We start from the raw sequence: 144,179 nt of genomic DNA on the forward strand, positions 1-144,179 counted from the left end.
AAATTGCGCGTTCAGTATTGGAGGCAGTATCAGATGAGACCGGACAAGTACCTCTAATTCAGATTGACCTTGCCAGGGCATTTGATAAAGTTCGTCACTATATTCTTGTTTGTGGTCTTAGAGCATACAAATATTGGAGATGCTTTCCTTAGGGGCACACGAATGTGCTATAAGTAGTCCTATACAAGTCTGTTAACCAAGAGCTAACGAAACCTACTAAATTGAAATTATCTGCTCGCCAAGGCTGTCCATTATCGCCTTTGCTGTTTGCCGTATATCTTGAACCCCTTTGCCTTAGTATTATTAACAGCGCGACTGTCCGTGGTTTCTCCCTGGCGCAATATGAGATTAAGATTTTAGCCTATGCAGATGATGGCGCCCTCTTTTAATCTGACAAAAAGAGTGTGGGTGAGGCATTAAATTTGACTGAACAGTTCTCTGAGGTATTAGGTGCGGCTCTTATTTCAGATAAGTCCAAGGTGTTTTGGTTGGGGCATTGGGGTATAATGCTAAGTAATTTTGGTGGCATAAGATGGGACTGCGGGACCCTTCAGTAACTAGGGGTTCCTCTTCTCCAAATTCGCAACAGTGGAGCCTACTGGAATTCATAGATAATCTCCATGAGGTGACAAACCCAGGCTTGGATGGGTAGGTGCCCGTCAGTGTTTGCTCGGGCTTAATTCTGCAACATTTTTTATTCGCAAAATTTGCCTATCTGCTGCAGGTTCTCCCCTGTGGAAGCAAGAAAGTGCAACTCATGCACATAATGTTTGCTACCTTCGTATGGCGTTCCTAATGAGAATCCATGCGTGGCGATAACCTATTTCTTTCTCTAGAGTCCTGTGGAATAGGCCTTGTTCACTTATTCGTGCATCAACTTGTTTAGCGTTTTTTTCTTTGACAAATCGGCAAAACAGTCTTTTTAGTAGCCATGCTTATCAGGCGTCTCAGAGCCAATTCGCCTTTCCTATTTCGCACCGACGGGACGCACTCATGAGGGGCCTTTATAGGGATTCCTTAAGGAGTTTGCTGACACCAATTTCCTCACTGTGCGCTTTTCTTTAGACTACCTGTATAGCCTCTCCAGAAGGCAGATGATTCAGGCCCTTAATAATAATAATTGTTTTTGGGTGGAAAGGAAATCGCGCAGTATCTGTCTCATATATCGTTGGACACCTGAACCGCGCCGTAAGGGAAGGGTAAAGAAGGGAGTGAAAGAAGAAAGGAAAAGAGAGGTGCCGTAGTGGAGGGCTCCGGAATAATTTCGACCACCTGGAGATCTTTAACGTGCACTGACATCGCACAGCCCACGGGCGCCTTAGCGTTTTTCCTCCATAAAAACGCAGCCGCCGCGGTCGGGTTCGAACCCGGGAACTCCGGATCAGTAGTCGAGCGCCCTAACCACTGAGCCACCGCGGCAAGGCTACTACGAAGTGTTTTCTGCGCCGTTGTATCGGCAGCCTTTTCTAGCGTTCCTTGTCACCAGTGTTCTAAAACGCGTTAGCCGAATGTGCATTTCTTCTGGTGCAAAAACATTCTTTAAATTGCACACATCCACGCTCCCTGTGAAGGCATGACTTCATGCTAAGGAGATGTTTGCGCCATGAGCGGCTGTGCAATACACTAGGGACAATTTATCATTGTTTTATTCTGTGCATTGATGCTATGTTCTTCCGGGACATATTACAACGAACAATTAAGAAGTACATTGACGTCACACCCTACAATATCCGTTTTTTTGCCTGTGGAGAAGAACTATACTGTGCCATATAATCTATTTGTGTTGCTGGGACTATTTAGTCTCTGAAAAAAGCCGCATGGTGCTTCGCCACGCCGAATCACCACGATCGTCGAAATCTTTGTTTCGTGAACAATGCGTTTTGGTGCGGGGAGTATATGATGGCCTGCTAGAGCCGCCTATCAGGCTCCTCTATTAGGACGCATGTGTGTGCCTCCCAGAGTTTTCATGTTTTGGAAGGTGTGGTCTAGTGTTTTGTGGCTAAGCATGCTTACATTTTTCTTTTCGACACTATTTCTATGCAATAGAGAAAAAACACTACGGCGATAGCCTAGCGCTCTCGCGCAGTGGCCAGCCAAGCTGATCTTTTCGCCCCGCCGCGCGTTCCAATCCCAGATGCGGCAATATTTATCTGAGTTATTTTTATATTGATTTCACTTCGCGAAAATCCGCAAAGACAGTAAGCATACAAACATAGCAAAATCTTGCTCGGGGTTTAACCATCACAATAGCGTTTTCGCACTAAAATTAACTTGTTAGTCAGCCTTGTGTACGTGTGTTCTTCCTTGTATGGCGTGTATTTCTTGGCTGTTTTTCTCAAGAATCATGCACCAACTAGCTCAAGAACAAAATATGAGTAGTAGCATGCACTATGCACTGTGAGAGCGGAGTTTTCAGGCTTTGAAGAGTTGCGCATTTCGGCAGAAGAAATATTAGGTCCTTGAATGTTGGCTCTCGACGCTAACAACCAAATACACTTTTGCAGAAATCCGCACACGCATGACTATTCCGGTTGTTTGTATTGACAACTCATTATAAGGGCTTGAAAAGGGGCTCTCAATAAAGTTGCGGTATGAGTGGGATGCTTAAGTACGCTGCGGTACGAATATCCTCCAGCAAGAGTTTCGTTCATAATTTTTGTGGATGCTGAGTTATCTGTAGTTAAAATTTGAATTTCCTCGTCTTCGCGCCTTTACCTCTCCTCTCGTCACTTTTTACACGCTGAAATGTTGGCGCTCCTCCTCCGGCCCCTAAACCTGGGCCCTAGCGCCGGCTGCCTATGCACGCGGGAATTACCCGCGGGGCTTAACTGCCTGGCCGGCCGGAGTGACCCTGCACAGTAGCCGCGGCCATGCTAACTGCGTGACGATTGAAAGAGCTGGCACGGCGAATCAATGATAGCCTTCAGCTGCGGTCGTAACGAGCGCGACACGATGCGTTACTGCACTGATTCGGACGAACCTCTGCACTGTCTGTCGCCGCGAGGCGCGCAAGCGGGAATTAAAAAAAATTTAATCTAAATGATCGGCTCGCTTTTGAGGTCTTGTAGGTGGCATGTACGCTCGATAGCCTGTAATCTGCACAATGCAATGGTTTTATAGCCAACTCCTAACAACCTTTTTAGGGACCCTTTAAGTTTCTCATAAAAACCGTCACTGTGCACAGCTTTGTCCATAGTCAACAGTGCGAAAAGGACGAAGTCAGAACGAACGCCACAACACGAGTGCTGATTTTTAACCCAAAGTCAGCGCTCGTGTTGTCTGTGCTCGTTCTGTCTTGTTTAGGTTTATGGGGGTTTTACGTCCCAAAGCGACTCATGCTATGAAGGACGCAGTAGTGAAGGTCTTCGAAAATTTCGGCCGCCTCGGGTACTGGGGTTCGCCTCCATCAAAATTCGATCGGCACGGCCGTTTTCTGTTTGTCGAACTGTTTACATTGAGTACCCAACTCTCCCAGTTGCCATTTGTTCTCTGTACTGTTTTGATAATCGAGAGACTAAGGCTCGAAATTATTCTTGACACTCTTTTAGAGAGAAGAACTGCATTGTCTTTAAAAATTCCTAGCTTAGTGGACTCAACAAGTTAGCTGTTAAAAGAACAGCCCATTACCAATGAAATGATAAAAAAGCTGTCAGGAATATCTGCAGCTGCATTATTTGAGGTCGCGAGCACCTGACGGAGTGAAAGGTTAAATGGTCTTATTCATGCCAACCATTTCATGGTCCCTCGGTAACTCTGTCACGGATCTCCCCGGAGAACACTCGGACCGAAAGAATAGACAAGGCGACAGGTGTACCCACACTAACGCACATTTATTACACCCTACGTGGCACACACACTAGAACACAAAACTAACAAAAGTAACACAAAACACAAAGACTATAAATACACACGACCTGGGAACACTGCTACCCGCGTCTACTACTAGCGTTCTACTGTTAGTGGTCGGCGTTTGTGCTCACGGTTAGTTCGATGCGGCTGCGGCGTAGTATGGATCCAGTAGCCGGCGTCGAAGCGGCGTTCGACGTCCTTGGGTTGGTGTCGCTGGCGGCGTCGCTGGCTGCGTCGTACAAGCTCCCGGTCCAAGCGCCCGGGGAGGTGATGCCGGTGTTATTGGCGTCGGGGGCACCACGCGGATGGGTGGCAACAGCGCTGGAGACACCCCTGGCCGTAGCAGGTTGTAGCGTCCTCCATTGACTCCCCGGAACGGGCTCAGGCACGGCAGGAAGTCCACGTGCGATGTCGTAGAACGCGAGCTCACCGGAGCAGTAGCCGGCTTCGCTCTCTTCCAGCTGATGTGTCCCTGACCCGCAGGAGCCTCCGCTTCTCTGTTCCTTCCCCCGTGCCTCGCTATCACTCGCCCTTTTATAGCCTTGGCGTTAGTCTACGTAAGCCTTGTCATCGTCGTCTTCTTCTCTTTCCACCAATCATCTCTCTCCACTTCACCGAATGCTTCTTCTTCATCTTCTTTATTCTTCGGTTAATTCACGTCAACTTCTTCACACCTCTTTCCTTCATAATTTTATTTTGGACTCCCTATTATATGAGACAAACTCACAGTATTCTAAACAGCATTGAACGGCGCTATCGCTTTTGGATCCTTCGCACCTGCTTGTCAGGCTACCCGGCGAAAAAGAGCTCGCTGACAGACGCCGTAGTCAACCATTGCGTCAAGCTTATTGAGGGGCTCAAAAAGCAGGAGTCGGTTATGACAAGAGAGTGTCTTGCCCATACTGGAAGGACGCACCATACTACACCTCTTGATAATCTGGCCCACAAGCACAAAGCGTTGTGTGCTCTTGGAAGGGTCCGGCGCCAAGTTCAGGCAATAAAAACTAATCTCAACTTATTTCACGTGCTTTTATTTCGAACCAGCCAGCAATTTTGCTATTTCTTGGGTGCTGCTGCTCGCCGTGCTCTCCTGATCATTGCCATTGTTTCAGAGTGTCTCAGTGTTACAGGGTGTTTCAACTAAGAGTATTAGTTACTAAGAAAAAAAGGATTTTAGAGATAAAAGAGCGCTTTCTTCGATATGGTGTTGTTATGGTTATATAGGTCGCAATAGAGGTAGCACGCGCTACTTAGCAGACAGGTAGATTAGTAAATAATGGTCAACATTTTACCAGCTACAGTTATTCGCAGAATTACTTAGGGGTCTGTAGGGCATCGCAAGTTACAGATTTTTCTAAATGTGACTCTCATCGCCGCTTCAGCACAAGGAATTCCGCGCTGAAGTGAGGCCACGCATACGAGTGCGCGTCACACAGCGCAGTGTTTGTCACGTGATGTTCCCCTGCTCACCTTTCCCACCAGGGAGCGGACATATTCATTCAAATTGATTCAACAAAGACAATTATCGGAGCCTTGGTTGGTCCCGCTATTCGGGCAGCCCACTGGCCTGCGCCTAAGCGTGGGCCCTGCGCACTAGTCTTCGCTGCTGGTCGGGTTCGTCGCTGTGCAGAATGGCCTCCTCCTAGTTCAAATTAAAATTATGAAGTCTGTAAATAGCGGGATTGAACTGGCATGCCCACATCATGTGAAAAACGGTAGCCATTTCTCCATAGTGTGGGCACTCAGCCTTGCAGAGTGAGGGGCACCTTTAGTTTTGTGACGTGTGGGGTATATATTCCTGGCCTGTCTGTAGGCGTGTAGGTGTTCGGCGAAGCTTATTATGGGCTGCAGAACGTATTTCTCGGCCTCGTGGGCTAAGGGTGAGTCCCGGTGTAAGAGAGCTCGGGCGTGCCGGTGGGCGGCATCATTGCCTACCGTGTGCTTCGTGTGTCCCGAAAACCATATGACTGAGGCTTGACTGGCGGGATGTTTCGCTAACAGTGTGAGACCTGACTGATGGATTTGTCCTTTGTTTATATTTCTGCACGAAGTTTTGGGAATCTGTCAGTACATTAGTGTTTGGGTTGGTAGCTAGCACTATCGCAATGGCTACCTCCTCTCCGTGAGTGTGGTTGGACGCGCGCACTGCCGCGCAGTTGATCAGCTTGCCCTCGGGATTCGTTATGGCGATGATCATCCGCCCTCGTATTGGACCGGCTGCATTTCCGCACAGCGTGTCCAGGCAGCCATTCTATTTATTACGCAGACCTTCGTCTATGGCTCTTCTTCGCTCCGCGTTAAATGTCGGATGATTTTTTCTGGAAATTTTATGGACACCCATCGTTTAGCGGACCGGTAGGGGAAGTTCCGTCCTTTGGTCGGCCGTGTAGAGTACTGTGTGGCTGCAAGCATGCGTTGCACAGTGCCGTGGGTGTCACGTGCTTCATTTACAGATCCTGCAGCTTGTAGTGGATGCTGAGAGGCATGAGGCATCCACAATACGCTCCGGGAGCTGTGAAGGAAGCACGTGACACCCGCGTTGCTGAGCAAGGCGTAGGCGTGGCTCTGTGCCTTCCCCGCCATGCGGTTCCGGTTTCACCCATGCGTGGGCCCAAATTTTGTGCCGATTAAAAATTACAAATACATGTCTACTTTGGAAGTAGGCTTCCAATGGTAAATCGTTCTGAACGTATACATCAACTTGGGTAAAAACATTTCGTTCTTGAAAGCGAGCTTGAGATACACAAAACCTGGCTTGTCGTTGCTACCAAAATCTCGAACGTGTTTGGAGATAGGTAACTGTTCCTCCACTATAAATTGCTCTGTGACGAAAATGTATCGCGATAACAGCAGTGTGAAGATAAAAAGTAGAGCCTAGGTGATTCTCCAGCTATATCGTATTTACTCGAACGGAGCGCGAGTTTTGTTACCGAAGACAGAAGTGAAAATTATCCCCTCGCGTTGAAATCTGATATTCGCGTTCATATAGACTACTACGCGGTGACAAAAGCACACTATGTCTTATTTACTCACACATTGGTTTATGCGTCATGCAGATCTACCGCAAACTTCGTGAAACCAACGAGAAGATATTAAAAAGCCGCATTGGTCGACTAACGGATGGTCTTAGCCGCGTGCCGATCAGCACATATCGTAGCAGCGATCAAGCAGTCAGTATTCCCTCGCCGGAGATGGCTCACTTACGTGCGGAGCCTCGATTCGACGCTTCGTCCAGAGGAAGCGATAGAATACGCGTGACCTGAAGGCATCGTAAAGGGTTTTGTTTCGTGCTCTGAAAGTTCGGCAGGCTCTCTCAACGTTCGCCGCACCGCAGCGCCCCTGTGCCGCACGCCAATGGCAGTAATCCGCTTCGGGTGTACTGAAAGCTTAGTTTTGTTATTGCACGCCAAAAGGCACTCTTCCTACATTAATCGGTATCGCTATAAGACGCACTTATCGGCGACATCGAACTCGAGCAATATTTCTCGGGCTAAGGAAGCTCACAGTAAAAGTTAAAAAGGTATCTATTCAATACTAGTTAACCAGCCTGCTACCTAGTACGTCTCAGCTGTACTACACACTCACAATTCTATGCGAAATAAAGAGCTCTTCTAACTTAAAAGCCTACTTAAAAAAAAACTGTGGAATGTTATAAGTGAAACACCCTCTATTTCTACTCCAGACCCCGACTTCCTCCATTAGTGGCTGATGAAGGATGAGCGCCAATTTTTCGCACCCTCTGAGTCAACCTAAACTGGTTTTAGTTTCATCTCGTGGAAACGAGGAAAAGCTGTTGTTTTACCGCGAACGCTCGCACCTGCTTTTCTGTGCTAACCCGGCTTCTCGCATAACCAAAAAAAGTTAGCTCAACAGAGGAATATTGCATGAGCACATGTGGGAAATGGCGAGGTAAACTACCTGTTTGAACCAGACGCGGCGTTTCATGGCCCATTTCTGGCCCAAACTTACAAAACAGCCACAGCCCACTCTGTCTGCATAGTGCACAGAGGTTAGGCGCCAGTTGATCCTAAAGCCTAGGTGGTATGTTCCGAGCCCAAAATCGGCATGGTTTTGAAATATTGTAATCATTGCCATTAGCTGTCCTAAGCGTCTTTTCTTTTACTATTGTGGACATGTTACTCAGAGAGGTAGAACCCTCTGTAGACATAGATATTGTGGCAGCGATGCCAGTTCTTTGATTCGATACTAGTAAGCAACAACTTTTACAAGAGCGCCATTACCTCCCAACCTTTCTTCCTCATTGTTGCGGACTTTTGTCGTTCTTGCAAGCAATTAGGTTCCAAATCCGGCCGCTGTAGCGATTGTCATTTCTATTTGAGTACTCCGGATCGAATCATGTCAGCCAACTTTTCCTTGCGCTTTCCTCTCAGGCAAACGATCCACCAGCAGCGCTTTGAAATCGGCTTTGAAGATTCACGTGAAGGACTGGAAGCGATGCACGTCCTGGAGTACGTATTGTTTGGAGTTCTGGTTGCAGCGAACTTTTCTCTCGGTCTTTACTTCTCCTTCCGGAATTCCTCTGCGGAAAGCGGAAGTGATGCGACTGCGCGCGAAGTGTTCCTCGGCAGCAGGTCTCTGAGGATGCTTCCCCTAGCTGCCTCAACTGTGGCCTCACTCTTCTCCTCAACTGGACTCATCGCGCTGCCTGCTCACTACTACGCCTACGGATGGCACCTTTTCTGGGGCGGACTGACCCCTCTGCTGCTGTTTCCTTTTGCGACCCGACTTTTTGTACCAGTGGTGTACAAGCTTGGCGTGACGTCCGTATTTGAGGTGAGTGCATCGTCTGTGGTCTTCTTCTGTACCGTAATATTCGTATGTATCATCTGTAGTGTAGTGCCTTTGAAAAGTTTCGGGCTTCGTCGTGAATTTACTGCACTCGTGTTGCTAAACATACATTAAAAAAGTGTTAGCGCTTTTGTACACCTGGCCTCGAGTGTACGTTGAGGCTTTTTCGGAACACGTGTAAATAGCGCCAAAGCTAGCATCATTCGTCCTGAGCAGACAGAACGATTAGAGTAAAAAGAACTCTTGCTGCCCTAATCTCTTCTTGTGCCAAGGACGGGACAGGAACCTAACAGCATGCCTGAAAGCTTGCATGCACTCGTTTCCTGCAAGGCGGAGCGCTGCTCACCTAATTAAAATCGGTTTTCAAGGAAAAGAGCTGTAGCTTTAATCGTCTTCACTCCCTTTCAAACACCCCCACGAAATTGATGCAACTGAATTTTTTTTAAACGAGAATTCACAGTTATCGAAAACAACGTCTCTATAATGATGTACAAATATCACCAAAACAGCGAAGAAATATTTTGTTTCTGCAACCACTCTCATCTCCTGGCATTAATATCGACGACTTTCAAGAAAGGCAGCCAGGTTCCTAATGCTAGTACTCCCGACGACGTCTATTCCAGACAGTCTTCATGAAATTAAAATGTTGCGCTGTTTTTGCTAACAATCGTTTTGTGATTAATACATTCATTAGCCCAGTTGCGTTCACTGCTGAAGAAAGGCCTTTCTGCCAATGATCTCCAATTAATACCGTCCTGCGCCAGCAATGACCACTGTATCCTATGAGACTTTCTAATCTCAGGCCACTTGACTGTGCTGAACCACATGGTATGTGTACTATTTCTTGGAATCCATTCCGTTAACGCCAACAAATCAGCGCTACCTCCTCTTCTCATTAGATCGACCGACTGGCAAGTTCGTTCGCGTTCAAGGCTTCACCTACGGCACAATAAACTGGGGCTGAAAACTCACTCTGCTTCTATCTTGTCGGTTTCTAGAATTCGACGAGCTTAAAGTATTCGAATGTGAGCAACTTGGCGGTAAAGCGTGTGAAGTCATTTTGGGCTAGGATTGGAAATATTAATCGTCGAATAATATCGCAATGACCTTGAAGCTTCTCCGCAGCGCACAACGCCGCGTTGGGGACGCATGATGATGTCATCGACAGTACCGGTACACTTCCAACGCATTAAATCTTGTTTCGAAGGAAATAGACCAAAGCCACCAGAGGCAAAAGCCAACCTAGCGTTGCCTGGCAGCATCCAACGACGCACGGCACGGTGTGGATGACGGCAGCGGATGTTTGAAATCTTTTCATCCGTGACATCACACCGAGCTTCCTCGCACTCCTTAGAGCTGTGAAGAGTAGCCTTTTGCGAGGAGTAATTATTTTGAATGGAAGCGCAAAAAAAACAGCATGCTTTACCTGCTGCGTATTCAGATATGAATCCTTGAATATAGAGAATTCTGAAACAGTGCTGTTGGCCTTTAATGTTGACGCTATGATTTTCCTTACCATACCTAACCACGTTGCTCGCAATTTAATTGCAATTCTTTTCGTTAGCCTCAATGTATTTGCCTCGTAAGCGAGCCTATATATACTGGCCTCATTGGGCGGGGGAGGGGGGTGGGGGGGGAAGGGTAAATGAAATGAATTGGAAAACTGGAAAATTGATATTCATGATTTAAAAAAACAGAACTTGCCAAAAGCATTCTAGTCCATTGCCACCGGGCTTCAAAAGGATAATCTTTCCCCGGCCTATCGCTATTTGTCTAAGCCGTCCTTGGCCATTAAAATAAAAGCTTTCTCATCAACATCGCTATGACTCCATCTGAATCATATTTTCCGAGTTTTCATTCTCAGTGTCAGGATTTTTGGTGGCTACTTGGCTTACATGGATGTATTCCCTTACTGCTTTCAATAACTGACAGCCGATAGTAAGTGGTTGTTTACATTCCAGACTGCTAAACAATACTTAAGTCTTATTTTTATTCGTATTTATACAGTTGCTCTCACTTGAGTGCGTAGCTCTTAGGTCGTGCACTTATGTCTCTCTCTCATGTTATTTTGCTATGTAACGTCATGAGCTATTGGCTGGTTCATCCAGCTGATCTGCGATAACTGTTATCCTTCAATCCTCTTCAATAACTAGGATCAATACCTGTTACCCCCTTAAATCCAACCTTAATTTCTCTCTTAAACGCATGGCGAATAGCATTGCATAGAGCTTGCCACCTTACCACAGACTTTGGATTTTGCTCTTGTTTCAAGCTAGTTGATTAAAAAGTGGCTTTATTTTTTGGCTTTATGTCGTATAACACCGCAAAGCGTCTCAGGCGCGTGTTGTGCCGTGCTTAGTAACAATATTTTCGGTAACGTTAAGAATGTTCTAGCCATACGTTTAAGCGCAAGATATTAACTAAATGCTTATTTTTAATTACGATAAAAGGATACGCAAGAAAGAATCAAAATTGTCGCTAACAAATTAAGAGCGCCGCAAATCACAAAGCGTTGATATGCTCCCACGTGTCGGTAAAAAGAGGGTTGATTACCATAAGCAGCACACGGTGAGTTCACCCATTGTTTTGTGCGTTATTGGCAGTGCTTTCCGAGGTCATTAACCGTGCGGGCGCTCATTCTAATCTAGGCACACGAAGTTGATGGAAACAATGGGATAGCGATCTCGTGCTACCAGCAGGAATACAACATGTGGCGTGCATATGCACGGTGAGAGCTTGGAACTGCAGACAGATGCTGCGCAGATGCGGGAATCCTTAGCAAGTGTTGGTGTGTGCAGCTGAAAGTGCAGCTGAAAGTGCAACTCAAAGCTGCGTAATGAATCTGCATCCTAACAGACGTCGGTGATATGCCACGGAAGGAAATTAAATTTCTGTTGCTTCCATTCATAACTGAATTGCAAAAGAATATAAAAAGTGCTGCGAATAACATAGCAAAACTGTGTGCGTTTATCGGTCTTCTTTATATCAACACCAGGCACCTGAAGTTTTTTGTGTTCGTCGTTTATAGTAGCAACGAATTTACTTTTTTTGTAGCCTTTCATCTAGATGAAGAATGCAAGCTCGGTTAATACCGTTCGACAAAACTTATTTTTCTTGTTTTAGCAGTCTTTGAGAAAACGAGTTAATATGCACTGGAGGAATATTCATCTGGTCCTCTAGGCTGACACCCTTTCTGACTTCAAATTATCTCTTCCTCTGCGCAACATAATGACTGGTACTGTGAAAAATTTTCGACATGTTTTCACTACAAAGTATAAGCATGTTGGGAGCTGTGATGGACGTTGGTAAAAGGAAAGCCTGCCCACCAAACGTCGGCCGGTTTCCTTCAGAACTCTAGCCAAAAGAAATGGGCTCAGATTCACAGCTGCTTATGTCATTCCCTTTGTCCAAAGGTTCGTGTTTTTCGACTTATATATAGTGCAAGGGAACACTGGTATCGGCTGCGTGGTTGAAGGCGACGCGCTGCATAACCATACCAGTGACTGCTCGCGGAAGGCAAGTGCCCAGTCAAGTGTGGGCATACATAAAATTGGTATTATTCAGCTTAAAAACAGCAGTTTCAAACAGAGACTTCTCCGGTTGCGAGATTCATTAGCCGATCAACAAGGTGCCCTTTTATGCTTTGTGCTGCTCCCAATGTACCACATCATAGCGTGAACAGTGCCTAATAACCAGATTTTCATACGCATTTTCTCCACAGTACATTCGACTGCGCTTCAACGCCAGTATTTCGCTAACAGCCTGCGCTGTCTACATTTTTTTCACGGTGAGTGCCATATGTCATACCTAAAGACATCGCAACCGCGGCTGCGTACAGACTCAAAATATACATTCATCATTTAACAGAAACCCGTTTGGCGAAGGAGATTCATTCTGCACGTCGCCAAAGAGGCATTTGCCAAGATAATCGAATAAAAATAATGGTGTTGAATTGTTCACATCGTCATCGCTGGGCCGGTAGGGAAGCTCCCTGCCACGGGCTCTCAGATCTTATGAACGCCATGACTGGATAGGGTGGACTCATAAAGCTCTGTTTTAACCAACTGCCCCAGAGTTCAGTCGTTGGGTGCATACTGGGGCCCTTCTTAAACAAAGGCCAAGAGTAGCAGCAGTTTCGGAGCCGTCACGGGTGCCTAGTTCACAAAGAGAACTGCGTATAAGGCACCCATATAACGGCACCGAGACTTTTATCGCTTTTGCCCTTATTTTTATTCGTGCTCTTGCCAATTTTGCGCTTTCTACTCACCGAACACACCTAAAATCTGCCATTGATGCACTGCACTGTATATTAAACCATTTAACAGAAAGCGCTGCTTCGTGAAAATTATTATTTTTGTATTGTAATTTTTGCGCTTCTTTAGCCGAACATCAGTCAAGAATACATGAGGAGACATAGCTGGAAATTTTATATTAAATGACGGCAAGAGTGCAGGGCGATGTATGTACGATCTTCCATGTAGATTTTTAATCAGTATCGAGCTGTTTACTTCTAACGTGCATTATTGAGGGCATGCTTTTGAGTGAAACTTCTGGTTTGTGGCGCTGGCGAAAACTGGAAACTGGCAAGAGCTGAATATATATTGCAGATTCTCTGCGAGAGCCCTCAATGCAGAGATTAATGGGAAATGTTCCAAGCTGCTGTGGGATGTCTAGAGTACCGTCCCATTTCTGAGGAAGTTTTCTTTGAAAGTTGAGCCAAGGTCACCTAACGGCAGTGCGAAGAAAAGTCTACGCTTAAATTTTTATGTCGCAGAGGCCTCGGCACCCGCCTCTGAAATTTACGCGTGGGATGCGCGCGTCCATGCGTATACTACGTTCTGAACGCCGCATGCAACAACGCCTTTGACCACCTGTTTCCGAGAGACATACTCCAGAGAGCTTGTTTTTGCGCAGACATATGCGTAGAAAATTGGTACCATATTTCTGGGGCATGTGTTAAGACATGTGAATGAAATGTTTGCTTGCTTGTCCACGCATCGATAGGCATCTGTCGCTAAGGTCAGTGTTGTGACATGCGCGGTGGACGTGGAACTAATGTTTAGACCTCCTTGCAGCTCATTGGTTTGTGGCAACACCGCCTTTCTTCTTCGTTCTCTTCATCTTTCTCTGTTTCCCTTTTTTCTTCTACAATATTCAGTAGCAGGCTAGAGACAAGTTCCTATGACGTGCCTCCCCATGCCTTCGTGTCTCGTTCGACATCACCACACGTGAACATCAGATGTCTATCCCTGCTGTCGCGTCCATTCCTAAAGCTCATCGAAAACATGACTCTAAGCTCATGAATTCGACCGCTGAGACGTTTATTTTAAGCTGCCCATACAAACAAGTTGTGAATATAACTATTTCCACATGTTTTCTTTTTCTTGCAGCAGACTATCGGGGCCATCTCCATCTTTGCAGCTTCACTGACGCTTGTCACTGGTACAGTGCAATTGATTTACCCCTTTATATGACCGTTGTGTAGTCGCATTAAAAAGAAAGACGGAGCTAACCAAATCGCCTACTCTTCCAATGTTTGCTCTGAGCTGTGCCCAATAACTCTCGTTACCTACGCTTCATTCAGAAATTTGATAGTTACATAAGTCAAAATTGCCGATTGGGCGAGTTGGTGGGACATGATTCGAAATGACCAGCGCGGAAACAGGCGGGGACACGAGAAGAAAACACTGACGACCGGACGCGCTGTTCCCGCATTGGTCATTTCGAATTATATAAGTCAAAAGAGGAATAGGAGGAGGAGGTCAACAACAACAACAACCGGAAGAATAACCGGTTTCCTACCTTGCACGAAGTCAAAGGAAGTACAGGACTAGTTATTAGGGCTAAGAGTGCTCCATATAGAGCACATACGTACCGTACTTACTGCACGAAGAAATACTGGAGCTTAATCGAGTGTTTGCTGCCAGGATAACAAAAAGAACAAGTAGAGCAAAAAATGCAAAAAGTATGTCGATGGCATATATATGCAGTTGAATGTAAATGACTCAAGACAAAGAAGCTGCGACTATAAGTTAGGCTTGCGATTTGGGTGGTAGATGCTACCTAGCCGCTATCTTCACGAATCAGACATCGCGTCAATGACAGTGTTGTGGTCATTAGGATACCAATATGTTCCGTCACAAACACAAGTGAAATGTTGTGCCGTTACTGATGGGTGTATTTTGAATGAAGTGGAAGGAGAACGGATGTGTGAGCGCATTTTAAACGCGCTCTGAAGAAGACACCGTGAAAGAAGGCGCAGTGTTGCATCGCGTGATTTGTACCAGTGTCTGGGGCGCACCGTACATGCCACGCGAGCGGCAGCGCTCAGGGTGCCTTTTGCATGCCCCGGGCAACCAGGATGCCTTCTATCCTTAGAGGAGAAATATTCCTGAGTGACAAACAATGGTGAAGGGTTTTTCTGGGACCGTTTAAATTCTGAAACTTTTGTCAGCTGCTATATTATGCCATTGTACTATATCTATGGCAAGTGAACATTTTCGTCAGTCTTCAAGAAAGCTTACTCGGAAATTCGTTGCATATAATCTGCACAAGTTGCATAAACGTATGACTGGCTATTAGGCTACCACTCATTACACTTTCCGTGTGTGACTGAAAGAATATGTCAAGTACTCAGTGCTTTGTTTCAATATTTTGCTTAGTATTCCACGCACCACTCATCTGGTGCAACGTAGCCATTGGCTTGTCTGGTACCCTCTACACTGCTCTGGTAAGAACCACTCTACGCCTTTTAACTATCTCTCCATTTGTTCCCTATAAATATCCGGTTGATTGAGCTAACTTGTTTAAAATAATTGTGCTTTAATTTTTAGACAAAGTTTCCCGTGGAGGGTCCCGCAAAGGTTGCTAAGCAATAATGCGGTATGCAGATCGGAAACTAACTGCATCCAGGAAGTTTAGTTCACAGTTCTCTTCCTCTGTACATTTCTGTTTAAATTTATTTATTTATTTATTTATTTATTTACATTACCCCTCAGGGCCAGTGGCATTACAGAGGGGGAGTGGTAAATATACAAGAACATTGAGGAAATACAGATGGTTACAAGAATATTTAAAAAGCATCTGAATATACAATGTTAGCTATTGCTACGCGGAACTGCTCATAATTTGCAGTGCCAGCAACATCTGCGGGAAGGTGGTTCCAGTCACGTGAGGTGCGCGGCAGGAATGACTGCGAGAAGCATTTCGTGTTGCATGACACAATTCCAACTTTGAGATTATGATCAATACGACGGGATACATAAATTGGCTGGGGGATGAGGTGATCACGTAAAGCAGGATGATGAAACAGCTTGTGGAACAGGGCGAGACGAAACACTTTTCTACGCGATGTTAGTGTAGGGAGGCAGAGATTAGATTTCATAGCAGTTATACTCGCTGTGCGGTTGTAGTTAGCAAGGATGAAACGTACAGAGTTATTTTGAACCATCTCAACATCATTAATTAATTTGCCATGGGCAGTGTCCTATACAGATGTTGCATACTCAAGTTTAGATCGTATTAGTATTTTATAAAGCAATAGTTTCAAATTCGAAGGGACATTAAAAAAGTTACGACGTAAGTAGCCTAGCATGCGATTAGCATTTTTAATTATGTTCTCGGTATGAAGAGACCAATTAAGATTTGAAGAAATCTGAACGCCTAGGTATTTATATGACGAGACTGATTGAATATTGCCGTCGCTATAAGCTTAATGATGTCCTTGTTTTCCAAAAGCACTTAAACATAATTTGGTTAACGAAACATATTTCTGCTCTAGAAATACCCATGCATGCACAAAAAACGAGAAATCCTTGCTAAGATGCGTTACTGCAGTGTGACTACCAAGCATTAATTATGCGCGTCGCTTACCCTCTCTACATTCTCCTTTCCTGACAAGGGTGGACTTCGAGGAGTCGTGTGGACGGACTGCATGCAGTTTTTAGTTATCTTGGCCACTCCGACAACTTTGATAATAACCATATTGATCAACTCTTTATCGGCGAACTCAACGATATCTCCAATTAAGGATCTTAATGTCAAGAAGTACATCGCGGAGTAAGTGCATAAGATGCCAGCGTTTCCTGTCCTTTTTGCAATCCTAGCGCAGCAGGATATGCATGACTACAGTGGCAGTTACGCATGATGGTCACTAAAAAGCCATAGCAGGTTTTGATGGCGTTTAATTTTCGATTAAAAAGTTTGATTACAGAAAAAGTCTTTGATCTGATATCACCCGCACATTCAGGAACCAATAGCTCAGTCTACCATTTCTTTTTCTGGATTAGTTAAACTAGAAGCAGAGATAACTGCGAAACTGCCGTTCTATTTGTGAGCTAAAGAAGTGTAAGGAATGTTCAGCTAAGAATGGAAGATCTATAATGGACATCAGCTCACCTTTCCTCCCCAGGTCGTTTTAGCAGGAGCAGTTTAAAGCTATGGAAATCAGGACCAAGCTGATACAAAAGGCCAACATTGATAAGTACGCGTTTCTTTTTATTCTGTCGACAGTTTCAGCCTGGACTTGACCCGAGACGAGAATGCCTGGACTTGTTTTTTTGGTTTGTTCGCGCCGGTAATTCTTCGGCTGTGCCTCGACCAAGTTGTTGCCCAGAGGCTCCTGGCGTCCCGAACGATGAAAGAAGCGCAAAGGTACCGAAGCTTTCCTGCTTATCCTGAGGGGACGATGATCCAGTGTTGAGTGTACACTAGCATTCAGCATTGATTGAGCAAATGTAAGCAGACTGATTTTCGAGATTTTACCTTCAACGAACTGTAAGCATTTGTCGGCCAGGCACAGTTAGGAGAATCTTAGCACAGCAACGACCGCAGCGCGAATAAGTCGACAGGTTTTTTTGTGGTCCTAAAAACAACTAGGTTTAGCGATAAGCCGTGATTCAGGAAGCCCAAAGTTTTACATAAAACTTCAAAATTTGAGAACCCACCATAGGTACCAATAATTAATGCACTCAATACACCGAAGTCCCGCAGTGCACGCCAATAAAGCGTCAAAGACGGGCTTGTTTGAGTCGCTGTTCCGAACTGGACTGAGTACGTACGAACGCCTAATGCTTACCATAACGGCTACGTACCAAGACGCTCAAATTTCAGCTTTACTCGGAGACCCTATGGCCCGCCGATGTCGAGAAAAGAACTCGCGCTGCATTTCATCACGCTGCAGTTCTTTGATATCCACAGTTATGTTAGTCAGCGGAATGTTTTTCATCGCGGACAGAAAGCGAACCCACGTTCTCGGCTCAGCGGCACACTGCTGTAGCCACTGAGCCACCACGTCACGTAGGACTCGAAAACTACGCCAGGAATTCTCAAAAATTTATTCTGTTCATACTACAATTAATGCTCCATCAAGGACGTGTCTACACATTAGCGCCGAGAGTTTACGTTTCTGATGGTACTGCCGGAGCAAATAGAACATATATTCGGTATCAGAATAGCGACGTCCAACCTTGTGGAATCAATGAAGCTATTATAGCACTTTTTCAGTGCCACTGTTGACAAGGCTATATGATTGCACACTGCGATTACTAGGAGACTTCATCATCCATCGCAGGCTGTCCTGAAAGCTAGCCGATAACCAGTCACGACAGGTGCAGGGGTTCATGTTCTCTGCTTCCAGTTCTTAGGCACAGTCTCTAAGTTAGGAAAGAGCATTTTTTAATGCTTGATTATTTGTCTATTTTGTTAAACGTGGTTAGTTGTGTTCGAGTTCTATCTTCCCGACGCTTCAGTGCACGTAAGTATTCAACTCTGGCTCCAGTGCGAGAAAATAAATAGAAAATAAAAGCCGGAATAGTACGCAGTGATAGCGTTGCTCATCTTCGCATGGAAGCCCTGTTTATACTGCGGAATGAATACTTGCGTTCAATGAAAGCGTTTCACTTCTTGTTTTCCAGAATTGCTATCACCAGTTCTGTTCTCCTGGCGTTCGTTTATTGCTTATTGATCTTGATGGGCGTGTCGCTCACTATATGGTATCGAGGCTGCGACCCAGTGCTGTCCGGAGCTATTTCTAGCACTGATCAGGTGAGTTTTGCGTTCTGTAACTTCTTCGAAGTAAGCCCTTCACAGCGGCGGTTATTAGCCTCCAATTCCTCGTGTGTTTTTTATGGTTTTCATTTCTTGCGTCGCGATAAGTTTATTTGGTACAGATTTCATCCATAGCTTTTTAAAGACCATACCAGCTAAAATTGTTCGTCTATGGGAAAGCCAATAGGCCACCTGCGCTTGAGTTTCGAAAGTATAGTAGCGCCACATCGTGCGGGCAAAACAAAAACAAAAACAGCTTGGCTGCGTTGTAGACAAAATAATTTGTGCATAAGCTGTAGAAGATGTCCCGCTGTCTTTCTGCGTCCACTCTTGTACTTTTCGCTCTCTTCGCGAATTCGAAAACACTTGTAACCTATCACAGATCACACCGTGAACTGGCCGCAGCACAAGTTTTCGAAACAGAACACTGCGCGTGCCTACCCGCGTAAGGCGCCTTCACACTTGTCAAAAAATCCGGCGAGCGAAGCGGATTCGCTCGCCGAAAAAACGAGGACCTGTTCTCATCTGCTGACGCCCGGACGAGGCGGAACCGCCGCGCCGCTGGTGTTTCTCGCTTTTCCACACACTTCCCGGCCACCACGTCACCGCTCCGGCGTGCCAAGATATGGGTAGAAAAAAGCATAAATCGATGCTGTCTGTGTACCATAAACGTATGCACGCTTACGCTCGTTAAACGCACCGAAACGCCCAGCCTAGTGGCGCCATCTGCTTGTCAGGACGGGAACCAGTACGTCAACAAAACCGACGCTGCTCTTAAGCCTAATAGCGGCAGAATCGTCCCTCTAAATAAAAAAAAATAATGCAAATTCACCACTCATACGTTTTCTTATAGGTAAGGTGAGACGAAGCGATGGACAGGTGTCCCATTTACGGCCAGTGAATGCGCTGAAAAAGGCAGCAACAACGACGAATTCATTCCGAGGGTAGGGGTCCCGCTTTGGAAGGGCGCCGCCATGTTTGTCGCCGGAAATGGTACCGGAGCGATCGGCCTCGCCGCGCCGCTTTCCGCCCTGGTCGGCGTCAAAAGCGGCCGAATCCGCTTCGGTCGCCAGTTTTTTGGACAAGTGTGAACGCGCCTGTAAAGTTGAAAGCCGAAAGAATCGCCAATGCTAAGCTGGCAGAGCAGCCCTCTGTCTTGAAGCATCGTCACCATCACTTTTGCTCCATCGTAGGCTGCGGCTAATAATCCCACCATCTCTGCGTGTGGCCCAATACCTTTTTATTTTAAAGGCGTACGATTCGGATTGATGTGAACTGGTTAGGCGTAACATCAACTGTGCCATTGTGGCGGCTGCGCCATCTTCGATACTAAACACTTTGCGGACAGCGAGCTCCGTATATGTGTGCTCATTTGCAAACGGAAGGCAAATCGACCATTATGCAACTATATACACCAAATGTACAACGAAAATCATGGTTTGGTAACCAGCTTCAACGGTACCATATTGGCCGTTAAGAAATTCTGTACTGCGAGTGTGCTTGAATTGTCAGTGCACGCTAAAAAAATACTGAATCAGCCAATTTGATCGACGTCCATACTGCCCCAACAGCGAAGGTTTCCCAAAGACAAGTGCATAATGCTCATCACGAGACAAGTGCGCAGCAAATTGAGGCTCCCTCATTTCTGCTCAAATCTACACTCTAGAAACGAGGGCCCTAGCTCATACGGTGGCGCTATTCTTACATTACTTCAGACTCAAATAAGCTTACATATGCAGGTTTCCATCTACTACAGGAAACGGTGGCCTTTTTATTTCTTGACATTACACGTGTGGCGGATCCTTCAGCGGCGTGCAAAAGCAAAAAGTGGCGCCGACCCATCACAAAAGTGTAGAGGCACGAAGACAACGAACGCCACAGCACACAGGATGGAAAGTGTCGTACACAAGCGCACAACACATGCAAACGTTCCTGTATTTGCTGTACTGATTCTAGCCCCGTGTGAAGCTTTCCTATAGATATCCGCAAAGAATGACACTCGAATGACTTGCGACTGGCAGAGTCTTGAGGCTTCGCTTTAGATTTCTTGCCCATTGTAATCCTCCAATAATGTGTAGCCTTTTGACAGCGTGCCAACTTCGCAGAACACATTCGGCGTCCTAAATCCTAAATTCGTTACTGTCCATGAGGCAACACAACCTGAAGGTATGGGTCCATATCGGTCGCATGTATCCGAAAGAAGATGGCGGAATTTGCCCTATCACTCTAAAAAGAAAGGAGTAAATGATAGTAAGCAGTCCTCTGGCTCACTCCCTTTTATTGAATGGTGTGCGCTATAGGAGAGTGTACTTTCTTTTTATTCTTATATAGTCGTATTCGAGTTTACAGTGTAAGTTCGTACCATCAGAACATAGTGGGTGATTGTTAGCGCTACTTACGCGGTGCACCCTGGGAAGCGCTGAAGGCCTATATGGTGAATTTAAATTTCCAGCCATTAACCAGTATGAACTAGGATCGCGTCAGTGTAATTGCACAGGCAATGGTAATCACTTTCGTGCAAGAGTGACTATTACAATGTAGTCAGATAAATGAGAGATGCTATTTTAAGCAACGCGGCAGTCATAAAAACGTTATAAAGATCATGTTTCAACTATGTTTAGGTTCCCAATGGAAATTCCCCGCTTCCCAACGCAATCTTTTTCAGTATTCACTACTGAACTCAAACTCACGGATAGAGCTTTACACTCTGCAGAGGAGCGACCTAGGTGGTTCACTTTGCAATTTTTAGTAAAGCTTGCTATTTCTCGCAGAGGCAAAGAGATCCATATCATGTTGCTTCAAGTTCCTATATCGAGTCACCTTCTTCTCTTCGCTCCAGCCTTATGCAATAAAATCATGTTATCACTTCTTCACAAATGAATTTTGTGTGCTTTAAAGTCAAAGTGTTTAATTGCAGGCGCCTCTTGGGCCGTTTACACTGATCTTCCTTTCTCGCGTTTCTTCTATCAGTTTCACAGCCCAAAGGTTCTGGGTTGTATCTGGTAAAGTTCTACTTTTGCAACTTGTTTTGTTCTTTGCATATTGAATTTGTGTTATTCTATGCCAAACGTACCAGAGTTCGCGCTCGACCCCTCTGATCTTGTCCATAACGTTTGTGGCTCTTAACTGAACGCTATAAAGTAGTTACCCTTAATAAATTCTCGGTAAAAAATTTCCTTGTCATGTGACAGCCCTTTGCATTTCTCAGAGGAGTACAAAACTTTGCCTTACTAAAGAAATTTACAAAAATAAAATATTTTTCTTTTGCGCTCGAAAAGTTGGAGATAATGCATATACTTAGTAGTTTTTCTTGATCGCACAGCAAAGAAATTTTTAGCAGAAACTTTTTGTTCTCTTTTAATTCATTTTTTTTTCACAAGAAACACCGTGTTCGCTGTTACTTCTATACTTATTCGGGACATTTATGAGTGACATCATATCCTTCGGCTCTTCCCTATCATACGTACCATCTCATTAAATTATTTAAACTGTATTACAACAGAATACATTAGAGAAAAATAATGGAACTTAATAAAAGTGTTTTGTACCGCGTTTTTAAACTTCGTGCAGAGGCGTTCCTAGTAAAAATATCAAATGTAGCCCAATCGATAGCTAGTTTCAATGAAACTTTTCTCAGCGATTTTCATCGAAATCCTACTTTATTTTAACCGAGAAAAAACTTTCCACGTTCAGCTGCGCGCCTCGAGCCTCGGTTGTCCCGTACTGCCACTCCACTGCAGAACACGGCCGCGGCGATACGCCGCTCTATGCCATCACGCTGTGGGCTGGCAGCCATCTAAGCACTGTCACTCATCGCTTCGCTTAGTTTCTGGGCCTACAGAAAATTTAGCCCATTGCGCGCAAGCAGCTCGGGAGACTAGCCAATAGCGGAAAGCTTTGCGGTCGCGTCACTTTTTTTACTTTTTATCGAGTTATTTTACGAACAAAGTATGTTTTTTCTAGCACTGGTTTCAACGAAGGAACTGCCGACAAGGTCCATGGTGTCATCTTTCTCTTTGTCGTCAAATAGACCAGTGGAGTCACTGTGATGAGGCATGCATAGAAGCAGTTAAGTAAATGTCTGGTAGAAGTAGTAGATAACGATAGTTTGCTTTGGTGTATGTGGTTTACCGTGCCGAAGCTACTCAGGATAAGAGAGATTCCTAGTGGAGGGCTCCGGAATTTCGACCACCTGGGGGGGGGGGGGAGGGGGGAGGGGGGGAGGGGGGGGGTCTTAACCCTGCAATGACATCGCACAGCACACGGGACTTAGCATTTCGCCGCCATCGCAATGCGACCGCCGCGGCCGGGATGAAACCCGTGTCTTTTGGGTCAGCAGCTGAGAGCCATAACCACTGAGCCACCACGGCGGCTAGTAGGAAAGAAAGGATTTTGTCTCCTATATGTCCATCAGTTCTTGATAGTATCAGCGCCATAAAGTATTGTTTAGCGCAGCTGCACTTGTGCATTATAAGAGAGCGGTTTTCGCCACCGTTTTTGTCAATCCTTATTATGCTGTTTAATCTTAAAAAATTGGCTACTAGCGGAGTCATACATTGTTCAAAACGCGAGGTAATTTCATGTTGAAGCGCAGCATCTGAAGTTACAGCGAAAACGCGCTGTTCTTTAGCCAAGGCTCTTCGCTTCGTGCGGGCGCGCGTTTTCGTTGTAACATCAGATGCTTTTTTAATTTTAATTGGTTTTTTTGGGGGAAAGGAAATGGCGCAGTATCTGTCTCATATATCGTTGGACACCTGAACCGCGCCGTAAGGGAAGGGATAAAGGAGGGAGTGAAAGAAGAAAGGAAGAAAGAAGTGCCGTAGTGGAGGGCTCCGGAATAATTTCGACCGCCTGGGGATCTTTAGCGTGCACTGACCCCGCACAGCAATGTCAGTGCACGTTAAAGATGATGCCTCTTCAACATTCAGTCACCTCGCGTTTTGAACAATGTATGACTCCGCTCACACCCGCACCAACGTACGTCGCGTCGCCAAGGACAAAGCCTCGTGCTTTCCTCTAACGTCTAAATTACTCTTGTAATACCTGAAATGCGTTGGCTCAACTCCATGACGATTTTCAAAGGCCGCATATTGACTTTTATGCATAGGTGCTTGCGTTGCCTCCGTCACCACTGCTGAAGTAGCGAAGTAGCTGACGTCCTACGTACCGCGCGTAGCTTATTAAAGCCACCTTGCTGCCCCTGTCACAACACCGCTTTTCAGTTGCCTAGCGATCTGCTCATGGGAGACGCCATAACCTTGTTTCCCTTCGCCATGCGTACTCAGACATGCTGTTAACACATCGTGGCGGTAGTCACGGCGCTGGGGGACCACTTTTGTTTTTCATGCTGCCCACACACAGGCTTCGTTGCAGACACAGAGCCCCCTGGAGCACTCTTATCTCTTTAATGTTTGCTGAAGTGCGCTTCCCGGGCAGGCATGACTCTCGGGAAGCGGCGAAAGCATGCCGAGCAGTGCGGCAGAAGTACGGGAAAGCCAGGTCTGGAGGTAGACGCTAAAATTGATTTTTTTTTCTCGATTAAAACAAAAATGGCTCCGATATAAATCGCTAAGGGACGTTTCAATGAAACCAGATATCAATTGAGCTACAGTTAATATTTTTTTACTACGAACGCCTATATACGAAATTTAAGGCTGAAATCGCGGCACAACGCACTTTTTCCAAGTTCTACTTTTTTTCTTATATATATTGTGTGGCAATATAGCTAAAACAGTTTATTGAGATAGCACGTATTATAAACATGTGCCAAAATATGTGATGTTGCCTCAGCAATGTCGCGAAAGAGTATAAAAAAGTAGCAAATTCTGTGTTTCTTATGGAAAAGTAATGATTTAAATCCACATAAACGCTCTGTACTAATAATTTATTTGCTACGCGATAAGAAACCGCGATGCAACATGCGGTACCTCTAAAAACGTTTCGAGCGCAAATGTAAAATATTCGATGTTTTGTAAATTTTTTTGTGAGACCAACCTTTGCCCTCCAATGAGAAATTCAAAGCGCCGTCATATCACCAGGAATTTTTACCCACAAAATTAATAACGGCAATTACTTTAGACTGTTCAATAAAGAGCCACAATTTTTATGCACGAGATCGGATGGGGCAAGCTCTGGTACGTTTGGCATGGAGTGACCCTTTTGCGAAGTCCTTGCTATCACTTCTTTACGATATGATGCAGATATTGCCGTACTACGTAAACACGCAACTGGTGCACGTGCCTGGATTTGTTGGGCTTTTCCTCGCCGGTGTTGTGTGCGCCGCTACCAGGTAACTCTTGAGATATCATGTCAACCGTCCACAGAAATTGTAGTTGAATTTTTCTTGAGAAAAAACTCTGAAAAGCGTATATGCGTGAACAACCTGCCAGAGGTCATACGGCCGAAATGTTTCGTTCTGACATTCCTCCAGCTGTAGTTGTGTCACCTGTGCTGCTACCCCAATACTTCTCATCCCGCTGCCCCAAATTTCTTCCTCCGGTCTATACGCTATTAACACATCAGAATGTTCCGTGGCGCGATCATTTTTTTCAGTTTTCAGCGCTGATCTCTGACATTTTCACTGCATTACGCTCAGACGGCTTTTTGTTGGACACGGATAAATCAAGCTTGCGCACAAATCTTGCAACACTAATCTGATTAAAAAAACCACCGGCTATTCTGAGCAACTTTTGACTTTCGGACTGTAACGTTCAGGGCCTAGAGATTTTCTTTATTACCGTGGACTGCATGGCAGAATGAAACAATATCCTTCTGAAACTAGACTTCCGGCTTTCAACTTTAACATTAGCTATGTCCAACGCCTGCGAATCAATAAACTACCTGTCACGAGCATACCCGACACCTAAATTCCTTTCACCGTAGTTCTCTATGCCAGACAACAAAAAGACAATACTTGTTCAACGCACTGAAAGTACTCCGGTCGCAATCAGTATCACGAGCTGCGGTGCCAAACACAACTATATATACCATTTACATAAAACGCTGCGCTGGCTAGATTTTTTTATTCTGATGTAGAGTGACGTTATTTAAGGCGTTGAAGATTCTCTCGATGCGGTGCTCCACACAGCATATTTAAATTCAGCTCCATGTCGATTCATCGAACGAAGGGCACATTCCTCATATTGTACTGATACGAAATGAAAGAACACACCCTGCGCCATTTTCAGCCATTTTCGTTTACGTGTTGTTCAGAAAGCTTAAAAATTGGCTCTTTGCCTAGTCGATATAGAAGCTATGATGTTGATAGAAATTTGCTAAGAGCAGGCTTTTTGCCTTAATTAATAGTATACTGCCTAGTCAACATAGAAGCTATGGTGTTGATAGAAATTAGCTAAGAGCAGGTTCTTTGCCTTGAAAAATAGTATACTGCCGCAACCAGTCAAAGTTCTCTACCAATAAGTTCTGCAGCTTAGACTCCTGCATGATTAAGTAACACAAACGATGAATGCTCTGGTGTCTTTCTCGTCAGAGCGACGTATTGTCTAGCTGAATGCGCTGGTTTACTTTTATGTGCTGATTACTGCTCATTCAGATCAATAGTTCCATTCTGTTATTGTTTTAATGCGCAAAATTTCAGCTGTAGTTTCCACTAGACACGAGCAAATGCTTAAAAATTCACCAAAGCTAACAAAAAAGCGTGTGAGGGAAAACAACAAAACAAAAGTTACCGAGTCATTATAGAAAAAATTTAACCTTGCTCACTGGGATAAAACGTGACCTCAGGATCCTTCATTGTAAGCAATGCCACAGTTCACATGAACTCAAAAGCACAAACCTCCGAGCACAAAAGAAGTTAGGGAAGGCATCGTTTCAGTATGCGTCTCCTGTTTAATGTGTATGACGGGGAATACTTTAGGGAACAACCTGGCCTTCAGTGGGAATGATGATATGAACTCCTTTTATCGGCTAGCTTTTTCAGGTTTCGGACATAATAACGAAGTGCGCATTTTTCTATGTTTAATGCGCAGCTTCAGTAGACAACATTCACGTTTATCCTGCCGCCTTTCAGTACAACCTCATCGAATATCAACTCCCAAGCAGCTGTTCTATACGTGGATGTCATTGCTCCTCGCTGGAAGCAAGCCCACAAACACGTGCGGTGGATTACACGCGGTTCAGGTAAGGAAGTATTCCGCACGGGCAGGGCACACATGCGAGTACCTTGACCTCCGCTTCCGTTAATTATATATAAGGAATGATGAGTTCCAATCGCAAGGTCAGGGCACTTCCGGAGCAACGTCTCTGCTTCCTATCGAAGCAGCTGTATTCCATTTGCAGATCTGGTCCGCGGATCGCGTCTTCCAATCGTAAACAGGGAGCAGACACCGAGTCACGGTCGCTCCCTTATAAAAACGATCTATATGGACAGTGTACGTACTTGTTATAGACTCTATTGTCTTCCTATAGATATTTATTTTTGTCTATTCATAGTCTACAGACAACAATCTACTAAAAGTGTGTGGGCATAATTCTATAGATTGTCTATAGACTGCTTATAGGATTTGCATTGTCTATAGACTGTTTTCTATAGTGTGTCTATAGACAGTCTATAGACTTTATAGACAGAAGTCTATGGACAGTCTGTAGACTGTCTAAAGTAATTTTTGTAAGGGCATGCTCCACCGAGATCTCTGGATTCGACCGGAAGTTTGAGGGACGTAGGCGAGCTTCCTTCCGTTCCGTAGCAGATGACTTAGTTGATTGATTTAGTTATTAATTGGTTGATTTAGGGACAAGTTGTGATAGATTTAATTGTTAATTCACATTTATTATACTGCGTAGGCTCTTCCCACAAGAGGGGTACACAGACGAACGTTGTTTTGGCAAGCTTAAAAAAATGAAATGTTTAATAGCGCACATATTAATAACAATCAATTCAAAGTATTTAATTCGATCAATTAATTTTAACTTTTCAATTCATTTTGTACAGCATGTCTCTCAACGCACAAATGCACGCAAGGATAGAAATAAAAAGCTGCTCCATGAGGAACTGGACGAGGGTTCTTGGCCTCTTCCTCCGCAACGCATAGCCTTAGATTACATACAGTAAAAGATTGCAAATGTGTCGTGCAGAGAATGTGCACTACGATCTGCCAGCAGTTCAACAAACATAGCGCTGGCATGACGGGGCAAAAGAAATGCATATAGTTTGGGTCATTTCTTTAGAATAGACATATTTAAATTTGCACAGGAGAGAGACTTTAATCAATACAGGAGAGGTAGCATACGGCAAAATTATTGACTTAACAGTAGTAGGTAGAAGAATTTCTGTACGCGCAACTAGTTGTCTATTCAATGAATAAACGAATGCGCACACATCTACAACATCAAAAAAGAAAACTAAAAGGGTATAAATGACAAGACTAACAATATACAAAAACCAGGACAAACTGTGGATCCTACTTCACATGAGTACCCATTTTTAAGTCATGAATGAAGGTTTTCCAATGAATAAGTGCTCTCATGTCTCTAGGTTACAACCCTCAAAGGCACGCTGACAGAAAGAATGTAGGGTCACGCAATGCCAAAATGAACAAACAGGCCTTTGGTCAGCGGTTCCGCCATGAACGACGGCACTTAGGTTTAAAAAAAAACGTGCTGGTGCAGCATAGCCACGGCTGCTGCTAGAAATTATCTGTGCTACCTCATGGAACGCAAGCAGCGAGGTGCGTTGTGATTTGGGCTAATAGGCTATGATATATGGATTACACAGCTAAGGATCTCCTTGCTGTGTAACCGTCACTTGTAAGGTATCTTTCCGTTTACCATGCCAACTAATAGTTCACTTCAGAACACATGACTGGCGCATTCCCGCCCAAATTTACGAGAAACACCTGCCGCTGACGGCTTACTGTGTGTGAGAGTGCAGTTTTTCTTGCCGTAAATGTATGGCCGAGTTTTTATATATATGCACCCGCCACTTTGCTAATCTTCTAACGCGCCATGTACCTTACTCACACCATTTTTCTTTTTTCTTTGCAGCTTTCGGCTTGGGAGTTACAATGACAATATACAGCATGCTGTGCATGTACATGGGCTCTTTAGGAAGGGTACGTAAATCATCACCTTGCTCCTCATATAAGATCCCCACGAATTCTTTTCTGGCTTTGCCCGATGTGAACTCACATACCCAACTCAGTAGTGAGGACCGTTTGAGAAACTTGAATGCCGCAATGCAACGCCGTATCGTTGTACAAGTTGCTCTCATCAGAGAAAGAAAAAGACAATAAAGAAGAAAAACGCCAGGAAAAGGGGGGCTCGGCGTTAGCCAGGATAAGGGTAGCTGTCGGCTGGGTGAAAGTGAAGAGAAGATATGAAGACAAAAAAAAAAGAACAATGGGCCTAAAGCCGAATGGGGTCGAGTGATATGAGCGTACAACGGACGTCGCCCCTAGAAAGATGTGGGAGATTATTAAAAGACGTATGCATATTGCAGGAACAATCGTGAAGAGTACTTTGGTCACTAGTGTAGAGGGAGCAAGAATCCGAAACAGGAGTACCTTTTTTTTTTTCAATATGATGAGCCCAGCTACCAAAGAAAAGTGGCACAGGGCACGCAGGCTGCCGAGTTATGGTTTCCTGTGGGTCTAGCTGTCTGCGCTCTATGCTAGATTATCACGCCTAGAGAGACAGCTAGACTTCTTTAAATCTTGGAGAATTACGTTGATTAAAGGTTAAAAGAAAAGAAATCGTTATTGTTCAGTAATTTAAGTATTTTCTTATTCATGACATACTGCAGATCATGTGTCCCGAACAGGAGCGGAGTACAAAGAAAAATGTAAAAAGACAAACTTCAAAACCAAAGGACAAAAATTTTAATTTCAATGTGGCTGATATCGGGCGAGCAGCGAAAGAATTGATGGGCTATACGTGTAGATTGCATGCCTTCCTTTCTATCCTCTCTTATTGGTTGTTTCTCCTCTTTGCCCGTAATGAACAATTGCAAAGTCAGCCAGCTTTCGATATTTCTACAATGCGGCGTGTAACTGTGGTAGTTCAGAAAGTAACTGCAACATTTTAATTTACCAGCTCACTACCAAACTCCGCTTCCTTCACTCTTGATCGCTGTAGCAGCTTCTAATAGAAAATAATCGTTTAGTTTCGAGGGCTACATGTAATTAGGACATTGTGACGGCAACCAGAACCACAGAAGGCGTGATTGCAGCAGCAATCTGCCTACGTTTTGTAAGTCGCCTTTTGTTTTTCACGAGAACAATACCTGTATTCCTTGCTTGGCAGCACTGGTATACGTCAATGCCTTCGTTCTGAAGGCAGCATTCCTTGCAGTTATATAAGCCTTACAATGCAAAGCGAACGCTGCTGTTAAGGCAGTGACGGCTCATATGGCATGGTCTGCTTTCAGCCTGTCAGCAGGAGAGAAATGTATTTTGAAAAGGATAATTTTACTTCGAAACCAATACCCTTAAAGCAAAAGACAGCCAGAGAAAAAATGTACGCGTTGGTCTTTCGGCTTCCGCCAATAATAATAATAATAATAATAATAATAATAATAATAATAATAATAATAATAATAATAATAATAATAATAATAATAATAATAATAATTGGTTTTGGGGGAAAGGAAATGGCGCAGTATCTGTCTCATATATCGTTGGACACCTGAACCGCGCCGTAAGGGAAGGCATAAAGGAGGGAGTTAAAGAAGAAAGGAAGAAAGAGGTGCCGTAGTGGAGGGCTCCGTTATAATTTCGACCACCTGAGGATTTTTAGCGTGCACTGACATCGCATAGCACACGGACGCCGCCAACTGATAACGCTCCTTAATTACCAACTTAGATTCTTAGTTAAGCCACTGGCATTAAATTACGCGGGATCACGAAGGCCCCCTAATAACAGTTGGTGCGAGCCCCATGCGCGAGTCTTTACTACTTTCGGAACGACCGCCAACTCACCAAAACTAGAAAAGCTAAGAGCACATATATAGTGGACTGCCTGTCTCTCTTAGCGTTTTTTTTTCCTTTGCAGCATCTTGCGTTCATGCAGTGCCCATACGAAAATATTATTTTTATCCCTGCCTGACATGTTTCCTATGTGCCTTTCTTCCTTTTTTTTTCACAGATCTTCCTCATGATATACTCATGCCTTGCGTCACCGCATGTCGGCCTGTGTATCCTGGCTCTGTTATTCCCGTTCGTCCACTCAAAAGTGAGTGCATAATATGCGCTTTCTACATGCTTCGGCTGCGTCGTGAAGTTTCTATTTCTTTACGCAACAAAAATTCTCAGAAAATCTTCAACGATAACAAAATTTTGTAACTCAAGTACCTCACGATAACCGGGTGAGGTACTAGAGTTACAAAATAGGTAATCGCATGCGATCCTCTTCCCGTTAGTGCAGTTGTCCACTTTAGTAAGGAATTGTCAACCACGTGAAAGAAAACAGATTTCAAATTTCTGTAGAGGACGTACTCCAGTAGCAGAAAAAAATTCCACCCTTGGTGGTGATTAAATATGCACTTTCTTTCCGGTCCAGATATCTGCTTATAAAGCACTACACTTTTTTCCTGATGCTAATTGTACTTCCTTTGAGTCGTTTCCGTAAAAAATAGTCATTATGTGAACACTTCAGCTGATTTTACAGCTTTCAAAAATGCTGAAGCGTACAAAGCAAGCGACGAATACGCATACCTTCCGGGGCCACTCTGGAGCGTAGGTGTAACGTCCATCTTGAAGACACTCTTCTGCGTTCATTTCTCGAGCCTCGCCGACAGTTTCTTTGCGGTGCTTATTGCAAAGGGTTCACGTTGTAATCTCCAGCAAATCGCGGCACATTACATCTCGGCAGCCACCGAAGTGGACACAAGACAAATTGAGTGCACATTTGTGTACACAGGGACATAAGGCGTTCTGATTGCTCAACAAGTGGGTCTATACGGTTAGCTAAGCCTACACGACAAGATACAGACAACGAAGCGAGTTTATTAAGGCAAGAGCCCCAAATGGTACATCAATCAAAATACAGCGTTGACCGGACGTCCACGAGAAACGGCTATAAATCCCACGTGACCCCACGACGTCATCGAAGTGCCTACATCATGAGGAAATAAAACAAAATTTCTTCTGAAGCGGGTTTCGAGCCCAAGCCGCAAATATTCAGTGTGACGTTGCCATGGTCCTGGAACTGTAAGTAACAGCAACCGGCCCGGAAGTGAAACAGGGAGTGACATCATCAGACAAGAAGGGGCGGGGGGGCTAGGTTAAAGTGACCCTTTATATGTACGCGTATGCCGCCTGGTCTTTCCTGAAAGCCGTCACCGAACATGCATTTAGGGCGTTAATAGTACTTACTAAATAGTACTACCTAGTAAACAAATATAGTTGACTAGTAGCCCACGATGACACAGAAAAGCTTTCGCAGTGGCGGCAAGTAAGCAGTCTTAAGTGTTCTGTGATTTTTATTAAAATACGTTACTCTGAGAACACTGGCATAAGAAAAGAATGCTCATAGTGAATGCATTACCAGTCACATTCTGAGCTCGGGAAATATTCACGTTGGCGTAGAAGGCGCTTTTCTTTTTGTGAATTCTGTCAAAGCGCGCGCGGAACTCACCTTTGCCGAAGCGAATGGACACTATAGGCTGCGCACGTTTTGCCTCTTTCGGCTTGCAGAACGCTTGTGAATTTGATGTTTAATTCACATAAGTACACGTAAAGAAAACTAATAATTAATACGAAAAGATTTTGCGAGGAATGCGACATTTTTCGATTTGCCTGATTTTAGATAGCTATGTCCGGAAGAGCTTTCGGTTAGGATGGTTTTCACACCTTCCGATTGCTCCTACCATTAGGTGTTAACATGCGTCCTGCGAATCATCCTTGGCGGTCTTTGAACTCACAAGGCGTAATTTTCGCTACCTCGAATTCCACATTTATATGCAGTAAAGTTTGTACAATACTTCTTTCCAGATGATGCGCTGCTCGCGTTTTATAAAAAACCTTTAGATGGTTGAATCAGGAGGCAACCTCTATGCTGTTTTGTTTAGTTAGAGCTTAGCTTCCCTACTAATCCGTGAGCGCCTGTAATTCTTTCTTCGTTATTGCAAGCGCGTGAATGTTCGAGAAGTAGTCCTGAAAAGTTGTCAGCAATTTTCCAGACGCTTTTTTTTCTGTCATCCAAAAACGTCAAGCATGAGACTACATATTGTTTTATTTATTGGTGCAGCCTTGAAAATCGGGATATATTAGAACAACATTCTTTTCTGGGTCAGTCAAATAATTGCCGCCGATTATTTGTTGCTGGAGCTTTCCGCCTCATTTAACGCTCTAATAAAAAAGGCTCATCATTTTTCAGTAACAGCCTTTTTTTCCACAGGGCGCCGGTGTGGCAACAATAATTACAGTAGCGTATCAGCTATGGCATCTAAAGTACACCATCCACAAAGGAGCAAACCCAGTTAGGATGCCTGTGTCCCTGGACTACTGCCCCGAAAACTTCAGCATGAGCATCGCAGCATCAGTACCTACGGTCCCCAGCCCTTCCGGAGGCTTCAAGTAAGCCGGCTGCAGTCGTTTACGCAATCACAGGCTATTGCTACACTGTAAACACAAATAAGCCTAGATGGGAGTAAAGAGCGAGTAAGCTGTCCTTCTCCAGTGCACTTCATTCTATAAAACAGAGTGCGCTTGCTCCTTTTTACTCCGTTTTGTTTAGTATGTAGGAAGGTCGAATAAGAATTTCTGGTGTCGATCTATGAACATCTCCAACATTTTCGGACAACAATTTTGAAACGGGAAAATTGTAAGAAACTTTTATAGAAAATATTGAAAGTAATGGTCCATTCTTCCGATATGTAGCGAAATCTTTACTTCAAAGGGTTTCCATCCAGTCCGCTGAATTAGTTAAGACTGCCGCAGAAAACCAACGGAGAACGCCTTTGCCGATAGCTAAACCGTTAATCGAAAAAAAACAGGACTGCCCTCGGGTGATCTGCGGATATATTGATTGTTATTGTTAAATCTTCAATTAAATGAATAATAATAATAATAATAATAATAATAATAATAATAATAATAATAATAATAATAATAATAATAATAATAATAATAATAATAATAATAATAATAATAATTGGTTTTAGGGGAAAGGAAATGGCGCAGTATCTGTCTCATATATCGGTGGACACCTGAACCGCGCCGTAAGGGAAGGGATAAAGGAGAGAATTAAAGAAGAAATGAAGAAAAAATCACGTTCATCAACAGTTTCCCGCTCAAAAATGCTCTTGTCCAGAATTGCTGGGCATGTAAGAATATTTTAAAAACCAATGGGGCCACAGAGGTTAATCCTGGTGATTCTATTCTTCCCCAAGCTAGCCATACCACTGCATTTTTATTTTCTTTAATAATCGCTAATAAATCTGTGTTTATTGGAAATTTTCACGACGTATAGGAGGCGCCTCAACTCCCTTACATGGAGGTGCTAGGAGGACTCTCTGGAGTGAGTCTAGGTAGACGTGCTCTTGTGTTAAAAATTCATGATAATGTACCGCTGGCTCGGGGACGCTGGAAGCCTGGTGTGAGTCTCTCTTTCTAGACTGTGCCAAGGGTAAACGAAGCTCAAAGGACAAAAATCGTTGTCCATCTTTTGAATGAACGAAGAGGAGGAGGGAGAGGAAAGGCAGGGAGGTTAACCGGAAGAAGAACCGGTTTGCTACCCTGCAGGCGGGAAAAGGGCTGAGGGGACAAAAAGACGAAGGACAAAAGAAAGTAGCAGGAAATTGAAGTCACTATGCAAAGTCACAGCGTTCGGTAAAGTCAAAGCCTATCGTGCAGGCAGCTTTTGAAACCATCCGGTGTGAAAGCGGAGTGCTGGACAGAGAATGCACTTTGGATAGAAATTTAAATCTATCACACTGGCAATGAAGACGCCCTTAAACGTGCAATTGACAAATCTAGCAGCGGACATTTTCGCATTAAGCATTACAGACAAGCAAGACCTAGCGATTTTCATGTTGCTTGCACCGAAAACAAGTTGAAAAAGTTTACCAATAAATGCGTTTATCAATAGTTTATGAATCAAGCTGCGCCCTGTTACGGGTTTTTTGTTCATCATTTTCATTTATCAGGCGACAGGCACCGCGCCTTGAGCACACAGCTTGTTTTCAAACACGGGATGGAAGCCACGTAGTAAATGCAAGGCACTTGTGAAACTATTTCATTCGTCCGATTATATTCGATATTTACCATACGTTCGTGTGACTGAATGATTCCAGTGATAGCTAGCAAGAGTATCAAGCACAGGCGAAGTGAAAAAAAAGTATTGAAATGGAATTAGAATAAAATGATTATGTCGCCTTTCGGTCTACGTAGATAATAAAGCACCATATCACTAAGCACACATGCAGTAACGAGGCCTGCCTTTAGAGACTCATGCTCGTCAACTTCAGCCGGATTACGCCCATGCAGGAGAAAAGCCTCTTCCATGTCTATCGATTAAAACAACCCCTGTGCCAGCTGAGGCCATGTTATCACCTGAAACTTTTTTTTATCATCCGGCCACCTCACCTGGAATTGATTTCGCTATCCTTAGCAATTCACTTATCAAGCCTTCGTATTACATACCCTGTTCATGCTTATCTCTTGTGCTTCATTTCGACTAGGTTGTCATTAATCCACGTTTGTTCCCTTGCCTACTCCGTTTTCTTGTCTCGCTGCGTTGTCCTCAATTTAAGATCAACGCTTTTCGTTAGCTACCACGATTTTGATACATAGGTGACTACAGGTAATATACAATACTGTTACATATGGCAGATACAGAATGAGTCACCCACAAATCTCTGGCCTTTGAAATGTCCTTATAAGCCCTGCGTGTTCAGCAGTGCTTATTAACAGATAGTGTCACGTATTTAAGTAAGCACTTCTAGTCGGAAGACACCGCTTTTTTTATATAATCACGCTGATGTCAACTGAACTAACGTGGTCCTGCTACCCTTCCACAAAAGCGCTGAAACTTGCTATTTCCACTTTCAATGTGTATTACTGGCACCAGCAAATTCACGCTACGACAATTAGTGGCACTTCTTTCTCGTTATATTGGAAACGGAATAGAATAGACCAGCGGAGAACAGAATAGAAAGAATAAACCGGCGAACCGCTTGAACACCAGAGCAGACAACGTGGCTCGAGCGTGCCTATCATACTTTATTTTCATTTACAAATGTTGCTAATCCAGTTTGTTATTGTGGCAGCAGGGCATCGTCGGACTAACGAATAGCAGTCTAAAATGGCAAGAACATTGAACTGGTCAGCATGTGAAGGAAAAGACAACAAATGGCTAAATGCGAATGCAAGAAAGCTGTGATGTAAATAATAAAATATAAAACGAAATAAGGCTACTATCGGCGACGATGTACAAAGTATAAGAAAATTTTGAAAACAAAGCTTTTTAAAAGAATATACAGACCAGACAGACAAAATGCAATAAATATTATCAGTGTAAACTGCTAATGCAGTAACATTTATTCGTAACTAGTTGATCTAAAGCTGCATTGATAGAATAAAGTGTTTAAGCATGAAAAAGTACAAAAAGCAAGGGAATGCACTAACGACACAGAAGCGCTTAAGAAATCGTTACCTAGTAAGACAACATGCTGTCAACTTGAATATTAAATTTGGTAAGTGATGAACGCTTAGTAATTAATGAACCAGGCTGTTCAATTCTTCAGTTGCTAGTGGGAAGAATGAGTTTTTAAAGCAGACAGTATGGAAATGGTACTCATTTTACACTTCCTTTAATCTTGCCTTGGATAGAGAAATATATTTTTGAAACATCCAGTTTCAGGTTCCGAAAACTTAATTGATACATGACTCTCAGCCGCGTGAGTTTAGCACCGGTGTACACGTTTGGTTTCTTCTGTTCTCATCATTTTAGCAGGCGAATCAGTTATTTTGTATTAGTTAAATGTAAACCTCAATGCGTTTCTCTGAACTGCTTGAAGTTTGGTTATATCTTTTTTAGTATCAGGACACTAAACGACTTTAGCACATTCCAGAACGTATCTTACCAAAACATTGCACGCTAACAGGTTAGTTTGATAACGGGCTAATGAGAGGCGTCGTCTAAAAAAGCAGTAGTTTTATAGCTGTTGAGAAGATTTCAACCACGTGAGCATTTCATCTCAGGCCATCGGTTATTAGTAGGCCAAGATACCGAAGTTCACTTACTGCAGTAAGCGGTTTTTCATTAATAGTGTACGGAAAGTCGGACTTCCGCTTCTTCCTACACATCGTCATAATAGCACATTCAGTAGCGTCGTCACCTGGCAGTGAGTGAATTATTTAACTATAGTTTCCAGGGCGTTTTTAAGGGCTCCATGCTCATATATTGTATTATTTTCGGGAAAACTACAGGGTCGTCTGCAATGGGTCGTATATTAACGTTCAGATCAATCGCTAGATAATATATGAAAATTAGAATGAGAACAGGCACCAAGACGAAACACTGGCGTACATCGGAACGACATATACTGTATGGGAGGCTTGATGGTTAATTTCTCCAAACTGTGTCCCGTGTAATAAGTAGTTGATAATCCAGTTAACTATACACCAGTGACCTAGTGTCGATTGTAGTTTATTAATTCGTAGAATGTACTGGGTTGATCAAAAGTTCCGAGGTCACATGGTCTACTTGTCAGCGGTGTAGCCTGCCACCTATGATAGCATTATGATATCAATAACAGCAGCAATAGGAGCAATATCACTACAATAGCAATAAAGCTATCCAGGTTATTAAAGGCGAGAATGATGCTTCCTCTATCCTGTATAAAGATTTTGGGCCTTCGGGGTGTCGTAAGCCTCTGACAAAAGCGCTTGAAAGCGAACCGTGTGGCCTAGAAAATTTTGATCAGCCCTGTACGTTATCCAATTCAATGCCTTCGAAAAATGTGGCAGTATTTGCTTTGCTTCTGCCGGTTTATGCTCTGGTGAAAGTAGTGAATTTTTACTAGGACCTGCTTTACTGTCAGAATAGTTCGCGGCGCTGGCGCAGCATGCCATGGATTTCTTAAAGATCGACGCAAGATCACAACTTGGAGTGCGTCCGACAGGGAGAGCACAATAAACTAAATGTTTTTGTAGGCTAGCAAAAGATTGCTCACTGGCGAAAAACATCTTATATTCTGGTGAAGCATTCAGCTGCCAACTGGGGCAGGTGTTGTTTGAGGGATTTCCTTCTTTCTATCTGGCAAATGGGAAGGCAGGGCGAGGGAGGTCTCCCACTGCACTTGCAAGGAAGTGGACGGAGACGTCGGACTAAGAAAGGCTAAAAAAAAAAGAAAATGACCCAGTCGAGCTTATCAAAATAAATACGTCTGTCAAGAGTCTCTGAAACTGATGAGAAGATGAAATGTTTCGTAGCAGTGCATGTTCAAGGGAATGCTATCTCGTTACCGCCGCATCAATCAAACTGATCGCTCCTAAACAAGGGCAAAATTGCTGGCGCACCTCCGTCGCTCTTAGATTAACCAGGCAAATCGGGGGCCAATTTTTTTTCCGTACCTTGTTATTTAGGGAAAGGGAGAGAAAGACAGAGACAACCTTATTCACAGAGCAGGACGTCACTCCGGCGCCAATGACATTGGTTTCGTACTGGCTCCCGCATACAGTTGGCTGCACAAGTCAATCATTGCGGGTGCCTGGCAATGCTTTAGAACGTGAGAATTCTTAGCAAAGACTTATAAAGCCACGCCTACTTGCTTATGCAAGCGTTTAACACTTACGGAAAAATGGAGATGTGTGCCAATGAACAGATCTGAGGCCTGTATTCGACAGCGATTTGTTGCATTCAGAAGAAATGGAAATGCGAATAATGTCATTTTGATTTTGCGTTACCCGATAGCTCTTTAATTTGTTTGCAGTTTATTTATTTGTTGGTTATTTGGTTCGAACTGTCCCCTGTGTGCATTCGCTCCGTGGAAATATATTATTTGATTTTGATCCCTCTGGGGTTAAATCACTAAGTAGGTAGTAGCGCTTATCCTTATTCATCTGCTACGTCTACAAGTCGGCTTTCATTTGCTAACGGCTTAGCAGGGATTTCGCCCACAAGAAGGGCTCCTGAAGCATTAACCAAGGGTTGCGCACCAACCCTGGTTGAAATCGATAGTTGGACGAAAAGTCTTCTGGTCGGGGCGAACTAAAATAAAACGTTTATATACAAGCGCGAAGAAATAAATAAAAACAAATAAAAGCAAGACTTTTCATGATTTGGGTTGTGCCTATAGTTGTTTCAATTAGTCACACGGTAAATCCCAGCGATGGAAATCTAGCTCCTGTCTAAGCACGATTCTTGCACCCTCTCCAAACGTATTTAAACACGTGTCACAGCCAGCATAATTTAATTTATAACCATGCTCCTATAAGGGTTGTTGTGTAAGTTTCAACGCTTTAATACATTCATAATGCTTTTTTTGTCTCTATGAACACCATATCAGATTTTTGCTCTATCGGGATCGCTGTACGGTTCCGAGACATCTAGCCTTTGTGTTAGCGTTCAGGGCCTGGCACGCTATGTTAGTACGGGCAGGACGCAACCATTGTACCTGCATATTTTGACTGTTAGTGGTAAAATACTGCCCATAACCAGAGAATCCTGCGAAAATGATTTCAACTCATTCTAGCTTTCCCCCACAGTTTAGGCATCAGTTACTGATGATGATAATATTCTGATTTAACGAGTGCGATTCGAAGCCGCTGCCGCGAGCCTCTTCCGTGTGTCGCCTGTGCGCGCGCGCTGATTGGTCCGGACTCGACAGACGTGCAAACAGCTGGCCGGCCCCTGGCGTCACCTGGAGCCCTCAGAGTGAAGATGGATGGATGGATAAGCCTGAACCTTTTAAATCGGGCGGTGGTTAAAGCCACCTAGCCATGACTTAAGAACTTTTATTCTTCTCTTGTTGTTAGCCACCAATCAGATAACCTTCGCTTGATTACTTCTACCCGATCAAAATCTACTTTCCCTTCACTGTCCTTAAACCCCAATTCTTTGGATAAATCAACCCCACTGATTTCCGCTGTAGGGTGAAGCCCTTTACAGAAAAGTATCAAGTGTTGAGCCGTTTCTTCCTCCTCTCCGTACGCAACGCACAACATGTCTATCTCGTGGTACCGCCTCTACGTCTATCTCGTGTCTATTTTGTGGTGGCGCATGTGCAGTGCCTCCCCGCGGAGGCGGATCGCAGTAGGGGCCGCGGATCACCTATTGCTACGCCTCTCGAAACATGGGTGTTTCGTCCGTATTCCTAAACTTGATAATTTTCACGGCATCCCATTTAAGAGGTGATAGCTCCTCAATGTTAACACATACGTATGTTAGAGTCAGTGGACAAGGTACTTTCTTCCAGTGTTGCTGACATTCTGTATGTTCCTGCCGTTTAATGTTGGCTTTAGTAGCTTTCTGACTTCTCGCACTCGCTACTGAAACTTACCATATGAGAAAATTAATTCCGTACGTTTTCAAAAGCATTTTTATGGAGTCAGTATGGAACAAACGGAGTAAGTATGGACTGTACGAAAGCACGTATCGTAACATACGGACCCCATAGACGTCAAGTACATTGCATGGAAATCCTAAAGAAATTGTATGGAATGTTTACGGACTCTGTACAGACTAAATATGAATTTTCGAATATTTCTGCATAAGTTACAGACTTCATATTCTCATACTTTCATACGAGCGGCGCATATGAAACGTTTCTGTAGAGAAAAGATGGTGCGTGCCACCTTTCTTGGCGCATTTTTGTTGCGATAGGTGGAATTTGTGCGGTGCAGGGAGAACATATTCTTTAAACGCGGTTTCATACGTTGCGCGCCCTTGGCGAGAGGCAGTCATGTTTTCATACTTTCTAATTGGTTTTTTTCTTTTCCAGGTCGGATCAACCGTTTTACCTCTTTGAGATGTCGTATTATTGGAGTAGCTTCTTTGGGATTTTCGCAACAGTTATCATCGGAGTATTAGTCAGTGCCCTAACAGGTATCACGACCTCTTCTTTTCAACAACGTACTCGTTACGATATTTAGATAAACCTCGTTTATAAACACACCTTCAAATCGCAAACCATGCACAATTTCTTAATCACCAGAAAATCTAAATTAACACCTAACTTGGAGCACTAACGCAGCCTCCCGATATTAACATAAACGTTGAGATGATATGTGCATGCAGTCAAATGGTTTGCAGTGTGAAACGTTAATGTAATACTTTATTGATATTTACACAACCCTCAGTCCTGCTGCCATCGGAAACCAAGCCGTCGTCATTTGTCAGCGACCATCACATTTGATCAAAAAATAATTATTTCAATACATTTCTTTCTTTGGCAGCGTCGGGGGGGGGGGGGGTGAGATAAAAGCAATAACGATTTATATGTATCGCCTGTGTCGCGTCTGAGGCGTGAACTAATGAACATCATCAAATTTTAGGAGAAATGAGAAGAGAAGAAGCACAACCAGAACTTTGCAGCGACGTGCTCGTAAAAATTTGGCGGAAATCAAGGCCGCCCCTTCAGATGCAGAAAAACGAGGTACATGTTTTAGCACCATGCTCCTCATAGGGTTCTTAGTCAGTCGTGTGAATATGTATGCGCTAAGTAACATTCTTGTGGCTCCATTCATGTGCTTCCAGAACATCAAGACAACTGGCTTCATCGAAAAGAAGACGTCCACCGCCGAAGATCGACACCTCCTCACGAATAACGGCGAACCTGATGCTTAAGTTGATGAAAAACTCATAAAGCGTATATAGGACAGATCCGTGATCTCATTTGGATAACAGATATAGATCAGTGTGGAATGCTGGACTCATACATGTAGGATGGATCTACTCTCTGTTCCATGTAATGCCAAACCGCTCATTTAAAGGTTCATGTCGTTAGTTACAAAACGACCCATAAGGTGGACCGATAGGCTGAATGGTACACCAGCACGACACTATTTTGTTACATAAGGTAGGAAAAGCCGCAGCATACTTCATTAATGTAGAGTCTTTGACAAATGAATACAGCCCAAGGAGTCTGCTTCTAAATCCTGCAATGAGGTTTCTCTTGCATAGTCAGGAACTCTAATCTCACGAAGGCGGGGGGAACTTAAGTCCTCAACGCTCCGGAGTTTAGGACTGCAAAATGCGTGTAAGAGCCCCGCTACACGGCTTGGAAGCAAACTCCTTGGACTGTATATTTTTGACAAGAATTGACAAGAACTGTATGTCTCTCGCCTAGTTGGTTCTGCGTACTTAACTAAAAAAGGACGCAACACTTAGTAAAAAGACGACGAAAGCAAGCTCCACTTCCAATCGTTTTTTTTTATTATTTGAGAAGTGTGCCATGAGGCATAAGTTAAAAAAGGAAAGGGGGGAAGGAATGCACGGGATTGAAAGTTAAAAGAAGGAGTGAAGAACCGTTGCGCTGAGGTAGTCGCAGAGGTTGTTAATGAAACGGTTGTCCATTGTCCACTTCACGAAGTCACATTCGCGGTTCGACCGCAGGCCCACCTCCCTGAGGAGCCGTTTTCTGATAGCAGCCGTCGCTGGGCACGTCCACAACAAGTGCCGCACATCACATATGTCCGGTACAGCGCTACAGTGAGGGCACCTGTCAGGTAGTGGCAGATCTTTGGCACGCCACCGATGACGGACAGATGGTGTCAGAGCCGCCCCTGCCCGAATCCGGCGCACGGATACCTCCTCCTGCCGAGTAAGACTACGGGGGAGAGGGTGCGAACACGGAGGAATTAGAGCGCGTGTTCGCTGGCGCAGAACTTCGGAATCGGAAACGTGGGACAGGAACGGATCTGGGGGAAGAGGGGAAGGTGGCGGATCGTCTAATGTATGAAGATGAGTCATAGCATCCGCTTGAATGTTATCTGGATCCTGGGCATGGCCGCGAATCCAGTGTATGCGCACAGGACATGGATACTTTGCGCAGAGCACATGAATAGATTGTGAAATCTGGAACGTTCGTCGAACAGCCTTAAGCTGTTTAAGGGCGGCGCGGGAGTCGGTGTAAATGTGAACTGTATTTAATGTTGGAACGAGAGGAAGGGAAGCAATGGCATTGTAAATGGCTTGAAGTTCCAATGCCAGGGGAGTGCACGTATCCGCAGTATACGTCGCGCGAGAGTTGAGATGCGGATGAGATGGACTATACACAGCAGTAACTCCCCTCTCTGCAGAATGAGATGCATCCGTGTATAATATGCACCCTTTAGGCAGATACGCTGCTGATACCGACAGGGAAACAGTGGGGCGATTGTCAGTGAGCTGGCAATAGGACCACGGTGGAATTGTCTTTAAACGATGAAGTTTGAGAGACTGTTTTCGAGCTCTATTTGCCACCCGTTGGTCGATGATTTCACTGAGTGTATTAAGTTGGGCGAACTCCTGTAGCACAGGTATGGGTGTTAAACGAGGCAGATATGTTATGACGCGCATAGCCTCACGATTGATAGCTTCAAGGGAGTCCCACTGTCTGCGGGTGAGACGTTGAAATTGAGCCTGATATACTATCCGTGGCTGAAGGATAGAGCGCACAAGCTGGCGGGCCGTATGAGCACGTGCGCCACCAGAGCGCATAGCTATGCGACAAATCGGACCTAGAGTAGCGTGAGCCGATTTACAGGTGGCTGTCAGCCGCGGGGTGCCAGTCCCAGATGTATGGAGGAGAAGACCAAGAATACGAACGGTTTCTACCTGAGGAATCAGAGAATTATCAGAGAATCAGAGAATCAGAGAAAATTTAAAGGGGGAGCTTTCCGTAAGGCGGCTTTATTTCCAATTCGAATGAAACATGATTTAGTAGGAGAGAGTATTAGACCCAGAGGTGGGAGGCGAGATGTCAATACATCCAGCGCGTGTTGAAGGGCCGACTGATGAATAGACGCATCTGGATGACAGCACCACAAGGTGATATCATCGGCATATGCAAGCACACGGATAGAAGGGATGGTCTCTAGGGCTCGAACAAGAGGAATTAAAGCCACATTAAATAATGTGGGGGCGAGAACGGAGCCCTGCGGCACTCCTCTATTGGAAGTGAAATTACCAAAGGGCTTTCCGTGGACACGCACGCTGAAGGTTCGATTTGCTAAAAAGGCGTGAATGGAGAGGAGGAACCGGTGAGGGAGACCAAGAGTTTGAAGGGAGGCAAGAATGGCAGAGTGAAGGATGTTATCATATGCCTTTGTTATGTCTGTAGCGATTACGGTTCGTACAAGGTGACTCTGTGGAGAGTGGTCAAGCACGTCAGCAGCCAAAGTAGCAAGGCCGTCCTCCGTTCCAATTTGTGGGTGGAAACCAATTTGGGAATCTGTGTAACAATCATGGGATTCGAGCCACCACGATAAGCGTGCGGCTAGAATGTCTTCATAAAGCTTGCAGATGGTAGGGGTAAGAGAAATTGGACGAAGAGCCGAGAGAGATACTGGAGGCTGACCTGACTTGGGTAATGGAACCACAATAGAATGCTTCCAGTCTCCCGGCATGACGCCAGAAAGCCACACTTCGTTAAAAGTATCAAGTAGGGTTTCCAAAGCCCTCCCTTCCAAGTTACGGAATAAGGAGTTAGGTATGCCGTCGTGCCCGGGAGTAGTAGTAGTTTTTAAACGGTCAATGGAGGCCAGCAGCTCTGCCATGGTGAGGTCAGAAGTAGTCCCTTCGGGGGGCTCTGTTACCGATAAGTCAGGTGGAGACGTAGCGGTGCAGTCATGGTTTGGAAAAAATTGACGGGCCGCTTGTTGTGCAAATGTGTCCTCATCCACATTGAGCGCGAGGCGAATGCTCTCTGTGTAATCTGCAACCTGAGAAGGGCGCTCCATGGCGTGAAACACTCTCCAAAGATGTCGACTGCCCTGCGTAGAGGACAGGCGGGCACACCATGCAGCCCAGCGTTGCCTGCCTAGCCGCTTTGCATAGCGCCGCGCCCGTGCGGTAGCGCGGTGAAGAGTAGTAAGAGCCGAAGGGTCATCGGGGTGACGAGTAGCGTAAAGATCCTGCCTGGCGATGAAGAGCCCACAGATTCAACAGATGCATGTCCGGGTTTGGGTCGTCTTCATTTACAGTAGTGGTAATAGTGTGAGTAGCGAGAACAGCAGATAGAGTAGACAATGCTGAAGAGGGATTGAATGTAGATAAATGATTGTCTGCGCGCACAGAGTTACATGATGTTATTCGTACAGTGCGGCGTATTTTCCGTAGACGCGTAGGCGCGAGGGAGATAAAAATAGGGCTGTGATAGCTACCCCAAGTATCAGAATCAACAGCCCAACGAGGGTTACCGGGGCCTAACCACCAAGTCAAATCAGGTGAATACGGGCCACCTCGTGGGCGGGTAGAAGTATTCAGGTGGTTTAAAAGCTGAAAGGAATGATCCGAAAAGCTCCCTTGGATGTGTGAACCCCTTGAGGAATCGGATGGGTAACCCCACGCAGTGTGTGTGCCGTTGAAGTCACCATCAACTAGAATAGGAATACCCGAGTTGGTAGAACGTAGAAAACGAACCCATCCCAGATTGGGAGATGCGGAGCCAGGGCGACTATAAAAAGAAACTAGAATAAGGGGTGTGCGTGCAGGTTTTACGAGAAGGGCGACAACCTCTTGACGTATGTTGCACCACCGTGAAAGGTCGAGCGGTGTGTGCGGAACTGAACTGTGAATATAAATTGCAGACTTACCTGGGCTGAGGGAGGAGGCGGTGCAACGGCGATCAGGGATAGATGGTGAATGGTATGCGCAGAAACCTGAAAGGCGTGGGAGTGCATTATGCTCTTGCAGTAGGAACGCCCATGCCCTCAGCTTTCCGTCGCGAACGCGGATGTTCACTTCAGAGGCCTTATTAGCGAATCCTCGACAGTTCCACTGCACCACCACCGATGATGATGCGCTATCCATGACGAGGCCGAAGAGCTTCCACGATGAGGGATGTCACCTGCTTCATCAGCGCTAATATCTTATCCACTGCCGGGTTGTCACGGCCAACAGGTGGTCGGCACCTGATTGTGGGCCAGTGCTTACCCTAGGTGATTCCTCTGATCATTGCTCCCGAGTTATGAGAATTCTTCGAGAGGATTGAGAACGACGCTGTTCCCGGCGCTGGGTGAGTTCGTCTAGTCGGCGGCGAGCCTCCGCGATTGCATTGTCTAAAGCTGTGTCTTCATCTGTGGTATCCACATGTGATGGATGCACTGGACGTTTTGGCGTACCATTTGATCCGGGAAGGTAAGCCGCTTGTGCATATGTACGCTAGCGAGGAGACGTATGGTGAGCAGCAGGCTCAGATAAAGGAAGTTCAGGGAAGTCGTTGTCGTCACATGCGAGAGCTGCAAAGCGATTACTTGTAGGAACATCCATTTTTGCAGGCGACTTGTGAAACTTCTTCGCTTGCTTCTTCTTTGGACAAGCGGGGGAGCGAATGTCATGGTCCGGCGATTTGCACAGGGCACAATGAGCTGTTGGTTCATTCATGTCGGCCACAGCTGCTGGATTAGGGCAGGTATTTTGCATATGTCCTTCTTTGTGGCAGTGATAGCAAAAAATACGACGAGGTCGGAAGGGCTGTGGTTTGACGATCGCACCGTAGTAGGTAAGGTACTTCGGGAGAGTCAACGGGCCTTGCAGGATGAGCAGGTATGAGCCCCGGCGACCCATAGGCCTTGCTTGCAGTACAACATGAGTTGAGCAGCGAATATTTGCGCGCACCTCCTCGGGAGGGCTCTTGCTGTCGACATGATAAACCATGCAGCAAAGTGTGTCAGGACCAGATGCAAAATATATTTGCACCGGGACATGCTTGCTGTCATCCAGGGGGATCCGCGTAACTGCGCAAAGTTTCTGGGCGTCCATCAAGGATGACAAGTTTACCGTGATGGTGTTCGATGGGCGATGGACGACAAACCCGCAGTAGTTCGAAGAGCCAAGGGCATGGTCAATTGTGGCTTGAACATTCCGGGCAGGGATGGCAGTCATATCAAAGCGCAATGTACGCTTGATGGTAACGCGGAACGAGTTCGCAGCAGGCGGAAGAGAGCCTTGACTCACGGGAGGCATCTGTGGAGGAGGCTCAGACGCTGGTGACGGCCCTTGGTGGGAATACTGAACTGGCGCGACGGGCACAGTTTCTTGAGGGAGTGCCACGGGCACGGAGGTGGTAGAGAAGTCCATGTCACAGGCCAAAGTCGTAGCATCGGAAGACGGCGCAGGCTGGAGGCCCAGAGGCGCTGACGATTGCGTGGACGTGGAGGCGGCGTCAGGTGGCAACACAGCGGGCATCCGTGTAGCCGTCGTCGACAACGCAGAATCCATGCAGACGCGTAGCGCGGCCTCGCTCGGCAGCGCCGAGCTAAGCCTAGCTTGCCCCTGAGTGTTCCGGTTGGGTTTTCACACTTGAGAATGCGCCCGCCGGGCCGGGAATTTCTCTGCAGGGGCGTCGTCAGCATTCGGTCTCACGGAGGGCACTGTCCGACCCATGCCACACGCGAGAAGACAGCGAAGATTGAAAACACAGACCTAGAAGCAGACACGTAGCCCCCCACTAGGTCTTCCACTTCCAACTGTTAACTGGTAGGTATGAATCACACATACTTGTAGCCCCAAACTGATGGCGAAGTCGCAATTTAAACAAATTTTTATAAGTTACAATACCCCGAGTTTCCGATCGATCTTCCTTTTTAAACAGTTAAAAATTGTGCTTTTTAATGTACAGAAATAGGATTTCGATAGTAATTAGAGATATCGAGGTGTGCAGCTCTTTTTATAACAAGGAAGGGTGTTAGGCAGGGAGACACGATCCCTTCAGTGCTATTCGCCGCGTGTTTACAGAATGTTGACAGAAGGGCAATCTACTAGTATCCCTGCAGTAGCTGCATCTTACCGGCACTCACCTATGGGGACGAAATGTGGAGGCTAAAGAAAAGGGTCAACCCTAAATTGGGGACAACGCGGTGAGCCATGCTGAGGAAAATAATGGGTGCCTTAAGGGGCGAGGAACAGAGTACAGTGCATAAAGGAGGAATCGCGAGTCAATGAAATCCTAGTGGAAATCAAAAATGGGCTTGGGCGGTGCATGCAATGTGAAGGCAAGATAAACGATGGTCGTTAAGGGTAAGGGACTGCATGGATTCGAATAGTAGGCAAGTGTTGCAAGGAACGGTAGAAAGTTTCTGCGACAAGGTGGCCGCAGCTGTCACAGGACCAGGTGAATTCGAGAAAAAAAAATATGGGAGAAGCCGTTGCCCGCGAAGTGCGGCGTCAAAGCCAAAAGCTAACCTCCTGTTCTGACTTTCGTCTTAAAAGACGCACGATTCATTTATGTGTGCAAAGAGCAAATCGATAATCGGAAGAAGGCGTGAAATTATTGGAACTGTGAAACCCCCAGGCAGACGAAAACCTAGCACGGGAAAAAAAATGGCGGGTACACTTACGCTCCGCCTTAAGGGTGTGATGCAATAGGGTAATGAGTTAATTAATCTGCATATATGCGGAATTCATCATTGCCGACTCTACATTCATAGATCCCCGGGGCGGCATCATACCACTGCCGGCGCAGTAGCGCAGCGGTTAATTAAGCAATGCGTCTCTCCCGTGCGATGGCAGGTGCTGCCACCGGTGGGGCTTGTGCTGCACACGTTGTTGCTCTTCTGGAGCGACCAATCATTAATTTAAATGCCACCTGACACTATCTCCAGTTTGCTCACAGTCCAGTGAACAGGTCGCGATGACGCCTGAAAGTCACGTGACATAGGTGACCTAACTGGTTGCTCCTCCGGCGATTTTTTGCTCTCAACAGCGACGACACCGGATTTTCTGCACAATGGAGGGTTTAAGGCTACGCGTTAAAGGTCGAATTAAACTCGCGCTTCCTAACAGGTCGAAATGTTGAAATCCTGCGTCTGGGCAGAAAGCTTCTCAGCACAGGCTTACCGAAAACGCCATGTAGGTTACTGATAAACATGTTTACGTGGGACGTCACCAAAATGACACAAAAACCCCCCACCCTCCATCCTGGGAGAAGGGTAGAGGGTGGGGTGGAAACCTCAGCTGTCATACAGGCATTGAGGAATCATGGTGTAGAAGAGCCTTATGTCAAATTACTGAAAGATTTTATATATATATATATATATATATATATATATATATATATATATATATATATATATATATATATATATATATATATATATATATACATATATATATATATATATATATATATATATATATATATATATATATATATATATATATATATATATATATATATATATATATATATATATATATATATAAACTTATCAAGGGAGCCAACAGTCACCGAAACAAAGGTGCATAGGGGAATGTTTATCATTATTTTTTTTAATGTGTAGTGCCAATCACTGGGTTAATAATACTTAGATTAATCTATCGCATAAAGAAAACTACATATGAAGCAGCAGAAGAAACAACCATGCCGCCGGTGGGATCCGAACCCACGACCTCCGAATACCGCGTCCGGTGCTCTTACCAACTGAGCTACGGCGACGGCTGTCCAATCTGCTGCTCTCGTGGGTATTTATGTTTCATGAGTGTAAGCGATCCTTGAGAGTGTTCACCAGCGCCACCCTCGTCCATAGCGGCGGACGTAGCACGTCCTGGGTTACCGCGAGTGTGACGTGGAACGTCATCTAACGAAGATGGCGGAAACTGTGCGAAAGCCCTCTTATGGTACCTATGGCATCAAGAAAACTACTTATAAAGCAGCAAAAAAAGCAACCTTCAATCGAAACAAGGATGGCGCTGGTGAACACTCTCAAGGTTCGCTTATATATATATATATATATATATATATATATATATATATATATATATATATATATATATATATATATATATATATATATATATATTGTTGCGAACGTAGGTTGCGTTGGCTCCGCAGAATAAAGATTTAAGAGAAGTGGGCACTTCTACAAAGACACTTTTATTTATCAACGTTTCGACCGCGGTGCGACCGCACCGCGGTCGAAACGTTGATAAATAAAAGTGTCTTTGTAGTTTGTAGAAGTGCCCACTTCTCTTAAATCTATATATATATATATATATATATATATATATATATATATATATATATATATATATATATATATATATATATATATATATATATATATATATATCAATCGAAAAAGGCTGGTCCTCCAGCCGAAACGACATAAATTAAATCCTGTTTTTTTTCAATTTTTGGTGATTTTATATTATATTGACCAAATCAGCTGCCAGAAATCACTTTTATATCACTATATATATATATATATATATATATATATATATATATATATATATATATATATATATATATATATATATATATATATATATATATATTAAGAACTGCACAGCTACCATAACCCTCCATAAACTTAGCAGTACAATTCCAGTAGGGAAGGGCGTCAGGCAGAGAGACACGATCTCGCCAATGATATTCACCGCCTGTTTACAGGAGGTATTCCGAGGACTGAATTGAGAACAGTAGGGGATAAGAGTTAATAGAGAATACCTAAATAATCTGCGGTTCGCTGATGACATTGCTTTGCCAAGTCACTCAGGAGCTGAATTGCCAATTTTGACCAATGTGTAAGAGCAGTACGGTGGGTCTAAAAATTAACATGCAGAAAACCAAGGTAATGTTCAACAGTCTAGCAAGAGAACCGCTGTTCACAAATAGCAGTGAGGTGCTGGAAGTGGTAAAGGAATACGTCTGCTTAGGGCTGGTAGTGACAGCTGATCCAGATCATGAGAGGGGAGTAGCTAGAAGAATAAGGATGGGGTGGAGCGCATATGACAGGTTCACTCAGATCATGAATAGCACTTTACTAATATCCTCCAAGAGAAATGTGTACAATTGCTGTACCTTACCGATACTCACCTACGGGGCAGAAACGTGGAGGCCAAAGAAAAGAGTTCAGCTTAGTTAAGGACAACGCAGCGAGCCATGGAAAGAAATATGAAAGGTGTAACATTAAGAGACCGGAAGCGGGCACAGTGGGTGAGAGAACAAACGCGTGTTAATGACATCATAGTCAAAATCAAGAAGAAGAAATGGGATTGGGCAAGGGAATGTTGTGTGAAGGCAAGATAAGCGCTGGTTCTTAGGGGTAACGGAGTGGATTCCAAGAGAAGGCAAGCGTAGCAGGGGGCGGCAGCAGGTTAGGTGGGCGGATGAGATTAAGAAGTTTGCAGACATAGGGTGGGCGCAGCTGTCAAAGGACAGGGTTAATTGAAGAGACATGGAAGAGGACTTTGCCCAGCAGTGGGTGTAGTCAGGCTGATGATAATGATGATGATGATGCCCCTCCCCAAGACCACTCATATCAGCTCCTTTACGCCACCTTCTGAAACATACGTACACTGCTTATTGGATGAGCTAGCCTGCCCTCCTTCTCCACACAACAAAAAACATCGGCAACAATTCTTACTGTTGTTTCTTATCAAGCAAGTCTATGACGTTCTGAGAAAGAACTAAATGAATGCGTAGCACGAATGATTGAATGCTGAATCTGAATGTTTCCACACTCATTCTCAAGATTATCTCTATCAAAACCTAGCACTAAAGGCTTTTCAGCTCCCTTTTTTCTTACCATCGACTAGGCAATGGTTACACCTGTTTGTGGCTTTCGCAGAAATGAGCATTTAAAACTGCAAAAGCTCTAGTAAACGACGCATTAGAAGGAACAATGATGCAGGGTGCATTACACCGGTGCGAAGTTCTAAGGGTCCTGAAATCTGGTCTTGCTCCTAACTAAAGCAAAGTGTACTCGCAGCTGCTCGGAAATGAATATAACGCCTCATGCCATGCGTAAAAGCCATGACCTTTAGGGCGAAGTTGCTACTTAGAACATATGTTTGTTTTACAACGGAAGTTCTCGCTTCCAATAATAGCGGCATGCTCCGCAGAAGGAGGAAGTGCGAGAAGGAAGTAGAGAGGGGGAGTGAGGACGCGCCGATGGGAGAAGGCGGTGAGGGCTGAACTTAGCTTGAGTATGCAACAGCAGCCAGCAGCTGCGGGCCCGCAGTTTCATCGCGTGATGAATTAAAGCATGTGGGCTGGTCTACAGTCCATCATTCGAAGTCATGGCGCGAAGGGTTAGAAATAAGCCGCTTGAGCAATAAAACCATACAGTGGTTATGCAGCCCTGCAGACGCACTAGCTTCGCGATGCGCTGGAGATTCAATTCCACTTTACTGAGTACATAGTCACCGTTCTGACATAAATGTCACTTTCACCTGTTTCACATGTGCTTTCTGTCTCGCCACATTTTACACACACCATTGCCAGCTGTTGCTGGAGCTCGCGTTACGTGGGTTAACCATCCTTTGAAGCTTTTTCTTTTCTCCTTGTGACATCCGCATAGGTTGGGATTAAATATAAAAAATCTCGACCTCATTTGAGTCTGGAAAAGAACATTTGGCGACACAACTCAGCCTGAACCTCATCAGCTGAGGCTGGGGTATCCTTATGTGCCTTCAACCCACTTTTCCGGAAAGCAATGGCGAGCTCACTTAAGCTCACCTCAACTCCTAATTGTGAGCTGGAGGTCAGTTTCTCGACTTTAAGAAAAAAAAACCACACAAAAAGTAAGCGTGAGTTGTACAATAAAACTATTATAAATATACATCCGCCGAAAATTTTATGTGATAGAGAAGCCAGATGGTTACAGTAACATTATATTGCCTAACTGTAGAAATAGCGCCGTTTAAGGTTTTGAATTTATCTATGCTTGCTAGAAGGATACTATTAATGTGCACGCAAAGGAAATACTAATAATCCGCTCTGAGGGGACGTCTGCATAGATGGTAACTCGGGAGTGGAATATGTACTATTATGAGTGACTCTGCGCATAGCGGGGCAGATCCGACAGGTTTTAGGTCATTATTAACATATAAGTGAGGCTACGGTGGAGTAATTGTCGGCAGAATAAGCAAGGCTAATCCCATCTGTAGCATACCACAACTCAACTGAACTCAACTCAACTCAATAATCTGGTGTGAAATCTAGCAGAGTTTATTATTGTCACGTGCAGAGCCGAAGTCTTCCGCTGATGCTCGGGGGCGTATAGCTGGACTGCTGCCCTAACGGCTTCTGGGCCATCGTGTGTCTTACGCGTTTACATCCTGTAAGTAGGAGGGTTCTTTTCTAACTGAGTTCGCCTAAGTTTAACCATTTGTAAGGACATCAGGATTAAAATTTGCCAACCTCGTTCGTCACTGCTGTATTTGTTCATGTGATGGGTACAGACACGCATATCAAAGATATATTTGATTCTCTAGCTTCATCCCGTATAGCGAGACGACTCTGCGTAGATAAAAAAATTTATTGCCCATCAAGCGCCCTTTTCAGTCCTCTGTATCTTCATTTGAAAACTCTTTAAACTTTAATTGCCTAACGGTTCATTGGCGCCTGGTTCAGAGGTCGAGGGAGAACTGTACACCGACTAGGGGCTCCGGCGGTCGGGCAAGAGAGCAAGTTCATATGCCAAGCAACCTCTATATTAATCTCTTGTTTCTAGCCAGGAATTTTCGGTCTTTGCCGCATGCTTCGTGAGAATCTAAAAGCATGGCTAGTGCATGCTCACTGGATACTAGCTGGCAGACTGAACAAAAAGACGCGAAACTCGTAATATGGTAAAGTAGAAAGAGAAATAAATAAAAACTTCCCTGTTAAGAAACAAAGTTATTTATCCCATTAGGCAAAAGATATCATCCGGTCATTTTCAGCTACGTTTAAACGCTCGCGAAATCGTGTAATTGTCTATGAAAAAACACACGTACATGATTGGCAGTTTATTTGCCGCGGTGCTGCCATATCGATCCACTGCATGTAACCCGACATGAAGCTGGGTCTGTTAGACATGGACGTATTTGCGAAAAAGTCATTTACGAAAGCTCTGCAGTGCCGGTGCAGCCATCGGCTGGTCGAGGGTGAGACCACATTTAGTTTCAACCCATTTCCTTGCTGCGTGGATTGTATTTGCAGTTCCCTGATTTCCCCATGTGCTAATTTCTCCTCCTGCCCGACATGCTTTGAAATCGAGTAGTTTTTTCTTCTTCACGCGTGCTGTGTTAAAAAAAAAACATTAACTTAGTGTTGCAAGTAGACATCAGTGAGATCATAATAATAAGGTTATATTGAAAGCGAGAGGCCTAATTAATTCCTTTGTGTAGTGAACAAAGTGCGCCAGGAAGAAATGAGTCACTGAGACGTTCAGTGCCAACAATTTTGACACCACAAAGAGAAGTTCTTTTTCAATCAGAAAATGCGAGCACAGAGAGTAGGCGTGCCTGCCAATTCAAGGTTTAACAGAAAATGCACACTACGCTACAAGTGGTATGATGGCAATTACAGGGTCAATAGCCACACGATACAGTATGTATTTGTCACCAAACACTTCGAACAGTCCTTGCGCTGTGTAATAGTATCTCGTTACCACAGTTCACATGTTCGCATTGCAGCCGATATTCGATGAGAAAAATATGCGGGTCCCAATGGGCTTTGTGCATTTAAAGCCGGTCTATTGTTCGCACAGCAAGCATCCATGTTAACAAGGCATGCATGTTTTGAAAAAGTTTCGTCTCTTGGAAAACTGTCAATAATTCAAGTCGTCAAATTAGAGCGTGGATATTAACGAGGCATGGCTGCATACAGCAAAATGTGGGAACTTTCTTTAGTTGTGATAATTTAACAAGCACCAAATCATTGCACGATCTCTATTCCTGATCGTGAAAAACGCTGTGTACTCTCACACAGATATATTGTTGTGGCAAATTAACTTGTTCTTTCCAAACCGGTGCACTTTTTGAAAGCATTCCTGTTATAGCCAACTTGTCATTCTTCGTGACATACCCTTTCACTTCTGTCTCTGAGAAAGCATGCGATAAAATCCCGTATAGAATAATGCCTTGCATCCTACTGTTCTTAGCTGGATTTAAGTGATCCTAGCCGGCTGTCTGCTGCTGGCCTATGCTAGCTCTTACTCGTCCTACCTTTCGTTTTTTTTTTAATCTTAGGCAACCCCAAATATATTATACTCGGGCTTTCCCTCTTTCTTACATTCATTAATATGACCTTCCTTTCATTGTCTCCATTAACTGTTCTGCATTGATTGCTGTGCGGTCTACCATCTTTCATATCAATACCAACATTCCAACCCTCCAGAACAACCGTTTGCGTTCTCGATAATGGCTTGTTTACAAACGTTAACAGGACAGCATTAATTGTGTTTACTGTCAGCCATACTCGTCTCTATTACGAGCCGATATATGTCAGTATTTTCTGTGCACTTGTATCCTACCCTGCGTCGACCTAAACAACGCAGAGACTTCCATTATGTGATGTGGTTAAAATTCTAGGTGCTTATCTTTATGAATGTGACTTTTGTGTGAGTGTGTCAATTGATCCTTATCCTCATCTGAAATGGCCAGTATTTACAACGTTTAGAAAAGAGCGCCTCTTTCTCCTCTATAATAAGGTTAAATTGCACATACAGTTCAGTCGGCACGAATGGAGTCAGGTTACAGCTGCACTGATTTTCTTACATTGACGGCAGTGTAACACATGGAAAAGAGCAAACCTGCACTCAATACAAATTGATTCGTAGAGTTCCTGTTTTTCTTACTTTAGTAATGATATTTCATGTAACGCACTAAAGAAGTTTATCATTTTGGCGCATAAATTCCTAAGACGAGGCCACAAGACAAACTATTTGTCTGCCTATTTACATGCAGCCATGGTTAAAATTAACATAGACTCCCTCTATGAAGCAGATAAGTAGGCATAGACTAGGCAAATATGTTCAATCAATTTAGATTAATGACAAAGTCATTTTAGCGTAAGGTATGCTTCAAGAGATCTTTGGAAGTTTGAAAACCAAACTGGCAATGAAATAAGCTTTACTTTGCTGAAAATTGAAGAACCATCGTCCAGCCGACTACGTAACGCGAAAGGCCACCAAAATTTCTGCACAGAAACCTACGACACAAACACTTCCGCTAGCCTTCCTACCCCTAACACGGTTTAACTACCGCCCCTACAGCATGTACAAGAGCAAACACCAGAAAGCACCTCGCTTCGCACGAAGTCGCTGGAGCGCCGAAAAAATCGTCTTCCTCCGACGGCGTCACGAGCCAGAAAAACCACCCTGAGATCACAGCGCCATCTCGGGCAGCAACTAGAAAACAGCACATCTGTCACTGGGACTTGTAGCACCGTGTACAATAGCATTGTAGAAACAACGTGCCAATGATGACGTCACGGTCCAATATGGCGGATGGAGGTGGAACTATGTGAGTATGACGTCAGGGGACGAAATGGCGTTATAGTTTCGGTTTCTCGAATCCAAGATGGCGCCCAATAAAATTGGTTCTGCTTTCCCATTCCTTCCACAATTCCCCCCAAAAATATCCTATAACGGGAGGAAAACTCCCGCTAAGGGACGGCTACATGTGTATACATTCGTTCCACTATATATACACTCCGACAACACGGGGCACCCATCCGGGGACAGTTGCGTATCGAATTTGGTAGGCAAATAAAACCTTGTGGGTTGTGGTATAGAAATAGAATTCACAATCAAAAATAATAGGTAAACAATGTTTACATGCAATTACTAATTGAAGAGTTACCATATCGCACCCTGACACCTCAAAACGAAGCAAATTTCGTTTGGGACGTATCTTTAGGGGGTGTACCTCGACAACGGGCGTATTCTTCTTAGCTTTCTTCGTCTAGTAAACCAAACAGCTAACGCTCATTACTTCAACGTCTTCCAGACGGTGACGGCATTTTTTTGTTAGGAGGAATAAAGCACTCCGCACTCACTTTCTCTTTTCGTTTTTCTTGTTGTTTGAACTTCTGTTCCGTACACTTTCATCAGTCTGTTTTTTTAATACTCAGCTGCGAATTTTTCGTTCATTGTGTTTTAACGCGACAGCCTTAAGTGTCCTGTTCTGCAAAATATCCGGCTTCGTCGGCATTGTGACCGAAAAATCCTAGCAGAAGGAGCCTAAGTGAACCATCTAGGTCACATGACCTTGTCCCGTTATAGCAACTTGGCCCCTGGATTGTGGGCAAACTGACCACCGTGGAAGATGGCAGTTATAATAATGATTGGTCACGGCGGGTAGCTCCGGAAGAGCAACCTGAGTCCTAGAATCCCCACCGGTGGAAACACCTTCCATCGCAGGGCAAAGGCGCATCGCCTAACCGCTGCACCACTACGCCAGGAGTGGTATGAGGACTCCCAGGGGCCTGTGGATGCAGAGTAGAAAATGACCAATCCCTCATATACAGTATTGTGCGTTTTTATCGTGAAGACTTTCAAAAGTTTCCCCTGCCTCAACCGCTGGCTCATTTGCGATGAAAGTGGACAGAGCTTGCTTATTATGGTAACTTTTGTTTCGTAGCAAGTTTAACAACTGTGCTTACTTAGTTGAGCCGTGCATGAAGCGGAAACGTAATCGTCTACGTAGAGATCGGGGAACCAAAATAATAATAATAATAATAATAATAATAATAATAATAATAATAATAATAATAATAATTGGTTTTGGGGAAAGGAAATAGCGCAGTATCTGTCTCATATATCGTTGGACACCTGAACCGCGCCGTAAGGGAAGGGTAAAGGAGGGAGTGAAAGAACAAAGGAATAGAGAGGTGCCGTAGTGGAGGGCTCCGGATTAATTTCGACCACCTGGGGATCTTTAACGTGCTCTGACCAAAACCCGCAAGACGACGTTTTTTCGCTGAATGGCGGCAGTGGCGCCATCTGCTTTCGCAGTCGAAAGCGTAACAAGACCGCCGAGGCTAGCGTTGCAAGAAGCGCGGGCCCTTTGAATATGTCGTTCCGGCTGTTCCGTCTTTTTGAACTGAAACGCTTACAACATTTTCGGCTAATTGAGCGAAAAAAATATCAGTACAACTGATTTAACGAGGCTTTACCTTTCAAAGAATATTGTTTGCAACGCTCGTCTCAGCGGCCTTGTGACGCTTTCCCCTATCGAAAGCAGATGGCGCCACTGCCGCCCTTCAGCGAAAAAACGTCGTCTGCGGGTTTTGGTTCGCCGATCTCTACGTAGACGATTACGTTTTCGCATCATGCACGGCTCAACTCAGTAAGTACCGTTGTCAAACTTGCTACGATACAAAAGTTACCATAATACGCAAGCTCTGTGTACAGTTTCACCGCAGATGAGCCAGCGGTTGAGGCGGGGAAATTTTTGAAAGTCTTCACGATAAAAACGCACAACACTGTATGGTCATCAAAATATTAGCTCTATCGCGCCATACCCCTAAGGCGGAGCTTAAGTGTCCCCTCCAATTTTTCTTTCCAAATATTTTGATTACTATTTCGTACTCATTTTCAATGCTTGATGAAATATATTTTATACTCGACCGCTGACTGGCAGCGTGGCTATCCATACAAGAGCTTGTTTCTATTAATTTATACTCTAAAAATAAGCATATGCTTTTGATTTAATTTTTCCATCACATTGTTCGACTGTAACTTCCTCTGGCATGAACAAAAGCGCCCAAGGAAAAGATTTATAAATGGAGGCTGTAAACAGGACTAGTATTAGCGAGTGGGGCAACATCCAATGGGTATGCTCTTGTTAAATTAGCAAGCTTTGAACATAGACTACTTTAATGTTAAAAAGCGAAGGTGGCTTCTGTGGAGCAGGCCTGAAGTTTCGTCCCTTTTGAATAACCTTTTGGCAATAAGGCCTCGAATTTTTAATGCAACCCTCATATGCTTAACAAGTGCTTTAGAGACTCTGCAGAGCTTTAACTTTTACACGCCGCATTATGAAGCATTGTATCCAAGTCGAAAATTCGTATCCACTATTCACTTCTGCTAACTAAATTAACCGTGAAAAATGCAGCCATATTGTAAATGACTAAGCATGTTGTTCTCCGTGCTCTCTTTTTAAAACATTGGCTTGTCCCATATCCAGAATGCCAATGCCGTCTGAACCAGGTTTTCTGGTCTGTGCAGTACTAATTTATTCTTGATGTCTGACCATGTTACAGCGGTCTAAAACATAGTCGCTAGTTTAGAAAGGAAACTATAAAAAGGACCACTCTGCTTGAATAATATTTTCTTTCGCTGTACGAGCAGTACGCATTGAGAGCTTCAGAAGCAGTGGTAGATGGGAAAGCATTTACTGACCTAAAAACTTGCATATCCCAAGATCAGTGGGTTTATGGCATAGAACCCGCCAAGGCTAAACAGGCTATAAGAAAAGTAGTAGCGGAGGGCTCCGAATAATTGGGTTCTTGAACGTGCTCTAACATAGTACAGTGCACGGGCGTCTGGCGTTTAAACTTCATCGAAAAGTGACGGGCGCGGCCGGGATCGAACCCGCGTCTTTTAAGTCACCACTGCCACGGCGACAGCTCCGTGACCTTATAGGAAATTAGACACCCCAGGAGCCGTCTCTTGGCGGCCTATACAGATGAACACTTTTCCAAACCTCCATAGACTACATCTCACACACCCAACATTATACTCCGACACCTGTCCGTGGTGCAAGGCCCGCCCCACACTCTTCCACATTTCTTGGGGATGGGGGGCCAAACCATCTGCAGACAGAAAACAGTCTTTTGAGCGGTGGGAGGCGCTGCTGACAAGCGATAACCTGCAGGAACAGAGCGCCCTCATGCAAAACGGTCCGTAGGGCAGCTCAAGCCAATAGAGCCCTGGAATGAGGACCTGACCCATAAGCTCGAACAACTCCCCCTCATTTGAATGAAGTTTTTCCTGCTAATCCTTCCTTGACCCCATTCCGTGATCACGTGACCACCCGCCGCCTTGGTCTCCTTCGGGTGCGTGCTATGGGTAGGTAGTGGAGCGGGGGGATGCGTGACCACCTCTCGCAATGCATCCCGCCTTTCTATTCGTGCAATCTTCGCCGTAATGGCGTGGGACGAGTGGTCTTCAAACGCCCCAAATGCTCCGAAATGCCTGTCAGACGTCGCACGCAGTCCAGACGTCAGAGCCCGAAGACGTGCGACGGGTCTAGGATGTGAGAGCCCGAAGACATGCGACGGGTCCAACATACCTTTCGTGCGCTTGAGACACAGCCCACGAAAGCTTGGCAAGATAACATCCGCAGAATTATGCCCATAGATTTGACGGACAGAATGGGGCGGCTTTTACGCCAGCCAGAGTAATGCAAGCTTTAAGGTGTATCGCCTGTCTTTTAGGTTTGTTACTGCCAAACGCCAAAGTTGTAAATAAGGGAACACCCACATAATACTCACTGTTACTGAAGGACACGGCTTCATTCTTTATTTTTCTTTCAAGAAATCAAATATCTTTATTCTTTTCGTTCTGCTTTTGTGCATCTCAACATTTGTTTTTTTCTGACTAAAGGGCTTCCCAGACAGTCGGTGGTCACGAGGTCCAAAATAAAATGTGCGAAATTAAAAGTGCGAGAAGAAAAATTCCGAAGGATGCATTTTTAAGAGAAATAAAAAATTATGCGTCATATGTTCTCCTTTTAGAAGGTTTGCAAGAAAAAGGTTAATCACCCCACCCGTCGCAAACAGGCTGATGGGGGGAAAACTACCCACGTTTGCGGTTCACTTGCTTTCTCTTGCAACGGGTGTGTGTGGAAATTATATCCTGTTGCACCGTGGGCTGGCAATCGGATCCGAGGTGAAATGAGGTCTCCTACTTCGCACACTCTCTTCGATGTATGAGGCGCACGTTGTTTCGACCAGCTGCTTACGGGCGGAAGCAGTTCTTGCTTTTTGTTTTCAACGCTTCATCTCCCTGGCTTTTCTATGGAACTCCTGCCCACAATCGAAAGAAAAAATAGCACAAAAGCCACGTAATCCTTTGTGTGAAGTTTGCGCATGAAAAACGTGCCACCGGATGTCATACCATTTGATGGCTAGCTGTTGGCGCAGCGCGAAGCTCAACAACAGGCACGTCAGCACGCCAATTTCCCACAATTATCCAGGACAACCAAGCTGCGTGCGTAAGTCGTTGAATTTGCACGCTTCACGAGCAGTTAGTTGATCGTATCCTGAATTGCTTAAGGAGGTTTGTTTGAGAGCATGTAGTTTATGTGGATAGAACCCGGTATACGCTTAGATATCCTCTCTTGAGCAGGTTCTTTATTCGGTGCTAACCTTGAGGCACATTTATTTGAGGTTTAACGTATCATTCTTTTAACTAAATCTCGTCCTTCGACGCACGTAAAATAGGACTGGTAACTCGCTGAATTTTTCACTTTTCACTACAGATAGTAAAGGAAATAACATTATGTGTCATGCGCTCTGTGCTATTCGCTTGATCTATGCCGCGTGTTATGTATTTTATGTTGATTGTTTGTCTCGGCTAATACGTTTTTATTTTTGTTCTGTATTTTGTTCAATACGTGACGGAGGTAGTTACGTCTTAGTACGTTGTGCTGATTCTCGCTGCTATCACTGCCTGCTAAGGGAATCAAGGACACCCCAGGGAGTGCTTGAACGGCTTTTCCCTTGGGTCCTTTTCAGTGTGTGGTGATAAAAAAATAAGGAAATGAATGAATTAAAGTAACAGGAGCTAAAGTGAGTGCACCTGTGAAGGCTGATTTCGCTGGCTTAGGTGGACGCATCTCCCGTGGCAGACTGCGCATGCTGAGCTGATAAGCGGTGTCAGAAGTCCACGTTGGAAGACCGAGCAGTGATGCGCGTCCTGGAGTACGTGGTCTTCGGAGTTCTGGTTGCAGGGAACTTTGCCCTCGGCCTTTACTTCTCCTTTTGGAAACCCGCGTCGGGAGGCGGGTCCGGCAGGACGGCGAACGATGTGTTCCTCGGGAGCCGAACCCTTCGAATTCTTCCCCTCGCCGCCTCAACGGTGGCTTCTCTCTTCTCCTCCCCTGCACTCGTGGCCATGCCGGCCCACTTCTACGCCTACGGTTGGCACATGTTTTGGGGTGCAATTGCACCTCTGTTGTTCTTTCCGTTGGCCACACACATCTTTGTGCCAGTTCTCTACAAACTCGGCATAACGTCGATATTTGAGGTGAGTTTCCCGAATGCACCCTCTTTGAACTTTAGTCCGGCAAATGCAACGTTTGCCAGACGCTGCCGGGGTACACTGCTCGTGTTCAGAACGATGCAACAGCCACTGCGGTCAGCTTCTCTCGTTTTAACCCTTGGCGCTCTTACAAGTTCATAGAACAGTAATGCTTTTAGGCGCCGAAAAAATGTTGGGCACTGCACCATCCGTATTGAACTAGCCATTATTCACAAAGCGAGCTTTTTCAAAACGTATTAAGCTCCTACTAATCTATTAAAACTATTAGGCTTATTAAGCTGGTGTTCTCTTTAATCACAGTAATCTTATGAACCAGCACTTTAGTTCTTTTTTTTAGGAAGCCGTGCCCACTTCACGCAGAATAAAAGCGCACTATATAGAACTTATTGCGCCCTTACCATGATAGCAATTGAATAGTTGTGGTCTATCAGAGAGTAAAAGACGTCTGAGGTGATTGTGGCGCGAAAACACCATTTCATGTAGGCATCCAACATGTGTACATGTGTAGTGGTATAGACACGAGTGTACGACTGTTTTCTTTTCACTCATACGTACTCGGTAGCTAGAGACCAAAGAGGCTACAAGCTCAGCGCAAGTTCGAACTATTTCCTCAGTACAATGCGATACCTGGGCTCTCGGATTTCTTTCCCAGTTTCTCTGCGTGTAAAGCAGTTTTGTGGGTTAGATGTAGTTCAGCGCATGAATCTCTATTTCGTGCCACATTGGTTGAATCTTGTATTTTTAAGCAGCAGGACGTCGCGAATTCACGCGCAATAATATTGAAGTCTGCTACGGATGAGAGTGATACTGTTTCTGTGTTTGCTTTTTAGTTTTTTGTACTCATGGTGCAGCATTTGGCCTTTATTGACTCTTATTAGCAGAAGGAAACCACATTATGTCGCAACTATCGCTTTATCACAATCCTAGATCTAATTGCTGTGCACTATTATCCTACGGAGCGCAAGAGATGCATCCGCTTCTGTGAACAGCGCACACTAGCAGCACACAAAATCAACGCGTGCTAGTTGTTTACTTTGTTTTGTTTCTCCCTTAAGTGTAAAACCAAAACAATATTTAGTTACATAGACCTGAATTCACTTTAATATGGTTTTAAAAACCTCCTGAGCAAAACTTATTGTTTTTTCATGTTAATTGCTGCCAGCTTTGCACCACTCTGCGCTGCAACTAAACGCGCGCATGTTTCGTACTCTTTTAACAGTACCTTCGACTGCGATTTAACAGCACAATTTCATTGGCGGCGTGCGCAATCTACATTTTTGTAACGGTGAGTGAAATTTGTACGTTTTGCTGCCCAACTACACATTTTTCCCGCATCTACATGTTTTCCGCCTAATAATTAATTATCAAGAAAAGCACTAGTAGCCATTTCTAGCGCACATTAACTCGTGTAAGTATCATGCAAATAGCCAATTAAAATAAAGCATTCGTCGCAATATGGCAAGTGACAGGCTTCCAACGTGTCCTGTTAACGCTACGCACAAATCACAACGTCTGATTGGTTGAAATTATCCGGAGCCCTCCACTACGGCGTCCCTCCTAGCCTGAATCGCTTTGGGACCTTAAACACTATAAACCAAACCAGAACGTCTTTTTTTAAATAGCAAAACAAGAATGCCGCCTTTCTTGGAATACCACACTGGTGAGAAGCACAACAAACTGACACAAAATAACTCTACACTCTAGATGTGCTGCCGGTAGTGTCGGCTGATTACGGAGTGCATGCTGTTGGTCTCTATACAAAATGTATTTTTATTGTTCTTCTCAGCACCACGGTGTTATCATGGATAGCAATTATGAAGGCATACACAGCGATAAGAGCCTTTGTGCTATTCCAAGGAGGGAACAATGTTGAGAAATTACTCAAGTTTGTCCCTTAAATATATTGTGGCCTGTAACTCATCTTTTTCTCTGTCATCTCAATTATCTCACGACCATGCTGCGATTATATTGGCCGTATATTTCTCATTGAATTTTCTTTGCAGCAAAGTGTCGGCGCCATCTCCATCTTTGCAGCGTCCGTCATGCTTGTAACAGGTACAGTGGGGTTTTTTCAATAGGGTAAATAACTTTAGTAGCGCCAGTTAGAAGGGATAAGCGCAGATGAAAGGGTCAGAACGTGCAGAAACCATGCGGTGCCGTTTCCTTGGAAGTTAGTTAACCACGTGCTTAATCACCTGTTTGCTTTCTTGTTGTTATCTGGCACACGCCCACGACTAAAATATTGGAGGACGATTAAGCTTCGTCGTTAAGAGTGAGACGCGACAGCGTGTCGCAGCTTTGCCGAGGAGTACACGGAACGCCATCGACCGTTCGGCGCGACGCATGGCCCGTTGGAGAATTTAAAGAAAGGATGCCTGTCTCACATATCTCGGCGGACACCCGAGCCGGGCCGTAAGGGAAGGAAAATGAAATGAAAAATTGTGTTAACGAACGGAAATGACGCCTGTCTCACATTTCTCGCTGGACACCCGCATCGCGCCGTAAGGGAAGTAAAAATCGATCGATCGATCAATCGATAAATAAATAAATAAATCGATCAATCCATCGGTCAATCGATCAATGAGTGATCAATCACTCGATCAATCGATCGATCGATTAATCAATTAATCCATCGATCAATTCATCAATCAATCAATCCTTAACGCTGTCGCGTTAACATCTCTTGCCTTACTGCGCGGTTCAGGTGTCCACCGAGATGCGCCATTTTTCGCTCACGGCCAAAGACACCGACGCCGACGACACCGGCTTTTCTGCGACACGAGCTGCTTAACGCTGTCGCGTTAATACCGTAGTAACGCCTATGCGTACTGCGTAGCGAAGCAACGGAATTGAGTTTCAATGTCAACGGAAAGAAAGCTACACTTTGCCGGCGTGTGCATAGCCTAGTAAGCATTAACCTCAAAGAAGAAATGTAGCATTCCAATGGCCAGGTTAATTCTGGTTTTAACTCGGGTGTATATAGCCTTCATTGATTATGAGAAAGCATTCAACCCAGTTTAAATCTCAGCAGTCATACAAGTATTGCGGAATCAGGGTGTAGATGAGCCTTATGTCAAAATACTGGAAGATATATACAGGAACTGTACAGATACCATAGTCCTCCATAAATTCAGCAATAAAACTCCTATAAGGAAGGGCGTCAGGCAAGGAGACACGATCTCGCCAGTGCTATTCACCATCTATTTACAGGAGGTATTCCGAGGCATGCATTGGGAATAGTTGGAAATAAGAATAAATTGAGAATACCCAAATAATCTGAGATTCACTGATGACATTGCCTGGCTGAGTCACTCAGGAGGTGAACTGCAAATGATGATCAATGAGTTACACAGACAGAGCAGATCGGAAGGGTTTAAAAATTAACATGAGAAAACGAATGTAATTTTGAACAGTCTAGCAAGAGAACAGCAGTTCACAATTGGTAGCGAGGGGCTCGAAGTCGTAAACAAATATGCATACTTAGAGCAGGTAGTGATGGCTTATCCTGATCAAGAGAGGGAAATAACTAGAAAAATATGAATGTGGTTGAGTGCATATGGCAGGTTCTCTCTAATCATGAATGGCGGTTTACCAACTCACCTACGGGGCAGAAGCGTGAAGGCTAACGAAAAAAGTTCAGCTTAAGTTAAGGACAGCACAGGGAGCCATGGAAAGGAAAATGATAGGTGTAACGTTAAGACACCGGAAGCGGGCAGAGTGGGTGAGGGAACAAACGCGTGTAAATGACATCCTAGTCGAAATAAGGAGGAAGAAATGGGCTTGGGCAGTGCATGTACTGCAAAGACAAGATAAGCGCTGGTTCTTATGGGTAACGGAGTGGATTCCAAGAGAAGGCAAGCGTGCCATGGGACGGCCGAAAGTTAGGTGGGCGGACGAGATTATAAACTTTGCAGACATAGGGTGGATGCGGCTGGCGAAGGGCAGGGTTAATTGGAGAGACATGGGGGAGGCCTTTTCCCTGCAGTGGGTGTAGTCAGGATGATGATGATGATGATGATGATGATGATGATTTTAGTGAGGGCCACTACTAAATTTCTAAAACTGCCTTCTTCGGCGATGTGGTACTAGCACAGGCGGACATCAGAAAACAGATGAATCATGTTTATTAGCGACCGGATTAACTAAGTTCCTGTAGTGAACTTTTATCTATTGCAGATATGCACCTGTTTGCGATTAAAGATATATAGCTAACCATTAGTAATAGCCACATCAGTTCTTATGGCTTCGAAAACGGAATCGCCTTCGCCGCTGTGGCTTAAAAAATTTGTCTATTTTTCTCAGAATTAAAAAGTCGCGCGTCCTTCTTGCCCGCAAAGCGACGCCTACAGGTGAACATCACTCCGCGATTCCCGTGTCAAGTGACCTTCTCGTCCTCGCCTCTGCAAGAGAAGGGAGTAGCGGCGACCAGAGGCAGAAAAGCGCATGTAGCGATGGCGCGTCAGAAAATATCACGTAGCATGTGCTCCGTTAAATGACGCCTTTTGACAAATATTTTTGCGCACAGACAGCCAGAACGCCTTCTCGAATTGAGCGAGAAATGGTCCACATTTGTTGAGCCATGGTGATGAGGGTGAGCGCATTCATGGAGTTCTAAAAACAGCTTTAGTTTTTTCTAAAGGTCAGTTAAATACGTCTGCTTAAAACCAGGCGCCTATCTGTGATAGCTAAAAAGTCAATTGATTATTCACGACAGCGGAGGAAGCACGGACAAAAGGGAAGAGTAGAAAACACAAGCGCTGTATGTTTCCGCGCTGTTGTGAATAATGAATAAGTAACAATTCGGCCAACTTTTTTCACTCATCAATGTTAAAAAGTCAGCGATGAGAATTTTAGTTAACGAAATAATAGTTAGCATGATTCAGTCGTTTCCTGACGTCCTCAAACACTCCTATTACTTTGCCTTAAAGAGCCTATCTAAAAAAATTAGTTGCAGGCTTTCCTGAAACACATGGTATACAAATATGCAGCCCCTAAAGAGTTAAATGAAAATAAGTTAAATTGGTTTTTGGGGAAAGTAAATGGCGCAGTATCTGTCTCACATATCGGCGGACACCTGAACCGCGCCGTAAGGGAAGGGATAAAGGACGGATAAGTGTTGTAAAAGTCAAGGAATTGTACGGCTCTTACTAGACCAGGTGATTTATTTCATTACGTGATGTAAGTAGAATAGTATATTGACCTTGGTGCCGGCTTTTCGAAACCATTGTAAGCGACACCTACCGGTGTGCTCCTTCGTTCCTCGAAATGGAAGACATATTGAAACGCGCGAGCAAACAGGAACGCATGTACGAAAAGACATGGTCGCGCTTTTCTCCGTCTCTCCTGTCCTGTGTCCCTGTTAATTTTTTTCGGGATTACGATATGTATTCCAATTGCAGTGTAGGCATTATGAGCTTACGACGTAAATTTTAGCCAATCCACCGGGTATTTCAGCGAACCCTTTCCAAAAGTTTCAAAAATAGGCTTTTTGAGGTAACAATGGCTTTTGCGACATAGTATTACAGTGGTTAGCGAACACAAGAAAACCGTTGAATCGTCTTATGTAATAAGCTGGTTACCTAACTTTATATAATTAACTTTTTAACAGTAGATGGTTAACCTCCCTGCGTTTCATTTTCATTCTCTCTCTCTTTTAACAGTAGAGTTAGGCGCCGAGTTGCAATCAGAGATTTGTAACCTGTAGTTAGTAATAGCCATATCAGTTTTTACAATTTCCAAAACACGATTACCCTCGCCACTGTAGCTCGACAAAATCTGGCTGCATCGGGCGAAAATACATGAGCTTTTGCAAGCATGCAGGCAAAGCAACTACTGCTGTGCACGTAACTAGTCGAAAAAGGCAATTTTTTTTTCGAGCCACAACGCAAAGGGTAATAGCGTTTTCAAAATTCTAAAAACTGATATGACTACTACTAACGACCAACTAGAAATCTCTTTTTGCCACTAGGTTTCTAACTGCGCTAGTTAAAATGTTAATTATTAAAAATTCATTAACAAGCTTATCACCTTAGTCGATTCACAGGTTTTCTGGTGCCCGCCAACACTGGTAACGCAATGGCGCAAAAGCCACGTTTTTACCCCGAAAAGCGTATTTTTCAAAAACTTTGAAAGTATTCGCTGAAACACCCGGTACACCTGAATTCCTGCGCAGCAGCTGCATGGGCCCACGCGACTAAAGCTGCCTTACATAGCGCTGCCTACTAGCGCTGGATTTCCGATTAACAAGGGAGATTCAGTAATGCATTTGACTAATTCGTGCGTGTGGCAGTATGCGTTAGTGTAACTGGACAGTTAGCTAACAACTATGATGTGTTGCATTTGTGTGTATGAAAATAAAATGTTTTTTCCTAGCAAGACATCTTTCCTTTCAGTGTTACATGTACCCCTCCTCTGGTGCAACATTGCTGTTGGTTTGGCCGGAACGATCTACACAGCGCTCGTAAGGAAACGTGTGTTTGTTTGGATCTAATATTCTTCTACAGCGGTCGTAGTGAGTGAACTCAGCAGTTGGTGCACATTTTAATCATGTTGTCGTTTATAGCCGTTACTTGCTGAGGTGGCATGAACCGTACGTTCCTTAAATTCACGACGACTTCGCACGTGACTGAAGCACTAACTGTTAAATGCGTCTTTTTGAGTCATGATATTCTTCAGTAAGGTGGAGTGTTACTCATGTATCCTATAGGAAATCCTGCGTCCTAGACAAAGCTCCCAGTCTGTTTGTACTGCAATAGGAGCACAACAGCTTTGTCCTAGTGGCCTCTGATGTCTCAAAGTTCGTGACGAGCATTGCTAGGAAGCGTTGTTGACCGATTTATTTCTTTTCAAATACTACTGCCTCTCGCGTTAGAGATATAGATGGGAGCGCGTAAAAACGGACGCCGCCCAAGCAGCCTACAAGGCCACTTTATTTATTTGTTTTCAACATTATATTACCTATTTTCGCAATGCATATGTATTTTTGTCGTTCTGTTGTGTATTCTTACGCATTGTTTTTCTCACAAAATCACTCTCAGTTTGCTTTATTTTTTCGCGAAATATATCTTTCCTGTACCTATGAAGGTAAACATAACAGCTCGAGCATAGTGACTACTATTTTTATTACATTTAAACGGATTTCCTGCACGCGTGTCCCTTGCTATTCCATATGACGTGATCGGGACAAAGGTCGTGTACTCCTCCGCTTTTTTCACTGTGACTAATCATCCGGGAAAAGTCCTGGAAATGCTACTAAAAAAACATTGGCTGGCAGTTTAGAATTGCTAAGCTTGAACCATTCTAGGAAGCACAATCTTTTGCACCTAGACACCATCGCCACGTACCTGAAAGCGCGATTTAGGTGTCCACTGACTCAGGCAGCCAGCTATGAGCGGCACCAAACTTTTCATGGTCAATGTCAGTCTACAAAACGTACGTCGGCCACCTATGCTCCAGTGCCGGATTTCTGCAGCGATGTTGCCAACACCAACGCGTATTGTTGTAGTGCCTTGTCCCTACCACAACGCTGTCCACGCACATCTTCATGTCATCACCGCCACATAGCTCAAAGCGCGAACATTACTTTCATAACAGCATTCGTTTATGAAGAATACGATGTGCAGTGCATAGCGCGAGTGTGTTACAGTTTATCACGAGGCGTCATCGGTCGCGGCGGCAGCCTAGTGCTCACTTGTAGTGGCCAGCAAAGCTGATCTGTTCGCGCCGCCGCGTCTTCGAATCTCAGAATCGAGAATATTTTATTCATTTATTTAGTTATGTACGGTTTGCCCAAGGTCTTTATCAAGGTCAAGCATCACACAAACCGGTGAGGCGGTTTGACCACCTGAAGAAGATCTTTTGCACAAAAAGCACCACCTTGAACCCGCGCCGCTGTGGTTGTACCAGCGAGGCAAACGTCTAGCCTACAATCAATAAATTCAAGAGCTAAAGTGTATGTAAGGTATGTATATTCGGCTACCTTGGAGCCTTTGGGGCCAGCTGCGCCATACATCTACTCGCTGCAACATTGGCCATTAGTCCGTGCAAATGGCTTCTGGTTGATAAAAGGGCAGTGTCTGTGCTGTAAGTGAACGTCCAGTGAATTTTCATATCTAGAAGCATTATTCATTTTTCGCGATAAACGTGGTGGGCAACAGTTTATCATCCGTTGTACTCGTAGCTGCCACGAGCCAAAGCTGCAACACCTCTGCCTGTTTCGCTGCGTCAAATAGGCTGTAAATGACGAGAACTCCGGTTAAAAGCATTCCACCATTTTAGATCTAAGATCTTCAAAAGCGATAACGCGATTTTTCCTCGTCATTGTGCCGCTCAGTAAATCAAAGGAATATCGAGAAGTCATTCAAATGCTCCAGTGTTGCCTTGCTAGTATGTGCGTTCATTTATTCAAAAGCCGGAGCCGACCAGAAGGCGAAACCTTGCTCGCATGTTGAACAATGAAATTGTGAGTACGTGGTTGACATAATTCGCACTAAAGACTGAATTTATGATGAAACCCTAGGTGAAAATAATTAAGATTCAGTAACATCCTACCAGCTTCGTCATACAAATATCTTACTATTTCTGTTGTACTGTGTGACATTTAATGACAAACGTATATTTACCAAAATGAATGAAATTTGTATGACAGTTTAATGCTAACTGAATGAAATATCTATGAAAAATCAAATGAGGTTATTGCACCATACAACTGCTTTCAGTAGTGATATTAAGCTGAAACGCGCAAAAATATTTAAGGCAGTACATCGCTCGTGATATCAATCGTTAGACAAATTTACTTGTGTCCCAATAGAATCAATTATAGGATCAACAAAGAACTGGTTAGGACAATTAGTTAAATTTTAATTATAAAAAAAACGTTAAGGAATGCAAAAGAATGAGGGCATGAAGGGAAGTGCCAATAGATGCAGCTTGCCCCAAAATAGTGAGCGCAAACTTATGTTACCGCGATAAGTGGCTCGATTTGAAAGTTTTCCCAGACGACGAAGTCGGTGAAATTGCTCCCATGTTTCAAGTGGAATTCACCATGCCCGTCAAATACATTCCACACTCTACTGACGTTTATGGCAGCCTTGAGAGTGGTGAGAGGGCTGGGGGCGGTTTTAAGCGATGAATTAAAAAAAAAATTCACCGACTATAATCCTCATCGGTAATGCGATTTTTCGAGCCCAACTGCTGCGACATTTGAACTATAGGCGACCGCAGACGGAACAAGCAGTGCCGAACGGAAGCGGATCTGGATTTAGGCTTGCGCATTGCGCACAGCAGTCCGCCGCAGCTAAGGTTATAACTGAACCTCTTCCTGGGATGAATCCTCACTGGAAACATTTGCAAAATACATAATAGCTTTAGTCAAGTGACAACGACGCAAGAAATGATGCCAACTGAGATTAATGTCACTCATAGAAAATTACATTAATTCGCCGCTTCACAGGGGGCCACGCTGGTTGCTTGGAATTCCGTGGGTTATGCACCGCAATTCAGTGCCTTAGTTGCCGTCTCCCAACTTGCCCGAATGACGCAGTAACCGTCTCAGATATCGGCGGACACCTGAACCGCGCCTTAAAAGAGGGCATAAAGGAGGGAGTGAAAGAAGAAAGAAGAAAAGAGGTGCCGCATAGTGGTCGTCTCCGGAAAAATTTCGAACACCTGGGCATCTTAAACCTGCACTGATATTGCACAGCACGCGGGTGGCTTTGCGTTTTGCCTCCATCGAAACGCTGCCGCCGCGGTCGGGTTCGAACCTGAGTACCCGGGCTCATCAGACGAGCGCCATAACCGCTGAGACACCGCGGCGGGTATACCTGTATAGCTGTCGTTGAATTTCGGGTTAAACAGAGATAACCGCTGTGTGAGATTTTTGTTCATTTTTAAAGCTTGCTCTGCTATGAACTCGAGCGTTGAGAGCCGAAGTGCCTAAAACGCCAGTGCTGTATTAGTTCACGGTGCTCTGTGGCGCCATTTTGCCTCGAGGAAGAAGGTGTAATGCTCAATGAACTTTACACTCGCTTCTTTCAAAAAGGGTGGACTTCGAGGCGTTGTATGGGCTGACTGCATGCAGTTTGTGACCATTCTGGTAGCTCCAGCAACGCTGATTATAAAGATAATCATTGACTCCTCGTCACCAAACTCAACCATTCAACCAGTTAACGACCTCAATGTCGCACAATACATCGCAGAGTAAGTAGACTGCTCCCACGTGCCCCTCGTTTTTAGAGCCGAGTTGGCATCGCCACGGCTTCCTTCGGGCTTGGTTCTTACTTTTAATGCTCTGCAAAGCAGGGACAGAAGTGCCAGAGAAGTCTTCGTCGCAGCTTTATTTGTTGAAGGATTTAGAGCCTTAGCACTTTTTTGTGCCTGCAGTTACGCACTTCTCTCAGAGCTGAAAGTGAAGGCATTACAGCGAATATAGCGCGGTAATAGTATTCCGGACAAGAAAAAGAAGCACTACAACTCCGTATTTACTCTGGAGGCTGCGCGTGTGGACGTAGGATTTCAGCATGTAACCTTTTCCTAGCAGTGCCTGCCTGGAGCATTAATTACTAGTGCCGCTTCCCTGAACGCGATAATAAATAAGATAGATAATAATGAGAACAAATTTTTTTCTATTTATGACTATGCTCACGTATTGTACATAGTCTTAAAACGCACAGTTTGTTTTAGTAGGTCTCTCATTGCACCTTTCCAACAGCTACAGCTTTGACTTGACAAGTGACGAGAACATCTGGGGTTGCTTGTTTGGCTCGGTCGCACCAGGGATTCTTCGACTCGGCTTCGATCAAGTTGTTACCCAGAGACTCATGGCGTGCCGAACGCTTGAAGAAGCTAAGAGGTACGTATCACTTTCATTCGAAAAGGGACTCTGCAGTTTTACAAGAGGAGCCCTGACCTCATCAGGGTTCCGTGTGGCTAAATCTGTGGCCGCCTTGTGACCAGACTATGGTGAAGCTAAGTCCTGGAAAGTTTGCCTGTAAAAGCTTCCAGCGCTAAATCTTTTCAAGAGTTTTATTGAAGTGGCCTACGTACTTGTCGGGTGTCAATGTTCGCTCCTACCGCACGATAAACGTTGAAAGCTCAGTGCAAAAAGTCATGAATTGTGTTATAGGTTCGACAGTTAGACCAGATAATAAAACTTTTTAATCTTACGCCTGTGCACTAGCGATGAAAAAAAAACTTCAAAAAGCGTATAGCTCAGGGAGGAAACTTTTTCTGAGCTGGAAGCCGAGGACTGCCCAACTCTTCTTTTTTTATTTTCCAAAGACAGGCCTTCGTTTGGCCAATGTTCCATAAAATGTGAAAAAAAATGGCTACTGGATTAGCATTTCTGAGCAAGAAATACTGTGCGAAAGCACAGTTTTTCGCAGGCAAAGAGCACCGCTACGTACCTTAAACGCGATAACGGTGTCCACTGACCCAGGGAGTCAGTTATGGCTGTCCAACTTTTTCATCGTCATTGGCAATTTGCCCAACGTACGCCGTCGGCCTATGCTTTAGTACCGCATTTCGTCCGCAGTGTTGTCAACGCCAACGCGTATTGCTCTAGTGCCCTGGTTATTCCATAGCGTTGTCCACGCCAACGCATGCAGCGCATATCTCTTTCTACTAAACCAGTCGCTAATAGTCAGGAGAACGTTCGCCTTCTTTCGTGGTTTATGTGGGTTTAACGTCCCAAGGCGACACAGGCTATGAGGCACGCCGTTGTTAAGGGCCCCGGAAATTTTGACCGCCTGCGGTTCTTTAACGAGCAGTGACATCACACAGTACACGGGCTTCTAGTATTTTGCCTCCGTCGAAATTCGACCACCGCGGCCAGGTCGAACTCGCGTTTTCAGGTCAGCAGCCGAGCGCCATAACCACTGCGTTAACGCGGCGGCTTAAAGTGGTAAGAGAATTCGTCGAGTTTGGACATGTCGAGAGAATTCTTCAAGGTAGGGCAGGTAGTGACCGCAGATGCGGATCACGAGAGTGAAATAACTGGAAGAATGAGAATAGGGTGGAGCGCATATGGCAGGTTATCTCAGATCATGAATAGCAGTTTATGAGTATCCCTCTAGAGAAAAGTATGTAGCAGCTCCATCTTATCGGTACGCACCTACAGGGAAGAAACGTGGAGGCTGAAGAAAAGGGTTCAGCATAAGTTAAGGACAGCGCAGCGAGCTATGGAACGAAATTGACAGGAGGAAAGTTAAGACACAGGAAGAAGTTAGGGTGGGTCGGGTATCAAATATGGATTAATGACATTCTAGTCTAAATCAAAAGGAAGAACTGGGCACAGGCAGGGCATGAAATGCGAACGCAAGATAACCTATGGCCTTTAAGTGTAGCAGACTGGACTCGAAGCGAAGGAGAGTGGGTAGGGAGTGGCAGAAAGCTAGGTGGGCGGATCAGATTAAAGAGTTTGCGGGGATAAGATGGCCGCGGTTGCCACAGGGCAGGGTTAATTGGAGAGATATAGGGAGAGGCCACTTTCTAGTAGCGCCTTCTGTCGAAACTGGCGAGGAGGTAATCGTTCTTACCTAGACGCATACCAGTTCATTTCAATACGTGGCGCTCCTGCTTGGCAAAACACGTAAATGTGTCAGAAGAGCGCCTGCCTGCCCTGCCTGCCCTGTCTTGCCCTGCCCTGCCTGCCTGCCTGCCCTGCCCTGCCCTGCCCTGCCCTGCCCTGCCCTGCCCTGCCCTGCCCTGCCCTGGCCTGGCCTGTCCTGCCCTGGCCTGTCCTGCCCTGCCCTGCCCTGCCCTGCCCTGCCTGCCTGCCTGCCTGCCTGCCCTGCCCTGCCCTGCCCTGCCCTGGCCTGTCCTGTCCTGTCCTGTCCTGCCTCCCTGCCTGCCTGCCTGCCTGCCCTGCCCTGCCCTGCCCTGGCCTGGCCTGTCCTGGCCTGGCCTGGCCTGGCCTGTCCTGCCCTGCCCTGCCCTGCCCTGCCCTGCCCTGCCTGCCTGCCTGCCTGCCTGCCTGCCTGCCTGCCCTGCCTGCCTGCCTGCCTGCCTGCCTGCCTGCCTGCCCTGCCCTGGCCTGTCCTGTCCTGCCCTGCCTGCCTGCCTGCCTGCCTGCCTGCCCTGCCCTGGCCTGTCCTACCCTGCCCTGCCCTGCCTGCCTGCCTGCCTGCCTGCCTGCCCTGCCTGCCTTCCTGCCTGCCTGCCTGCCTGCCTGCCCTGCCCTGCCCTGGCCTGTCCTGGCCTGCTCTGCCCTGCCCTGCCCTGCCCTGCCTGCCTGCCTGCCTGCCCTGCCCTGCCCTGCCCTGCCCTGCCCTGGCCTGTCCTGTCCTGTCCTGCCCTGCCCTGCCCTGCCCTGCCCTGCCTGCCTGCCCTGGCCTGGCCTGGCCTGCCCTGCCCTGCCCTGGCCTGGCCTGGCCTGGCCTGGCCTGGCCTGCCCTGCCCTGCCCTGCCCTGCCTGCCTGCCTGATCCCCCTGTCCTGCCCTCCCCTGCCCTGCCCTGCCCTCCCCTCCCCTCCCCTGCCCTGCCCTGCTCTGCTTTGCTCTGTCTGTCTGTCTGTCTGACTGTGCAAATACGCGTGTTGTTCATTAATTGGGTATGGTACGGTATGGTATGGTATGGTACGGTATAGTATGGCGTAGTGGTATACGGCACCATACGTCCTGATATTCTGAAAAAAAGGGGGTTGCCAGCGGATAAAAAGACGCGTACACAGAAAAGAGACGTTAGACACGGACAGGCGCGCGACGGACGCAACGGGAAGCACCCAGATGTATTTTGTTATATCGTTTTTATCGAAACGCGGCCGCACGGTACAGGTTTCGACCACCCGCGCCCTTACAGTAAGCAGCCCAAAGCTATAACCGCTAAGACATCGAGAGAGGTAAAAGCACTGCAGCTGCCGACATTACATTGCAAATATTCCCGCAAGAATTCCCGATGAAAAAAAATTCAGGCAATAAGAAGTCGTTATTGGTGCACAAGTGGAGTTCATCTGTCTTAGCTATAATCACGTCTCAGCTGCTCGAACGTCGCCAGGCTAACGCGCCCATGGTCGGTGTCGGTATGGAGCAATACGGCAACGCCTTGACAGTTGCAGCGTGTGGTTCCTGCAAATAAAAACGTTGCGGAGGACTGCATTCTTTTACGATCATAGGATGAGATACGGGGACTGTTTTCACCAGGACAACTTGGACTGCTCATACGAAAGAAACAATATCGTTGGCCTTAAAACTTTTCAACTAGAAGGTGCGTCATGACCGCAAAGTGAATATATGCCTGTATGTATTCTTTTGCGCAGCACTGCCGTTACCAGCGCATTCCTCGCTCTTTTCACTTACTTTACACCCGTAGCGATGGGCATCGCACTGACAGTATGGTTTCGGGGCTGTGACCCACTGCTGTCGGGTGATATCATTAGCATTGATCAAGTGAGTTCTTCATTTCTTGATGTCTTCAGGTAGTGATTTCGTACTGCATTGCAATGCGGTCTTTGCACCTCTTTGTTAGTCTTGAACGTGCTGAATATGACACGGGTTGTCATATGTCCTGTAAATATGACCTATACACATTCTATAGACTTGTTAAGCCTGTTGCTTTCCTATAGAAATTTCCTTTTGTCTATTCATATTCTGTGAACTAACTACAGACAAAAGTTGTCACAAACTGTAAAGCCACAAATCTATAGATTGTCTATAGACTGTCTATAGAATTTTTATTGTCTAAAGGAAAGTCAATTGTCTATAGGAAGGGACTTTATTATCAAACGTTGATGGACTGTGGACAGAAAGTCTAAATAAAACCTAGTAAGGGATTGCCGGTAGTGTACGCTGGAAACTAAACGAACGCCGACAAGTTACGTTCAAGGACAATGTTTCGCACCAGTCCGCTGGCTTTTTTCCCTGTTTTAGGTGCATGTGTGAAACGTAGAACGGCTCACCAGATTACTCTTAACGTTGTTCCAAGAGAAGGTTTTGGGAGAATATATTCGGGGTTACCAGAACGCCGCATTTTCAGCCAAATACTCATCGCTGTATGCTTTGTGATGCGGCTTCGAGCTCTTTTCGCTAGCCAGTTGATTTCGTCCTACCCACCATATATTATGCGACACTTGCCCCATTATTTTGTGCGAACTGCTAAAAACTGCTGGCACACTGCAAAGCCACACCTTCATACCATAAGTGTTCTTTCAACAGTTACTACACTTTTTCACATTTGGCAACGAAGATTTCTAAAATAAGCGTGCTGTCGTATCGCTTTATTACCCAAATAATTAAACACTATCAAAAAATCTAATTTGATGCGTGATACGTCTGTTGTATATATGTACTTACTAGATATGTTTTGTATGTGGCTCATATAGACGGTTTTCCACCTAAGACTTTACACAATTTTAAAGAATAGGCTTTTTCAGGTAGCAGAGCGCTTATTTCGGCATGCCAATTTCAGGTGTGTGGCGCATCAGAACGTAGCTAAGACATGATAACTAGCAGACTGGATAACTAATATTGAATAGCTAACTTTTTGACTATCACTGTTCGGCTCCTTGCTTATTGACAGGCCCACCGTAAGTAATATCATTATCAGTTGTTAGAATTTCGAAAATGGCGTTGCCCTCGGCGCTTTGGCCCAACAGATTTTGGCTACATCGCGCCAAAATACATGCGCTTTCTAGAAGCTTGCAGGCAAAGCACCCTTTACAGTGCACGTAACTCGTTGAAATAGCCAAAATTTGTAGGCCCACAGCGGCGAGGGTAACCGCATTTTCGAATTTCTAAAAAATGATACAGCTGTTACTTGCGGTGGGCTACACGACCATCAGTAATTAAGAAACCTAACTGCGACAGTTAACAAGTTAACTATTTAATATTTGTTGACCACCATGCTAGTTAGCATGTTTTCGCTGTTTTGTCATTTACTACACCACTGACAATGCTATGCAGAAAAAGCGCTCTTCTGACTAAAAAATTCTATTTTAAAAAATTGCGCAAATTCTTAGGTGAAACACCCTATATATAAGGCAGATATGTCATATATGTCTCAAATTTATGAAATTACGTCGTGGAGAAAAGTTGGGCTGTGGGCTAGGGTAGTAAATAAACGAAGGGGGAAGAACTGCATCATAACGGCCCGACCCACCATCATGCGGATCTACAACTGAATACAGTAACCGCTACGCCTTGACTGCTTTTATTTTGCAACATTTTACTCCAGGAATGCCACGGGAACTAACTGCATTATTTTTGTATGACTAGACTTACGCTTTTTTTTTCGGCATATTTAGCTCAAACATGCACATTACGGCCATACTAGACGAATGTTCCCAGAGTGTACCGAGGCTTCATGCAGGCTCTCAGGATGTTGTGAATCCGGATGTCCATTGGGACATCTTGGTATATGATCATTTTCGCAGTGCTACCTCTTTCGTAGGTCGCGTTCTCATTGCACACGTATTTTTTTACTACATCTGGAGCTCTGCCACGAAAATACCAGGCGTTATTCGTTACGTACCTTTAATCCACTCAACAAAAGAGGTGAGGCCAAATTTATCTCCAAGCGAAACGTCTACCTAAGCACACTGTAAACTCCTAACGAGGCAGTGTGGCTAGCTGATATTTAGAGCAAGAAAGAGGGCAAAACAGAGAAACACGAAGAATACTCTGCGAAACACGCTCTGTGTTTTTATCCTACGCGTTGTTATTGGCTTGTCACGTAGCTTCTTTTGCATGCATTTCACGAAACACGTTGCTTTATACGAGGAACTCATGAGCCGCTACCTGTTTTGAAGATGGCAGTCGATACAAGACAAATCTGAGCTCGTGTGTGTGCTCGTTAGTCGCGTATCAGTTTAGGTATGACATTTAAAGTCTATTGAAGACACATTTGTGAAGAGTGTGAAATTGTGTGTGGCACGTATATGAATTCACAAGTGAAATTTTTCTGGCAGGTGTGAACTTGTATGCAGCCCATGTGACTTCACTCGGGACACATTGTGACACACATGACCACGTGTGAATTATGTATCGGTTCCTAGGACGCACACTTCTTAACATATATAACTCCCATGCTGCCCATATGAATTGGAGCGAGACAAATTTGTGACCCATATAACTCGTACCAATCGCATATCAATCCACATGAGACACATATAAAATCATATAAGAATTTTCGATGGGGGAATTTGGAGAAAAAAATCTTTAACACCACGTTATGCTAGTTGCTGTACCGGCAGTCTAAAACCAGCTTCAAATTTTGGGAGCACCGTTGAAATTTGAGAAATCTATGGGTCACGAATAAAAACAATCACCATTTGGTCCATTCCTCGCAGCTAGTCCGAGTTGTATGAAATACCTAACCAAAGGTCTTGAATGAACTTGAAAGCTGAGATAGAGTAAGCGACTTTTTGTTCAACAAATGCTCTCCTGTATTTCTTGTAGACTTATTCAGAAACAGAGAGACGAGGAGTTGTTGGACGCTGGCTGGAAATTGCACATTCGCGTTCCCTCTGTCTTCACACAAGCGAAACATTTTGACAAGAGGGGCTGGCTGTTGAAATTACGTTGACGTCAAACTTTGTGCACTTGCTGCGTGTAGTGATGAGCACACGGCGCTTGAACAGTATGCCACGAATTGGCGACACTCGGCACCAACGGTTTTATTTATCTTATTCTTCCCTAGTCTAAGAGAGTAATGTTGTACTTCACATAAATTTGGGGACTTCAAGTAAAAATATCTACATTGTATGGCTGTTTATTCTTCTACGTCTTTTATGAAAACTCTTAGATTTTGCCGTACTACATCAACACATACCTGGTGCACATGCCAGGATTCGCCGGACTTTTTCTAGCCGGAGTTGTCTGCGCCGCAACAAGGTAAGTATGAGTATATTGTGCCGATATCAGTGGGCTTAATGTAAACGGGATATTTATGGCCATGTATGGCAGTAAAGAATTTGAATGGCTTAGGAGCAGGACTACCTGCCTTCGTGCAATTTTCATTGCCATATTTTTCGTTCGCAGTCCCTCTATCTCAGGAGTCTTTCCTATGGCTTCTTAATATTTTTCCTGTCTTTCAGGCACGAATGTCTCCCGCATCAGCCGCCTACGCTCAGCACACTTTTCGCTTCTGCATTTGCACAGTAGTCGTACTCGACAGCAATTAAAACCCCGAACAATGTATTCGAAACTTCGAAATGGGCTCTTCCAACCTGACAAATCAGCACCAATCAGTCCAGCTACCATATCAGTGAAGGCAAAGCTCCCATCATTCGATCCTACTGCAGTTCCAAGAAGTGTATGAAATATACGGTCATTCTTAGCACAATATGAACAGCGTCGCTGCCCTGACCGCCTAGTAATAGTTCGTATGCCTTCAGTCCAGGTAGCACGCCTTCTGCTCTGAAACTGAGCCAGCTTTGGAAAATGTCGACGAGGCTACCCCGAAAGCATTCAATAGGCAGCATGCATGCGCGATACCCTCTGATATTCAACTGGTACTGGGTAAGACTTTGTGCTCGCAGAACAAAAACTTTCGAGTGGAGAGAAATGTGTTCACAAAGCTGCATTTTTTTTTGTTTTTGCTAGCTTCAATTTAGGACTTCATGCACAAGGTCACTAAGCAGTTTTTTTATGTCAGGTTTTTTTTCATGCAATTGCAGTTGCAAAACTGCCTCACACACGTGCGCCCCATTTCGCGCTCGCTGATGGGTCGCGCAGCCTTCGCCTGCTTTTTCGCTGAATGAGTGAGTGCATGCCTGCTTCCAGCTGAATTTGCAATAGTGCTGCAATGTAGTGTTCACAAAGCAGCTTAGTATGCAGCCTAATATTCTATGCTGATATTGATGTAAATTCTATAATCCGCCTACATAGTACTTATTTGAGCCGATAGACACGCAAGCGATACTTTTTTGCAAGTCGCGAGGACAGAAAAAATGCTGCCGTGTTTAGGTTTTGTCTTTGAACGCTCCATTAACCTTAAAGCGTATGTTGGTTTGGCTGGTCACCTTTTGTTATAGTAGTCAAGACTGGAGAAAATAGTGGGAGAGTTCAGTTCTTGGTCTTAAAATGTCATATTAAAGCGACAGCGTTAATGGTCCCGTTCAGCACGGAACCCGGCACCGTAAATGGCGCACCGAAAGAATTCGGATTGGTCATGAGGGTCGTGACGTCACAAGGGGAGATGTGGAAACGAAGAGTGATTAATATATAACAATAATTGCTGTTATAAGGCCGCAACATGACTCAAACGTGATTATGACATGTAAGTTCAAAGTAAGTTCAAAGTAAATTCGTTGCGCTGGAAAGAAAACTGGGATAAGTAGACGAGAATCGAGCCTGTGACCCCTGCGTCGCGAGTCGCCTTTGAACCTCGTTTTGAGCGGTAGGAAATTCCCATCAAACTAATCCAACGCTACGACAAAAAGCCCGACAATCAACAACAATATACAATCAAGAATACATTTGTGGCCGGCACACCGCATTGTTCATTGCCATTCTGATTGTTCTACTTGTGTCACCTGTGGCTGTGCTGCAACAATCAACATCAACGTTGTCTATATCCTGCGGTTAGAACATAAATATAGACGCTGCGCTGTGGTCTAGAGACCTTAATCCGCGGCATTTGACGGATAACAAAGTAATTGGACGGCTGCCACATCGATCACCACACAAGCGTTACCGCGATTCCTAGAGCCTCCATGCTAGCCCGACAGATTCTAACTGTGCTGCAACAATGACCTGTGTGTCCATGGAGTAGGTGCTTAGGCGCTGGTTATGTTTATGCACAGGCGGAATTAGCCTAACATTGGTCTGTGTGCAATCGCTCCGCTTGAGTCGCTTAACTTAAGGAATGTGTTTCAACCAGGGACCCACAAAGTTAGCGTCCTCTAAAAAATTCAAGAGTGTACAACGTGATTTTCTGAACCTTTACGAACTCTTATTTTAAAATCTTGAGAGGGGCGTTCGTAAGGTATGTTGAGTTATAGTTTACAGCAAGGCAGACATTATGTACCCAATGTGGATAAATATTTAAACGAATAATTGACTAAAATTTAAAAAACTTTCATATCTTTAATCTATGGGGTCAAGGTTATATTGTTAAATTGTTTGCGGTCAAGCTGAGCCATATTTTTAAATTTTCGTAATCGTGACTGTCGCTTTAAATATCGAATACCAAAATTACCCCTTTTAGAGCCTGTTGAGTTGGCTTGTTCGCATTTCAGTATTAAATTGGCGCCGCTTACAATTCTTACGCGTCAAATACTGGTGCAGTTGGCGCGTCTGATGATGTAGGAAAACTAAACTTTATGTCGGCGACAACAGTACGCGCTGCGGCGGCATTTTATGATTAAGTTAGACGGGCAAGTCAACTCCACAAGTTTTCAAATGCTCATTTTTGATGTTCGATATTTCGAACCAGTTTGCCAATGAAGAAAAATTTTAACCAGAGCTCACCTTCGATGTTGACGGTCATTACTTCAGCAATATAACCTTGCCCCTTCATATGAAAGATCAAAAAGTATCTTAGTTAACTTAAGCTAATTAGTTTTCTAATTTGTGATACATATACGATATAAACTACGTCCGCTTTGCTCTACAATCCAGCTCAACAGATCGTGCCTACGTATCTCACAATGTTTTTGAGATAAAGATATGTAATGGCTAAAAGAAGTCACCCTGTATATTGCCATTTGCGCTGATCAATTACGTCCTTGCAGGCATCATATATATTTCCGCTATGTAGCCTCTCTCCTTTCCCCTGGAAGCAAGACAGCCAAGCGAAGCACTGCTGCTAACCTCCTCGCCTCTCTTCGTCTCACTCTTTCCTTCTTGCTTCATATCTTCAGCCTCAGCGGAAGCACAAGAGCTTCCTATGCTGCTGCAGATCGCTGGGCCCAAAAGTGCTGTTTTCCAGCAACCAGTGCCGGAACAGGCCCCGCTCAGATTGCTACTCAACAAACTTTTCGCACCGTGGTGCGAGCCTTCTTAGAGGCGGCCATCAGCGCCAAGCACGAACCTCGTCAACTAGCACCGCAATTTAATCAAGCTCGAAGGGAAGTGTCACTTTAGGCGCTAACCTTGTCCGCATACCATAAACATTTTTGTTTTTATCCACAACTTAAAGCATTGCTAAAGAATAGTTTCTTTTGTGGCCAGGATTTTAATGGGCCACTTTTTTCTTTTTTGTATATCTTTTTGCGCTAGACAAGATTCTCCTAACGGCGACCAACCAATCAGCCCAAATAAGCGCTTTAGCAGTTGCTCCCGTTTATTCATAGATTTTTTTAGATAAGCTCCATCATTTAACAGAACGCCGTTTAAGACGGTTCTTGGATGTGCACCATAAACAACACATGCTGTTCGTTTATTGTTTTCTAGTACAACATCGTCAGCAATCAATTCCCAAGCCGCCATTCTGTATGTGGACGTGATAGCTCCTCGTTGGAAGAACGCCGAAAAACACATGTTGTGGATTACACGTGGCTCGGGTGAGAGAAGCGGTATTTCCAGATGTTCGCAAACCTATCTCTGATCAAATGTTCTGGCATGCATAGCTACATCTACAGGCAGTAGAATTGTACCGCGAATAAAACGGAAGCAAACTGTTTAGAGTCTGCACGAATTAAGAGACCAGGATACCTCCCTGAAGAGCATAGCGGGACCAGGCATTCTTATGAATATATTGACTCGTCCTCAGCCCTCAATTCTGCGGGGACGTTTAAACAAACCTACCAGCTCGTAATGTTTACCCTACAATGACGTGGCGCTCAATTACCACTACCTTGTTACGTTGTTTAGCGAGCTAAGTGCAGGGACCCGCCGCGGTGGCTCAGTGGTTAGGGCGCTCGACTTCTGATCCGGAGTTCCCGGGTTCGAACCCGACCGCGGCGGCTGCGTTTTTATGGAGGCAAAACGCTAAGGCGCCCGTGTGCTGTGCGATGTCAGTGCACGTTAAAGATCCCCAGGTGGTCGAAATTATTCCGAAGCCCTCCACTATGGCACCTCTTTCTTCCTTTCTTCTTTCACTCCCTCCTTTATCCCTTCCCTTACGGCGCGGTTAAGGTGTCCAACGATATATGAGACAGATACTGCGCCATTTCATTTCCCCAAAAACCAATTGTTGTTGTTGTTGTTGTTGTTGTTTTTGTTGTTGTTGTTGTTGTTGTTGTTGTTAAATGCAGGGCGTGCCATTCAATGTACTGGTTTCGCCTCCGACTTTAGGTTTTTACTGAAAAAGCCAGGGCGGCAATTGTTAGAGGAACCGCGCTCTGCTATGCAGCTAACGTGTTCCAGCGCTTATGTAAAGAGTACACCGGAATTCGTTATTTTTCACTCACTCTATCGCAGCCGATATCGTTTTCAATGCTAGCGTGCTCGGCACTCACACTCCTCTATAATATAGGCTGCGTGGGATTTGTCGATGCTGTTCGATGTCAGAGCCGGGGTGTACACGATCTGGCAGAGAAAGAGCGTCGGTGGAAGGGACATGCGTGGATGCATCAAAACAGATCACATTTGGTGTGAACTTCTTTCGCGGTTGCCACTGAAAGCTCACTAAACGACCGACCGAGCTTGTGGCACTCCGTCCCACACGCTTCTTACTGTAGTTAACTTTATTGGTGTTTTGTCCCTACCTGCTGCTTTCTTTACCGTTTCTCGATCTCCGAACGTTTCGGTAAGCTAAAGCTCCTCGGAAGCTTCGCGCTCTCTACGCGATTCTGCCTAATTAAACGTTTCAGTGTTGCCAGCACCCTTCCCGCCCGCCACTGCGCATGTACGGATCGCCCTGAGGGCAAAAGATGGCGCCACGTTCCCGTCAAAAGCGCGCGAGCCTGCAGTGCGTAGAGCAGGGTGCGGTAGTTACGCGGTCAGCGGTAGCGGTAGCCGTATGCAGTGTGCTAAATGTATAGCTGCTTACCGCATATAGCAGTTAGCCTCCGTGGCTTCTGCCCACCCATAAGTTTGCAGGAAACTCATGCTACGCCTTTGGAGCCCGTTTGGAGCCCGGAGAAGTGCATAGGCGCAGGTGCAGAGTTATGCTACATTCACGTTTATTTAGGGGCACTTGCAGAAAACCTCGCCACCCACAAAAATGCACACGCAAACCCGTGCAGATATAAGACTGCCTCCGTTTCGTTCTTTTCTGTCCCAGCAGCTCTAGCCCTAGGAACCGCGATGACTATTTACAGCACCCTTTGCATATACATGGGGTCCTTGGGCAAGGTAAGTACCGCACAGGCCTCACGATCATGTAGCGCTTGCTGCCTTGATTTTACTTTATCTCTGTCAAAATGGCACATGACCCACTTTCAACAGATGCCAGCCACATGGAACTGTAATGCACGATAAAAAGTGTTAGTTTGTTCAGTTATTTTCATGACGTGAGAAGCCCTTTGTATTTATTAGGGGCGGGCAGCAATATGTTTCAAGAATTTCTAATTTCGACTCTACGGATTTGATGATCATGATCAACAAGTGAAACATCACAAAGCACTCAGCTCTATCGAAGACACGCAGAAAAGGACCAAGGTAGGCGAGATGAATTAAAGCGCCGTTTATTTGTTCTTTTTTGTGCATCTTTGATCGCGCTCTATGCTTCGGGACGCTTAAGAACCAACCACCCCGTGAAAACGTCTTACCCAGGCTGTTTTATTTATGCGTGTTATGTAGTCACCTGGACACGGAGAGGATAATTGGCTTCGTTTAATTAGCTAAAAGCCCTTATTAAACTTTTTAGTCGAGGCAGTGAACATACATATTGATAGGCGAAACTCAGGGGTCGTCTTATCTCCAGATTGCTCCACCTTGTCGAATTCTTGCAGCACGTCTGTTCTCCCAGATATCTGCTTCCAAATATCGAACTCAGTAAGCGTAATTATGTATGTAAGGCGATGCCGACAGTACAATATTCCTTTCAACGTACCCCAGCTATTGCACATGCAAGAAGTGCCTTTGGCACATTCCAGACCACGGGCACTCCGACGGGGGATGAATTGTCTCTTGGTGCAGGACCCTTCTGTACGAAAGGGAACAGACAATATGCCCAAAAAAACAAATTTTTATTATCTCAATACCAGAGTTTCAAAATACTTTTGAGTATATTGAGGCAGCAGGAAAACTAGTTTCAAAACATGAAAAAATTGCTAGTACGCCATAACCAGGAAATAGTGATTAACAGGATCCTGAAACTTTGTTCCCTTACATATTGGAGGCACCTGTACAGGCTCCGCGAAACGTGAATTTTCCACGCGCGTTCGACCCCACGAATCACACGACCCGCGAAGCAGAGCTGCATTTTCTACAGTCTTCGTACATAACGGAAAGACATGAAGACTGTCCATAGCTCGCTTCTTCAATTGCTGACCCGAACGTGGTTCGAGCCCTCAAGCACACCCAGCGCCCCTTATGAATATCGAGGTCTCCGATCCTGGATTTGAGCATTCCAGAGATCAGCGACACAATTCGAGCAGCCCTAGATGTTTACCACTCTTTAATTTCTAGACAGGGTAGACAGAAAGAACCATTTCTTTCCAGAGATAAAATCATTTCGATGGACAGCGCATATTAAGAAGTAGATCTTCGCCTAGTTCATCGTGGTGAGATAGTCTTCCAGCGCGGCTGGTAATGGCTAGGCAATTGTTTACATTTCAGGCTATGTGGACAGCGAAACATACACGTGGGATTCTTGATCTCCCCATTGCAATCCTTTTCAGAGCATTGCTCATCTTCGTGTTAACTACATTTAAGGCCAGTGCAGTACTAGTAGAAATGGCGGCATAGATTGCATCACGGCGTTTTGAGCTTGCGCCCCTCTGGTTGTACTGCCTTTGATTATGTATGTTTTGTTACTGTACTTGCTTCAGTCTTCCTCTTTCCTTTACAGACATTCCTTATGATGTATACCTGCCTCACATCACCTTATGTCGGCTTGTGCCTCCTGGCTATGCTATTTCCATTTGTCCACTCCAAAGTGCGTATGCAGCATGTGCCACTGAAAACATACATTGAATTTTATTTCTGGTGTAACTGTGATTCTTGGTGTAAAAAGAGTCTCATAACCGGAAAACTTAACTACTTTAAGTGGCTGTAAAACTGATGTTTTTTTTTTTTACGATCTGAAACCTACTCCCCGCGCAGGCCAACTGCTTGCGGCAGCGTACAGTGTGCCATATCAATGGGCACTGTCTTTAAGAAAGCAGCTAAAATAGAAAGCAGCTAAGTCAAGCCTTCTTGGAGATTCTTGCCAGTTATTGGAAAACAAATCGAAAACACGAAAACACGTTCGATTACTTTCGAGCAATTTTGGACCGCGACGGCCGACTGGATACGGTCCTCGGCTGCTGGGCCAAAAGACACCGGTTCAATCCCGGCCACTGCGCTCGCATTTCGATGGCGGCGAAATGCTAGACGTCTGTGTACTGCACGATGCCAGTGCAAGTTAAAGAACCCCAGAGGGCGAAAATTATTCGGGGCCGACCAGTACGGCGTCCCTCATAGCCTCAATCCGTTTGGAACAGTGTACCTTCAAAACCAAACCAATTCTAAAAATTTTGGAACTGCACTTTTTGATTCGTTGAGCGACTCGAGTAGGCGGATATTCAATTTGCTTTTCGTGAGTTTCAAGCATTCGCGAAACCGAAGACGCAATGCCTTATTATTATCATTTTATTCTATTTCAATATGATTTATCATCTCAGAATCAATTATTGATACACAGAGGTTATAAACAGTTTCTGTTGGGGACACTGTGGTCGGCATGCGCAAGAATTCTCTTGGGAACGCCCAATATAAAAAAAAATTGATTGTCTTCTTGAAGAAACTTTTAGCACCTTCACAATTGCAGACTGTCGCCTTATTTTGCATGCTTTACACAATAAAACGTTACTAACTAAATTGCCGCTTACATTTACAGGGTGCAGGTGTGGCCACGATTGTTACAGTTGTTTACCAACTCTGGCACATAACGCACACAATTCAGAAAGATACAAAACCCACTAGAATGCCTGTGTCACTAGACTACTGCCCCACAAACCGCAGTCACAGTGCTGCGGCTTTTCGGCCGAATGTCACAACTCTTTTCGAACAGTCCAAGTAAGTATATTATAGATATTATTATAAATATCTAACCTCTGCGATATATCTCACCTCGACGGTCTGTCTGATCGTGAAATTCTTAGAGGTAAAAATCTTATCTTCAACTTTCTTCAACTCAGCAACTCATTTATTTCGCGGAAATCTCAGGGACCTCAGCCAATATTCTTGATCTGCATCTGACAAATGACCCGGACATCATTTCCGATATTTCACCCAAGTGGTCTCTGATCATGACATAACTGCAGGCAGAATCCTATCCCCTTGAGTGAAATAAACATCACTAAGAAGATCAGATGTTATGGTAGGGCCAACTATGAGGGCAAGAATACGGAACTACCTATTCGTACTCGTGACTTTATAGACAATTAATTGCATTCGAGGGCAATTGAAGAAAAATTGACCCTTTTCATGTATATATCAACTTTACTGATTGATAAACTGATCCGAGTTGTAACTTCTAAATACCGCAAATGCAAAGAATCTCTGGCTACGGACAGGGTGCCATTGGACGCGGAACCTGCCAACGTTTAACACTAGATACTTATTCAGCGAGGTTAAACTAGCAACGCAGTTCAAGGAACTTGCGGGTATTAAATGAGATGTCATGGGGCTTAATGAGGCTAGGAGGACAGAAGCAAGGTAACCGAGGCCGTTAAGAGTAATTAACTGGATTCCAAGAGGAGGCAAGCTGAGCAGGGGTTGGTAGAAAGTAAGGTGGGTGGATGATATTAAGAAGTTTGCGGGGATGGGGTGGCCGTAGCTTGAAAAGGACAGGATTAATTGGGGAGATATGGGAGAGGTCTTTGCACTGCAGTGAGCACAGTCAGGCCGCTGCTACTGCTGCTGCGCTCTTTTAACACATTTCTAAAGCCTCTGCTACTCTGAACAAACTGAGTTACTGCCCTGTACCTGATGCGGGCTAAAAGATGTTTGATGTGAATAATGCGCTACACACTGACAAAAACGACTACTGGAACGGCAGACACAGGACAAGAGCGCACTTGTACACTATAAACATGTGGTATGGCACACCAAGAAAAGTTCTTAGAATGCGCTACCGGTATAGTCTACAAGATGACCTTGTCATGAAGCATGGGCTACATAGATCAATCAGACAGATGTCTAAACACCAGGTTGAAAGAGCCCTGTAATAACTTAGGAAAAATAGCGAATCGTGGAAACCTTCCCCCATTGCGTTAATCGCAGATGTTCACCTTACTTTGAACGAACTATAACTTTAGCTCGTGCAAGGGACAAGAAAGAAACAGAAATAAAATAAGCCTTTGAGATAAGGGAGGCCGGTGAAGACGAGTGCGTAAGCACACTCTCGGTGTTGTTATCAAGTGAGGAATTATATCTAATCAAGAAACGAAGCAGCATGCGACACAACCGATGGCAATGAATTTATTGTTTTGAGCATGTGCATGAAATGTATTTATGTACCCTCGTACCAGAATAAATCTCAGTTGTTAGTGCGCGCTTGTCCTGTGTCCGCGATTCCAGTAGTCGTTTTTGTCAGTGTGTAGCGCGTTATTCACATCAAATGTACAACCAACTAGCCCACATTGCTGCCTTGCTGGAAGACGTACTGTCATTATACCACGCCTGATTTTTTTTTTCTCCATTCAGATCGGAAGAGCCTTTCTTCCTTTTTCGAATATCGTCATTTTGGACCAGTTTCTTTGGACTTTTCGCTACTCTTGCGATCGGAATCTTGGTCAGCGCTGTGACAGGTAGGACTTTGATCATTATAATCCGTGCGTCAACGCCATCCGGCTTATTGTCTAAGTATATGTAGCATTGCGTTTACGGTATTGCGAGCTTTTGTGACATATCTCCGCCGTCCTTTGTGGTCTGAAATTAACTGATCTTATTAGTTGAATTATTTAACACTGTTTCCATCAGCCGTTTAATAAAGCTTCCTTTACTTCCTCTGTAATTACCTCAGTGGCTCAATATTTGATCATAGCGCCGTGGTTGTTAGGGCTACTATAAGAATATGTGTTTAGGAATAAGGGTCCTACTCTTAATGGTTTTATAGGTTCTTAAGAGTACAGACTGGATTCCAAGGGAAGGGAATCGTAGCAGAGGGCGCCAGAAAGTTTGTTGGGAGGATGATATTAAGAAGTTTGCGGGGATGGTGTGGCCACAGCTGGCACAGGGCAGAGTTAATTCGTGAGATATAGGAAAGGCCTGTGTCATGTAGCGAGCGTAGTCGGGCTGATCATGATGATGAAAATAAGTGCAGAATAACTTGCATTTGGCGTCCATGTCTGCTACTAAGTGCAGCTCCATTCTGCCGGTGGCTAATTGTCGGTCCTGCTTTCAGGCTTCCTCTGTGCTTTAGTGCTACATGCTTCTTGCACTTACTATGAGAAGTACGAGAGATTTTATGCTGTTGTGTTTTTTAATAAGGCTCTTTTCTTGGCAGAGGTGCCCTGTAGCCTTTTATGCTCGTATTGATGAGGTACAGCTGAATATCTTTTGTGAAATGAAGCCTTTGAATGCCTCATCCTTCTTAGTGTTGCGAACTATTTGCTCTTTTGCTTGCCGACAACTTCACCCAGCAATATTTTCATACCTAGAACATTCTCGCACCTCAGTATGTAACTTGCGCAACACCTCACCTTGCCCAACACACCAAATTCAATGCGGTGCTAAGATTTGTGCTCATTATGATGTCTATTTCACTAATACGTTTCCCACGTGGGCTCCTCCTTGTTCACTTCCTGTAGCCGCGGGAGTTCTCTCTATATCATGCGCACCCAGTAGCACAAACTGGGCTGCGATGTGGGGGCTTAGTTGGTGCTATGTCGGCAATGCAGGCTAGCACCTGTGGGCTCAATGTGGTTGTGCAACGGCTGCCTACAGGGCCTCAAGTGGGCTGCCCACAAACATCCCTATCGGTCACTTTAGGGACTGGTGTAGAGAGCCATGTGGGCTCAGTTAGGCGGCATTGCACAATTCAGGCAGCACACTAATCTCCACCATAGGTCGTACTTTGGAGAGATGTAGGCAGGACTAAAAATTTTCTATGATCTCGGTTCACCCCTTCAATACCGACATGCGACCGATGGCGGTTCTACAGAGGCAAGCCCAATGGCGGCTTACCCGAATGGACTCGCAAAGGGCCGATGTGTGTACTTTAGGGGCAGCCCCAGATCCAGTTGCTCCCATCGGACTTTCAGCCCCCAGCATCAAACTAATTTTCCAGTATTTCAGCCCGATCCAAGTAGCCCAAAGTGCTAGGGCATGAGTGCAATGTGAGCTGCCCGCACCGACTTCATGATGGGTATACTGCCGGTAGCTCACGTGTGTGTGGTTCGAAATATAATTGTGTTGTTGTTGCGACTGATTGAAGTATGAAAACGAAAGTGCACTGGCCTGTCCACTGGCTCAAGCTGAGCCACAATCGCTGCCACATGCAGACAGTAGAAGAGAGCAAAGAAATACGAGAGGAAAGACTAAATGAAAAGACGCGCGTTGCCACAACCGCGTCATCCGAAACGACGACCACGGTTTAGCAACAGATACGCCCGGTGACAAGGAGCCCTCGCCACATTGTTGAGAGCTCCTAGACTTTTGTAGTCAACTAAATATGCTAAAATGTTTATATAAATCATCTATAAGAGAAGATTTGTATATAATTAGCGAAATGAAAGAATTATCGAAGTGAAATAAGGCATGCGTGATAGCATGCAGGCAAGTCTACGCGTACAGCCCCGCTACGGCCAATGAGGGCCCGACTGCGGCATTGCACTGGCAGCCCCATTCGGGCTTGCCGCTTTTCCTCCTGCATAGAGCCCTCATTTATGTTTAATCAGCCTTCGAATCCCCGAGACCGATGCATGCAGCATGCGTGCATGCGCCTTTTGCTACCCCGAACCGACCTACTAGGGACCTAGAGCGATTTTGTGTAGGCAGCCCCTATTGGGCTTGACGAGGTTTTTTCCCGAATGGAGATCACATTTGTTTTTCGACCGATGTGGACCGATGATGGACCGATGTGGGCTTAGGCGGGCTAGCCTGTTTTCCAGCCCCACCATGGCCGATGTGGGACCCACGGCAGTTTAGTAAGGACAGCCCTATTTTGGCTGGAGGAGGTTCTTCTCACATAAAGCCTACATTTAGGCTGCATCTGCCCCGAATTTAATTACAAAGAACCGATATGGACTGTATGCAGAAAGTAGTCTGATACGCCGACATGTGACCTAGGTTGTATCAACAAGGGCAAGCCTAATTTGGGCTTGCCCACTTATTCCCCATCGGGGCCCAGCATAGGTATCAGAGTGGTTGCCCCAGCCGTATGTGCCCAGAGGGTCCCGCAGTGGCCCCACATCATGTGCTATTTGGCTCGTTTCAAGTCAGAGCCTAGGCTCCGACAAAAAACTGCTAATACATCATTATTCAACTGTATCATTCTATGGTCATGCTGTTTGCATTTCAAGACAATGCTATTATTCTCTTTTATGTTTAAGTGCGCAGCAAAGGTCATTTATCCACATATTATACAAACGATACTTAGAAAGGCGTTGGCGTCCGCAGTCATGTAGGCATTGCGGATGCAGAGTTTAGATGAGGCATTTGTAAAGAACTATAACATATCTATAGCGGCTACACAGGCAATGTACTCGGTCAGAAAGAGATAAAATTACCTTAAGGAATAACGAAAGGCCGGTATTCACCATCTATCAAGAACTATTTACCGCGTACTAACAGGAAGTATTCAGATAACAGGAATGGGAAGATTTTGGCTTAAAGTTACTCTGAATACCTTGTCCTACGGAAGGAAAGTGATAAAATTGCCTTGGGGAACGGTCTCAAGCCCCTGCCTGAAACCATTCATCAAGGTGGTGGTGAGTTCGACGCCCGCTGCCCACCGGCTACCCATCGGTTTGCTCAAAATGGGCACCAGCTATGTCCCGGCCTGGTGTTCGGCTTGCTAGGGTTGCATGACTTGTTAAAGGAGCCTGCGCCTTCAAATCCCGTCACTGTGGGCTTGGAAGAGCCGAAGCGTAGCTTTGTGGTAGAGCATTCGGCTCGCAATAGGGAGGTGCTGGGTTCAATCCCCACTGCCGCCGTGTACCCACCGGTTTTTTAATAGGTACGAGATCTCACAGCCTGGTGCTTGGCTCTTCTAGGATGAGGTGCTCGAGAAAAGGATTCTGGACCAAACCGTTGCCATGACGAATCAGAGATTAGTTCCCCCATCAAGCAATGCTAAATCCGGCCCGTGCGGTAGAAGCCCAACTTGTGGCCCTCGCAAAATCAGACAGCCAGAAAAACCGGACTTGCCCAGGACCACAGTGATAAGTTTGTAGCTGCACGTCTGTTCAGGCACGCTGGTTAGAGCGTACGAGCTTTAGTTGAACTATTCACTTACAAGTGAAACACGCCCCACCTTTGCAGGCGTAGTGTTCGAAACTAGGTTTGCCCCCGAGAGGGCACAGCGGGGTTTGCGGAGCCTCCTTCAAGCACACAACCCTGAGGAAGCCGGGCGCCAGGCCGGGGGCGGCTTGTACCCATTTTTACCAGTAGGTGTCCGGCGGTGGGTTTCGAACCAGCCACCTCCCGCAGCCGAAGCGGACGCCCAGACCACTAGGCCACGACACCATCTTTCGAGCACTATTCGCAGCGTACTAACAGACACCATTCAGCTAACAGGAATGAATACATCTGAGCATAAAGTTAACGGAGAATGCCTAAGCAGTATTCAATATGCCGATAAAATTTCTTCGCTAAGCAACTTAGAGTCTGATTAAAGGGCATAGTCGAGGACCTACACAGGCAAAGTAGAATGTTGGGTACGGAAATAATATCAAGAAATGTACAGTACGTTCAAGAGTCTCCGAAGGAACCAGCAGTTTCCAGAAGAACAGAAGGAAACATTGTGACTGGGAATGGAATATATTTGTCTAGGGCAGGTAGTCAGCGCAGATCCTTATCCCGAGAGCGAAATAACAAGGAGAATAAGAATTGGGTGCAGTGAAATTCGCAGGCACTCTCAGACAATGAAAGCTCTTTAAAATATCCCTCAGCGCGAAATTATATAAGTGGAGGGTAAAAAAAAACCTTGAATTTATGCTGAGGACAGTAAAACGACGGATGAAGTTGTAGGTGTAATGTCAAGAGACAGGAAGAGGAGAGACTGGTTCAGGGAACAAACGCGAATTAACGATGACTTAGCCGAAACCAAGAAGAAAAAATGGGCGTCGGCAGGGTAGTAATGCGAAGGAACGAATTGTCCCATAAGCTAATGGATTAAATTGCAACACACGGCGAGCGGAGTAGGGGGGTCCTAGAGTCAGTTGAGTGGAAGAGCTTAGAAACGCATCCGGCACAAGGCGGCTTTAACTGGAGGAGTTTTAGAGAGGACTTTGTCCTGCAGTGGACGTAGTTATGCTGATGGGGATGACTCTTAGACTACCAACGTGGTGAACTTTGGATGACGCATGAACTCCGAGGTGGTATATATCTGCAGAAACGTTTGCTCGGATCAATTGACTCTCCCGATCTGACAGCTCCACTGAAATTAATTACCAGTGCCTAGGCAAAGTACTAGAAGCCACTGGGCTTTTTATGCTCGCTACCACAAACGCCTTTGTCCTTCACTGCTCGTTCAACATAACTTTAATGCGCTTGCTTTGTTTGAAAGTCCAGACCGAGACACTTCTATTCCTGGTAGCTTTAACACGCACATTCATGAATCAATACGCAAAAAACTTTAAATTACGGTCGCCAGAGCCTGCCACATACGTCTATCCTGTTTTGTTCTTGTGGAGTATATAATGGTGCACTACTGCCTATGCAGGAATGTGTTTGTGGGAACCTAAGCCACACAAAATAAATCACTAAATGTAAATAATCAATGTTCAATATTTTGTGCCATTTTGAATAACTCCGTGCAAATTTTACTTCCAATTCAAACGTAATTGTACGAGCCCCGTGGAATATTAAACAATACGACATATATCACTAATTGTCCACGCTGTAGTCACAGCTGTTAAATAATGTAAAAATGTTTATTAATACTCACCCTTTGTTTGCACTTATTTTCGTAGAAATATGACTTTGCTGCGCATTCAGTCACTGTCTTATTTTTGGACCACTGTTGTTGGTATAAAACATACTGTAATATTGTAGGAGAAATGAAGACCGAAAAGGAGCGGCCGGGACTCTACAGTGATAAGCTGGTTAGGATATGGCGTAAATCAAGGCCCAGTCTTGACAACACAGAACACAAGGTGAGTGTTGAAGCTTCTTTTTATTTGGCTAAGGGCAGAAAATTGGAGGCTAACGAAAGGGCTTCAGCTTAAGCTGAGAACAACCCAGCGAGCAATGGAAAGAAATATGATGAGTGTAACGTTAAGAGACCGGAAGCGGGTAGAGTGGGTGAGGGCACAAAGGCGTGTTATTGATATCCTAGTCGAAATCGAAAGAAAAAATGGGCTTGGGCAAGGCATGTAAAGCGAAGGCAAGATAGCCGCTGGTCCTTAAAGGAAACTGAGTGGATTCCAAGAGGAGAGAAGAGTTGAATGCGGCGGCAGAACATTAGGTAGGTGGATGAGATTAAGAAGTTTGCGGGGATGCGGTGGCCGCAGCTGCCGCAGGACAGGTTTAATTGGAGAGACATGGGAGAGACTTTTGCTCTTCAGTGGGCGTAATCAGGCTAATTGTGATGATGATGAAGGTGTGCTGAAGCCAGTGCTGGTGTAAATTCAAATGATTTTGCAATGGCATTTCTCTTCTTCCAGAGTTTTCACAGTACCCGGACGACATGTTTCAATGAAGGCAGAGAACATACCATAGAGGAACAGAATCTACTCGCTAATAAAGCTCTGATCCACACCTAGATGCATGAAAGACCGAATAAAGTTATTGCTGGGATGGTGTGTTCCAGAAGTTGTAACGCTTGTCGTCGACGGTAGGTGCAAACATGTAGCGCATTGTAGGAGAGGTGTCGCACATACTTCGACTATACAAGAGGCTAGGGGGTTCGACGAGTTGAGTGGTCGTGGTGTTGATCCGGGAGCCATGCGGCACCGTTCTTTAGGAATCATACTGCAATGGCTCTACGTTATGCGTGATTAAACAGCGCTAAGCACTCTTCGCGACGCACGATTTCTGCTTGCTGTTAGCACCAAGATGGGGTGCGCACTACACAACCCTAACGGCGCAACGCACTCTCGCCCTGCTGTCGGCACACGAATTCTTCTGACCCCGCAGCTTCTGAGTAATCTGGATAAGGAATCGCACCCGGTAACGCAATATTTCTGACTAAAAGTTTGAACATTCGTTCTGAGGAACAGCGCCTTGTTCACCGTCATGCTCTACTTTGTGTCCGGCTCGATTCACAGGTGATATGTGCCTAAATCTGCCAAGGATGGGAGCTAAAGGCATTTCATGAGTAATGAGTGTGGCAATGAGTCATTGGAGTGTTTTAACATAGCGGAGACGTTTCATATGCATCTAATGCGTTAATACGTGGGATTCAGCGTGAGCCTCCGTGATCGATGCTGGCCTCAGCTCGCCGGGATAAAGCCCGTGTATTTACATGCGTAAACGCTAGGCTGGAAGAATAAATGCACCTCTATTGGAGCTCCGTTAATAAAGAAGGAATTAGACTTCCAAGTGCGTGTGTTTGCAAGATTCAAAGGTAAAATCTTTCTTGTAGGAGGTTGACCGCTTCAGACCTACATTTGCGTGCGCGTAATGGGATCAAAAAAGAAGCTCTGAGAGCGCTGAACATGCAAATGGACAAATGTGTGTGGCAGCCAAAGGCATATGCCATTCACATTCGTATAACCAAGATTATAGCAGAGGCGATCTTGCATTGTCGGCAAGCTTTGGTCAGGGTTTAGTTGACAAGTGCATAGAGAACTGTCATGCTTGTAGATTGCCAGTCACCTGGACAAATTACCGTGGTGGTAAATGGTCAATAATTAAACGGAATCGATATTTGCGTGGAAACAGTCCACGCTGTTCCGAAGATGGCCAACGCGCTCGCTTCCGACAAGGCCAAAGCCTATAAAAGAGCTGATGTGCTGCTAAGTGCAACAACCTCTGTCTACGTCTTTCACGACCAAAAGAGCACGTCATGGTCTTTGCGCTCCTCGTTTTATTCCTATAACAAGCAGGGAGAGAGACCACGCAGGTGGACACGAAGGTGCCCTCCACAGATGCGCTGAAGAGGTTTTTTATCGAACACAACCCTGACATTAAAACCATAACAGAAACATGGCTCTAAGCTAGGATATCAGATGGGGATATTTTCCTACCGTGCTATACTGTCATACGTAAAGACAGATGTACACAGGGCGCTGAAGTGGCAATCTACATCAAAGATAGCACGCACCCTACGACAATGCCAGCTATCAATGGCTTTGAAGCGCTTTGGTACAAACTCACCATAGGTTAACGCTTGTTTTATTCAAGCACGATGTACCGGATACGTGATGACGTCGACGAAACCTAATGCCTGATTTAAACGGGTAGTGAGATCAAATCTCAAAGTTGTGCGAAACTGGCTGTACGTTTCTTCTGTATGTAAGAGTGATCATAGAAATGTAGTGAACACAAGTGGGGTATAATAGAACATATTTTAATCAAGTTTAAAATTAACGGAAATACTCGATCTTAGGAGCAGGACCCATTGCAGCCGAGGGACGTGATGTGAAAGCTGGCGATGATGATTGTAAGGTATTGGTGACGTCACTGCGTAGTATTCTGACGTGCAACGCGAACGTCCGGCCAAGAAGCGTCTCTCTACGCGCTCTACCTTGCTTAGCCAGGTATGCTCAACGCACAGACTTATCGAAGCATTACGGGCAACCACTGGCGGCACGGTGTAGTGGCGAGCATGCCCCTAGCGTAGCGCTTCTTTTGTAGCACGCTTTTCGTAGGCAAATAAACGTGATCTGCCGAAGGTGCAAAGTTTGCCTTCATCTCCATTCAACGTAAATGCCTCTACGCTAGGGTTGCGCCCAGTGACTTCGTTTACAGGCATCGTGGACCTCTGCTTCAGCAAGACAGGTACCGAGGCCGCGTTGCACAAGTTTCCTTGTGATGCTTCGCAGATGCAAGCGAGGGTAAATGTTTTGCATGCCACCGGGCACCACTATTGGACAACGGGCAAGCCGTGTGTCATATTCTCGCTGCACTTCAGTTTCAGCAGCTATCAGCTCAATTATGGGTCGCTCCTTAATTTCAGCATTGCACTAAAGCTCTATCTGAGACCTGGCGCCAAGCCGAAGTTGCACCGCGCAACGTCTTTGGGGTACAACGGTCTGGAGCGCACTGCGTCTTCTCGTTGCAAAGGGTCATGAGAAGGGAGGGTCAAGGAAATGGACCACCAGCGCCAAAGCGTTAGGTGCGTATCGCATCCAATCTTGGTCTCTGATTTCGTGCGGCTCAATTCCAGCTCAATTAAATTCATGCCGCGATTCCAGCTTGTGTATAATTTCACTGATAATGCCAACGGGCTTCTCGAACCCAACCGTGAGCATGAACAATATGAAGGAATCCTCGACTTTGGACTACGCGGCTTTGAGCACAGGTTTCCAAATTTCCCGATAATTATATTGGTCGGTTTCTTTCGTGCTCCAGTAGAACTAGTCCTCGACACAAACGCTACCAAGCCCTGCTGTGAACTTCTCGACCCATTAGAGCACCCGGAAACACAGGCAGTATCTCCTTCATTCGGCCATCAGATTCTGCTCGCCTGTTATGAGCGGGACGTATCAGCTAGAACGGCGTTTGTGAATTGATAGGGCAACTTTAGAAGGCGGAAAAATTAAATAGTTTCTTCTGTCTCTTACATCCTAAGGCATACATGTTAACACAGCAACCTGTCTAACACACAGCACAAACTGATTTCCATTATTGTACCTTTAGGTACACAGAGATGTGTAGGGGGCGCGCTTCATTAACGCGCACATTTTTTTTATTCCTTTAGCTTGCGGTCGCTGCGGGCCTCTGGTCTACGCGGAGAGCTCTCAGTGAAGCCCCAAGCTACCGTACCCTCGCGTCCCCCGCCCCCCCTCCGCAAAGAGTAACAAAGGTGCTGGAGTCACTGTCCGCTTGGTAGCACCGCTGTGACTGCCGAAGGCTCCTGGCTTTGTTAAGCGCACCAAGAAAGCATGCGAGGCGCACACAATGAGCATGTGGCGCCGCTTGGTCTTAAGCAACATTCCCACGATAGCAGATCCCCATGCTGCGCGGCTGCGCAAGTATGCGAACCGCCTCGTTTTCCGCCATGGGCTCTTTCCTTTGCTGTCATTTTTGACGGCGCCAAAGCGTCGCGGGCCTCCGCCATCTGACATTCCTGCGACGAGCCAGTGGGTTAGTGGTCCCGCCAATTATCTGAAAAAAAAAACTTGTCATCCTTCGAGAGGCGACGCGAGGGTGTGGCAGGGAAGGGGAAAAGGAAAGCATCACGAGATAAGGGCGAGAACTCCCGCGGGGAGAGGGTTTTCAGAATGTTTTCGTTACGTGTTTCTTCAGGGGCTGTGGCTACCTTCATTGGTTATCGAAGCTTAGGGCGGGCCTCCAAATATGACCGCCCTAACTTCTTTGTTTGCGAAAGCTTTAAAATTGCATGCGAAATCATTGGATAGCAGTCCTATCTAGTTGAGCTAGAAGCTCCGTGCAGCGGCACGTAACTCTACAGACCTGGAGTTTAACGTCGGATCGATGAGTAAGGTCTTGTAGAGTTTCTGTGCGTGAGATCTTTTAGGTTACGGTTAGTTTGACTGTGTGTGACTCAAGTAGCTGTAACGCAGTTTGCCCTTGTACATCCTGTAAATATATTTTCTCTTTGTCTCCATCATCTGGCATCAATCATCGTCTGCTCCTTCAACACTGTCGAATTCACTTTGAAGAGGTCCTGTGCCCCTCCGAAGAAACGCAAAGAACCATCTTGAATTTACTAGATGCATCCATATTCTGCATGGTTGGGCTGCTAAGAAGCCACTTTAACGTTTTGCAGAATTACGTTCTGCAAAGCAAAGAAAGCTTTTTATATGGGTTTTCTGTGACCGCATTTCGCAACCAACCTACATGTCTGGCCAACATACATTCTTAATGGTCTGTCTGTGTAAATGCCTGCTTATATATGCTCAAGTTTTACATTCAGCTGCCATTCAAAATTCTATTTTCTTTTCATGTTATCGCTCCAGTTCGCTCGGGCATCACTACTTAACAGAGCGCCCTGACACACCCCACCCGACAAGTGCGATGCTTAGACGCAGTGCACAGTCCAAGTCGAATTATTGGCCAAAACGATAAGCATTTGCGTGCGAACAGGAGATGCAACCAAGGCAGCTGTTACGTGTGCAAAGTACCGTTTAACTTTTTAAATTGCAAGGAAGCGTGTTTAAATGCATCCACTGTGATTTCATGAATACATGGTAGCAGTACCGTTTCTCTTTTTAAATTGCAAGGAAGCGTTTTGATATGCATCCACTGTGATTTCATGAATACATGGTAGCAGTCATTGCAGTCACTGTAGCACAAATCATAAATATTTATGCCACTAATTGTATTTGCAATTACTTTTGCATGTTACATTATATGATAAAAATCTAACACGACATTGTCTATGTTGGAATGTGCAGTAAGCAAATGTACTAGTGTGACGTTTTGTTCGGACTCATCACAGCTTATGTCACTTGTCGGTTGAGGAGTCTTCCGTTAGAAAGCATCCAGGTGGCGTACTGCTAACAAGTGAATCCTAAGTTTGTCTTTAAAACTAGCTGAACATTAGCAGGTTATTAGGTGTTAGTTGCTAGGGAGCAGCCTGAAAAAAAAAATTAAATGCACCGTATGCCTAGTAGTTAGAAACAACAGTAAAATGTGGTGTAAACCTACAAATATGCAACAAGACGTTGGTTCCTTCTTTGCAATGACCAGTTCATGTGAAGAAACGTAAAGAATTTTTTTTTACACAGTGGAGTCGCTCTGCTCATTTGTGATGTGTCTTCACCTTTCTAGTACTTTATTGTCACCAGTTCTTGCAAGCCGCACATTTCCTTTCTCTTAATTGCAAAGTGTGAGACTGAACTGAAAGTTTCAGACATTATGTTGCATGAGGAGAAGGGACGAAAATCAACATCACCGCAATTTGCAGGCTTGCCTCTGACGTTTGAAGATCCTCACAGCACCACTCACCAGCCGACCTTAGACAGTTATACCGCATTTACACGGGCGACCTTAACCACAGTTAAGGCAACTACGGTTCCCCGTAACTATAGTTAGCCGCGCTCACACGGCAGACGAAACTGCAGTTACGCCACCTAACCACGGTTACCCAAACCGAGCTTGCTGACCACCGTTTGCTACCTTAACCGACAAGATGGCGGCGCCCGTGGCAGCAGTAACATCGAACGACTCGTCCTCCCAGAGTTGTGTCATTTTGGCTTGATTCAACAACCGCGGCCCTGATACGCATCTGATACGGATCTGATACGGTAACACGCGCAACGCTCGGATATATGTTGCGATTGTAGCGGAACTGAACGCCGGGCTGCCGCCGGGACAAGGCCCATACACCAGCAAACAAGTGAAGCTGAAAATGGAAAACCTCAAAAAGAAATACGGTAAGTGCGACCTTTACCGAACGATGCTCGTGCCATCGGGTTCTTGGCGCTGTTTTCATAGTGCAGCTGAACTGCTTACGTCAGTCTCGCATGTGCGAGAGTAGCATGTGTTGTCGCTGGAGCAACGCGTCGATTCTCTTCGCCGTCGTCGCACAGTTCTGGAGTGTCGAAGACGATCTTGAGAATGCATGGTTGAGGTAGTAAAGAATCGAGAGTAATGACCCCAGGCAGGAGCAGCATACGCAGCACTTAGAATCTTCGCTCGTGCACGCGTGCACGGCGCTGCACGCAAACTTCGTCTTCCTCGTTACACACGTCGATATTTCTGGCCACCTGCTAGAGCAACAATGTAGTCAATTGAATTTCTAGATTTATTTCATATTTCTTTACCAGGCTTCACTGTGTACTAGCAGCATTTGTGTAGTAGTATACACAGTGCCGCCTGGGAACGATATATAAAAGAAATACATCTGGAAATTAACCAAGTAAGATATTGCTAGAATGACAACAGTTGAACCACAATGCACAGTTGTGGCTTCAATTGCAAAGCAGCAACTAGCAGGATGTAGTTTAGCAACATTGCAAATGTAAATTGCATGCATTGATTTCACGAGTACCTGTGCATGTGCATTAGACACATATCTATGAAATTTTATTCTTGCATTGAGAACGTGTACAGTGAAGCCTAATCCACTGAGAGAAATGCTGTGATCACAGCCTTCAAATGTTTTTTAGCAACACATTTAATAGCTCATATCATTTTTATTTGTCCAGGCAGCTGAGACGGACAGGCACTTCAAGTGGGTCGCCTCGTGTCCCATGGATCTTCTACTGGCAGCTCCAGTTTCCTCGGCTGCCTTCTCATCAACGATGATGGGCGAGTCGAGGAAAGTTTAGAGGTAATTTGTGATTTATTCCATTGTGTGCAATTTGTCGTTCAGATCACTTCGGAATTCTATTGCTGCTCATTTCTCAATGCGGAACTTATACTCATTATAAAATGCTGGCCAACAATAGATAACAAAGAACAGACTCAAGCAGTTGTGTAAACCACTTCCACAAACATGGGCACTGGCCTCCACGTCTACATTTTGCCTTGTACTGTTGTTCTTTGTCATGAAACATGAACCAACTAGCCAAGCAACTCCCACTGGTCGTTCATAAGTCCTTGTTTTTTTTCTAGCAATTATACATATCGGTAGTTAGCTGGTTGTCTCCCCATATACTTAATGTTACCATGTCAGAGCAACGAAGGCTTTGTTGTACAGGGAGTTCAATGTGCATTGCTGGTTTAGGTTACGTCCCTTTTTTTTTCAGCTGGGAATCATATGTCAAGAGGCACACACTGCAGATGGATACGACTTAAGTCTCCAGTAAGATGAAGTTATGGTATGCACCATAATTTTGGTGCCTTTATTTGCATGATATATTAATATTGCTAGTGCTGTATGACAATTCATCTTTCACACCTGTGCACATGCCGCTTCACCTTCATCCTTCTCTCTTGTAGATACTCATCGTCGTCCATCGATTCCATTAGCGACTGGGCTTGAATACAGTGGAGTAATACAGCAATCTGTGGATCATAAGCTGTTATTGCGAACTGTTGTTTCTCTACAGGGACACTGATGGGAAGTAGCAAAGTAGATAATAAATTTCTATGTGATATCTGTAATGCCCAAGTAATTCAATAAAACAAAGTGGTGGGCTAGTTGGTGATTCATACTTGGAATGAACGACAGTGTAAAAAAGGACAACCACAGAAGAGAAGCGTTCTTTGTGTAATGTCCTCTTCTGTGGTTGTCCTTTTTTGCGCTGTCTTCGTTCGAAGTATTTAAGTAATATCTGTATTGTATTGCGTTTTTGTCTATAAGCTCTTTGTGCATGCTTTCTGTATTTGTTGCAATTTCACATAAAATACACTCAATTGCAGGTTCACTGCTGTCTATTCCTTCATTCTGTATCATCCCATTTTTCGTGCAGTTTTTAAGCCTTGAATGATGAACCAACTGGCCCAGCAATCCTTCCTTTGGAACCATTGGACAGACTCGGGGGAGAGGGGGATTAAGAGTAAGCTACTCCCACAACCATGGGCATTAATGGCAATGGGGAGCGGAAATGGCACTTGCGTCTTCAAATCGCAGCGCCTTGTGCCAGAGTTCGCACCTCACCTTCCATGTACTTCTGTTCAACTCAACCTCATCAGCTCGGTTTACCCTTGGTCAACCATGCCCCATATGCTTGCAAATGTTTAACATATTGCTTGTTATTGACTTTGATCAGCTTGGTATACTGTCTTGTCCACCCGTTCATTTATTTATTTGTACTTACTGCAAGCCATAACTTTGGCCCAATCAGGAGGGCACACAATTATAAAAGCCATAAAACCATTAGCCGCAACAGCCACAAGTCATTTAAAGAACATAAAATCCAACATTCATCACAACACCAACACTTGGACTCGTACAAAAATCCTCCAACTCCTTCACAAAATATTTCGAGTCACATAAACCTAAAGGAAGGCGATTGCACTCCGCAATAGTATTCAGGAAAAAACTGAACTGAACCCATTGGTTCATGTGAAAGTTGGGGCTAGGGAATGCTGATGTACATGTCTGGTTCTTCATACATCTATTTAGCCGCCGCGGTGGCTGAGTGATTATGGCGCTCGGCTGCCGGCCCGAAAGACGCGGGTTCGATCCCGGCCGCGGCGGTCGAATTTCGATGGAGGCGAAATTATAGAGGCCTGTGTGCTGTGCGATGTCAGTGCACGTTAAAGAACCCCAGGTGGTCGAAATTTCCGGAGCCCTTCACTACGGCGTCCCTCATAGCCTGAGTCGCTTTGGGACGTTAAAACCCCCATGAACCATATATCTATTTAGTTTCCTTCTTTCCAGATTAGCCATCATAAGTTAGTGTTTTTGTAATATATTATGGAAGCGGATGATTGCTTTACATTAAGACACATTTAATATCTTTTCTGAGATGATAACATGTTGTCTTGTATGTTTCATCATTTTCAGCTGCCAGTTGTCAATGAGGCACCACACAGTTCGGAAGTGCTCCTGTCATGGGAGGACAGCCTGCCTGAAGGAAGCAGAAGAGACGACCTCGCTCAACTTGCGACCAGCTCCCCCATTTGCAGTGCCAGTGCTGCAGTACCTGTACTGCAAAGCACAGGCAGCAGCAGGGGCGACACAAGCATAGCCAGTGCTGGCGTAAGCAGCAGTGCCGGTGCTGGAACAAGCGCCAAAAGAAGGGAACACCAAAAGAGCAGCCACAAGCGACAAGGATCTGCTATAGAGCAGCTAATTGCCGTCCATAAAGGAGAAAGTGAGGCAGCAGCAAAGGCCGACCGCAAGGCACACAAAATGCGCAAGATAATAGTGTGCCTCCAGAAGGAAGCGACTGCCATAAATGCAAGCATAGTGCAACTGCTTGCAAAATTTCCAGACAACAAAGAAAATAATGACTTGCTCAATAAACAGTGATCAAAATAGCTGGAAGTTATTTGATATCACAGCATGTGATGAGATGAAAGGTCTTTTACTGTTGAAAGTTTTGTATTGTGTTTTAAACAGTGAATTGTATTGTGCGGGCTGGCTACCATAGTAGCTTGCAGTATTAGTTATTAACAGAGCCCATGCATACACTGCAGGGGTACACAAGTGTAATAATCAAACAAGTCTGTTGCAAGTACATTGCTGCTGCTCTCGCAGTAACACTCCACCTGCTTCTCCAGTCAGAACCAATGGCTGTTGCATGTTCACCAGGAACTGTTTGCTACAAGGATGATATCTTTCTTGCAACATAACTGTTTTTTTCGGGGCGGGGGGCCAGTTATAGAACAGTGGGGAATGAATTTGGACAACAGCAAAATAGTAATGACATGAAATTGTGCACGGAAAGCGTACTTTGGTTTAACGAGTTGGGATGGGAATGTAATGAAATTTATCACACTGCAAGTCTTTCAAAGCCCTCACCATTGGGTCACATTTACGTCATATTTTTGTTTTTGCTTTGTGTGTGGATGATGTGTGCAAAAATATGAAGCTTCCACCTGTGACCGACATGATTTCGTTACCTTCATCATAATGTTGAATGGCACAACGGAACAAACGCAGAGACAGAAAAAGCGCCACTGCTGTGTCTTCCTGTGTTTGTTCCTTTGTGCCATTCAACTTTATGATGAACCAACTAACGCCTCAGCAAGTACTTCTGCTTTCAGAAGTAGGAGTGCAAGACTAAAAGCTTGTACTCCTTGACAAGGTACCAACAAGTTGCTTATTGGCCATGTGGCAAGACGATGGCCAGTTATACACGAAATTTATAAGCAAACAGCAAGTGATAGAATAGCTGCCAATACGCAGACCATGTAACACAAACACAACAATGAAAAAGGTACTAAAATGGCAATGAAACAGCAACGTAAACAGCAGTGCTCAACAAGAATGAATCATATAAAAATGGAAAACTCATGCTGGCATTTTGTTATCGTCCGTGAGCAAAACTGTTTGAAGAGATTTGCTTACAGGAAGTAATGAAATCTTCATTATTGGTTCATTAGAGATGGTTGCATGTAGGTGAAGGTTTGTTTGTCATAAGGAATACTAGTAGTTGGTACGAACCACTTCGTTTTGCAGTTTAACAAGAACCAAAAATTAACATTAGCTATATAATGCAAGGCTTTTTTTTGAAAGCCTGGCCACGACGGCGGCTTTTCAATGGAGGTGTAAAGCAAGACACTCCTGTACTGTGCAATGTCAGTGCATGTTAATAAGCCCCCATGTGGTCGAAAATTCTGCAGCCCTTCACTACGGCTTCACTCATAGCCCAAACCTTTTTGGAATGTTAAACTCCATAAAGCAAATCTATTTTATGAAGAACATGTAGGTTGCTAAAATTACATTTGTTGTAACCCTCATAACCTTCACCCCAGTAGGGAGTATGCATCATGTGCGTGCAATGGTAGCCATTGAAGGTGAGCCGAACCCAGTGTCTGCTCCTTCAATAATGTGTGCGTAGCTCTGTTCAGGGCTGTTCCCTCTTGGTATAGGTGTCCTTCTGAGCTGCTCTTGAGTTTCACATGGACTGGGTTCTAGCTCAAGGCAAGGTGCTTGGCCAGGGCGTTCCCAATGGCCACACCTGACGTCTCTTTCCGGTTGCTTGTGCACACCGGCTGAGGCCGCCTTTCATCAGAGCTCTGCACCACACCAAACTAGCTTGAATCACACCGGTCACACAGCTGCTCACAAATGTTGTACAGCACGCAAGCAGAACGGATCACATAACTGACATTGTGGACGTCACACTCAAGGCCCTTCAGCATCATTCTAAAGTGTGCTTTGACACGTCCAAAAGCATTTTCGACAACAGGTCTGGCACTCGGCAGCCGGTAGTTAAAGGTATGTGAGGGGGACCCAGAAGCACCTGGAAGGGGTACAGCTTCATCAGGTGAGTCTTCAAGGGGAAAGCTTGATCACCAAAAAGAATTGTGCCAACTCCCACACCTTCAATGAGCTATGTTTCTTGTCGGAACAGCTCACTAGCCAGAGGGGCTGGCAGTCGAGACTTCTGAAACAGTGCCGGGTCATTGTTCCTACCAGGGCTTCCAACACTCGTGCATAGGAACCTGTATGTGTGGCCGACGACAGAAAGTAGAGCGGCACTCTACCACCCGTTATGATTGTATTATTCAGCAGCTTCTTGCTTTGGGTGCCACATCTCGATATGACAGCCATCCACTGCACCGATACCTTGAGAGAAACCGCAGGCTGCTGTGAATTTACACATGTGCTCGTAAAGCTCAGCTGGTGTTGGGAAATGCACAAATCGTGCTTCCAACTACTCCACTGCCACGCCGCAGAATTCATGAAATATTAAATTAACGCCGTGACTGATGTGAATTTACACATGTGCTCGTGAAGCTCAGATGGTGTTGGGAAATGCACAAATCGTGCTTCCAACTGCTCCACAAACACGCTGCAAAATTCGTGAAATATTAAATTAACTGACGCAGTGCTCACGTCAAACAAGTTGGCAGCAGCCCGCTCTTCTGCTGATGTTGCGAGGCGGTACAAGCCGATCGCCACGCGTTTCTCCAGTAGAATCACTTTCCGCATGTTGGTATCTTGCCGGCTCATGCTTCCACAAACAGCCACCATGTATCGGAATGTGCCGCGGTTGATCTGAAAGTTTTCTCGGAGTCCGCTGTCCGGAAGGTGCGGAAGCGTGGTCTCGTACCACGAGCCTGGGCACGGGTACGCCGACAGATTTCGGTCACGGACGGACAGGTGCGCCGCCGCCAACAAAAAGAGCTTCGGCCGCCCCCGGTGTCACTTCCTCGTCTCTTCCAGCATGGCAATTTCAGCGCTCAGCGCCAGCATCTGTATTTGCAGGCGTTGTAGCGCTGCCTGATGCGCCACGAACACAGCCCAAAATTGAGCGTCGCCCTCGTTCACGACAGGCCTGCTAAAAGCCAACATAGGCTTGACACACAAGACGTCCGAAGGATCTTAACTACACAAGCACAGCACTCACTGTGAAAGAAAAGCCACGAAAATAAACAACGATAGCAGTGAGCAGCGATGCGTCGCAGCGAGCAGTCACGGGGAAGAGGCTAAAGTAGCCAAAGTAGAACGCGCAGACGGCTACGAAGTCGACCTCGATCATTGTTTAGAACTTGTTTTTAGATTTCGGCTAACGACAACCACAAGCACAAAGAAAAAAGTTTTTAAGCAGGCCTTAGCACAAGAAACAACGTTTTTCCTCTTATGTGTTCTTTTCAACTTAGCCCTGTTTAATAATACGCCTCAGTGGGCGACGTTTTAACTTGAATGAGGTGAGTATCACATGATCTGTTTCGTCGCACTAACCGAGTTGGCTAAACTGTGTGTAAGCGCGGCAAACTGCAGTTAACTCTAACCGCGGTTAACCGCCCTAACTGCAGTTAAGCTTAACCACGGTTAAGGCTGCCCGTGTAAAGAGGGTATTAGGCAGCATAAGTATGTTAAGCAGTGGAGCATAAACATATCATTATTTTCTTACGTGTTTTCATTCTTGGCTACAGTTACTCTGGGAGTCGCACGTTGCGCGCATCCTTTTATTATCTGCATGACAGTACAAAACCACCTTGTAGGTCTGCCCCTAAACCATCAACTCCTCGCAAATTTGTTGTTTGCGAGGGTCGCTTGCTGCAGCTGTCCAGCTTCAGCAGGAGATGCCACCAGCCTGCACAGTCTTCTCTAAAGGTACGCAAACTATTCCAGCTTATAAGGTACTGTAGCTGTTCCACCGTTATCTTTCAGTCTCTAGAAAGGAAAATGAAGCATGCGAGTGGTGGGCGGGTTGCTTCCCGGCGCACAGTAGCGGCAGCAGTACATGCACGTACCGATGGTCTGGTGAACTTTTCCTGCAGTTTTGATGCTCGAACTGATGCGAGCCCGAGTGAACCCGGGCTGCTTCTTGTTTTAATGTCTCATGCATGGGGCACTCTTAATGCCTCATGCAAGAATTAATTGCTAGCATGCTGATTCAGTGTTTCAAGAATTGCCCCAAACCTAAGCGTGAACCAAGCATGCCAACCCTTTTCGCAGGACGCGTGTCAGAGATAAATCTTTGTTCGAATAAAAGAACCACTTATAAACAGAGATGGGAGAAGCATGGACTGGCCCATGATGGCGATAACGCATCAAAACTGCAATATGGGTGAGTCGGACCTTCCCTGACTGCATGCACTTCTGATGCTGGCGTACACTATGAAGCAGTTTGTCCGCCATTCGCATGCAGAGTGCTACTTAATTGTACTTAGTGTTTTCGATCTCTTCAGGAAATGTCCTGGTTAGGACGCAGTGCATATGCATTCTGTGTTGTGGTCAGCAAGTGAAAAGTTTTCGCTTTTTGGTTTGTCATTAGAATACCGAACATGCTGTTTCATATCCTCTTTTTATCTCGTTTTCTGCGTGTGCAGGTCATTGGCTCTCCTGTCATCAAGACAATAACGTGCTCAAACATTCACACAACAAAGTAGTTCAGTCAGCCCATCACAAAGCTCTTTGCACATGGAAAAGTGCTTTTGGCTACTGCCATCTTGTTCACAGGATGCAGCCCAGCACAGTCCTTGTGATTCCTGGAGAACGTCAGTATCTGCTGCTTCTCGAAACGGGCTTACGACCCGATAGAGAAGGGCATCTTGATCCAAGCTGTGCATAAGGATTGCATGTCTAGTTTATGAATGCCGGCGTTCCTACAATTAAACTGCATTTGCTTTGATGTATGTGGACCCAACATTATCTAAACTTTCGCCTAAACTATACTTTCTGTTTTCGCAAATGATGTCCTTAAAACGTTTCTAAACAGGTCCGCAAGTTTAAGCAAACAAAAATGTGACGGTCGCCCTTGCAGCTGTGACAAGCGGTTTGTACCACACCGGCGTACTGATTATCTATGTCAGTCCCTACAGCACCTACTTTCATTTCATCTGAATGATTATGAAAAGAGGGAAATATATTTTGAGACCTTGAATAAAAAACAATTCTGACAGTATTTTGTAACCTATTAAACTGCCTATGTACAATAACCGCGTTCACATTGTGATTACAGGCAGACTGACATGTATGAATTCCGGAAAGTTTTCCAGTCTTCTATGGGAATTGAAGGAGAACGCTTGCTTGAAATTTCATGTATAACTATTGTTTTGGTAATTATTGTATTGTGGTAATTATTGTATTTTTTTCAAATTTTGTCTGAAAATGTGAACTTGCACTGTATTTATTATTTGACCACTGCTGCCTTAAGTAGGCCCCCAGGCACTTTTCAAGCTTCCATAAAACAGCTTTTTCGCCTGGGGACCTTCAACCTCGAGTTGAAAATAAACGAATTGGTTTTGAATTGAATTCACTTTTTTACAAAATCGCATGGAATTGGCGCTTTTTTTACAAAATCGCACTTTTCAAACTCGTCGGCCGACCTATACGTCATGGCGAAAGTGAGGGGCAAACGCACCTACAGACTCAGAAAAAATAAGAACAATCCCAACGAAAAAGTCATGCATTCCGTCCGCCGTCATTATGGCGCAAAGGTTTTAAGTGCGTTAGCTCTTACTACTTACGTTTGTCAAGGACGCGTCTATCTACAATGAAGGTCAAAGTGACCAAAACAGTTCCCACGTTTTGACACTACATCACATTGCAACACTGGGCACGTGGCGCCTCAATTGACATCTACACTTTCGGTCGCTTATATATTATGTGCCAGAATAGTGAGCATCGAAGTGGGACCCGCCCGGGACAAACATTTGCATAAAATTGGGACCACCCGTTTGACGCAGATTGCTCGAAGTGGTGTCAAATGGCTTGGCATTCTCCTCAAGACAAATTTGCTCATTCAAATGAAGCCCAAAACAAGTGTGGGATAATAATAATAATAACTGGTTTTTGGGGAAAGGAAATGGCGCAGTATCTGTCTCATATATCGTTGGACACCTGAACCGCGCCGTAAGGGAAGGGATAAAGGTGGGAGTGAAAGAAGAAAGGAAGAGAGAGGTGCCGTAGTGGAGGGCTCCGGAATGATTTCGACCACCTGGGGATCTTTAACGTGCACTGACATCGCACAGCACGCGGGCGCCTTAGCGTTTTTCCTCCATAAAAACGCAGCCGCCGCGGTCGGGTTCGAACCCGGGAACTCCGGATCAGTAGTCGAGCGCCCTTAACCACTGAGCCACCGCGGCGGGTGTGTGAGATTCGCAACGATGAATTTCCGCCCCCAAACCGTGCATTCCGAGGACCTTCAGACGGCCATTACGGCCGAACCGTTTCTCGCAGAGGTTTCGGATGATGTCAAATGATTCGTCGCGTTTTGATGAGCAGTATATCAAATTTTAACTGATATAACGAGGAAATACACCGGATATAGCGAAGGCGGCTGTAAATCGCAATATTAGTGCCAAATTCACGCGGTAGATGGCGCTGGTTGTGTTGTGTTTGAGACCAGGACGGCAGTTTTGCGGACTAAGACGTATAGAGTCAGGTACCACGGGATAGACACGTTGTGCGTTGCGTTCGGAAAGGAGGAGGAAACGGCTGAACATTTGATACCTCTCTGTAAAGGGCTTCACCCTACAGTGGAAAGCAGCGGCGCTGATTTATCTGAGGCATTGGGGTTTCAGGACAGTGAAGGGAAAGTAGATTTAAGGCGGGTAGAAGTAACCAAGCGAAGGTTATCTGGTTGGTGGCTAAAATGAAGAGAAGAGTAAAATTTCATAAGTCATGGCTAGGTGGCTTGAGCCACCGCCCGATTTTCAGCCGTATCCATCCATCCATCCATCCACCCACCCACCCACCCACCCAACCAACCACCCAACCACCCATCCACCCACCCACCCACCCATCCATCCATCCATCCATCCATCCATCCATCCATCCATCCATCCATCCATCCATCCATCCATCCATCCATCCAACGGATGTTACCGGTAAGGAAACATCCGCAGATGTTTGGATTTGGTCTGCTGAGCGTTTTCTGAGCACAGCTATGTAAGCACTCTGAGGATCCCGTAGCTAACGTTTTTAAGTCAACAACGCAGGCAGTGTTGGCAATGACTTTTTTGCATGCCCTTTCTCTTTCAAAATATCCGCAAAAAACATTCTTAAATAATACTGATAGGATGATAATAGGCCCCCACTGTGCCGTCGTTGTATCAACCACACACTTTTTAGAGAAAGGCGAAAAAGTGAAACTTCTTTTACTAGCTACGCCTGTAAGTACGACGTATACGTATATATACCTCAACAATTTGGGGGAACATTCCCGGCTGTATTTAGGCTGCCATCTTTCACATGGAAGAGCAAAAGAAATGGATAACGGGACATCGTTTCTGGTAAGAAAAGTGAGTGAAGTGTTCCAGAAACCAGCAGGAGCACCTTTCCTACGATGAGTTTGTCATGGTGTTGCTATAGCTGTGATATGTGGTGCAAAAATGTGGAAGGTTCTTTTTTCTTTTTTTTCCGGCTCTTTATGTTATGGGGCCAGCTTACATAACGCATTGACACATTCGGAGCGCCGAATTTTCCGGACTGTTGTTTGCACGCGTCGTTGAGTCTGCAGGAGGAAATTTCGGCTTGCAATGAGAAGTTTTGATTAGATAGTCCGCACCTTATGCATAGTCCGAAGTGAGAAATTTCGGCTGAAAATATGTTCTATAAATTATCCGCCAGTGGTATAGAAACGGTACCAGTCTTCCAGTGCCAGTCATAAGGCTCGGTTTGATATGCCGTCAGACAACACACAGAGAATTCCATTTCATAAACCTGGTGCCCCCTGACACACCACCCTTGAATTTCTGGATGCGTTATTCTGAAACCAGAGTACGACCAGCCAGTCTTATTATTATATCAATGCCACATTCTCCGCTTTTCGCGACTGCCCAACCACACTGACAGCTTTTTTTGAAGCGAAAAGCTTCAGTACGCTAGGTAAAGCAGTCGTCGCGTAGGCTGGACAATGACTTTGAACGACCTTCAGCCCAACCACGTTATTCGTGTATGACCATATGTGGCAGTTATGGTGTCGATCCCTTGACCCCTGACCTTGACCCCTAACCTTTAGTTGACCTCTCACCTGGGAACTTGAGTTAACCTTTGACCTTTGATAATAGGTGACCTTTGGATGGACATTTGACCTTGAGAACATCCGATGGGGTGCTGTGAACCCACGTGGTGACATGCGATGGAGCTGTTGGACCATGTAATGCCACGTCATAGCGACGTGGTCGTGTGGGCATGTATACACCATTTTACGAGAAGCGCGCAGGAGAGGGAGAAATACTCTCAAACACGTGCGCTGCGCGACAGACACCACACTGTTGCCTTCCTCCCCTGGGCTGATAATCCGGCGCGCGGAGCAACGTCCGGATGCTTAGCCACCGGCCAAGCGCGTGTATGCGTCTGTAGAACAGAAGCTGCAATGTTGTACGAAACGTTAAAGTCCTCTAGACATAAATGTTTTATTGCCGGTTGTCACTGCCAATTTCTTTTTAGGTTTGACGCAATAGTGTCCTCTATCTCCATGCTTCTCTCCCTGCGTGCATTTCCCTCAAATGTTATAGGGAAGCACTTTTTTCATCAATATTGAATTCCTTCCCCGCTGCTTGGCTTGATTTTAGTGCGGGCGCACGCTAAATTGCAGTGAGCGTGTGTGCTGCTGTGAAGGCTATTCATCTTTTTGGAGCCGTCGCAACAGCTCTTCAAGAAGGACTGCGCTGCTCCTGGCGTTTTTCATCGATGTTTTGTGCATGTTCAAAAAATCCAGTGAAAAGCAGCCACCAGGAGCAACATTCCTTTATTACGCGACAGCGTATACAACTTGTTCGGTCGAAAAGCCGTCGGCGTGGTAATAGTCGGCACCACGTGTCGAAACTAATCGGAGGCTGCGTAAAAAATCGTATTGTAATTTGTGGTTCTAGTGATTGATGATTGATTGTTGTGTGATAGGCGATGTCGAGTTAATAAAATCGTTGTAATTAATATATTAGTTGATTAATTAAAAATTAAAAAGTTAAAAACAATCGAAAAAAAGGAATTCAAAGTTGTCCAATGCTCAAAATGAAAAAGGAAGCTTTGTGATGGGACTTAAGAAAGTTTAGAGTTTGTGATTTAGCTAATAATAAATTGAAACAATTAAAAAAATTGGCGGTGGTTTAGCTCTGGTAAGACCTGGAGTGAGGCGATAGCTACAGTTGGCCGAGTGGAACTTGGTCACGTGCCCAACCACATCACGAACCACGTGATCAGCCACGGCGTCGCGCCGCCGGCAGCTGCTCCGCATCACGTGACCAACCACGTGACAGCGTGACACGCGACAGCGTGGCGGCGCAGCTACAGGGTGGCGTTCAGCCACAGGGTGGTGGCTCCGCCACGCTGAAGGCTCGAAATGGTACCGTAATGTAGCTATCGCTACAAAATGAACAATGCGTTTCAAAGGTGTTTCCAACGGCCAAGACGTCGCGCTGGACGGGCGATGGCGTTCCCTGGAATCTGGGAGCGTTGCAACACGCTGTGACGTTCCACACTTAATGGAGAAGCGTAAGCATCCCCATTTTCGTATCGGAGCCAATTTCATATCGGACTTGATTGTTCTGTGCGATTTAGTAGGGCAAAATGTGGCGGGCGCAGTCAAGTCACGTGGTTTTTTACTTTGAAAGCCACGCTATACTTCTTCGGCTCTGACAGAGGAGCTTACATAATTGAATTATGTACAGTCCACGCCCACATATAGTCGGCACATAGCTAAATAGCAGCATTTGAACATGTTTAGTCCTCTGACTACTGCACGGAAAATACTGTACATATGATAAATTCAAACCCTTAATAGGGACAAAATATTCTCTGAGATTTAATTTCAAGTAGCCATTTGTTGTCAATCTAGTTAGGTCAGTCTAACGTATTTGTTGTGAGATGATACTAATATTTTTCGCATTTTGAATGCATCGTTGACTTGGCTTTACAATTCTTCACTGTTTTGTTCTTATTGTTGTGATAGTTGTGGTGTTGTGTATGTATAGCCATGGCCATAATAACAAGGAGCAAGCTTTGTTGAATAGATTGTACTCAAAACTTACAAATCTGAAATTACATGGCACCTAATGCTTATACTGGTAAATGGTGTTGGCCGACTTGTACATATATACTCAGAGACATTCTTATCTTCTCACGGTAACTGTGCGAGGATAGTTACAGCACCAAAGCAATATCTGTACTCCAGCCACAGCAGTAACTGAGCACGCCTGTACGCCTGTGAGCTTCAGGAACAAGAAAGAGTTGGTGTCATTTAGCCACTTGAGGACAGCTGGGGCGAAGCTGGTGGAGACCGTCGCGCTTATTATCACGGCTATAGCGCTAAATGTTGGACATATTTCCTCGTGGACACATCTATCAACCGGGTGATTGATTTGCAGCTTGTCAAGGTAATGCAGCATAATTGTTTGGAGAGTGTCCCAGAAAATGTATTTTCAAAGTTGCACAGGATCATTTCGATTACTCTTACCTTCAGGGGCTGTATCGCTACAGAAAATTTAGTACTGTAACCAGCTGTGCCCTTAGTATAGTTTTGTGACTCCCTGCACAGGCGAACATTATTATACTGCATGGAAACACCCTAGTGTATGCCTAACAAAGCGTGGGATCACGATCTATATTCCCAGCTGGCATTAAGAAGAGCCATCGTCAGATGCAGGCATTTTTCTATGTATGCAGACGTTGATCTCCGGACAGTAATAAATTTTTCTCCGCGACCGGCTTAGAAACTCTGAAACCTAGTCTTCAAGGTACTTGATGGAGTTGGCCGCAATGCGGCAACCTTTTGACCCTTGAGGAGCTCAGTGACATTTGTATCATATCTTATAGTTTTATATTGGCCAGCTTTGTTGCACTGAGTTTTCAGTATGGAGCTGGCATCACAGGAGGTATTTCTTGAGTTGTATAGAGCAGTTTTTCCTATCGAATTTTCAATGCAGTCAGCTACAGCAGAATGTTCTCAAACGCTTTTTTTAAGACCCCGGTTGCAGTGGATACAGCTGTAGTCATTCGTTGTGGCTGTACACGTTTGGATATTTTCAATCATTTGTACACATTAGCTGCCAAAACGGGCTTCAGTGGCTTATAAGACCAATTTCAAGAAAAGAGCTACATTACTGTTCTTCATTCGAGTACAGTGGTTGGTAGTCAGCATTGATTCGATTAATAATAATTACTGTTTAGCTCCGTAAGGTGAAAACAGAGAGAGAGACAGGATGAGAAATGCAACTGCTTTGTCAGGAAAAGGAAATATGGTCTGTGTTGTCGCTTTATTTAATACCTGTCTACTATTGGATAGCTTAATGAACTGAAGGCTTCTTTTACTTGGTGTGGCCGAAGATCTAATTTAGTCTAAGCTACATAGGTGCGGTTACGAGTAATACTGAAATGAGTCTGCTGCATAGCAGCTTGAGACGCGGTGCTATGCAATGTGAGTCCTCTGTTTCATGTTCACTTTAGAGTGAGGAGAAAGACGGCTGCCGTTTGGTGGTACGCCTGGCACATTGCTTGCGGTTGCTCTGCTCTAACCGCTACAGATCCGATGTGTCGCTGGTGCAGCTGGCGCCACCTATGGGATCTTCTTCTAACATCCCCTATTGTTTGTACCTCGCCGCCATCGAACGATAATATCAAGCATTCTCTTCGAGAACATTGTTGTTATTTGGGGTCACGCCAACATCCAAGTCACTTCAGGGCACTGCTCGAATCTAAGAGGAGGCCAACTCGCTGCCTTGAGTAGCTGCTGCCTCTTCGACTTCTACTCACATTCACAAAATGTTCAAATTTGCCAGAGGAGAAAAAGTCCTGACTGTAGACGGTACAAGTGCATGGTTTGTGCACTGTTTTTTAGTGTGAACGTTTTGTTGCTGCGCCAGCCGCTGTTCAGAATGTGGGGCTCTTGAAGTTTTTGGTTATGCCAAGTTTATTTTTTACAGCCTGCACACGCCTTGCGCTCCCAGTTCTGGTGCTTTTCATACTGCACTGTTGTCTAGTATAGGGTGCCATTTATGAAAAAGCCACTTCCTTAGTGCTGCATCTTTTATTCCTAGTGTGATGCGCTCTCCGATATTTCTGCTTTACCCCGAAGTAACATTTTTCGGCTTCCCTTTGGAGGTGTGTTATAAAATTATCGAACATCTTGCATTTTTTCATTGATTTGAATTAAGCACAAGCCTATATTCTGGGTACCACTGTGGCCGCAGTGCCTGAGAACTTGAAGGAGTAGGACACTGTCTGTCGTTCTCCTATATACGAGGACATCACATCCCCTTTCCTTGTTGTCAAACTGTTTAACAGATGCCTTGGGCCCTGCATACAAGATATCAAAAATGGCCAGGCGCGATTTGTTCCTAAAACTGCGTGACAACGTCCAGTACTCAAAACTTGCAAACATTGTGTCCATAGGGGACATTCGTTTCTCCGTAACTTTTAACCGATCTCGCAACACTGTTCGAAGCGTGATACCTGAAATTGATTCTTTGCACTTTACAGATACAGAAATTCTGAAGGGCTCACTGACCAAAATGTCTTAGATGTTCACCAGATCGAAATCCGAAAGGGTAACAAAGAAACAGACATAAAACACAATGTCCCCACATTCAACACCATAACACTGCCTGACACTATCGAAATGTTAGACCTGAAAATAAATAGAGGACCCCCATACCTAAGCCCCGCAGATCGCCGATGTTTCATTTGCCAAAGTTTGGCCACAGCTCACTGAGTCGCCACGGCCGCCAACTCTGTGCGAAATGTGCCTCGAAGGATCATCCTTCTGAGAAGTGACAATCAAGGTCAGCACGCGCAGTACTGCAGTGCCTGTACGTCCTAAAAGAAGGAAAAAAGGAAACACCATGCTAAAAGCTTAACGTGTTCTCGTGACAGGTACACGTGACAAAAAACTGACAAGCACGTTTCCCTTCACCACCAGAACAGACTTCACCGATGTGGTGCCTGGGCGCAACACATCACGCCGGCCCTTGGCATCTATCCATGCCACACATGGTGAGTTTGTGGCAGGGCAATCGGCGCCCCTGGTTGGAGTGGCTAACACTACGCCGCCACCCCCTAAAACAGGCTACTCAAACCCCGGATCCACGGGCCTCGAGGCCTCATTCGAGAGGCCGAGGTCTTGCGCCAACGTCCGCCTGCCTTCTGCGCGGCCGTCCGGTGCCTATGGAGTGGTGACGGACACGACATAAAGCAGCCCTGTACCGTCCACGTCGGAAGGACGACAAAATTCATTGGACAGGTCAAATAAAGAGGCCAACACAAACTTAACCTAGTTTTGTCTTTGTAGACTTGCAAAGTGAAGATAGCATTCTTAGTACAATGGAAACGTAGACCAGTTTTAAATAGCTATAACGACTCAATAGTGACTAAATCTCATCTTAAACTCTCTCTGTGGTTTCTTTACGGCTAAGAAAAATCATCTTAGGCCCTCAGCACACCAATGTGATTATGAATTATACAATCTGCCGCCGTGAGCGAGAGGAGGCATGCAGGCTCTCATGAAGCATACCCATCGTAGTGAAATATGTTGTAGCCGCTCGTGAGCTGAAACTAAAACTTCGAAGCCGTGACAGCCAGTGTGGTTGCACACTAAACAATTGCGCTGTGCTCTGTATACCTGGAACAGCGCTTCAAGGTAACACTTGATGAGTTAGAGTACCTTCTAGAGCAGCTATCAAAGCCAGATTTGGTAGTTGGAGATTTTAATCCACCCTGTTGTTTTTGTGGCAGTGAGAAAGCCGATACCGAAGGTCAAATAATACAGGATTTTATTCTGTATAGTAACGATTTTTTGTGGACCTGTTGTAAAGCTACATACTCTTCCCCAACCTCGGATAAAACGATTTCTTTATATTAGACTTTGACTTCAACCTGCGTTTTTGGTGATTTCAAATGGAATGTTTTAGACAACCCTTACGGGAATGATTACCTGCCAGTTTTTATAAACTTATCCTCCTCACCTGGACTCATTCCAACCAAACCACGCCGTTGGATGCTGCATTCAGCCGACTGGGCACATTTTACAAAAAAAAAAAAGTTTTAAAATATTCTTCTCATAAACACACACCCTAGATGAACTCAATGAAATGTTCACGAATTGTATCATTGATGCCGCACGCCTAGCTGTTTCCCAGTCCAGAGTAGTGGTGTACCAGAACCGCAATATGCTGTGGATGCAAGAATCTCAGGGAGGAAAAAAAGAACAGAATATAGCTTAAGCTGTTCATGTAGATATCCAAAACATGAAATAGTTGTAATTTTGAAAAATCGAAAGCCAAAGTCCGATATTTGCGTCCCGGATCCCTAAATCAATAAAGGCAAAGTTACGTTTCGTCTATGAACAGCTCAACCACATTAAAAAAACTTGCGAGTAGGTCCGAAAACTTAATGACACCTATTCCCTAGTCACTCTTGTTCTTCGAGCCGGTCCTGGTATAAGGACAAGTATAAAGCAGCATGCAGACATTTTGGATAAGCATTTTTATACGGCTTCAAGCTCGTAACACCACGCAGATTCATTTTTAAAATACAAAAACCAACCGAAAATGAAAGCTTTCTTAGACTGGCAGCGCCAACAAAATTGTTAATAATTTAATTTCACTTCAAGAAGTCCATGGAGTAGTTTCTGCTGGTAGACTCCACTAGGCCTAGATTAAAGTCATGATGAAATGCTGGCGCATCGATCTGAACCTTCTAGAGAAGTTCCTTGAAAATGTTTAACAAATTATGGGTACTAGGAAAATTCCATGACGGTCGAAAAAAAAGCCGTTGTTAATTTCGTAAAACCCGGAAAGCCAAAAACACTCGCCCGTAGCTTAAGGCCTATAGACTTTACTAGTAAGGTAGGCAAATCTTTGGAAAGTGATCTGAATATTAGCTTGATGTTTATTCTCGAACGCCGAAAACTTCACGATGTCCGGCAATGTTGTTTTAAAAATGCATGACCCATTGTTGACCATCTTGTCCACCTTCAAAACAGTCCGACAAGCATTTATACACACGCAACATTGTCTTGCTGTCTTTTTTGATCGAGACAAAGCATTAGTGACAACCTGGAGGTTCGGGGTTCTTCGTGAAAAACAGTGCCTGGCATCTGTTGAAGGTCTGAATTGCTTGAGTTACTTTAAATCCAACCGTTAATTTCAAGTTCGCCTCGGCGGTACCCTGCCGAAGAACTTGGCACAGGAGAATAATCTGCCACAGGGGTGGGCTTTTTGTACTCCGGTCTTCATAGTAAACATGAATTCCTTAGCCAAAATAATTTCACAGTCCATCATGTAATAACTCTACAACGACGACCTTCAAACTGCATGCACGTCTTTTAGCTTATTAATTTGTGACAGAAAAATAGAACTAATATTTAACAAGCTACAGTTGTAGGCGGACAGCAATGAATTTAAGTTTTTCTCGCCTTTGTTTTTGCTCCAACAAGGCTTGCAGACTTCCACCATCAATTTGAATGGAACCGTACTCCCAGGAAAACAAGAACAAAAATGTTTTGGTCTAACTTTATAGACAAAGCTCACATTCGTTCTCCAAGCAAACACTCTCAAAAAGAAAGCGACCCTCTGAATGTACTCTCAGTGTTCTCATGAAAACGCTGACTGTCCGGTAGGATGTGCCCTTTGAAAATATATCGCTCTGTAGCACGCCCGCGATTAGACTACGGATGTGCAGTGTTTGGGTTTGCAAGGCCGTCATACCTTAAAAAAACTGCATCAAATACAAAATCTGAGTTTGCGTCTATTCAATTGGTGCATACCGAACATCTTTCGTAGACGGCTTTTACGCAGAAACAAATGAACCGCCCATCACAGGTTGGAGAGCAATGCTTACGTGTGCATACGTTCTGAAAATAAGGTCCCTGAAATATCTTTGTTATCCCTTAGTTTTGAAATGAACATCGAGAACACACTTTAGCAATAAACCCCAACAGTCAGATCACTCCTCCTCCGCAGTAAAAAAAGTTGCATGAAATAAACATACTGAATGCACCTGGCTATACTGTCCGGAGAGCCGAGCCATTGTCAGCTTTGTCGACTTATCCCGCTGTAAGTGATGTTACTTTTACAGAAAAGGAAAGGCCGCGCAATTATATGTAGATAGAGCTTTTTGCAGTAGGTGGGAAATACGAAAAGCTTGCAGGTTTTTACACAGATAGTTCTAAATGGCATTCTAAGCTGGTAGTGCTGTAACACAAAGCAAATAAGAGAAAATAGTCAAGCTTTTTCAGTGCGCTTCAGTTGTAAGGACAGATTGCTACTTCGTTTCTGCGGCTGTGGAAAAAATAACAAAGAAAACATGTGATGCAATGTTATCTCTGCACTGACTCCATCACCGTAATTAAGGCACTAGTGCCAAGAAATGCACTTCAACCCATAATGGGAGACATAGCACATTATGTAACGAGAGGTGGTACAAAAGAACGCAGAACAAAATTCTGCTGGTTCCTAAGCCACATGGGAATCAGCGGGGAATATGAGCGCTGATCCATGTGCCGCAAGCGCACTTGATATTACAGCAAAACAAATAAACATACCTCATTAAGATTTCATGACGTTTGTATGGAATTAACTGAGAGCAATATGGCAGGCATTAATGTACAATGGAGTGAACAGCAAACTTCACCACGTCAAGCCAATAGCAGCAGATGGGAAGTAATGAAGAACGCTTCCTTGAAGTGATTTTGTGTCGCTTTCGCATCGGAAATAGACATCACATATATAAATTTCTTCTCAAGGGAAAAAGGTAAGCCAAATTTCGAAGAATGTGCAGATGAGCTCATGATAAACCAAATCTTGCTGTCCTGCAGAAAACTTGAAGAACTATGGAAAAAAACGTTTTACACAGGTTTACAGTGAACTGGTCATTTTCCATCGCCGCTTGCTCATAAGCGAATATGCACGTGTGGAAATTTCCTGCGTTTCTAGTTCCTAAAAGAAGCAATGCTTCTAAGGAATTTAAAATATCCTCGAAAGATTTGTAATCGTGAACTACAAAACAAAAAGAATGAACCTTTTATTTGGGGCATGCCAGCGTTAGTCGTATATCTGCAGTAAAAGAACACACAGCAGCAAACGTTCGTAAATTTCAACCTTTCCAAGAATTCGGTTGCTCTCAGTTGTTATTAGTTGACGCTTTATTGGACGGCCTAAACCATTAACAGAGCTCAGGTAGCATTCCGTCCAACGAATAAAGGCAGGAAGGTTACTAATATTTAAAATAGAATTGCTTTTAGGTGCAATATTCAGTGAACTCAGAGTTAAGGTACCTGACCGACCGTATTCTCGGACATCATGCCGTTTTACAAACGCCACGCCTATGGTGCCTATCAAACCGACAGCACCTTTGATGATAGAGATGGTTATTTATTTTTTTTTGAAATTTATAGGACTATCTGGGCCGTAATCAAGGAGTTTCGACACATATATCAGAGGCAAGCATTCCACGCGCAAAAATGTATTTATGGGGCCTTCGAGCCCCCGCACTGCCTAAAACGTGTTCTTCAATTATAACACTAAATAAAACTGCCACATCACATCCGACAATAGCGGTCGCGTTCTGAGACTGCGTCGAATGCCGACGAGGGCTACAACGACCTCTGCTCTCCATCTAACTACAACTCAATGAGCGCAGTGTGCAAGCATGAAAAACACTGATGCTGAGTTAGCGCTTTCGAAGCGCAAATGCGACAGGCGGGGTCCTTCGCCGCGTACATCTGTACTACAGGCCGCGTTTTCAGAAATTAAAAATGACCTAGGTGTCTTTAAAACACGCGCACTTCCGGGATCTGTAAAAAAACAACCCTTTATCTACGCGTTCCCCACTAACGCGCGTTTGACACATGAGCGTTAGGTTGTGTGCTACAAGGAGTGATTTACAACAGTCGCGCGTGGCTGGCACAAAGGTCGCCACTGTTTTCAGCCCAGGAACACCTGAGCTCCATGGCGTTGCTTTTTGAGGCTGTGATTTAAGCCAGGGTCAGTACAAGCGAGCTCAAATTACAATAATGCCGGCAGGCACCGGCAGTATGTCATTAAAATTTATTCTAAAACAATGTCGAGTACCCTGCACACGTGTTTCAGCTGAGCTTCGTTGGCGTGCAATAATACTTGCAGTGCTCAGAAAACGAGGCATGATAAATTATAAAGTATGCTATGAAGATTGTGATAAGTAGGACTTTTCATTGAAAACAAGGACGTAAATTTTCGTGCTCATCAACACTTTCACAGTGTGGAATATCAGGAACAATCGGAACTAATTGATTCTAGGATATTTCCTCGGTATTCGTAAGATATCGACGACTATTCGTTACGTAAATGACTTAGGCAGCCAGGAATTGGATCGAAAGAAGACAGACAAAATATTTTTTTTCTCACGGTCACGGAACAACAGTTCCGCTTTTGTGAAACTTGTTGAAGAGCATTGGAGCACTTCTGCAGTAACGTCATTCACTCTTCAGCACCTATGTACTGTCATTGAGGAGCAATCTGTATTTTGGATAAATTACTTTCAATGACTGCCACTCATCAAACATAAATATAAATGTAATGTCAGTGTCATTCATACAGATATAGATTGCACCTAGATACATTTCTAGCATACTGTCAGGCAGCGCTGATGGCAGTCCGTTAGTCACAAACACAGCGAAAAAGTTTTCTAAAATAAACAGTACAAGGATCCCTGGCATTACTTCCCCCTCAAAGACGCACGGCTCAGTACTTTGCAAGAAACTAAAGCAATGCAAAAAGAAAAGAAAACAAGTCAAAACGCAAGTTTAAACAATATTTTTTCAGAGCCACTTAGCATAGAGGAGCAGAATGAAATATACAGGAAATGTATCATTGATGGCGTACACCTAGATATTCCCCAGTCCACAGGAGCAGTGCACCCGAACCACAAATTGTGGTGGACGCAAGACTGTAAGAATGCCAAAAAAGAAAAAATAGTGTTTGTGGTGTTTTTCGTGGGTATCCAACACACGTCAATCTTCTAATTCTGAAAACATCATCATTATCAGCCTGACTACGCAGATCTGACCTATAAACAGCTGAAACACGAGCAAAAACCTGTGGGAGCGGGTTCGAAAACTAAATGGGCAACTTCTCATTCACGCTTCCTCTTCCGACAGACCCTTGTATACAGAAAAGTATAAAAGAACAAGCCATTTTTGCTCATCATTCTTCTACAGTTTCAAGCCCTTCGCACCATCTGAAGTCACTTTTAAAATATAAAAACAACTTAAAATGAAAGTCTCCGTGCGAGTGGAAGCGCAAATGTACCTTTAAATAATGTAATTTCACTTCAAGTAATTCACTGAGTACTGTCTGCTGAGAGGCAGCCTGCGCAAGACCCAGACGAAAATTACTGCGAATTATTAGCCCATCTGTCTCGACACTCTCTGGAACTTCTTTTGAAACTTTTCCACAAAGTACGGGTTCTAGGAAGAACAACGTGATGCTTGGAAAAAAGCCATTATTGTTTCGTTCAAAAACTCGGAAAGGCGCCAACCTCCTCTCGTTTCTAGGGACTATAATCCTTGAAAGTTCTCTCTTCAAATGTCTTGAAATTGTTCTGAATGTTAGGTTGATGTTTAACCTCGAATGCCGTGAATTCCATGGCGTCGACTAATAAGTTTTAAAAAACCATGCTCCACAGTTAACCATCTCGTCCGAATTTAAAACACAGTGTAAGAAGCATTTATACACAGACAACAGTGCATTGCGGTCTTAATTGGATATGGAGAATGCATATAACGCAACCTGTATGAAGGAAGGATTCTTTCTGAGCTAGCAGAGCTCGGCATCTGTGGCAGGGTGTTGAAATGCTTGAGCGACTTTCTGTCTCACCTTCCATTTTAAGGTCGTCTCGGTGCTGCCCTATCGAAGAGCTTTACTTACGAGAATAGTTTGCCTCAGGGATATATTTTAAGCACTGCGCTCTTCATATTAATTATGAATTACTTAGCCAAAATAACCCTACAGTTCATTATACATTCAGTGCACGCCGATTGCCTTCAAATTGCATGCACATCTTCTAGTTTATCAGCTTGTGAGAGACAAAAAATTCTCCTCACACTAAACTAACTAGCAATCTAGGCAGACAGAAATAAATAAGTCCCCCCCCCCCCTCCAAGAACAGAACAGTCCTGTTGTTTTCTCTCTACAAAGAGGCTTGGATAGTGATCCCTTCCTTCATTTGAATGGAACCGCACCTGCATTGAAACGAGAACATATATTTAAATGGTTAAATTTAGACAGAAAGCTTGCATTTCTACTCCATATGAACACCCTCAAAAAGAAAGCGACATAATCCCTGAATATGATAAAAGAATTCACGAAAACATTTCGGGTCCTTAACGATGTGCCTTTTGCACATCTATGGCTTTGTAGTATGCACTTCTTTAGAGTACGGATGGGTAGTGTATATGTCTGCGAAGACGTGATACATAAAAGACAGGATCCAAGACAAAACCTAGCTTTTCGTATCTCAACTGGTGCATACAAAACATCCCCCGTAAAGTCCTTACCTATGAACAAATGAACCACCCCTCACCGACAGGAGAAGAATGCTTACGTGTGCATACGTACTGAAACTAAGTTTTTTGCACAACATGTGTTACACCATAGTTCATAAAGGCACACCCAGAATTCTCTTTACCAACGAACCACAAATAATCAGACCACTACTCCTTCGTTTTGAAGAAAAGCGTCAAGATATTAACATCCTGAACGCACTTCCTAATGTTGCCTGGAAACCCAACCCACTGCCGCCTTGGTACACTTATGTTTCAAAAGTTTGATTTAAGTTTTACAAAAAGTAAGCCCCATAGGCATATATATAGCAATGTATGACTGGACACGGGCTTTAGAATCTTCAGAGGTTGGCGCTCAACGAAGAAGACGACGAAAAGCGCCGAACATTGCGAAGCTCGAGCGCCGAACACTCCGAAGCTCGAGCGCCGAACGCTCGGTCGCTCGTGCGTGCTCTGGACTGAACGTGGTCTTTGTTCTGTGCCTGGAAGGTTCGGCTGGTTGTTCGTGACGCTGTGCTTGTTACTGTGCTGTGCTCTTATTACTGTGGTGTGCTGTGTGTGCTGTATTAGTAGTGTGCTTTGTTCTTATTACAAGTGGTGGAGGTGCCAACGATCCCTCGCCCTGGAGCTTCGCACCCGCGCATTGACTTCCACCTCTGCTATGCCTGAGACCGTCACCCAAACCGCTTCACCGCTTCCGTCGGCTGCCTTCTGTTCCGGCGCCGCGCGGCAGCGTGACCTGACCATCTTCAGCGGCACAGGTGACATGGATGTGGAGGATTGGTTGGCCTCCTATGAACGCGTAAGCGCATACAACAAGTGGGACGATAGCGTCAAGCTCACCACGTTATCTTTTATCTGAGCGACGTAGCCAATCTCTGGTTTCGAAACCACGAGGCTGACATCTCAAGCTGGGCAGCTCTAAAAACCAGTCTGACAGAAGTCTTTGGCCGTCCCGCCGTGCGAAAGCTTCGCGCCGAGCAACGCTTGCGATGTCGGGCCCAGCAAACCGGTGAAAACTTCACCAGTTATATAGAAGATGTCGTCGACCTCTGCAAGCGTGTCAACCCTTCTATGAGCGAGGCCAACAAGATCAGACACATTATGCAAGGCATTGAGGATGATGCCTTCCAGATGCTCGTCGTCAAATATCCCCAGACTGTCTCCGGTGTCATCGGCTACTGCCAAAGCTTCGATGAGCTGCGCAAACAACTCCTTTCTACCCGGCGTGCAGGCTTACAGGAGGCCGCACTTTGCAGCTTGGCTCTGCCAGGGGACGGGGCTCTGGACCAACAGTCGCTCCTCCAGAGCATCCAGCAGTTTGTACGTGAGGAAGTCGCACGCCAGCTATCTTTTTCTACCTGCCCGCCTACGCCTGCGCCGTCGCTCACTCCAAACCTACAGCGTGTTATTGAGGAGCAGGTCGCTGAAGTCCTGCCACTTCCTTCTCAGCCACCCCTGATCGCGGCTCCTCTTACGTACGCCGATGCCATGGTGCGGTCGCGGCCCTCACCTGCTGACCCTGTCTACAGGCCACCTACCCGGCAGTTAGAACCCCAGCGACCTGCAACCCCGCCTTACCGTCCGGTTGCCCGCCCCCGATCACAGCCGCAGCCACTCAACCCCTGGCGCACACAAGACAACCGCCCTATTTGCTACGCCTGTGGCGTTGCTGGTCACGTTGCTCGTTTGTGTCGCAGTCGTGACCACCGTCCCTACGATTATAGGCGTGAGCCGACGTACGACTTTCCGCCGTTGTCCTCGCCTGCGTCACACTTGCCGCCTCCGGATTCTTCTTCTCCTAGTTACCATCCCCGCTCCCACCGCTCGCCGTCTCCTGGCCGTCGTTCCCGTTCCCCAGTGCTCCGTCGCCAACCCGCCGTCCACGCGGAAAACTAACCACCGCAGTTCCGGAGGCAAGAACTGCGTCACCAGCGGCTCACTCAAGACCTGTTTCTGCGCCTGCCAGTATTATTACCGTTTTCGTTGAAGGAGTCGCCGTCGAAGCACTTGTTGACACTGGCGCAGCCGTTTCGGTTCTGAGCCACACCCTCTGTCGAAGACTCAAAAAAGTGACGACGCCCCTTCCTCCCGTTTCTCTCCGGACGGCCTGCGCTCAGGACATTCGACCGTTAGCCGCCTGCACCGCCCGCCTGCTCATCGGGAACGTTCCCTACACAATCAGTTCACCGTCCTCGCCCGCTCCTCTCACGACGTTATCCTTGGCTGGGACTTCCTCTCCTCACATCACGCCGTTATTGATTGCGCCCGTGCTCAGCTTGACTTAACGCCCTACAGTGACGCCCCTTTGGACGTAACCGGTGCTGCTGCCGCTACTGTGGTCGTCTCAGAGGACACAGACGTTCCACCTTTCTCTTCAGTGCTGGTGTCTCTTTCTTGTGCTGCGCTCTCAGATGCAACAGTGACTTATACCCCCTCTTTACGATGCGCTGACCAGAAGTCTGTTTTGCTGCCTCATGCTGTGCTGACCATTCTTCGTGGCTCCAGCGCTATTTATGTGGCCAACCCGTTCTCCTGCCCTACCACTTTACTCCGTGGCCAATCGCTTGGTAGCGTTGCCGTTCTCGATCCCGCCTCCGCATACCCCCTCGTCGATAGCGCGGCCGGCCTTCACGTCAGCGCCATTACGCCTCTTCCCATCACGAATCAGTCGTCTGTAGATATTTTTCACTGTTCTGTCGACGCCGCCCTGACGTCTACCCAACGCGACCAGCTTGTAGCCGTTCTGCAGCGTTTTCAGGCTTCGTTTGACTACCAGCATCCTTCCTTGGGCCGCACCCCCACCGTTACCCACTGTATTGACACTGGAACCCATGCCCCCTTTGCGCCAACGTCCGTACCGCGTGTCAGCCGCTGAGCGCAGCATCATTGATTCCCAGGTGACCGACATGCTTCAGCGTCACGTGATACAACAGTCGCACAGCCCGTGTGCATCGCCAGTGGTTCTGGTCAAGAAAAAAGACGGTTCCATCCGTTTCTGCGTGGGCTACCGTCGTCTGAATAAGATTACACGCAAGGACGTTTACCCTCTCCCCCGTATCGACGATGCCCTTGACTGCCTGCAGGGCTCTGAGTTCTTTTCTGCATTGGACTTGCGCTCCGGTTACTGGCAGGTGCCGATGGCGGAAGCCGATCGCCCAAAAACTGCATTCGTCGCACCCGACGGGCTCTATGAATTGAATGTCATGCCTTTCGGCCTCTGCAATGCACCCGCCACATTCGAGCGCATGATGGACAACATACTCCGAGGGCTCAAATGGCACACAGGCCTTTGTTATCTAGACGACGTTGTAATCTTTTCCCGGGACTTTCCGTCTCACCTCCAGCGCCTCGAGGCTGTTCTTCGCTGCCTGGCCGACGCTGGCCTCCAACTTAATTTGAAAAAGTGCCGCTTCGGAGCTCGGCAGCTCACCATTCTCGGTCATGTCGTATCGAAGGATGGCGTTCTCCCGGACCCGGTCAAGTTTCCAGCTGTGGCCGAATTTCCAAAGCCCACTTCTGCAAAAAAGACCTCCGCAGCTTCGTCGGCCTCTGCTCCTACTTCCGCCGCTTTGTCCGCAATTTTGCCACTATCGTCGACCACTTGAACAAGCTCCTTTCCACCCACGACCTTTCGGCCTGGTCGCCAGCCTGTGATGAAGCGTTTACGACACTCCGTCGCCTCCTCACCACTCCACCAATTCTGCGTCACTTCGACCCTCGTTCTCCGACGGAACTCTACACCGATGCCAGAGGCGTCGGCCTCGGTGCCGTACTCGCTCAACGCAAGCAAGGCTTTGACGAATACGTTGTCGCTTACGCTAGCCGGACACTCACAAAAGCTGAAGCCAACTATTCTGTCACCGAGAAGGAGTGCTTAGCCATCCTTTCGGCGATCGTAAAATTTCACCCCTACCTGTATGGGCGCCCTTTTGACGTTGTCACCGATCACCACGCCCTCTGCGGGCTGTACTCTTTGAAAGATCCCTCTGGCGACTGGCGCGATGGGCTCTGCGACTCCAAGAGTACGACATTCGCGTTATCTATCGTTCCGGCCGCAAACATGCCGATGCTGACGCCCTCTCACGTTCCCCTGTACCATCTGAGGCAGCGCCTTTTTGAGTTTGAGTTCGGTGATATGGCTTCTGAGCAACGAAAAGACCCGTGGATCACTTGCCTTTTTGATCTTTTATGTGGCCAATCGTCTCGACCTCCTTCCCGTGCTCTCCGTCGTCAGTCCCACCATTTCGCCATCCGAGACGAGCTCCTTTACCGCCGCAACTATCTCCCGGATGGTCGCAAGTGGCTTCTCGTCATTCCGACACATCTGCGCTCCTTCATTTGCTCTTCCTACCACGATGATCCCCAGTGTGCCCATGCCGGATTCTTGAAGACTTTCACCCGTCTACGACAGCGGTACTACTAGCGTGGGATGGCCCGTTACGTCCGCCAGTTCGTTCAGTCCTGCACCACATTCCAGCGACGAAAACATCCACCTCGCCGACCCGCCGCTCCTATGCAGCCGCTGCCTTGCCCAGTACAGCCCTTCGAGCGTGTTGGCATCGACCTCTACGGCCTTCTTCCCAGCACATCAACCGGGGACCGCTGGATCATCGTTGCCATGGACCACCTTACACGTTACGCTGAAACATCGCCTTTACCATCCGCTACAGCCCACGACATTGCATCCTTCATTCTCCATTGCATCATTCTTCGCCATGGTGCGCCCAAAGAGCTGCTCAGTGATAGAGGTCCGGCCTTCCTCTCAGAAGTTGTAGAATCTCTCCTTCAGGAATGCAACGTTGTTCACCGCACCAGCTCCGCCTACCATCCCCAGACAAATGGCATGGTTGAGCGTTTTAATCGCACCCTCGGCGACATGCTGGCCATGTATGCCACATCCGACCGTTGTATATTGTAACTGGGACCGCGTTCTCCCTTTTGTCACATACGCTTATAACTCCGCTGCTCGAGCCACCACCGGATTCTCTCCGTACTTTCTCCTGTACGGCCGTGAGCCTTCTTGCACAATCGACCCCATTCTACCTTACCGCCCTGATGCTTCCGCATTTACAACTCTTTCTCAAGCCGCAACTTATGCCGAAGAATGCCGACAGCTTGCCCGGTCCTTCACTTCTCACGCCCAGCAGCAGCAGAAAAGCACCCGTGATCCCCCTGCACTTCCTTCCGCTTACCTTCCTGACTCTTTGGTCTGGCTCTGGGTACCCTCCTCAGGTCCCGGCCTTTCCTCCAAACTTGTTAGCAAGTACCAGGGACCCTATCGTATTCTTCAGCAGACATCCCCCGTCAATTACCTCATCGAACCCCTTACGCCATCCCCTGATCATCGCCGCCGAGGCCGCGAAATTGTTCACACGACCCGCCTCAAACCTTACTGCGACCCCGCCGTCGTCACATCGCCCTAGGCCGCCAGGATGGCGCCCTTTCGCCCGGGGGGAATTGTAAGACTGGACACGGGCTTTAGAATCTGAATTCAGAGGCTGGCGCTCAACGAAGAAGACGACGAGAAGCGCCGAACATTGCGAAGCGCGAGCGCCGAACACTCCGAAGCTCGAGCGCCGAACGCTCGGTCGCTCGTGCGTGCTCTGGACTGAACGTGGTCTCTGTTCTGTGCCTGGACGGTTCGGCTGGTTGTTCGTGACGCTGTGCTTATTACTGTGCTGTGCTCTTATTACTGTGCTGTGCTGTGGTGTGCTGTGTGTGCTGTATTAGTAGTGTGCTGTGTTCTTATTACAGCAAGAATTTCTTGCAGTAAGTGAAAAATACGCAACCACACACATTTTTACACACATGGTTCAGAAACAGCACTGTCTGTTGGCAGTGCGGTAATAGAAGCAAAATTAGAGAAAGTAGTCAAGCTGCCTTAGTACGTTAGTTTTCAAGGCTGAATGCTGCGCCATTGCTGTAGCTTCAGAAAGCAATGACAAAAACAATGAAAGCAGCCTCAGACTCCTCACGCGTAATTACAGCACTGCTGTGTAGAAATGCAGTTCGTCCCATTAGAGGAGACCTAATACATAAGGTAAAACGTTAGAGATCACTGCGGCAACCAGCAATGAAGGAATGCGAAAGCATTGACGCCTTCTCGACACTCTTTGCCCCTCTTTGATTCTCTTTACACGTCTTTGCCTTATCGACTGATTGATTAGTTATCGATTAGTTGATTGCCCTCATTTATTGCAAGGTTCGATGTTAATTCTTCAAGTTCCCTTATTGCTGTAATCAATTGTCTTAATTAATCACATTTACTCTTATTATACCCTGTTTTGATTTTAATCGACCATTTTGAGTTTACAAATTTGGCACCATGATTAATTTACAAATTTGGCGCCATGTTTCGTTCCGTCCCACTACTTGTTTTTTGACAACCATTCGCTATGTTCACAATCATTCTCTACATTTGTGACATTTTTGGCTCTAATTAAAGAACTAATCATTCGATTGACATTAAATTTTTGCGCATCATTCTCACATCGTTCTCTCTCGATTACAACCATTCATTTGATGCTATCTTTTCTGAGAACGCCATAACTGCTGCGAACACATTTCGCGGACACGAAAGCGCCGACACAGCATAGGAATGCTTTCGCATTAATAATACCTGATTCACAAGGACTTAAATTTCTGCTGAGTACGTAGCCATGTGGGAATCGGTGGGAATGCGATCGCTGATGCCTGTGCTCCACACTGCCTTAATGCTAAAATAAAAAAGTAAACATACGTCATAACGACTGCATGAAGTTTGCATTAGCATTAACTGAGAGCAAAATGGCAGGCTTCAAGGGACAACGAAGTTAGCAAAAAACTGCACCTGGCTGAGCGAACAGTAGCAGAATGTAAGTTATGTAAGCAACAAGAACGCTTCATTGAAGTAATTATATCTCCTCTTCCCATCGGACATAGACATCTCTAATTTAACTTTCTTCTCTTGACACAAGTTAAACCGAAGTATCAAGGATGTAGAAATAAGCTTAAAATAAACCACATCTTACTCTCTTGCACAAAACTTGATAAAGTAAGAAAAAAAAAGCATTTTACGCAACTTTACAGGTAACGGATTCTTTTCACCCTAGCTTGTTCGTAGTCGACTATGCGCTTCTTTATGTTTCCGGCGTTTTTAGTTTCCTAAGCAAGCAACGCTGCTACACAAGTTATAACAACTTAAAAAAGTTTTCAGTCAAGACCCACAAAGCAAACACAATAAATCTTGCGCTCGCGCATGAGAGCCTAAGTTGCTCATGTGCCATTAAACACAGCGCCCAAGAACCCTTCACGTTTTTTATTCTTGCTAAGAATTCGATTGTTTACAGTTCTTCTCAATTCCCGCTTTAATAGACGGCGTAGAACATCATTAACACAGCTTCGGTAGCAGTCGAGCGAACGAATAATCTTTGATCAACCAGCGCAAAAAGACAACAGACAAGTAGAAGGCCGACGTGATCGGAAGCAGAACAGGCGGAAAAGTTACCATTAATATATCTTAATTGAGATCGCTCAAAAGCGCCATCGTCAGTGAATGCATAGATGATGCATCTGTACCACCATACTCTCACATATCACGACGCCCTGCAAACCCACGCCTATGGGGCCCTTCTGGCCATCACCATCTTTCAAGATAGAGATGGACACTTTCATTTGCTGAAATTTACTAGGCGGATGTGTGCTGTTGCAAGGTGTTCCAGGCATATGCTGGAGGCAGGTGTTCGACGCGGTGAAATTTATTTGCTGGACCTCTAAGCCCCCGCAGTGCTTAAAATGTCGTCCTCTGCAAGTATTACGCTGAACGGAGGTGACACACCCCAACTGAAAATTATGATGATGATAGTGAATTTTAATGGCGCAAGAGCATCTGCTGCCAAAGAGCGCCATGGCACAAGGCATTTTTGTTTTGCTCAAGGCGGGGTCGAAGACCCATTTCCCAAGCATTTCACCCTGAATAAGCCGAGAACCGGACCAGGGGAAAGCTTGTACCCATTGTATCACCGGTGGGTACCAGGCGGCACTGGGGATCGAACCCCGCACCTCTAACCCCGCGAGTCCGATGCTCAACCACTACGCAGCTACTGCTGTACAACCGAAAATGGCGGCCGCGTTGTGTCCGCCTTGAACGCCGACGAGGGTTACCGCAGCGTCTTCTCTCCACCAAGCTGCGCCTCACTGAGTGTAGTTTGTAGGCACGATACTCATGCCAAGTCATCGCTTTCGAAGCGCAAATACGAGACAGGGTCATTCGTAGCGAACAAAGTTATTAGAGGCCACGTTTACAGCAATTAAAGATGCCCTAGGCGTCCTTAAAAAGGCTCAGTTCCGGGATCTGCAAAAAAACAGCACTTTATCTACGGGCTCCCCACTAACGCGCCTGTGCCACGTGCGTGAGGTCATGTCCCGCTACGAGTGATTTACAACAGTCGCGCTCGGCTGAAAAAAAAGTTAGCCACTATTTTTAATCTAAGTGCGCTTGAGCTTCATGGGGTCTCTATCAGTGGCTGCGATCTATGCCAGGGTTAATACAGAGCGAGCTGAAAATATGACAACCTGCACCGGCCGGGGCAGCATGCCGTTATCATTTATTCGAAAACAACGTCGCCTATCCCCCACATGTTCCAGCTGAGAATAGTGGGCTGGCGTGTTCAGGACCCTCACAATGTATGTCGCGAATGTAGAACATATGTTAGGAATAATAAATATGCTAGTTGAAAGGCAGAGAAACACTCTCAAAACAATTGAGTGTGTTTAGAGTGAAAAACAATTGCAGCACTTAGAATAGCACAAATGATAAATTATACAGAATTCAATGAAGATTATGATAACTGGGCCTTTTGCATTGAAAACAAGGACGAAAATTATCGGGCTTACCAGAAGTAGCACACATTGACATTTGGACAACAGTCGCACTAAGAAAAAAATAGCAACTATTTGATTCTAGGATGTTTCTTGTGTATTCGAAAGACATCAACGACTATTTCTTATGTAAATAACTTAGCCAGGAATTTGTTCGAGAAAGAAGTTTTCTCTGAATATCACGGAACAAGTGTTATAGTTTTGTGGAAGTTCTTAAAGAGCATTGAAACCGTTCATCAGGAAAGTTGTTTGCTTTTCAACACCTATGTACCGTCATTCAGGAGGGATCCATGTTTTGCACAAACTGCTTTCAATCATCAGCACTCATAAACAGTCTTTGTGAATGTAATGTGAATGATATACATAGAGGTATAGGTTATATCTAGATACATTGCTAGCATATTCTCACGCATCGGTGATTACAGTTTGCAGTTAGGAGGATTGCGAAGATGGCTTCCAAAAGAAACTGTTTATTCGGCTGACTCTGGCGCGCAAATAACTGAATGACTCGGCCTGCGGTGACCGTCGAAGAGAATGCCTGCTGCTCACGGCCACGGTCAATTCCAATCTGGCAAGGAACCGTCGAAATAAGGCGAGAAACCAACTACAACGAACTAGAACAATGTGGCAGAAGTCGCGCGTGACTGCAATCATTCGAGGTAAGACTGGTCGCACCACCGGCAGAAAAGTTAAGGGACGCCCTTAAGCCAGTTTTTGCTTACCCAACAAAATTCTTGTAGCATTCCTTCAGAATGCACATCAGACTAAGAGTGCAGTTTGGCATTACAAAGATACCTACCAAAACTGCACAGAGAGAGATAGAGGCAGCACTTGGCACCACAGCTTACCAGGGATTTTTAAGCCCCAGGCCGTCTAACAGCGCCAAGTGCATTAGGCCACACTTGACGATGCACGCAAAATGCGCACAATAACACAGATTCCTGTCACGTCCGAGGAATATCTTCCGCTACAGACTTTGAGTGAGCTACAAACAAACCGCGATGTGTCGTCTATGACCTAGACCTACATGAATCCCCGGAGGTGGTGACAAGAGACCTCAAATCGGGAACATATACTGTGTCGGCCGCACGTTGTAGGGGAACAAAGGCGCATTTATATTCGCATTACAGGGACCAGAGACTCTTCCAGATTAAACTTTTACAGAAGCTGGATAGTGCGCTCCGAAAAGTACAAACGTATGCAGGTGCTACAGAGAAAGGTATTTACAAAACTTTCCTCCATACAGAGTTAACCCAGACTGTGTGAAGAGTCCAGTTACGCAAAATTCAAATGCGGCCTATGAAATTCAGCGATCTTGAAATCACTTCCTCTAAGTGTTCCATCAAAAAGCGAGAGCTCCAGCTAGCAAGGGCAAGGCGATGGAAACAATGTTCACGGTTAGTGGCTAAGAACAGATTTCCTCCTATGTCGCAAGAGCTGTTTCGTGATGCGTCTGAAGAACAAAAGCCTGTCATGGAGGATCCACAGAACAGGACATCCTTTGCTTCAGCGCTGAAGAGAGGGCGATGCACAAAACGCAGGACGGCGGCATTAACAACCGACGATTTTCCGGATCATGAAGCTTGTACTCCCCAGGAGGATGCAACAGACAAGGAAACTGCTATGGCGGGAACACAAATTGCAGTTATGCCAGAAGAAAGCGCGTATAGCTTAACAGAGGAAGGAAAGTTTTGAAAAATAAAGATACACCTGCAGGCAGTAAGGCAGCAAGGTCAGTGGATGAACAGAAATGTAAACGTGCCGATAGCACACGAATTAGGGAGGCGGTACTAGACACTCACACGCAACTCACTAGACACTCATTCAGAGCAGTATATCTCTTGGAAAGAAATAGCCGAAAAAGTTGGCAAGAATTACACAGTGGAACTGCAGAGGGCTCTCTGATAAGGTTGGGGAAATTAAGACAAAATAATTATACAGCAGGCTGCATTCATGGGCGTTCTTGACACAAGAATATAATCTGTTGTGTCCAATTAGAGGATATATGGTACAAGTGCCCTATCCTCCCTGATAAATGAGCAGGAGCAGAAACAGACACGCCACGAAAAGCTGCCGGCTTATATTACGGCCAACATTCCTCAAACGCCAATTGACTTAAGCAAATGGTGCAACACTCAGCAGGAAGTAGTTGCGGCACTCGCTCGCTCAAACAAAACGCCAGTTTCCGCTAGCGCCCGTTTCCGCTCTACGCAGAAACACAGTAATTAATCTTGGATGGGTTAACATATTCATCATTCATACCCCGAAACCCCGATACTAATAGATGGAGATTGTAACGCTCCGCACACTGTTTGGGGATTTGACTGACTGCGATTCCAAAAGGGGCGATCAAGTTTACACTACCTTCACAGAAATAGATTTTACACTGCTAAAACACACAGGGGCCGCAACGCTGCCTGCAACACGAACGCACTCACCAGATCTGACGTGGTGGAAGGGCCCCGGTGCACTACAGTGACAGGCAGAATTTGGTGCCTGGGGTAATGACCATGCCCCCATTAGCATCGGTTTTAATGTGGGAAAAAATGAAGAAAATTCGAAGATAAGTTTTTATAACACAATGGAATGACGCACGGCAGGATAATATAACTAATGCTCTCAGTACGATACTCCTGTGCCCACTCTTCAAACGGTTCCCAAGGATCATACCATTACAACGATAGCGAACGAAGATGAGCCGATTACCGTGCAGAGAAAGTTGCGCTTCGGAGGATACGGGTCGGGGTTGCCCTAACTCCAGCTGTGACACGCAAGTGGCCGCATTTCAAAAATTTATATCCCCTGCCCGGGTGTCCAGTCTGCAAGAACAGAGACTGTGAGGCGGATATCCACCACCTGTTGCGGGACTGCCTGGCGCTGAAGCCGACGAGAATTCGGCACCTGGCGGCGGTGGGCCTCTCCCTGGACAATCCGGATTCCTATATTGCCTGGACACAGGGTCCATATCATCGTTCACTACAGGATTTCATGAGATCAGCACACCTTTTTTCATTTATTTAAGCATCTTACTGATATCTCATCTCATAACCTTTATGCCCTGAGGCAATAAACATCGCTTGAAAATAAAAACAAGCCGACTCCTGAGCTCAACTTCAACTTTGGGCGCGCCGAAAACAGGCGGAGATACAGGCTGTTTTCATCTTGAGGACGCGCAAAGAAAAATTGAGGTGAACCGAGTGGTGGCACAGCCTCACCTTTATAAAAAGTAGATGGGCCATAAGAGGTGGGGCGACTGGTGCAGTCGTTTGGGCTCAGAAACGACCAACAGAGCTCTCTGCAGGATTCTACGCGGAATGGAAAAGGGGCGGCAGCTCAAAGATCCAGTAGAGAGTGTTAGACTCGCCTTACAGCCAGCGCCAGAGAAGTTCACAGATCAGGCTTCAGTCCTTCTCTTCCCGAATCAAGCACAGTAACCGGCTCGTTGACCGACAATGGATGCGGTTGATAAAACGGGGAATAAAATCCCCATTTACCAAATTAGAGTTGTTGGCTGCTATCGAAGAAGCTGCTGGGACAACCGCGCTTGGACATAACATGGACATGGACATGAGGTCTTCAAGAACTTAGAAGGAGACACAACTGACAGCCTCTTGGACGTAATAAATGATGTAAGACAAGGATGTGAAATTCAACTTGACTGGCAGCACAGGGTGGTACTCCCAATACCGAAGGCTAAGAAACAAGCACGAGCGCTTTACGCGCTTTTTCCACCATGTACCTAAACCACCTTGCCTTACTTTCTGCTCTACAAATTGGGTTCTGTATAAGCCTTGGTACAGAAACTAGATTGGCAGTACTGGCTGAAAAGGTCACAGCTCTGTCCCCTGTAGCTGTCGTGTACGCAATGTAATGGCTACAGACGTGGCGAAGGCATACGGCAATGTGTTACGCGCCAAGACACCTGTCAGCATAGAGGATATGGGCATTCCTTTGCAGGTCATAAAATCAGTACATAAACTTAAGAACAGGACGTTTTCTGTCCGGATAAACACACAACAAATAGGTAATTACACCTCAAACAGAGGCATGCCAGAAGGTTATCTGGTTCAATTTTAGCAGCTTTGTTATTTAATATCGCACTCATACCACTGGTGCGGAAATTAGCTTAAATACCAAGGGTGCAGTATATTCTATACGCAGACGATGTCACGATTTGGTGTACTCATTAACAGGTTGAGACACAGAAGTTGTATCTGCAAGAAGCATTAGATACACTATATGAGTAAGTCCATGATGAAGGCCTGGAAATGTCATCACGTGCCTCACATTAGCCTGGTCATCCGAACTGTTGAATACGGCGACACGCTCAGACTGCTCCAGCGAACCTTCGGGATCCTCGGCCACAGATTTGGTTAACGTGGGCGGTAGTCGAGGCTATTGGGAAATATTAGAGGCTAGTGTCGTAGTCATGGTTAACTCCGACCTGCGGAGTTCTTAACCGCGTGCGGTACGGCAGTATTCCACATTCAGGTCAATGCCTCTGAAGACGACGAATGCTTTGCAGTTCTTATTTCGGTTTGGAAGGCTTCTGTGCCTTTCCCGTGATCTGGTTCTTCAGAACTGCTCGGGCTGCTTTGAAGGCTCACAAGAGGTGAGGGCGACACGGAAATCTGTTAGAACCACCACCACATGTCAGTTAGTGGTGACGGCGGTCCTGCAGTCAGGAGGACTGCACAAAGGGCACCCAAAAGAAGATGTTTATTAGGCTGATTCCTGTCTGAAAAAAAGTGAATGACACGGCGGCAGCGATAGCAGCGATCGTCCTGGGCAGTCGTCGGAGAGAATGTTGGCCGCTTTGAGCCCCGATCAATGTACATCTTGCAACGAATCATCAAGATAAGGCGTCAAAGCAAATACAATAATAAGGAGCAATGTGGAAGCAGTGGCGCGTGACTGCGATAATTGGAAATAAGTCTGGCCGCATCTAGCGTCACAAAAAGTGCCGGCGGCTTTAGGCGTGAACACACAGCACAAAGTCTGATGGCAATATATATTTTTGCAGAGCTCTTGTTTGTACAATGCAAGTACAAATTATGCAAAAGCAGTAAAAGCCGTGAACTTAATCATTCACTTTCCGTCATGCTGTTTAATGCAATCAAGAGAACACTGTCCCCTGTACAGCGTTACGAGAAGCCTGAGGGTGTTGTTTGCTGACTTTGCATAATGACTGCAATTTCCTGCTACTCTCCTTTCTCCTTCAATTTTTTTCCCCTTACCCCTTACCCACCCCCCCCCCCCCCCCCCCTCCAGTGTAGCAAACCTGTATTCTTTGGGTTAACCTCCCTGCCTTTCCTCTTCCTCCTCCTCCTCAGGGTGTTGTTAAAACCGGCTCTGCAAGTCGATTTTTATTAGCATAAAGAACAAGGCATCGAACTTCCTCGCTACAAGTAATCCTGTCTTAACATTTATATTCAGTACGCCGGAAATTATCAAACAAGTGCGCTCTTGATTGTGGTCAAAATTCAGAGCCAGAATGTCGTAGGCCGTACCGCCAATGCTAAAACAGTTGTTTGTTGAACGAGTACAACACTGCCGCACCCACTGGCTATGCATTGCTGCTAAAAAGGCGTTTTGCGTAGTTAACGAAGCAGAGTAAGCCATCGTTAGGTTCATTGGCCTTTAACAGAGTGGAGAAATAGCGAGGCTGCGTCATCAACCGCAGCTTGCGTAACGGAAAAATCCTCGCTTCCAACATTTTACTCCGAAGAGTGCCCTGGTCGTTCCAAAGCACACCATTCGCGTTTGAACCGTGTTTATGCTTCCGCTACCCGTCGTGCAAAGTGTGGCAGATCACTCACTGATACACTGAGATGAATGCATTACGGCATTTGGCGTGAACAATTAGCAAGGCATCGCCAGAACTGAAAATACGTATACTTAGCACAGATTTGAACGGATACGTACTTGCGCGAGGAACAAGGGACACAACAAAGGAACACACACGACACGTACACAGCGCTCTGTACATGTTGTGTGTGTTCCTTTGTTGTGTCCCGTCTTCTTCGCGCAAGTACGTACACGTTCAGAGATGAACCGACTCGCCCAAACAAGAATATTACTTAGTACAGATGCTGCGAAGTTTTGTCGTAGTATGTGTAGACGTTCGCGAATTGTCCTTTCGTACCGAGCAGAAATGAGAAAAACCTGAAAATATCGAAGCTTTTTTTAGAGACGGAACAAGAGCATGCAGAACGTAAACACGGGTCGTGGTAGGAAATATAAATGGGTACGGATCTAGTGCTGAGCACAGCGCTTAATCATGTCAAACACGTGTGTTGGCTCGCTCGAGTTCTAAAATACAGGAAAAACAGGAATGTTAAGTTACGATCAATTACTGTAGCAAAAATCTGTATGTAGAAATACTTGCTGACGTACTTCACCCTTTTCCGTCCAAGCAGAGACAGGTTTGTTATTTTGACTCTGTATCATGAGATTTTTCGGCATGCTCATTAAATTACTACACAATTTCTCTTCGTTCCAATACTGCCCGAACAACTTGCGTGTAACTTGCTCTCTATTCCTAGAGCGTTGCTAGCGGATTGCCTTTTTCATTCATTTATCCCACCTCCCTGTGACGTCTTCACTTTTAAATATAATGATTTTCCGCTTGCATTCACAAACATCTTTTCAAAAACGAAAGAGCGGTAAGGTGTGCAGAACATTACCTCCTAAATGCAACTTATTTGGGTGCGACTCGTACTAATAGTTCTTTCAAAATTATTTTGAAATAAGAACCACTTCGCTACCACACATGCGTCTCTAAAGTGATAGTATTACCTTTTACTTTGTGCCACAAATAAGCTTCGTGTAAACTTAACAAACTCGCCGATCTTGTTTGGTGCAGTCATATTTGGCGCATAAATGGATGTTCTGGAACAAAAATGCCACGTTTCCTTAACAGTTACCCGTACTAGATCACTCTAGTTGCTGGAATGAGCGCTGTAGGATTGAGGACACGGCTCGTATGATATAAATTAATTAATGGTCGCCACAACTAGGTCCCACAGTTGCCACAGCACTGTCCTGCAGAACACAGATTAGCGTCTTGAATTACAGGTGGCTCAGCAAGTCTCATGTTCACAGAGAATAAAAGAGAATAACTCCGTACAGTGACATTTCGCGCCAAGCTAAAACGACTGGAGGAAAAATTTTGTGCCTACCCCATTCCGTCTTTAGTTAGTGAAAAGGGCCGCCGCGGTGGCTCAGTGGTTATGGCGCTCGGCTGCTGGCCCGGAAGGTGCGGGTTCGATCCCAGCCGTAGCGGAGGAGTTTCGATGGAGGCGGAATTCTTAAGGCCCATGTACTGTGCCATGTCAGTGCAGGTTAAAGAACCCCAGGTGGTCGAAATTTCCGGAGCCCTTCACTACGCCGTGGTTCATAGCCTGAGTCGCTTTGGGACGTTAAACCCTCAATAATAAACTTAATGAAGGACGTCCTTGAAAGCTGTGGAAAGGAAAACGACATCGGCAACTTTAAGACACAAAAAGACAAGCGAGCAGATCCGTTCAAACCCGAGCTAATTGCGGAACAGAATCGACTTCAGAACATCCAACTATCAATCAAGACTGAGAAGTACTGGTCCGCTAGGGCGCCAGAATGAACTGTAAGGAATATAAAACGCATTCAAGAACGACGAGAATCTGGTGGCGAAGTTTTTTCAGCAAGCCAGCATACTTTCTGCGATAGGATCTTGCTGAGGGCATGACTGATCGAGATCAGTGTGCGACGCCTATTGTTTGGAGTGTACGTGACGGAACTGCTCATTGTTAAGAGATTTCCTTCGATGATGTCAAGAATTTCCACACTGGTTACTTGTGTTTCACCCGCGGTTAGACACGTTACCTTTATCCGAAAAATGCCTTGAATCTAGCCAACTGCATTTCGCGACACTCTTTAGAGACTTGTGGCGTCCTCAACGAAGCAATTACAGCAACGCCGATGGATGAGTTTTCGATTATGTTTGCTCACCAAAAGGCGTCTTGGCTTCGGCTCGTCATGCCCGCTTTGCATAGCACATGGCAGTTTTGTTATGCGGGCGCACTCGCCAACATGAATAAAATCGCATGCCTGCCGCTATTACGGCATAGGTCGAATAGGTCGACGCGCCTTGATCATGGCGCGCAGCAACAATGTGCCCAGATGAGTATGGGGTCGTGAAAAAGCTCTGCAAAGCAGTGTTTGAGGTAGCTCCCATTAACAGTTGATGGCTTCTGCCCTCTACCACAGTGCTTTAGCACGATGGCAGTTGTAGCGTCCATTGCCTGCATTTAGCCGCTGTGTTTGTTTTGTTTACTAGTTTGTTTGTTTGATTGTTTGTTTTCTTGCTTGTTTGTTTGTTTGCTTGTTTGTTTGTTTGCTTGTTTGTTTGTTCGAAGCCTGTGTTGTGGCAGGCTCCTCATCTTCCCAACGAGCTGTAGGCAACCTGCCAGGTGTATACAGGGTGTTTCAGGTAACATTAACAAAGGATTTAAAAAACGTGGAGAACCGGAGCTAGGTTAAACCAACCGCATATTGTTTATTGTCGTGTTGCGCTCCTCAGAGTACTGTTTATATTCCGTTTAATCTGTTAAGTAGCCAAGAATAGTAATGCAATTTTTATATTAAATGTACGCTTCGTAAGTTTTAGAGGGGATTAAGAAAGAACAGAATTAGTTTTCTGTAGCAACACATCTCCCGCGCAGTCCTTTTCTCGGCATTTAAAGGAAGCCCGCGAAATGTGAAAAAAAAAAACCTCGTGACTGCGCTTATAGACTACGGTCCTTCAGCGCTCCCAACAGTGTTTTGAACGAACGAAACGAGCGCGCTCACCGCGCCCATGTGAGCTGCCGCCGCTCAGTTCGACGGGCTGCAAAGTGATAAAAAGTAAAAGGAAAAAAGGAGGCAGCCTTCAAATACTCGACTTCACTGCTTTTGCCTTCCTGTATTGTTTCGTCTTTGCGGTGACTCAATACAAACTCTGTCTGAATTGGCTATCGATGACCTGCCTGTCACTTATCGGTGATTAAGCCACGCGCTTTCAAAGTTCATGAAGAATGTGCTGACGCACTTTCAAGACTATGCTGAGAACGGCGTCGGACACTCACTCCGAGGAAAAAACGGTAAGGCGCCCGTGTGCAGTGCGATGTCAGTGCACGTTAAAGATCCCCAGGTGGTCGAAATTATTCCGGAGCCCTCCACTACGGCACCTCATTCTTCCTTTCTTCTTTCACTCCCTCCTTTATCCCTTCCCTTACGGCGTGGTTCAGGTGTCCAACGATATATGAGACAGATACTGCGCCATTTCCTTTCCCCAAAAACCAATTATTATTATTATTACACTCACTCCGAGCCGATTAGCGCAAATGCCTCATTCACTCAAGACGCGTTCGGCGGGTTGAGGTCGAGGTGTTGAATGCTGCAGGTGGGGTTAGCCTTGCTTTATCTGCCGGCAATTGCTCCACCGCAGCGTCCCTTCGATATTAACAATGCCGCATCTACCCGCTAAGCGCAGTCTCTTATAATACCACACATTCTCTCCCGCAGTCACCATCTATGCACACAATCAATCCACACAGTTCACATCACAGTCCACTCCAGAAGTGACCATCTATGGACATATTCATTCACAGTAGAACATAGGCCATTGTAGTGCCACACTCCATACACACATTCACTCACAGTATAAAGTATTCCACTCCGGAACACACCATCTACGCACACATTCAATCACAGTAGGCCATAGTCCGTTCTTGCTGTCACCATTTAAAAACAAGAT

General features: G+C 45.4%; 2 protein-coding genes and 1 non-coding gene across 4 annotated transcripts; 2 read left to right on the forward strand and 1 right to left on the reverse strand.

The window, feature by feature from the left end:
- Positions 1–8,251: 8,251 nt before the first annotated feature.
- Positions 8,252–41,574, forward strand: LOC144100330 (sodium-coupled monocarboxylate transporter 2-like). Of its 2 annotated transcripts, none has more exons than XM_077633306.1 (15): positions 8,252–8,643; positions 12,380–12,445; positions 14,049–14,100; positions 15,321–15,388; positions 16,559–16,716; positions 17,170–17,310; positions 18,573–18,702; positions 24,906–24,994; positions 26,735–26,844; positions 28,708–28,775; positions 30,805–30,891; positions 33,058–33,236; positions 40,607–40,710; positions 41,160–41,260; positions 41,362–41,574. In XM_077633306.1, the coding sequence occupies exons 1-15, from the start codon at positions 8,305–8,307 to the stop codon at positions 41,449–41,451; spliced, it is 1,782 nt and encodes a 593-aa protein (XP_077489432.1). In that variant the 5' UTR covers positions 8,252–8,304; the 3' UTR covers positions 41,452–41,574. The 2 variants fall into 2 exon arrangements, with proteins under 2 accessions (XP_077489432.1, XP_077489433.1); XM_077633307.1 differs by having other exon boundaries at positions 14,052–14,100.
- Positions 41,575–49,169: 7,595 nt separating this feature from the next.
- On the reverse strand, positions 49,170–49,243 carry TRNAP-CGG (transfer RNA proline (anticodon CGG)). Its single transcript has one exon. It is a non-coding gene; the product is annotated as a tRNA-Pro (tRNA).
- Positions 49,244–60,669: 11,426 nt separating this feature from the next.
- LOC144100331 (sodium-coupled monocarboxylate transporter 1-like) lies at positions 60,670–95,717 on the forward strand. Its single transcript, XM_077633308.1, has 16 exons — positions 60,670–60,738; positions 61,353–61,772; positions 63,007–63,072; positions 63,791–63,842; positions 68,180–68,247; positions 71,827–71,984; positions 72,496–72,636; positions 76,040–76,169; positions 79,522–79,610; positions 83,115–83,224; positions 84,892–84,959; positions 86,620–86,706; positions 87,649–87,827; positions 89,460–89,563; positions 94,974–95,074; positions 95,585–95,717. Exons 2-16 carry the CDS (start codon positions 61,434–61,436, stop codon positions 95,681–95,683), a joined length of 1,791 nt encoding a protein of 596 aa, XP_077489434.1. The 5' UTR covers positions 60,670–60,738; positions 61,353–61,433; the 3' UTR covers positions 95,684–95,717.
- The last annotated feature ends 48,462 nt before the right edge of the window (positions 95,718–144,179 follow it).

The sequence above is a fragment of the Amblyomma americanum genome, chromosome 8 (assembly GCF_052857255.1).
Source record: "Amblyomma americanum isolate KBUSLIRL-KWMA chromosome 8, ASM5285725v1, whole genome shotgun sequence".
Taxonomy (NCBI): Eukaryota; Metazoa; Arthropoda; class Arachnida; order Ixodida; family Ixodidae; genus Amblyomma; species Amblyomma americanum.

Bases quoted from the DNA above. Each gene is read 5' to 3' on its own strand.
- LOC144100330 (XM_077633306.1), top strand. From the start codon at position 8,305: ATGCACGTCCTGGAGTACGTATTGTTTGGAGTTCTGGTTGCAGCGAAC. The intron at 15,389-16,558 runs GTAAGAACCACT...TTTCCTGACAAG, and splicing joins GTACCCTCTACACTGCTCTG to GGTGGACTTCGAGGAGTCGT. The intron at 30,892-33,057 runs GTGAGTGCATAA...TTTTTTCCACAG, and splicing joins TCCCGTTCGTCCACTCAAAA to GGCGCCGGTGTGGCAACAAT.
- LOC144100331 (XM_077633308.1), top strand. From the start codon at position 61,434: ATGCGCGTCCTGGAGTACGTGGTCTTCGGAGTTCTGGTTGCAGGGAAC. The intron at 72,637-76,039 runs GTACGTATCACT...TCTTTTGCGCAG, and splicing joins ACGCTTGAAGAAGCTAAGAG to CACTGCCGTTACCAGCGCAT. The intron at 89,564-94,973 runs GTAGGACTTTGA...GTAATATTGTAG, and splicing joins CTTGGTCAGCGCTGTGACAG to GAGAAATGAAGACCGAAAAG.